The sequence below is a fragment of the Podarcis pityusensis genome (assembly GCF_964106645.2).
Source record: "Podarcis pityusensis genome assembly, chromosome: 5".
NCBI lineage: Eukaryota > Metazoa > Chordata > Lepidosauria > Squamata > Lacertidae > Podarcis > Podarcis pityusensis.
Genome location: NC_138032.1, coordinates 63,283,695 through 63,396,672, shown reverse-complemented (window position 1 = coordinate 63,396,672; position 112,978 = coordinate 63,283,695). Strand labels below are relative to the sequence as shown.

Below are 112,978 nucleotides of genomic sequence, written 5' to 3'. Positions count from 1 at the left end.
CGATCTGAGCTGCTCTGTTGGCTCGTTGAGTCTTTGTAAAGCCAAAATTGTTACAGGCGCGTCCTTAGCATATAAGAGCAATTAGGGGCCTGGTCGAAAGCCTGTTCTCACAGTGGCCAACCAGATGCCTGTGGGAAACCAGCAAGCACAAGAACCCTCTCCCCTCCTATGGTTTCCAGCAACTGGTATTCAGAAGCATTGCGCAGAGCACAGCCATCATGGCTAGTAGCCATCGGCAACTTAGAATTTGTCTAGTCCTCTTTTAAAGCCATAGAGGTCACCGCTGCCTCCTGTGGAAGCGAGTTCCATAGCTCATCCTTGCGCGGCGTGAAGAGGCACTTCCTTTGATCTGCCCTGAATAGCTTCCATTCGACCCTCTCATTCCCAATTCCGCCCCCCAATTGCTGGAACTTCAGCAGCAAACTACCGGCCCCCTTTTTAGCCAGATCTGCAGACCTCCCTCGCTAAGAAGCAAAAGAACTTACCCGGCTGCCTCATGAGGAAAGGTGGGCTGCAGAGGCCTTATCGCAGGGCAGATCAAACCCTCCGAGGATGAGGCCAGGCTGGCCCCGTCCATGCCCTTTGGGGGCCATCGGTCTTGGCCAGCAAACCCGAAGCGACAGCTCTCTGTCTTCGGCTCCGATTGATCCTCCCGGCAGCTGCCCCCATCCCTTCCTTAAAAAAAAAAAAGGCACAACCCAACACCCCCAGAGTTCCTCCCTAAACAATGCACGATTGAATGCAGCTTCAATCTTGTCTCCTCTAATGAGAAAAGAGTGGGAAGAAAAGAGAGAGAGAAAATAAGCAAGATGCTCCGAGGTGCCCTGACTTTCCGGTCGCATCTCCAAGGCTGGTGGACTTGGCTGGGAGGGGAAAAAATCTTCCCCCGTTGCACACTCCTTGAAATCGCGGCTGCTGCTCCCACAAACCGTATAGGCCGCCTGGACAGGCAAGGAAGATCCGAGGGCGCGGACGATCTCGACTGTGCCTGAGCCGAAGTCAGAAGGAGAGATTCGTTTGATCGAAACCCCGATGAGAGAAGGTCCAGCAGGCTGAGACGCAGCATTCCCCCATTAGAAAAAAAATGAAACAAGCCACACCAAAGGGAGGGTAAGGTTTATATTACTGTATTCGGGACTGTCCAAATAACTTAATACACGGAGCGCATGAAAAGAAGGAAAGAAAGATACATTCTTGATGGAAGTCCCTCGTTCATTTGGTTTTTTTGGAATTTAGGATACATTCGCTTTGCGTTTCGAACGAGGCTGCTCCAGTGCAGAAGTTGAAAACTGAGGGGAACGGAGTGGGGTGGGGAATAGCTAGTCCTAGAAACACCCAGATGGACACACACACACACACAGACCTACCTACACAACTACACGCACAACATTGGCATCGCGCTGCCTTATCCCTTACGCAGGCAGAGGAAACTGGGGGGGGGGGCCGCGGGGGGTTTAAGAATTGTATATAAAAGTCCCGTCGCTCAAATACCCGAGAAAAGTCCAGTTGTTCAAAGACCACCAAGGCCGGAGTTTTGATTCAGGTAGTTTGGAAAGGCTTCTACAAAAAAAAGAAAACCCTCTCCTTTTTTGCCCCCACTACAAAAAAAGAAAGGAAAGGAAGAAAATCTGGTATAGAAAACCTGTTGGATCACTTAAGGCTAATAATTTACAAATAATACAGGAGAGTGTGTGTAAATATATATATTATATATTTATATTTATATTTAGAGAGACAGGCAACTATTGAAACAGAAAAAGTTCCTTGAAACATGACCTCGGGGTTAGTGTAGGGAGCAGCAGAGGCGGATTGCGTGGCAATCTCACCCCCACCAAGTCATTTGGAAAAGGGGAGGGGGGAATCTTGAGGCATTGCCCGCAGACCGCAAAGAAAGTTATTTACAATCCCACTGTTGCATGTACAATTTGGCATTTTGGCTTGGTAAATATACAGCCCTATTCCACCCCTACTAATGTATGTCTGTGTGTGGTTTGTTTTGTTTTCCTTTTACAAGTTGTTGTTGTTAAGATAGCATTAATTGACAGCAGTGCAGACGCTCAGGTTCTCTCCGGCTGTTTCCATAGGCCGGTCCCTTTCACAGCATCTTTTCCAGTTGTCCATGGAGCAAGGACCCTAACCGCGGAGACGCAGGCTTAGTTTTCGGCCTCCGCCCGCCGGTCTCCAGAAACGCCCGGCGTTCAGGAGTGCTGGGACATCCCGTTCACCAAGCCTCGCAGCTGCCTCACCACCGTCTCGATGAGCTTCTGCTTGTCGCGGTCGTTCTTCCTGAACTGGGCGAAGATGTTGTTCTTCTTCACGTCTTTCATTCTGAAAGCAGAACGGGAGAAGAGGAAAGAAACAGAATTTAAGTTAGTTCGTTCGTTTTCAAAAGAAGCCCAAATTTCCTCCTCATTTGCGTTCGTTCCCAACGCAAAGGGTTTAATGCCCCAGCACCCCACCCAAATGCGCAAAAAACGACGCGCTCGGAACCTTTGAGGTTCTCAAGCAGCCGAGTTTACGGCACCAGCTTAATCCGATTTTCTTCCAATCGGAACGGCGGAAAGAGCAGTCTAGGCGAAAACAACAGAGAGACCCGTGAACTTCAAAGGCTAAAATATTTTAGGATGGCATAAACTTTCCGGGACCTGAGTTCATTTTCCAAATCTGAAAATTCTGAGCTGGGATGACAAAGCAGGATTTTCCAGTGCAAACAGGGCTTTTTTTTTTTTTTAATGGGGGATGGAGGCTACCCTAAATATTATAGATGTGTGGAAGTATCCATGGAAGCAAAGGGAATTCTGTTACAATCAGTTGTTATTTAAGTTACTTGTAGAAGGAACAGAATGCAGTTCATTGTAATTCGTATATGGGCAACTTCTTGTAACCATTAAGACACTTTAGTTTGGCTTGAGTTGTTCTTTGTTTGGTTGTTTGTTTTAGGCAGCCTTCCTATTAATCTCTTCGAAGCGGAAACTTGGGTGGTTTAATACCAAAAGGAATAAATTCGGAGTGACAGTAGAAGTAAAACCAAAAAAGTACAAAAATACATACCCTCTGTGGACTCTGCAAAACGTTGGGGCGTTGAGAGGGGGAAAGAAAGAAAACAAATCAACAGTTAGAAAGGAAGGGGGTAGTTTAAGGCACAGCTAAATATTTATAACGCCTTTACATTTCAGGGTGTAGCTGCAAGCGGTGTGCCTTGACTCCTAAACGCTCTTTGCTACTCCGCATTTGCGGCGAGGCTGAAGCTTCCAGAGAGCCTCGCTGCTTCAGCCTAAAGAGGTTTGCTCAGACGTACCGGTAAGTACCATTCAGCTCAGAGGGACGTAGTCCCAGGTGAAGCCTGCCCAGGACTGCACCTTCCTTCCTCTCTTTCCCATTTTCAAGGCAGCTGCCGCGATCCTTCGAACAGCTAGACTGTGGAGGCATCCATCTTTCTCCCTCTCTCTCTCTCGATCAAGGTTAGATCCTCATCCAAGGCCTGCCTGCACTGCGGGGGGGCACACTGGATCAAATGGATCAACTTTTTTGTAGCAATCTGATCTACTATCCGGTTAAATCAAAGCACGTGGACTCCTTGAACAGGGAGGTTGGTGATGGGAATTTTGCATAGCGCAACGCAAGCAAAGACCCCATACTGAAAAGAATAATTTTTAATACTGCAGTTTAGTCACCTTTTTTGGGGCGTTTTTGCTGCAGGTTTCTCTCTGTCTGTCTGTCTGTCTGTCTGTCTGTCTCTCTCTCTCAAAAAGAGTAACTACATATTTTTGGAATAACTTTAAACCAAAAGGTCCTGAAAATCAGGACGTTTACCAATTGCTCCGAGATCCATCCCACACTTTGCCATCTTGCGTGGGCTTCTTCTGGGGGCGCCAATGAAAGGGGACTCGTCCGTCCGAGGAAATTTAGGATGGGCAAATTTCCTAAGCGGGAAGATGCAGATAGTGTCCAGTCCTAATCACGAGAGATCGGGATGGAGCTGTTAAAACTAAAAGAAGCATTTCCCCGTTTGCAAAGGGACAGGCGGCACCTAAGCGCTCGCATTTGGGTTACAACCTAACCTTTCCCTATGCGTGTCCTGGGAGGGGGGGGGGGAGTGCCCTAGCATTCGCTCTCCTGCAAGGCATTGGTCTCCTGATAGCGCCTGCAGATCTCTAGAGGAGGAGGAGGAGGGCTGTGTGTGACTCACTTCTCCAGGAGGGCCAAGGCGGTGGTTGGATTGACGCGCAGGTACTTGGAGCTGGGCTGCCCGTAGTCTGCTAGGTAAGTCGACCAATCCCACACCATGAAGAGATCCAAAAGCTGAAGTGGGGAGGAGGGAGAGGGGGACACACACAAAGTGACGTTAAGGGCCTCTGGGGTGTGGAGTTTCCTCTCGCTCCCAATGGACGTGGTGATTTTACCCCGTCTCCTTCGACCACCAACTTTCATCCCGCGTTAGGAAGTACTCAAGATGCACAACACGCTCAAGATGCACAACACGAGGAAGGCAGCAAACGAAAAAATGGAAATATGCTTCTTTCGTCATTTTAAAGCAAGCCATTAAAAAAAATTAATCCCCCGTTTTTTCAAGGCAGAGAGCCCCTCGGGGCCGCCTAAAGACGAACCAATTTCTAATGGTATGAGATTCATCAAATGTAACATCCGCTAATGCTAACGAGCTGGGCTTTGGCCCACAGCAGTTTATGCCACAAAATGTATCGCATAACCCACCCTCCCTGGTGAAGGGCGCGAAATAAATAAGTAAATAGGCAAAATCGAGCATAGAAGGAAGTCAATCACAGAAAACAGGCACGAAGGCGGGACCTAGAGGGGGCCGAGAGACTTCAGAAATGCACTTCAGACTTTCGATAAAATACGGAGACGTTATAAAACACGTCTTTACAAATAAAAACCCCACTGGCATGGATACCCCTCATTTTCCAGGGGGAGATGAGCTGCATTTCCAGAGAACCTTCGTTTGTAAGGCTCTGCCTCTATTTCTATTTCATCGTATTTTCCACAGCTATTCATGGAGGGCGGGAGATTGTCTATGCTCTGTGTCATTAATGTGAACAACAATAAAATCACACCAAATAGAAAGAAATTGGTTCTTATTTTGTGGACCTCTTGCGGTTCAAAATTTATATGTCCATTTTTCACGTAGGATCGATTCCCACACCTTCGTGCGCCATTAAGAAATATCTTCATTTGTTGAGTACTTTTACTTGCCACAAGGCACTGCTGTGTTTTTTTGTTGCAACACAGAACACAGCTTAGTACCCCGTTTGGGGAAGGGCGCATTTCAGCGCTCCGCCTTACAAAGCCTCCGTTTACAAACGCTGTTCTTACACCTTAAAGCGGGGAAAAGTGATCACTCAAGTTCCACAAATAATGCAATCGAAATACTTGTCAATCAGAAAAATTGTTGGGCACCTCTCCCTCGTTTTAACGGGAGTATGCTTTTCATACCAAAATTAAAACGCGTCTGAGTGGAATAGGAATGTTCGTTCCAATGCCTCTGTACGCCCTGCTCTTCCCACAACACGCTTCAAAAGTAGCCTTTATGAAAAGTACCGGCACAAGCAAACTGGAGGCGAGGAACAGAAGGAGCCGGGTTAAAATAAAATAAAATGGGATAAAATAAAATAAAATCCCTCGGGAGGGACCTCCACCCCCGCTCCTTCCAGCTGCCTTTGCTCGGCTCATAATATCCAGCCGGAGCTGCTGTCAAATCTGCGCGTAATCTTTTAAAAGGCGGCGTGACTCTCGCAGGAAAGCGCCGGGCCCCACCGCCAATTTGAAGCCCTAATCCCCTCTAAGCCACTTAAACCCAACTTCCGATCCACGTTTCTCATTGTTTCAAAACTGCCAAACCCTTCACTCGCTACTTGGGGCGCGGATCGTCTTCCTTCCAGCCCCGGCGGTTTCTGGAGAGCAGGTTGTTTGGCGTCTTTGAAGGAGCCAAGGAAAAGGTGGGGAGGGGTGGCGGGGTGGCCAAGAGGTGTTTCTCGCACGTTTATTCATCTGCTCATTATCAGGGCTCGGTTTGCCATTTCCTTCTCGCCTTAACCTGGAGACCGTGGGGCAAAAGGAAGGCGCGCGTAGGGGAGGAACGGCGGGGTCCCCCCAGCCACCTACACTTGCGCCGCCTCCGGGGGCTTTTTGACACTCCCAGAGAGAGATTTGCAAGGAGCTCCGGTCTCTCGGCTTCCCAGCGAGAAGGGCCATCCGGGTTTTCCCACGGTGGCCCTCCCAAGTCGAGCGGAATCTTCTTCAGCCACTAAACTCGAAACCAGTTTCCTCCGGAGGAGGAGGAGTGGGAAGGATGAGCGGCGCTGGATGCCAAGCAGACAGCGGCCGGGGACGTGGGAAGGCTGACGCTAGAACTGTCTCACTAAACCAGGGATGCTCAAGTCCCATCAGCCCCAGCCAGCGTGGTCCAACAGCTAAGGGTAGAGGCAGGCTAGAGGTGACCCTATCCCGTTACACTTAGCAAAGGCTTTCCTCCTTCCACGCCTCCAGTCCCAAGGCTGGGACTTTCCTTCTTAATTTACACCTGGAGTTTCATGGGAGCCCAGGCAGGGATGAAGGAGGAGTGGGTCAAAGCGGTCCTGGGACCTGTTTAGGGTGCCATCTTCCCTTGTCACTGACTGCAAAGCCTGAGTGCACTGCAGGGGTGCCAATTTGAATAAAATATTGTGGGGGCCCAGGTAAGCCCCACCACACATAACCGATCACATGACGCAGTGCACACATATCATTTGAATGGGAATGCCCATCAACTGTGGGGGCCAAGCCCCCTCAAATATTTTATTGTGGGGGCCAAAGCCCACATGGCCCCTAGGAGTTGGCTCCTATAGTCCACCATAGATGGCAAGGATGAAGGACAAGAGGTTGCTTCCAGCTAGACTTGAGGCCGGGCTTCTCCTTTGCTTAGAAATTAAAGCACTGCCTATCCCTCATGAGGTCCAGAGTAAGGGGAGAGGAGACTTCACAAGCCTCTTCCAGCTCATCTCCCACTGGAGGCCGGTTATTTCCATGTTTTCCTAAAAACAGGCCATTCCATAGATTATTGTCACAAGTCACACTTCAGTCCGGCAGACACTACCTAAAAAGCCAGAGTCTCACATCTCTCTCTTGCTATTTGTGCCCTGCGCGGTAGGACAGATGGAACTTCAAGCCAGTGCAGTTTTCCCACATCTGCCTCAGAGACCAATTTATAAAAATAAGAGATGTCCCAAATTATGAGTGGGGTCAGAGGACAACATAGGGAAGCACCTCAGCTGGGCAGAGCCATCTGCAACCTTCTTTGAGCCATTTGAATTCTCTTGGCCACAGTGGGCAACTCCTCATTCCTGATCACCTCCCCCATCCTACCCTATAACCTCTTGGCTTTAGAAACTGTAGGGAAAACGAGCCCTGCATTTCCATAGCATGCCAACCCTACCCTTTTCTGCAAGGTCTGAAGGGAAGACACATGTATGCAAACATGTTTTAACTGGTATGAATGTGGGCACTTGGGAGGTGGTGATGATAGAAGGAGGGGGAAGCCGACACCTGAGCAGTAACACTGCAAGCTCTGAAATGTCATTCCACCACCCCAAATAAACCTTTAAGTCTGATTGCTACATACCTGGTCTAATTCACAGACCCTGGTTTCTTACCCATCATTACTATTCTTACCCATCATTGCACCCCTATTCTACTCTTAGAAAACAGAAGTAGGAGAGTGTAGTTAAAGTGTCAGAAGGGGTAAATAAATCATGTTTGGTGTCCTTGGATTTTGCTTTAAGAAGAGCAAAATCCAGGACTAATCTGGATTCGTCCATGACCCTACAGAACAGCAATTTCATGTGTAGGACATTTCTTCTGCTGAGCAGCAAGACCCGTAAGTGTAGCATCATTCACCACATGCTAAACAGGTTTCTTGACACTATTCATCTTGGTCGGACTACTCAGCCTATGATAGTAAGCACATTGACTTGGAAGTGAGCATTGGGATTAATGGGTCTTTACTTCCAAATAAGGTGCTTATGACTCAGGAGTTCATTTTTGTTGGTAGTGCATCTTCTTATTTAAAATTAAAGAAAAACAAGCAAGAAAAACAAACAATATGGCCAGAAGAAGCAAAGCGTGGCATGCTGATGAATCAAAAACCCTCAAGAAAACTGTTGGTATACATCAGTAAAAATAAAATAAAATCATATTCAGGATTTGGAAGACGAAAGCAAGTTCAGAGGCATACATCTTACTTAACATGCAATTTTTCACCAAAGCTACCCAAAGGGGAAATAAAGGAAAGTTTTACTCAGTACGGTAATATTTGTCCGTATGAAAATGTCCAAGAATCAATTTATGGTAACGTCTTTTTATCTATCACCAAAACCAATATTTTGCCCACAGAAGTTCCATACAAAACTCTCAGCCATGAAACCCTTCTGAAATTTGGTGACGCTCACTTTTCTAGCATCACTTTCCAATTTTAAACTGATGTAGGCTATCCTACATAAATGGTTCACATGCTGCTCATATACATTTGGCTCAGTTTACAGTACAAAGTTCTGGAATAACTTTCTGTGTAAGCTTACAGCAGGAGCATAAAGAGCAAAATCGTACAGGCATCAATGTTTCTGTCCTACAAACCGTATTCAGAGCATGCTGCATTGGAAAGCAATATGACTTACTCCTAGGTAAACATTAATTCAACAGCAAATCTGAAAATCCCTGTGGAATTAAAATTTCTGTTCTTGCAATGCATCTCAGACTTCATAGTCTCTCCATTTAGCAATCCAGGTATGAGACTGCGAAATAAGATGTTTCCATTTGCTAATGCAGGTTGATTAATGTAGTGGGTTTCTGTATTTGTCATCATTCAGATAGATCAAATCAGTGTACTGGATAATGGAAAGCTTTGGCATAGCAAATGACTCCCCCCTGTTTTCAGTTCTTCCCTTGACAATCTCTAAATTAAAACATTACTCATCTAGTCTCAGAGATGCACAATCTGGTAACAAGCAGAGCACAACAGGCCACCCATTCTTGCACCTCAACCAATTCGCCTGACCCACCCTTTAATGTGTTTCTTGGTGTGTTTTTATAGTAGACTAATTAGCGCAGCGACAGTTTTTTTCTGGAGCGCCTTCTGACAGTGCAGCTAATCAGGCTCAACCAAACACCAGATTTATTTTGGTGAGGTATACTGAAGTGCCTGTGCTCTTTTTGTTTTCAAATGGAGAAAATTAAAACGGAACCTGCCCTGCAGGGCCATCCCTGCCACTAGGCATAACTGAAATGAGGCAACTGCATCAGGTGGCAGATACAGGAAGCAATGGGCGCCCTGCGCACTCATAACTAGCCTGTTGCACCCTCGTGTTTGGCAAAGAGCAGCATCTCATTGCCAGTATCAAAATAAAATACAACTGCTAGTCCAGTTGGCTTCTGTAAATGGAAAAGTGGGGAGGGGGGCATTTTGCCCTTTGCCTCAAGAAGCAAAATGTCTTGGGGTAGCCCTGTCTGCCTAGTTATAGCCCCATCCAGTGTGGTGTAGTGGTTAAGAGTGGTAGTCTCGTAATCTGGGGAACCGGGTTCACGTCTCCGCTCCTCCACATGCAGCTGCTGGGTGACCTTGGGCCAGTCACACTTCTCTGAAGTCTCTCAGCACCACTCACCTCACAGAGTGCTTGTTGTGGGGGAGGAAGGGAAAGGAGAATGTTCGCCGCTTTGAGACTCCTGAAGGGGAGTGAAAGGCGGGATATCAAATCCAAACTCTTCTTCTTCTTCTTCATCCAAAGAGGGTACCATTCGCAGTGTGTGACGTTTCCTGGGATACTGATGCAGCATATTCCCATATACTTTATCATGCCTCTATGGTTGTGTTAGCTACTGCACCACCTCTGCAAGTATCCAAGCAGATATTGGCAAAATGTTTTGCAGAAGGCTGATTAATCAAATTTGGTGTGTGGGTGTGGATGTCACACTTCAGACTATCCTGGTGTATCATCCTTGGATATTCTTGAAAGAAAACTACACATATCCATTCAGATATAATGCAGGCCGGCTGTGCAGGGTGGATATTTGAAGAGTAATGCGGGTTCCACTCCTCAGATTTATCATGATCTATGCAAGAAACATTAAAGCTGCACTACTCAAAATACTTCAGATAGTTCCACTGTTTAAAATGACAATGACTTTCACACCCAGTTCAAAGACAACCGAGGATCCTATGCATGTTTACCCAGAAGTCTCCCTCTGTTCCTTAGAGTTTACACTCTTAGGAATGTAAAATGTACAACACGTAGGAGAGGCATACAAAAACCAGCCTTTAAAAAATCACACGCATTCTGCATCAAGAGAAGCAGAACACATTCTGTAAAATGGGCATATTTTTGCACAATTCTGTTTGCATTCGTAATGGGAGAGAGCAGGGAGCTAGGCAGGACGCTGAAGCTTTGCCCCCGGACCACAGAAAAGACCAATTATCCCCACATGCTTTCAAGAAAATTTCTGCAGCCACACAAAATGGGGAAATTGCTTTAAAAAGAAAAAGGAAATTGGGAATTCTCAGGGTGCCGAGTGTGCATCCTGCGTCTCCCCTTTGTGGAGAACAACCAAACAGACCATATAAATATTGAAAACATAGATAGATAAGCAAAATAGATGTACTTGAATGGCATGCATGTGCCACTGTATTTTCTGCTTTTGGTACATATCCTATATGAACAGGAACAACCTTCAACGCCATCACATCAGCTCCAGCCTCAAAGAGGAGAAGCAGGAGGAGTGTAAGTGACGGCAGAGGATGTAATCACATCCTATGCTCAGCTGAAAGGTTGCACAGCAGCCTCATTAATTCTAGAAAGTTTCTTTTTTTCTGAACGCCACAGCTTTACATGCTGCGGAAGACCAACACGCACAAGCAAATTACATAAGCAGTCCAATTATAAACTTCCCTCTCCCCTCCGGAGGGCAGGTTCAGGGGTTATGTTGGGACAACTCCCGGGTGAAGATGGTGCAGATAGAACAGCGAGCTGCAGCGACAGCAGGATGGCTGCTTGGTGCTATTACACACTTATTCTTTGTCTCACTCGCAGCTTCGCACCTTGCTGTGCGTAATGGACTTTGACAGCATGTATACTGTATGCTGTGGGTGGGCAAGAGCTGCCTGGTGGCCTAGTCTTTGCAACCATGTCCTGGTCACCTGCATATGATTTGGCACTCAGGCAATGCACCGTCAATACAAGCAATTGGATAGGAGGCAGCATCACTCCCATATGTGCCTGTAAGCCATTTCAAGGAACATTCGTACGGTGGGAATTGCATCTGATACGAAGAACCTTTCCATCAGTTCAGCTTACATTAATACACACAGAAAGACAGGGTATTAACCATCCTTCACAGCTTCTCAAAAAACAAACAAACAAAAGATTTGATCCACTTTACTCACTATTAACATGACTATTTCATGCCTTCCTGTTTGTGGTATGAGGTTTCAAAGGCAGCTGGCAGTAACCTTAGTTATTTTGTCCACACAAGGCTGCAGAAGATAATCAAAGTGGTTTACTGGTACGTATATATCATTTGAACTCTCAAGTCCTTGGAATGTGGGTTGACACCTGCAATTGCTATTAGCTTTCCAGACTTCCTATGTAGTTGTCATCTGATTAGACTTCAGAGTCAATAGTAAATACAGTGGTTTAAAAATATGTCATATGTTTTAGCCCTAGGCACAATAAAACCCAGGTATTAAAATATCTCTTTAAAAGGATAGTTTTGGGAGTTAAGATGAGGGGGACTGGGCATGCAGGATTTCAAAGAATTGTAATCAGGCTCTAATGCAGCTACTGTGGGGGCGTGCTAGCCGGGGTTTTTTTGCCCCGGTGAATCCTTCAGAGGGGCACCATTGTGTGTGACCCAAGTGTAATAAAGCCTAGATTCACTCATCGAATGCATAGACTTAATTTAGAAAATGAAGCAGAACTATTTCTATTCCTTTGCTATATGGAATAGGGAAAATACACTTTACCAGTATAATCGTATGCATGCTTAATCAGAAGTCAGTCCCATTACATTCAATAGAGCTTACTCACAAGTGAATAGGCATATACATATAGGGTATCTAGTATTCTCATTTCAATGAGCAGCTTTCACAGTTAGATCTAGTATTGGTGTGACATGTTGCAGTTATGTCCGTGGAAAGGTCCAGGTTACAGGATCCAAGTAAAAAGATCAATCCTATCCATTCTTAAGAAAATCAGCTCTGAGTGCTCACTGGAAGGACAGATCGTGAAGCTGAGGCTCCAATACTTTGGCCACCTCATGAGAAGAGAAGACTCCCTGGAAAAGACTCTGATGTTGGGAAAGATGGAGGAGAAGGGGACGACAGAGGACGAGATGGCTGGACAGTGTTCTCGAAGCTACCAGCATGAGTTTGACCAAACTGCGGGAGGCAGTGGAAGACAGGAGTGCCTGGCATGCTCTGGTCCATGGGGTCACGAAGAGTCTGACATGACTAAACGACTAAACAACAAAGCAAGTTGTTAACTCGCTTCACTTTTTACCTTGCTTAAAACAAAAATAAAAATGAGAGAATTGTGTATAGTCTCTAGTTCAACATTGTTCAGGAGGGTCAGCACTCGGACTTAAATTACAATCTATGCTAATGAATGTCCTATATATTAAAAAAAATCAAGTTATGGACAACATTTGCTTAAATCTAACAACACAAAGGAAAAGTTAAAGTGGTAAGTATGCTATATACTGCATCTGAATGAATTAAGTATCAGAAATTTAAAAAACCAGCAGGACTGATATTGCTACTATACAGTAATCCATTATACAAGTGACTGGGGAAACCCCGCCAGAAGGGCGGGGTATAAATAATAAATTATTATTATTATATATACAAGATGCTAGAAAGTCACACACTCAGTTTGCTTATGTCTGGATATGTATAGCAATCTATTTAAAAAGACTGTCAGTAGGGGCAGGGAACAGGGGAGGCCATTGAAATATATATATTAATATTTATTGGCCATCTTTGGGGGTAAAAACTCGATCGAGTTTCCATAATAAGATAACCAAAGTTTTTTTTTGTTTTTTAAAGTTATAAAACCAGCAATAACAAAAACATACATCAATATAGGAGTGTTTGTGTAAGAGAGAATGTGTGGGAATATGCATACGAGTGTGTGTGTGTTTATAGATTTGTAAATTAGACACCGTGTGTGTGTGTGTGTGTGGTTGTGTTCTCGAAGATGTACATGACGTAATGCCTGTAATCTTTTCTGATTTGGCTCAAGATGCTACTGTGACTCAGAATTCATCAGAGGAAACAGAGTGCACATGATCATTTCCACTGAAACAGTAGAGGCATATAATCCTAGGAGATTTAAGTCCTGTAATTAATATAAAGGTGGAACAGGAAAAGAATTTGAGGGCAAGTCCAATCATAAGGCAGATACCTCTGCCAAAAATATATACACCAGCTTACAACTGTTTATGGGGATGTCAGTGTTTTGAACTTTTGTCTTAATTGTTTCCCAGACTGTGGCACACAGATCTAGTTGGTGTGAATACAGGTGCTATTAACATGGTTGTGCTCTACACTAGTTCCCAGTTTTGAGCCTTTCCACATTAGCAAATGTTGGCTCTGGGACACAGTGTTAACTTTAAAGTATTTACTTGGAGTTGCTTTTTCAAAAAGTGGTTGCCCTTAACTGTCTAAATGTATTGGGTTGGATCCAGAGGAAGTTAGTTATGCACTACTCATAACAACTTGAGTCCCACTGATTTTGGAAGAACTAAAGCATGACTAACTTCCTCTGGATCCAACCACTGATGACTTGCTAGATGTGCAGGTTAAGATCATCATTTTCCATAGATGGAAGGAGCCTGTTGCAACTTCATTACCCCTCTCAAATTCAATGCATTTCTCAGGAAAGCAACTGCATTAATGGTATCTCAGACAAAGAAAAGATGGGGGGAAATTAAGACAATTAATGGGAAATTAATGTTATCTGTCCTCTCAGGATTCATTTTCTTATTGCACCTAACAAAACAGACAGCTAGAGAAGGACAAGAATAGAGGGGCAAGTAATATCATAGTAAAGGAAACACAGAGAATCTATACATACTTTAAAAGGCATTATATGCAGGCATGTTTTGCATAATCAAAGAATGAGGTTTTAGGATGTCCATCTTTCCTAAACAATGCTTAGCTAAACCTGAAAGGCACATTCACGTGCATTTATTCTTTTAAGACACCAAAAAGGTAACGGAAGTGTGAAGTCCAATTTAATGCAACAAAAGTGGCAGGTAATGCTACATAATGTAGAAGGAATAGGAAATAATGGGCTAAATTACTAAACCACAGGTACACATTCTCTGACCACATTCGTCTTAGAGTTACTGAAGATTTCAGAGTCTGAAATCGAAATAAGGAAAAGATTTCCTGGATTTCAAGATCTCTCACATTCAGCCGCATCTGAAATGGTCTTCCAAAAGTCCCAGGTCTGCATGAAACAAAATTATGGCTAAATCTGCTTTTGTTACTGTGTCTTTGATGCTTTGGGAGAAGGGTTCTCTGTCGGCCCTTGGATTATTCATAAGCAGAGCAAACAATTTTGCTGAACGAATTTATAAGCTTGCCATAATCATGAGCTTTTAAGCAATCCTGGTGGTGTTATTTTTTGTTTTGTTTTTGGATTTGCTCCACCAAAACACAGCTTGTCAACCTTGCGAACAGTTCCTGGCATGTTCTTAATCCCAATGGTCAGAGCTTTGCTATGAGCAGCTGCTTCCATTTTAAGAACCTGCCTTATATACCAAGACAGTTCATTGATCCATTTGGCTCAATTACGCTCACACTGATTGGCAGCAGCCCTCAGACAAGGAGACTGTCTCTTCCAGCTCTACCTCCTGGAGATGTCAGGGATGTTTCCTGTCCAGTTCCTCTCCTCTCACTAAAAAGGCTGGTATAATACTTGGAAGAGAGGGGACTCATTCTCTTACTTTCCAGTGGTTTGACATTCTCACCACCCTCTCGCCTTAAATGCAGAACTCTTTAATGCTGAGCGGAGGGAGGGGGATTAGCTTCCAACATTTTACAGCTGCCACCCTAACCTCTCCCGTATTCTGTTCCTCCCCACCATAAGCTTGGCATAGGTAAACAGACTGAACTTTCAATAATAATAATAATTTATGACAAGTTGCTCACCTACACAAGGAAGTGCCCAAGACTTCCAAGCAGGCATCTGATGCCTGTTGGCGAATGGGACACTACAATCATATCGTCGGCATGAATTCAAAGTAGCCTAAGAGAAAACAGGTAGGAAATGAAGCCCTTCTAAATTGACTACTATACTATCGATATAAATGTCAAATGGAAAAAGAGCAATAACTCAAGCTACCGCCTCCTCCTATGGAAAAAGATACGCCATCTGTAAATAATCCCTTTTGACCGTATCATGGGAGGGAAATTTCTTGCAACAGGTCTGGAGTATAGTTGAACTATCAACAGAAGCATGGCTATGAAATGGAGGAGGATCATATGCAGTGGGAGAGGGAGCTCCTTCCATGCACCACCCATGATTGTACTAGTAGCAGATGGTGGGGGCTTCCGGTCCCGCCTGCCTTAATGGAGGTAGCTCCCATGACAGGGGCGGGGGATCGTTGGTGAACAGAAAGCAAGGATGGCAGAGGGTAAATCATCCTTGCAAATTCCCCCCAGGGACTGGGGGGAATGGGCTTCACTCACAGTTTGTCTCGGTACCCGGCTCTTGCTCCGGCATGGAATGTGGGAGGTGCTGAGTGCAAAAGCACTTCGCCCGGCGAAAAGCCTCCTATGCCACCATTAAGGAACAGAGGTTCTCTGTTTAATTGACTTTTTAAATGACTTTACAGTACCAGTGTGTGATGGAAAACGGTTGCAGCAGCACATTATGGAACATATCAGCTACATACATTCTAAAAAAATGTTTAGGGGTACTCTCATTTTCCTACTCATATTGAAATACTGCCCCTCAATGAGGGCAAACTTAGATTCACAAAAGGTTTAGGGGTATGCATCCCCCCAGAAAAAAAGTGCTGGCTACATGGATCAAAGGATCAAAGGTTTGAATCGAGATAAGATTCTATTCAGTGTGAGAGTCAGTTGGGGAGAGGGAAGCCCACGGTTTGTTTATTCCAAGTTTCTTTTATATATTTAGGATTCAGCAACCCTCTCCAGAATACAAGACAAAAAGATATTTACAAGTGAGGAAGGAACGTTGGAGTAATATTGATATGAACTGTGGGAAAACTGTGTGTGATCTGAAATGAAGAAAGGAGGGGAAGCTCAAGTATGACTGTTGGAAAGACAGCATAATTCCCCTCCGATTAAAAACAAAAGACAAGGAAAAAGAGACTGAGATTTGTTTGTGCTACTGATGGAAAACAATCCAAAATAATGTTTAATTGGGCCATAAATCTCTAGCTGAAGGAAAAGAATTTGGGGGCTGTGATAAGAATGCTGCAGAGATTCTGGGAGTTGGAAAGGAGTATTAAATCTTCAGTGCGTTCAAAAACTGCCCACCTTTTCCTAGGCTGAGGGGGAAATGATAAAGATCTGTGACATGTTTTACTAGTGAGACAGAATGGTTTATAATAGTCGCCTGTTCTGAGACATTGAAGCAAGGGATGGAGCGACAAGACCTCTGAAAAACTTCAAGATTCAGTTCCTCTCCAAGTCATGATTGGAGAAAACAACAGCTGGGAAGTGAAAGAGACACCATACAGTGGTACCTTGGTTTACGAACTTAAACCATACTGGAAGTCCGTTCTTAAACCAAGCCCTGCTTTCCCATTGCAGCGGGGGACTCAATTTACAAATGGAACACACTCAACAGGAAGCGAAACATGTTCTTATTCCAAGGCAAAGTTCACAAACCAAAACACCTACTTCGGGTTTGCAGCGTTCTAAATCCAAGTTGTTCATAAACTAAGCTGTTCTTATCACTGTATGTGGACAGAAAGAATCTCCATGAACATAACAGTTTTCACACACAGGGGAGAATGAAGATAATAGTTTGAGTTCCTCTCTTGAAGCTATAGATTTACATATTGTAACATGACAAATGGAAATCATTAAATATGTAGCTGTTGACTAATGGATTATTGTTTTAACTGAAATGTAATTGACATGGAACACAGTGATATAAGATCGGAAATGCACCCAAACCATCATACAAGAGTCACTTTAACTAAAATGTATTAATTGGAAGTTGATTGGCATTTTGATAATTATATAATTTAGGAATTAATTGTTATTGTTATAATTTGGCTATTATTGGGTGTATATTGGAAAATAATTATTAAAATATATATATATATAAGTAATGAATGGTGGGGTGGGGAGTGGTGGTGGTTCTTATTTGACCTTCTGCGGACAGGGAGGTCAGCACTGTGCAAACATACCAGCAGCAATACGATGTTGGCTCTACCAGGGCGTTCGCACAGCACCACCTTCCTTGTTGCCTTGCGCCTCCCACTCTCGCTTCCTGCAAGCTTCGCGCTTCCTGCAAGCAGCGACTCCACCATTTGACTGTACCAGTCTTTAGCTATGCTGCCAGTGTAAGTTTGCTGGCAGAGCTATTCCAGCTCTGCCAACAGAGCACTATGCCAACAACTGTTCCACAAGATGGAGATGCACCATTGGCCAGCACAGTAGGTACCTGCAGGTAAAGTCCTTCAGCTAGTGGACCTCAATTATAAGATTGTGCCTTTAATGTAACGTATTATTTTCTCAGTGGCTAACTGGAGCCACCCAGGTGTCTTAATTGTTTTAAATGGTCATTGTCATGGTTTTTATGTTTTTAAGTTGGTGGATTTGTTTCAATCTGCTCCTAATATAATTTCCCACATTTGTAATTGGATTTGTTGTTTTTCAAAGATTAATGCAAGTTCCCTTGAGTGCTACAATACAATGGTCCTATATAAACTAACTAAATAAAAAAAGTATAAAAAAATAGTGTAATAAGTGTAATAAATGTTTTTAACAAAAGTCTAAGTACATTAAACCTCTATTAAAAGACTTATTATTTTCTATACATCTCTCCTTATAACTTGTTTGCCCTAGATCTGATCAAAATCATTTTTCCTTTATAAAAGTTCCTCTAAAGTTTCTGATTTTAATACCATTAAAATTTTAACAAACATTTTGTTGTCTTCATTGCATTATGCTTAGTACTGTAAGTATTATTCACTGCAAAGGTCCTGGTGTGCCTATTAATTTATAACAATAAATAAAAATACAATCAAATACTCTCCATGAGAGAACATCTACAAAGAATTGTACATGGCTTTTATACATAGGATTTGAACAAAACTGAATTTTAAAATAATATTTTCTAATAATGATTCGTTCCCAATGCACTGGTTGAAATCAGTGGCAATTGTTTCCCTGTAATATGCTTAGGACTGACATTCTGCTAGTCTGTCTATATTATAAGAATAGTTATCTCAGCTACTGGATGGTCAAGAGACAATCTGGTAAACCTGATCCCATAAATTAAAAAGGCATCTTCGTGCAAGGCATGGGGGTAAGTGCTAGATCCAAGAGAAGTCTTTGAATTAGCTATATTTTTAAAAGTTCTGTTCCTTTCTAGCATATGGGTGCTTGGAAATCCATTTGTTGTATCGGCTGCCCAGTAATGAGTTAACTCCCTGCTATTTGAACCCTCAAAGAGCTAAGGCTGAACCCTGCAGCCTGACTAGTATCAAAAGAACAAAAGAATATGTGGGAAGACATTTGTGTGAGGAATTCCTATAGCTGACCCCAAGTTATGTGCCCCACTATTTGAACCTAATTCACATCTTCAAATACACCACTCAGCGATTTAGTTGCAAGATAAAAAGGACATTTGTTGCTTGCTTTGAATAACCTTTGTGGTTTAGGATTTTCTTTCCTGTCACTAGATTCCTTTAGGTTCAGTTTGAAGACTGTAGGTAGAAGGCTGAATTTTTATCCAGATTATTTGTTAACTCTCATTGTCCTTAAGTGATTTTGGCCAACATTTCAGCTATTCTTCAGACATAGGTGACCTTGCACTGAATGTCATTTTTTTAATGTATAAATGAGAAACTCACTGTGATGCATTATATAGGAACACAGTCATGTGTAAGCTACTCCACATATAGTGATGTCCCACTAGCCTGCTCTTTCAGGTATATTCAAGTCCCACACATAAAAGCCATACAGTATTCTTTGTAGATAGTCCTTTGAGGAGTACAGATCCTTCAAGACAGTTGGCTGGGAAAGAAAAGCAACAATGGAAATGCCATATGTGCTGGATTCATTCATGATCAAACTCCAAAATAATTAAAGAAGATAAGGTTCTATATACAGCGAGAAGCTCATTTACAGATTAATTTTAATTAACAGAAATGGACTGAAATGTCCACAAAGAAGTTGTCCAATAGAAGTTGTAAGTTGAATATCTGTTGTTGTTTAAAAAGGTTATGAGTTAAAGTCCACATCCCAAAATATTTATACCCTTGAGTACTAGTTATTCAGATTTACACAACTTTCCTCCAACCAAAAAATTGTACCCAATGCTAAACAGTTTTATTATTAACCTGTAATCAATCAGATACTTCTAGACCTGATTGCATGTGTAATTACCTTTTGTCAGATACAATTTGCCTGATAAACATGTCAGAACACTTGCTGCTTAGTCTGTTTCAACAGGTAAATGCTGCCTTTCAACAGCCTCTGGGCGTAATTAACAGAGGGGAAAAAAGGCTGTTATAAAAACACACAGAAGCTGATTCACTGAGCCAGGAGTTCACAGCATGCAACCTGCCAAGGCCTATTTCACGGCCCTCCATGCTTGCCTGAGCACTTATTGAGTTCCAGCCTGCTGTGACAGGGCAGTGGTGGCAAGCTCTGAAGGACGACAATGTTTGATGGGGGCGGGATTTCCACATGAACTTCAGGAAGGGACAGGACTAGGCCTCTAATGAATTCTTTGAAAGAATGGATGATAATATCAGCTAGTCCCCCTCTAGAAGCAAAGGAAGCACATGTTAAAGCGGAACCATTTTCAAGGGGCAGAAAACATGTATGTTTGGCACTCCAATCCTAAACTCAGGTACTTGTATAAATATGCACACCCATTCCCCTCTGAGTTTGTTAACGGGACAGGGTTTCTGCCGCTTAACTTAACATAATAAAGGAGGATAAAAATTGCCCATTAGTTGTGGGGTGAATGCATCCTTTGCATGCAAAAGAGGGGTGCACGTTCAGGGGTAACTAAATGCACACCAAAGTTGAGACCCAAGGTGCACTTTTATTTGGAAACAAGCTCCATTAAAATAAACGGGGCTTTACTTGTGGTGCTCAGGGATAAGCATGCTTTTTTCCTTGGCAGATAACCGGGACTCATCAGGGTAGGGAAGATTTGGGCCTCAGCCCAACAAAGCTTGTAAAAGTGTATAGCCCTGCACTATGGGGAGCGAGGAAAGAAATCCCTACCTGACCTCTGGATAACCCAAACAGGAGATTAGCCCATTTCCAAGCAAAGTAAGTTGTCACACTGTTAGGCCAATTGCTTCTATTGACATTTTGCATAAACATCTTACACAGGATGACCAGAAAGGACTGTTATGCCATTAACGTCGCCCCCCCTCTCTTTTTCGCTCTTCTTTCTCTCTTTCTTTTTTAATACCTAAGCTTTTACAGAATAAAGGCCTTTCTGAATTAGGGATAACAAAAGGGTCAAAAGGTCACAAACATTCTTTTAAGTAGGTACAAATCTAGAAAGTTTAAATTCATTGGAAAGTGCAAATTAGAACTTTTTTTTTAAAAAAAAGTACAAAACTCGGCACATACCCTAGATCGTTGAAAGAACCCATCAGTTCAGCTTACTTTAACTTCGATGACATGAATACTTATGTCAAAAACTTTAGGTTACCGTAGACTGCATTTTTATTATTTACTTTAAAATATTCAAAGCTATTCACATACTCTTTTTAAAAAAAGGGAAAAGGAAAAGGCCAAATTGCTCCACTTGCTTAATGGAACAGATAAGTTGTCACCATTCATGAAGTACTGGCCTCTACACATAAAATGTTAAAAAATAAATCAAACCAAAAGATAGCATTAAAAAATAAAAGAAAACCCCGATCACTAACACAGCGGTATAGTGTGCTGCATAAGACACACAAAATATTTTATAATCTTGTTAGTTTTATTTTGGCTTTGATCAGAGATGGAAACAATCTCTTTTTAATAGTATGAAAGCCTCCCGCTGGGAACTGCAGATTACAGCTAATTGCTAAATTCTTTGAAATTCAGCTATAATTGATTGTGACCTTCTTAATTAAAAACCTAAAAGGCTGGCCAACGTTTCCTCCTAAAGTAACCCCTGCTAAACATATGCAATTGTGAACTATGTTCGCTATGAGACTTTATGTCTTTATATACAAGACAATTTTATATTTTTTTTTGGCCAACAACGAATATGACTAGCATCCCTGATTTAATCAGAAAACATTTCAGAGCCATTACATACAGAATTTGACAGAGAGCTGAATATGGGATTACCGCTGTCTCAAACACGGCACAACACAAACCCATTCAAAACTGTAGTCAATGAACAAGGAAACCAGCAGCACTCAAGTAAAAGAGTCTTTCAACTACCTGTTGAGCCCTGTAGGTTTAGATTGCTAAATGTTTCAGAATATTTATACACTATTTACTAACCAAGGTTCTTGAAGCATCTGACAACAAAACAGAAAAGGGTTACTAGAGAGGGGCAAAGACATTCATAAGATTTCAGATGTTCCAGCTGCTGTTCTGCACTGGAAGCTCTGGGTCACTGCAGATCTCAGAGGAAATGGCTGCTGTAGCAGACAGATGTTAGTCCAGGGGAAGGGAACCTCAGGTCCAGGGGATTTGGCTCTCCAAACCTCTCTATCTGGCCCTTGGGATACTTCCCCAGGGCATATTACCCACTGGTACATTTTCACATTCTCCTTGAGGAAAATCTGTGGTAGCCTGCTTAGGCAAAAACACATCTGTTAACCTGAGTGCCTTATGACAGGTGTGGGGAGCTTCTGGTCCTCCAGATGTTGCTGAACTCAAACTCCCATCATCCCTGGCCAATGGCTGTACTTGCTGCAGCTGGTGGATGTTCAACAACTTCTGGAGGGCTAAAGGTTCCCCATTCATGCCTTAGAAGGAAGGGCAGTCAAGAAATGTAAATGAGTAAAAGGAACAAGTCCCTCCCTCTCCAAAGGAACAGGTCTATGGAATGATGAAGATAATGTTTTAGAAACAGGGAGAAAGGGGGTATGTGTGTTCTGTCCAGTTTCTTCATTGTTTCTTTATGTAAGTTCAGATACATCAGTCTTACTAAAATCCAGATATTCTCCCTGACAATATATAATTTATAACAAGGACAAATTGTTCCTATGCATAAAGCACAACTAAAACAATTTTAATTGGGGTGGGATACGTCAAATGTATCAGGAGGGATGTATTTTCAAAGATATATTTCATCAGACTTTGTAGTTTCATCTTAAGTGTCAACAGAGTCTTAAACTGGTCTACTAAACACTGTGAGGTACATTAGCTATAAATATGAGAACAGGACAATCACATTAACAGGAATGCATTTTTATAAAAAAAAAATTCAATAGTAAAATCTATTTAGATACTGCAATGAAGGATAAAGTCTGAACATTAACAATAGATTGCCCTTACTTTCCTTTTAAGATATGTACATCTGTTTCAAATTGACATCCTTAAGTGAAGATATTAGCTGTCACTATAATGGGGATATAATCTCTCACACATTTGTAAGTGTATATAAATACATAAACTCAGGGGTTATGACAGCTGAACCACAGGGAATTGTTCTGCTCTGAAAAAGTCAAAAGTTATTTGGGTTCATACTAATCCTTAACAACCTAAATTCCCCCAAAGGGCAGAGTGCTTTCTTTAAATCTAGACCTTGAGGTAAATTCTGAGAGATGCCTGGTCTTGTTATATTATATACTGCTAATTCCTTAGGACTTCAAATGAACTAAGGACCGTATGCAAGTGGTGGGGGGTGGGGGAGAATGCAGGATGTTAGGTAGGAATTGTGCAAACAAGGCGGTTGCTCTGCTAGAATACCCAGAAAATATTTTGATGCTACAACTTTTGCTAATCCTGTTTTAGAAGTCAAGCATTATTATTTTTTTCTAAAGAAAGGTCATAGAAAGTCGCAAGGTTGATAAAATCGAGTAAGGCAGGCACCACTTATGCTATAGCAACCCTGAATACAAACACAAAGAAACATTGTTTAATTGTAGTGCCTCCTTTCTCATCATTAAAGAATAAGCTGGACCGGTGGCAAAAGAACTGTCTTTTTGAGTTTACAGCTTGAAAAGGAGCCGTCTGGCAGACAGTTTTCAAAGGGCAAGGGGTCTGGACAAGTTGTTTCTGTGTAGCCCGTTAGCCTGTACACAGAGTCCTTTTGCACAAAGCAACAAAACAATTTTAGAGGTAAAAGTTGGTTGGATTAGTAGTGTTTTAGGTCACCATTTTCCAGAACTTACAACACAATGTTTAAAACAGTGCATGGACAAATTCCAAACATATTTCACTCTCCACTCATCGGAAGAGTTGCAATAATCCACAACTGTTGGGGAGGGGAAATGTTGCTGCAAAGTCACATCTTTATTTAATTTTGTGTTAATTAACACGATTTATATCCCTTTGCTGTTAATTAACAAATTAATTTGACAAATAAATGGGGAATGTAACAAACTGGGGTTTAAACAAATTGCTGGGAAAACCACAGACAGTGCAATCCTATACATGTTGACTTAGAAGGATGTCCTATTGAGTTCCACAATATTTACTCCCAGGTAAAAGTAGATGTAGGATTCCAGCCCCCAAAACATCAGGTTTAAGCTTCAAATGCTCATTTGGAATATTGTGCCTGCAATGGTATGGACACTTGACAGGGACTAAATCCCACTGAATTCAACAGGGCTTACTTCCAGGTAGACATTATAGGTTTTACACTGTAAAAATTTCTCTCTCTCTCTCTCTCTCTCTCTCTCACACACACACACACACACAGCCAACAACTCAACATAAACTTTGCCTGTAAAAAACTTAATGAAAGAAATGGCTTTCTTTCACGACATGGATGCCTGATGTTTGGTCCTCACACTGGAGTTGCTGTGGCCTATTGGTGGCCATGTGAATTGCAACGGGACAACAGCATTACAATTTTATTATATAGTTGTAAACCACTTAGAAGACATTTGGGCATATACACAGTATATAAATAAAAAGAAATAAAGTAATAATAAAAAAGTAACTTTTGAGACTACAATGTTTTATTGAAGCAGTTCCTACAATATATCAAATTATTAACACTCTGATCAAACCTATTTGATTGCAGGCTTGCAAGCAGCATTAAAAACTTAAGTGACTAATGGTAATACCTCAAAAACTACTGAATATTAAGCATATGCACCATTTACAAAATGATTTCTCATGACAGAATTTTCATTCAATATCATTCTTCAACCATAAAGCCTCTCCTCACAAGAATAGTGCTCTTCAGGTGAAACACATTATTTTGGGGCAACCAAAAACTTCTTTTCAGCATGTGTGTGAAGAAACCAATGACAAATGATAACACCAACATGCAGATTCTTAGGAGAACACCCTCAAAATTGTCAAAAGAATTAGTACAACAGATCTGTGGGGGTGGATTATTTTTCCTCAGAACTTACTCTGTAGTTTGCTCAGTGACATTTTTATTTTTGGTCATGCATCGTTCTTATTACTTTTCCACATTTAGTCAGTCTGTCTTCAGTATAGTAACAAAAAAAAGATAGCAAATAGTAGTTAGTTTTCTTTATTTATTAAATTTCTATCCTGCTCTTTCTTCCAAAGGAGCCCAAGGCAGCAAACGGTTATTTATTCACTCATTCATCCTTTATTGGCATAATGAGGCAAACATCAATGTGGTGTTTTTTGTTTTTAAAGGCAGTCACTGGCAGTGGGTCTCCAGGGTTTCAGCCAATGAACTCTCCCAGCCCTACCTGAAGATGCCAGGGATTGAACATCTACAGCAAAGTAGATGGCTCTATTACTTAGTCAAAGTTCTTCTGCTAACAATTAAAAATGAAACCAAAACATGTAAAAAAGCACACAAACAAACCACATACCCTCACAGTCAACAACTTCAAGATTACCATTCAGCCATCAAAAGCCTAGGTAAACAGGAATGTTTGTAAGTTGTTTCTAAACATTAATAATGAGAAGGACAGATACAGGCCAGTGCAAACTGGGCAGCACTCAGGGATGACACTACCAACAGTGCCTCCCTTGCTCATTGCAAGGCCCAAGATGGTTGATGCTGCTTTATAAAGAACTTGGGCCCAGAGTCCTTTAGCTAACAGTATACTTTGGTCACCTCATGAGAAGAGAAGACTCCCTGGAAAAGACCCTGATGTTGGGAAAGATGGAGGGCACAAGGAGAAGGGGACGACAGAGGATGAGATGGTTGGATGGTATTCTCGAAGCTATCAGCATGAGTCTGTCCAAACTGCGGGAGGCAGTGGAGGACAGAAGTGCCTGGCGTGCTCTGGTCCATGGGGTCACGAAGAGTCGGACACGACTAAACGACTAAACAACAACAACAATGGTACAGTAAGCCTGCAACTTACAGGCATTTAGGTACCGGTAAGTTGCAATCCCACTTGCCATTGCACCCATTGTGTTTTGACTACACACCATTTTAGCTTTAAGCACTATCCCCAGAACGTTGCTATACTAACGTTTTGGACCTGGTAGCCACTTGTTGTGCTTTCAGGACTGGTGACACAAAGTCCTATCAGGCTGCTCCGCTTAACAACCCACCAGCTAGGTTCTGCAACTAGCTGCTGCCTCTGGGTTGCCTTCAAGAGCTGCCCCACACAGAGCACATTTCGGCACTCGAAACAGGAGGTCACCAAAATGTGGACAACTGGGGCCAGGCTATCCTGGTCCACGAACAGCCATAGCTGGTGAACCAGCCTAAACTGGTCGTAAGCACTCCCAACCACACAGAAGTCACTTGAGACTCCAGTAACTTTAGTAAGTAGAGCAGCATAAGCAGTAGAGACTGTTATTTTCCAGCACCACTAATAGCAAACCTCGAATTAGGAACACTAAAACTTGATAGCATGAGTAGCCAGCTGGCACTAGATTGAGTTCAGTGGCCATTAAGCCCAGTACGAGTGGTTTGAGAAAGAACAGGGATTCAGCACATCTGGTATTTAGTAAGTCCTGGCAATTCCTCTGAGGCATCTTGTGCTGACTGATATACCAAAGCACTGAAACCAGATGTTTTGACACACTGTAGTTCTTCCTACAATCTATGGCAGATACAGAAAGCCTCTCCAGAAGGCGGGTGAAGTGCTAAGATCCAACAGCTTCCAAGGCAATGAACCTGAGTGACAGGGAAAGGTAACCCAGTATGAGGGGAACTGCAATCTCCCTGAGGTAGCAGGGCTTGCCAGCCAACATGGCTTCCATCTTCTCATGATTGCGTTGGGTTGGATTTCTCCTGTGCAGCTCACAATTGCAGTTCAGTTACTTGGTAACCACTGTCACTATAGGAACTTTGTCTGGAGAAGAGTCATCAGCAAATATTGATAGGGTGGATCCCTGCAGATACCATGCAAGAGGTCCGGGGAATCTCTTTGCTTCCACCTTTAGAAACAAAAAGGTCACAGCACAGTTGTGACCGGCTGTGTTCCATTAATACATTCAGGTGAACAAATGCTTGAAATATAGCATGCAATCTTAATTGCTATAAATTTTAAATGGTTAAATTGTAAGATTGAATTGCTACTTTTCACTCTAGAACTCTGTACCTGCTGTCTTCCCTACGCAGTACATTTTCAAAATATGTAAATAACACTTCCATATACAGGTAGTTGATTATTTTAATTTCCCCATATCTTTCCAATATTGACTTCATGAATGAGTTGCCTTTGGCATCCTGTCAGCTAAAGCTATTAGGGATTGATAAATTCAGTTATTTTTGCTTTTGTTGAACTGTGCCAAAAAGAGAAATATTTTGCCCTCACAATGGAGAGATAATTTCTTTCCCTCATTCAAGCCTGCTGCGATTTAAGGGGGAAAACACACATCACTTATGACCTGCCTCTACTTTGAAATAGCATCCATTCCTGGCAAGTAATCCTTTGGTAAATTCTTGTGTTCCCTAAAACCATATTATTCTAACCCACTATTGATGGACTCCATCCATTATCACTTGGAAGTAGTGTTAATCCCTCAGTAATTAACACCTTCATTAAAGTAATTTGAGCTCAAAAGAAGTTTAAGGTGTATTATTGGCTTAGTTAAATTAAGCTTACTGGGAATAATTTCTACGTCATTTGAACTTTCAGCTCCTTTCAGTTGAGTATTTCTAGTTTGTACATTATTCTGGATTTATTTGAAAGTGCGTCTAGCTACACAGAACAAGTTCCATTAATTGTAAGCTTAGAATGCTTCCAATTACAGGAAGTATCTACGATTTAGGCTGCTTCCCAAGCTTAATAGAAGAGCAATGAGATGCAAGTCAGCAAGAATGCAAAAATAGAGACCAAACTTTATATTGGACAAAGGAAACAGAGTTGATCTTATTTTCTGTGCCTTTAGCAAAGTATATAGCACAGTATCCGACAGCAAATTACTTCTTAAATTGAAAAACAAGCATATCAGTATAAGATGGGCAAATGGGGGGGGGGGGGCATGAAGTTTAGAAGCCAAGGCAGAAACCCCCTCAGAGCAACCAGTAGCCAAAGCCATTAACCAATACATAGAATCATAGAACTGCAGAGTTGGAAGGGAGCCTGAGGATCATCTAGTTCAACCCCCTGCAATGCAGTTATATCCATATGGAGAGTGAACCTGCAACCTTGGTGTTATCAGCACCATGATCTAACCAACTGAGCTACCCACTGACTATCAGTACAAAGACAACAGTATCTGGCAAGCATGTGAACACTTAGGCAGTAAGCTATTTCACATGTTTCAGCATGTGTTAATATTTCTATTCAACATTAGAATTACAGGACGGAATGCACCTACAAAAATGTACACTTGTTCATAACCTTTCGGCCCTCTGATAAACAGTTGGGACTGGATTTCACAAAGCCACTGTACCTTTTTCTCACATTAGCTACCCTGAAGAGGAGTGTACATCATACTGAGTGAATGGATAACAGGTCTTAACCGCAGCTGTTTTGAACAACTTCTAGAACCCAGTACGGTCAAGTGGATAATAATTGGTCCTTGATGCCAAATACCTGGCTACTTAAGGAAATCCTGCTGACTCTAGAAGGACAGCAGATGCGTAAGAACATAAGAAAATAAGAAGAGATCTCCTGAGCCTGCATAATCTGGTTTACCACAGTGGCCAAGCTCAAGAACACTGCATGAGGGCAATAGCTTTCTCCCACTGTTGAGAGGCATTCTGCCTGTGATACTGGAGGTGTCGTGATGGCCATTTGCTTCATTGATAGCTTTATCCTTCATTAACTAGTCTAAACCTCTTTTAAAGCCAACTAAGTTGGACCATCCCCATCACATCTTGTGGGGCAGCAAATTCCACAGTTTAACTATGTTAAGTAGCACTTGCCTTTTGTTTATCCTCACTCTTTTAGCTTCAGTTGATGATCCCAATGGCTTCTAGTATTGTGAGGGAGGCAAACTTGTTTCTGTCCAGTTTTTCCACACCACAGATAACTTCATGTCCCCTCACCTTTTACTCCCTTTTTTCTACGTTAAAAAGTCCTGACCATTGTAATCTCTGAAGAGTTGCCTCAGTCTCCTAATCATTTTGGTTGCCAGTAATTTCCTGCACCTCTTTTTTTAAAACATGTTGTTACCTTGGGCGCTTCCCAGTCTTCAGGTATTAAGGCCAATCTATGGGACAATATATGCTTTTTTAAATGTTAGGTTAACTATTTTACATTTGAGTTGAGCGGGAGTTTGACAGTCACAGGTAGGTCCATTTGTGGCCTTCCAGCTCTGAACATCTAGGCTTTAGTGTCTGTGTGGCACCAACAACAATTATACCAGCCTTCTCCTTCTAATACCTATTTGCATAATCACAGTTTCCAATCCTGGCAAGCAATTCCTGCAAATTTCAGTCTGTTAAAATCGAAGGCCTGCCTACCAAATCAATTGAATGTGCTATATAGCCTTTGGTCACTTTTGGATATTTAAGTTACCAGGCTTTGAAAAACAAAGAATTGTGCATCTCTGTACATCAAGTTATAAATCACAAGTCAGTCAGCACTGGGTTCAGTTGTGCAGCACTAGATCATTTTAGACCCTGGACTTAATGGTTTTATAGAGATTCCCCCTTTAGATAACCAGAATGTTACCAGTTTTGAAGCATACAATTTTCTTTCCCTACCACCGCACAACCAACAGTCCATTCTATCCAGCTGCTTTGACATTCCTATTTACAGCAGAAAAAAACAACAGCAGCACACTTTAAAAAAACAGAGTTGGCAAATTAACGACATTGAGTATGTGCAGTTTCACATTATAAAAATTCATTTAAAACTTGCTGCCATAGCTACAGGAACAAAATGGTGTTTGCTTCTGCCTCCCTGATACTAAAATACATTTACTTAGGAATAAGGACCATTTGGTTGTAGAAAAGAATAATTGATTTTTCCATCATCTAATACCACCCATACAAACAACTCTGGAAAAAGTATTTATTTAGGATGCATATATATACAAAAGTTTGCAATCAATAGCTCAAGAAGGCTTTATCTGTGGATTTCTGCAAGAATATGTCTGGAACTGGAACAACTTTGCTATAGTCATTCCATAAGGAATTACCAATTAATTTCTACTTCTCACTTTAGTCGTTCTAGATCAGCTATGGAGGAATATATTCTGTGCAACAGTTAAATTATTATTACAGCAGGTTGCTGAGAACAAAGGAACATGTTTCATGTGGTTCTTTAGAGGCAGCCATTTTCACTTTTGGATTCTTGCTCCAGTTTTCAGCCACTATGAGGCCCATGTCCACTCTGACAAAATTTTAAAATGAAAATAGCATGCAAAATGGCATGCAAAACAACAGTGTCAGCCAGCTGTGCTAGCTGGTGCTGATGGGAGTTGTAGTCTAAAACACTTGGAGGGCACCCAGTTAGCAAAAGCTGATATAGGTAGTCATGTATGTTACAGCACATACATCAGCTGTTTCATGCTATTTCCTACGCAGAAGTGCTATCTACATCAAGCCTGAAACAGCCCTGAATGTGTCTTCAAAGCACCAAAACTATACAGTTAACTGCAGTGCGTGCTACATTTATTAATTTGTGTCAGAAATAACCAGCAAAGGCTACCCCATGCTCCTACTAATCTTGCCCGTTGCCATGAAATCACACAGAAAAGAGTAAGCTGTTGTTGAGATAACTGGCTTCCATTAGTAAGCATGTGATTGGCAGGACGATAAAGTCTTTTCCCTCACAGGTCAGCTACTTTTTAAAAAGAGGGCAACCCTGCTGATCCATCTTTTAGCTACAGTCTCTCACTGAGTCCCAATTCTCTTGCCTTTTAGCTTTGATATGGTTCAAGCTTTCCCCCTTGTATCAGCCCCTACCTGTCATCAGCTCCTCTGTACCAAACAGCAAATATCAGGAGTTTGACCTCAGGGCACAGTCCGGGTGGGCAGGTAAAACCTGACCACTGGACCCACTTCCTTATCTTTCATATCCTGCAATTCATGAAACAGTATCGAATTCAAACTAAAAAACAGAAGCATGACCTCTTTCTGAAAAAGGCTCTGTTGCCTTTCTAAGTATGCTTGAAAAGAACTGTCATTTGGCCTATTAAGAAAGAAATGGATCATAAATAGAAGGGAGAGGAAGAGTGTTAAATCCTTACTAAAAGCTAAATGTTGCTCTTTGTAAGGATTGACATCACTGCAATGAGCCGCTAGTAGATGAGGAAGAAAACAAAAAGGGACTGGTCTTCATTTACGTTCTGGATTCAGAAGCAAAGCAAAAATGATTGCAATGAATTGTATTAAAATACTTGTTGCTTAAATACCTGGAAGGCATTCCACTTTTAACACATAATGGTGTACCTGGAACCTAATGAAAATATTATGTCATACTTAGGAGAGACACAACTGAGTTCAGCTTTTTCTTACGTAAAACTACGATTTATCATAATGGCCTACCTTCACTGGGTAGTTGTGAAAATGAATTGGGTAATGATTTTAAAGCAAACAATAGACTAGTTATGTAAAAGAGATTACTAATAACAATAAAAATTAGAAATCCTATGATGTGAGGAAATGCAAAAGGTGCACCCCACAAAAGGTAAATTAAGGAGAATATATATATATATATATATATATATATATATATATATATAATTTTCATTTTCCTCTCCTCATAAGGCCCTACTAGAATCATGCAGTCTCAAATATGATTTCAGCCTAAAGTAAAAGATCGACAAGAGATTATATTCTACAGAATAAAATGTTGCTTTTAATGATGATGCATGATAACTCTAGCCTTAAACATGTTTAAAAAACAAACAAACCCATACGAAAGCCATCATTTGAACTTACTTACCACTTAACTATTTCACATAGCACCACACAGAAATATGGGTCAAGGTTGTACTCATTATGAGATCAGCGTATATTAAAACAGCCTTTTCATTCAAATTTACAACTCTGCAAATGCATAATAATTCAACCTCACATTCTGACAACTGAATAGCTATACCCTTTTGCTTGTTACACGTGAAGTAGTGGGATAGTCATTTCCCCAAATTTCCCAAAATGTCAGAGGGGTAGTCGTGCTATGTCTGTTGCAACAAAATCAAGACCAACAAACACATTTATGGCATAAGCATCTGATGATGTGGCTCAGAAGCCCCAGGGTTTCCCCAGCCTGGCTTCCTGCAGCGGCATCTTGCTTCTCCCAAGCCACCCTCTAGCGAACCTACAGAGCAGCATGCAATGCAGCCGGGGATGGAGGGTCAACAAGTCATTGTGTGAGTGGACTTCATGTCATCTGCTAACACATAGGGTTGCTTGGACTATGAATCAAAGGCTTGGTGTTCAGAAAAAATGTGACCATTAACAGGCATACAAATAATGTCTTACTTGTCTGAGGTCGATGAATGCTAACTGTAAGGTTTCTCCGTGGAATCCAGGTACAGGCTCAGAGCTGGCGAACACTGTAAGAACAATAACAAGAAATCTTTTCAATCAAGAATCCAGAATTTCTTTTCACTATAACATGGATCACCAAGCACTGGGATATTGACATTTTTAAGATCAATGATCTGGAAACACACCTTCATTGGCATATTCTCCCAACATTTCACCTCTGTCCTACAATGCAGAATTCCTGTGTCCCCAAATAGCACGAAAAGGAGGCAGCTTTTCTTTGTTTTGCATGGTGAATTTATCAGAAAAGCCTTTCAAAATTATTATCAGTTCCAAAGATGTCAGCATCTAATTTTGTCATTATAGCATTTGCTCTATAAAATCTTCTTAGCCTAACCAGAGGCAGCACCCTGCCTGCCCAATCGCTTCCACCACTAGCAGAATATCCCCTTCTCGCCAAATTTTGGAGGGAGGAGAGGCGTTCTGGTGTGTCACACTGCCGCTCATTTTCTCGGACCTGGGGCAGAGAAGATGAGCAGGAACACATTGCAGAATGCCCCTTCACTCAACAGCTGTGGCAAGGGGAGAGGCATTGTGGCAGCAGTGGAAGGGGGGGTAGCATGGCTGAAGGAAGGCAGTGGCACATTCCCATTTCACTTCCGGTGGCAAAATGGGATGGTTAGTCCCTAAGCCTAACCATGGTAGAAGACTGACAGTAAGAAGGGAGGGAGCATAAAGATCCAAACAGGCAGAATAATCTAAGCAGAGTTACAGAAAAGATAGAACGTGTTTATGCCTTTAACAAGTTGTTCGTAATGGAATTCTACTCTTGAAATTCAAAAGAGTGTAAAAGCTATGTAAGAAGACCATACATTAAAATGCAAACCATACAGAAGCTGAGCAATTACAGTGGTACCTCTGGTTATGTACTTAATTCGTTCTGAAGGTCTGTTCTTAACCTAAAACTGTTCTTAACCTGAAGCACCACTTTAGCTAATGGGACCTCCTGCTGCTGCTGCACTGCACAATTTCTTTTCTCATCCTGAAGCAAAGTTCTTAACCTGAGGTACTATTTCTGGGTTAGCGGAGTCTGTAACCTGAAGCGTATGTAACCTGAGGTACCACTGTAGTATGCAGGCTATGTTATAGACCAGGTAAAGGGAATAAGCAGACAAGCTGCAATATGCCCATTTTTACATCACAGTCCTAACTATGCCACTTGAAAATCAGTCCCATTGATTTCCAATGGATCTTACTTTCAAGAAACATGGTGTAAACTCAGGTATTTGAATTTAAATGCGCTTCATCCAAATGTAATAAAATTTTATTATTTGAGGCTTCACAGTAAGCATTGCTTTTATGTCATAGTTACAAACAGATCTCCCTGTTTTGATCCATATTTGGAGTTGATCCAGTTCAGTCTGAGACAGAGTCCCCAAACTCAGAGGTATCTCCATAAGACATCTCCATAAGACAAGTTTCTCTCTCTCTCTCTCTCTCTCTCTCTCTCTCTCTCTCTCTCTTTCTGTGTGTGTGTGTGTGTGTGTGTGTGTGAGAGAGAGAGAGAGAGAGAGAGAGAGAGAGAACAAGTGCATTTGTCCATAGCATCCCAAGCAATTTCTATCGGTTAATCAGACCCTGACCGAGTATTGATAGATGTTCTTCATGGTCTAAAGCAAGCCCTTGGTGCATGTGTATAATGGAGACACTGTCTAAATACATTGGGCACCTGCTTTAGCCAAGATCTAGGCAAGGGCAGCAATATCAAAGGGGGGCTACTTTAGGTGAGTATGGAGTATGGGATTTATTTTCCTCACAGACCACCGCTGAGTTTCAAATATAGTCTGCCACATGGAATAAGGCGTTGGGATTCAAGAAAATCAATTCTACACCCTTATGGTTCATGGTTTGGTTCCATGGAAAAAATATCACATCAAGGATTCTCTAATTATTCCAATGGGTTTTCACATACACATAGATGTCACTGCTATTATGCTACCAGAACTCGCCTCTTTAGCAAAGGGCTCAACCTTTGAGGAATTGTCCACTACACTGTGGTTTGTTCAGCACCAGGTTAAGAAGCTGGCTTTTTCAGTAGGCTGTTGGTCAGTGTTTTGTTTTGTTTTTTTACTTGTTTGGCTTCTGACTGTAACCTGAATATTGTAAACTATTTGTAATTTTATTCTGCTGCTATGTTTTCTGATATATCACTTGGTTGAGGAATAATGATCAGCTGTCATGTTTATGATACAGTTGCATGGTCCACTTCAGCTTGTGAGACAAAAGGAAAAACTGAATTCGCTGTAGCAAGCTGCAGTATCACATCTAGGATATTACCTCCCTGCAAAGCTGCCATTCAGAAGTTCAGAATGACAAAATGAGTATTAGCCTAAAACATGAACATCTGCTGCTAAAGTGAACGCATAATCTATGAATCACTTTGAATGGTTTTAAAGGCAGAAAGCAGTTTACACATTTCTTAAAGAAAATAGCCACCACACTGCATGTGTGGATTTGTTAAGTTATAATGCTATACCTTAAACCAACAGAAAGCCTTTCCCATATTGTTTGGTCTGCTAAGACATCCCTATGATACGAAAACCAGGAATGTTGCAGAGGACACTAGGTGATGCTTCACATTCAGTTCACATGGCATTCTGGTAACTGGCCAGGTCTATCATCCTACATAAACTGAGACTGCATTATGTAATACTTCCAAAACTCTCCTGTGGTTGCACCTTGCAGGGAAAGGTTTGGGAACAGTGCATAAGCTGCCTTTTAGACAACTTCTACCAGTTGTCTCGCTGGACATTTCAGTGATGCATAATGGTGAAATCAGGTAGCAGCTAGAACGCCAAAAGTCAATTAACAATTCCAAAAGGTTTCTGTATCAGATGCGAGAGTGCTCATGGAATCACATCTTGGTATATTGGCTACTTCCTTTTTCCACATCATCTAATCGCATACAGTAGCAAGACACTTCCTAGGGTAAATGGCACTGTCACCAAGTACCAAGCTCAAAATGTTGACCCAGGAGGGGCGAAGCTGAAGGGAGTGGGTGGTAAGATCATAAATCACAGCTGGCACAGTGATTCGTGGAATGTGCTTATGGTACAGCTTGTGAAAGAAATGTCAGAAAGAAAGCAAATTCAGCACATTCTAGAGAGAGAGAGAGTGTGTGTGTGTAGCACACCCATTAAGCAAGACTGCCTGTGTTTTAGTTGAATTTTTCAGGGAACAGCTCAAGTTTACAAATGTTGAATCACCTATTTTGAACTTCTTGAAGTGAACTTAGACCTTCTTTTTAATACCTTAAGTAATGAGTCAGTAACACTTGTATGAGTGACCTGAAACAATGACATTTCCTACCAAGCAAAGATTCCGGCTGAATTTGAAGCAAGAGCATATTTTACTTGTGGAGTGAGGTCCTACCATCCTCACTTCTCATTACTATTTTTTTCCTTTAAAATAGTATCAAAGCACTTGCTTTAATATAGCCAGTAACAGCTGACAGACTTACCTTACTAAACATGTTCCAGTATTAAAGTCATGGTTTTACTTTCTCCTTCCAGTACAGTATAAACTGTAGACCCAAGGTTACATTTTTCTACAATAATATAAATATTATAAGGTTGGAAGGAACTCAAAGCCATTATGTAATGGTTCCTACCACACAAGATATTCTGTAACAGAAGCATTGCAACAGATGCCGAACCACTATGTTATGAAAAACAAAAAACACACAATGATCTCTTAGTTGTTTAATATGTCAAACAGGAAATGTGGGGGGCGGGTTTACAAACTGAGCAAATTTAATATAGCTTTATAAAACAGATTAAGGACATTTTAGTATATGAGAAGCAAAGAGTTGGTTTTACTGCAACTCATGGCAGCCAAAAATGGAAATGTCCAGTTGTTTGCTTAAAAACTTTTTTTTAATTAGTTTTTATTACAGATTTTATTTTGTGTTACAAAACAAACAAATAACAAGAGAAAAATACAATGGGGGGGATTGAGAGAGATGGGGGCAGGGCATTGTGTGCTTACAATTTTGAAGAACTGAGATTCCCTATTCCATTTGTTCCACTGCTAAATTAGTATAATATATTTATAAACATTTTAAATGTTAAGACCTCTCAATTGGTTCTTTTAGAGTTCTGTTGAAAAGAAACTCACCAGAACAGTTTCTGAAAGACAAATACTAACAAATTTTAAATGAATGGCAAATAAAACTCTCTTTTTTCAGTTGCTTAAGTTTCAAGTGATTTACAGACTGATCCTAAGACTTTCTCTTTTAGGAATTAAATACTACCAGAAGACATTGCCTACAACTGCAAATGTTAGAAGCTATAATGTTTTGACTGCAGTTCAGAGGAAAAACGAACATATATATTAGTGTAAATGTTGATAAGGATTTTAAATGGTTACAGATCTATTAAGTTATTCCATCTTATTCCAATGAATTAAACTACTAGGCTTCTAGAAGGTATCCAACCAATGTTGTGAACTTCAGATGAAGGGTGGCATACAAATTTAACAAACAAACAAACAAACAAACAAACAAACAAACAAACAAACAACTCTTGAACCGTTGCTTGAATAAACAGAAATATCTCATTGATCCCCAGTTTCCACATTTATTTATTACAGTAATGCACATATAATGGATATTTACATCCTCCCGCTAAACAAGAATGACTGTCTCATAACTTATAGCTCAGAATCTCATACTTACATTCACACTGTATGACATCTAAATTAAACTGCTGAATGGCTCCCATGCTAATTTGTTTTAAATCATTATCCAACAGCATCTGCATCAGGGAAGTTGACAGATGCTGGCAAGCTGACATACAAGCAGTCTGCGCCACTTTTCCCTATTAAAAAAAAAAAGGCAAGAAGTTGTAAGAATAGGTAAGTATGTTTTGTCAGAATGGTCATTTTCTCCCACATTTACAAAGCCCAAGAACAAACAGACAGTAAATGCTACATCTTCCTGTTGTACAGTAATTTTTTAAAATTCTGTTTACGAATAGTAGCTTTATTTAGAATAGTATTTTCAAATGACAATGTTAATATGTAAACACACAACTGAAACCAACATTTTATATACATTCAGCAACACACATCATAAAACAGGTTTACAGAAAACACTTGCCTTAACACTATTAAAATGGATTTCCTGGAATGCTACACATTTCAAGCTTGACAATTCAAATATTCCCTTCTCTATCTATGCACCTATACATTTGGGAGAACGAGAATTCTAAAAATAATTAATCCATGAAGTCATATGCAGCCCTCTGCTGTTCAAGTATACATACATGTTTCATGGTACACATTTCTGCTCCAGTAATTATAGCATAAATGTCAGTGCCAGTGATGGAAAAGGCAGGTTAAACACGCCAACACAACAGCTTATACACATTTCCAGAGAAGCAAGTCTCATTGATTTTAATGGAAATTATTTCTAAATAAGTGGCTGGATCAAAGCACAGGTATGAATTCTAATCTAATCAGAAGGAACAGTTAAAGAATGTTAACAAAAGTTACTGCTAACATTTTAGGGCTCTCCTCAATTCTAAATTAAATACACTGGAAAATATAAGAATTTGCTTTAATACTTTGGTAATTTGTGAGTTTAAACACTAGTATGCTCAACAGTGTAATCCCGTGCATGTTTACTCAGAAGTAACTCCCCTGGGTTCAATCAAGTTTACTCTTAGGTAAGAATCACTGGGTTTCATCTTAAGACTGCAATCCTACACATCTGGAAGTACGCCCTATCAAATACAATAGGATTTACTTCTCTGGAAACATGCACAGAATTGTGCTATATAATACGAATGATGCCATTCCTAAATAAAGCATTAAATTGCATTATATGTCCAGGTTCGTGTTTAACGCTAGGCCATACTGAAGGTAACGTCAGTAAGCCAAGAACAAATCATTGCATTTTCCCCCACTAACAAACCACAGTAATAGGGGCATAGTTCACATATAATGCTAATCATGGTTTATTAACAAAGGCTCACTTAAACCATGGTTTGATGCAAACCAGGCCTATATCTTGTTGCATACCAAACGTACTGATTCAAAAGGAGAGAAATGACAACCCCTCACAGAAGATAAATTTGGTTTCTATAGACAGGTTAAGCTGTTCATTATAGATTTGAACTATGACTTAAAGTTTAAGGTTATTTGGGGCAGATAACCTACTTAGCATCTGTATGTGTTCAGCTACCTTTAGAACCAAACAGACAGAAAAAGACTCAATTTTGAAAATTTTCCTATTTTTGGTTTGTATTTATTATTACTGGATACTAAAGTATATGTTCTGTTCATGGTCCATGACACATCCTCTTTGGTGGACATTTAAAAACTGAAAGCTTTTATGAAACTAACATTTGGCAGGTACAAACCAAGTGTCAACAGAAAACGAAATAAATGAAAACACACCGGAACATGCTTGAAATGTCTGAAACCCAGCAGTGACCAGACTGGGGGACATGCAGTTCTAATTCCCCAAATGGAACAATATCAATATGAATGGGGGGGGGGAGAATTGGGGCGGGGAGGAGGAGAAAAGAATCAATGGGCTTAATTCAATTATGATGTAGCTGATTTAAGATACTTGATGGAAATATCATTTTGATTTAATGGAGCAACTGCATTTTGATTTAATGCAGCACCCCATCAAATCAGCTCCATGTCCTATTTTACATAATTTTTTGATGCTACTGTAATGTAGTAACAGTAAGCATATTAGTGAAGTTATCAAAAAACATAACATCCAATTAAATCCAAAATGCAATTATATTATGGACTATATTGTTATACAAATATTCCATTTCACATTTCTCACCAAACCTATGCATTCAGTTGTTTAAAATTGGTTGCAATAGTACTGGAGCCCAAGGTAATGGTTACAATACACAGCATGATAATTTGTGTGGCTTTTTAAGAGTTAGGTTTCATACAGATACATTAAATGTTTGTTATAATGGTAGACAAATGCTAACCCCCTAAAATGAATTTTTTTAATTGCTTTCAACTATGCACTCGGACTACAGGCTTATTGCTCTCATGGCACAGTAAAGAAAAAAGCAGAAGAGGGAAAAGGAACATGTTATAACCATTTGAGACCATGTAGGTTTTCATTTTGGACCAAGATAAAGAAGCCAAGTCTAAACATTTGAACTTTTAACTGTAAGTCATAGGTACCTGAATCTGTTTTTTACTGCTCAGTTTACCAATAACTTTTAAATTGTTGTAAGTATACAGGTCTTCCAAATTAAAAATGCACAAAACTGGCAAATGAGGGTGGGTTACAAGGAGGTATTTGTTCAAATTCATCTTGAGCAAGTGAGCCCATGTCTCTAGACTTAACAGGGCAGTTTGAAGCATCTTTTGTTACCCAACGCTTTCAATTTCTTACATGCAAGAAACTATAACATCATTGCATAGATTCTGAATGAATGCTTATCAAAGGGCCTTAAAAATCATCCTTAATCATCAGCATTGGATCCCTGTTTGATGCTCTTACATCCATTATGTATATTTAACTTAAGTGGGGGAAACAGTTTTGTTTCGGTTCCCTTCAATTACTACTACCCAACAACTACTAACACCTTTGTCTTGATTCATCAATTATCCATATTTATACCATCACGGCAAAGTTCAAGAAATAAGTATTCTCTTACATTAAAAAAGAAATCACCAATAACACCTGCTAGAAGATAGGACACCTTCAGCTTACCCACCCGTCACATTTGCTGAAATACAAGTTTGGGAGAAAAAGAAAACCCTTAGACAAACGTCTTAGATTTCAAAGGAACTTGTAAAAGAGAATCTGCTGACATGTTAAATCCTTTCTGTAGTATCCGAAAGCTTTTCTCTTAAGAACAATTGCCGTAAAGAGACATTTGGCTCCTAGGAAATTCCCAAAGGGTCAGCCATATGCATCCTTCTTGCATGGCACCTTCACGGTGCTGCTTTCTAGACTCATAGCTAGCTGTCTCAAAAGCAGCTTTCATCATTCAGTAGTGTGTCAGTCAATATGATTTATGGACTGCATTCAACAAAGTCAAAGCATATAGGATGAGAAATATGACTACAATCTGCTAATTTGTTTTGTATTGAGCCACTTAAGAGTCAAAGACCTGATGTCAGACTGAGACCAGCAACACAATTAACCAGCCGGTGACAGATTCATCCATCCTCCCTGCCAGGCTATGCCAATCAAGGACAGCATGAGACGACATTTGGAAGAATCAGTAAGAAACTCCATTCTCTAAGTAGCCTACGTGGGCTTTTGATTGACAGTTTTTGAATATAGCTTGTGGAGCGCCACCACCCTTTATCCAATAGCTCCTCGCTGCAAGCTGTGAAATAAGGCTTTTACTGCCAATCAAGGGAACAATAAAACACAATCCACAATCCCCCAAGCAAACAGGGAACAACAAGACTTGTCTGTTATATCTGAAAGTCTAGCTTCATAATTAGTTTAACAATATTAAATCACACATTAAGCAGAAGCTTTCTTTTCAATGTATTGAATCTAAAGGGTAACTCACATATTTAAGAATGCTAAATCAAGTATTCTCCTGATAGCAAGAATTGAATCTTCCTGTTGATCTAATAGCAGCACTAAATTACCCCTTTTATTTAATTAAAAATATCACAAACAACAACAACAGTCATAATAATAGGTGTGTTTACAATTGTGTCTCTTAAAAACTGATCTAAAAGGCATGCTGGGAATATCTGAAATTTCTATAACACAGAAGCAATTGATTAAGATGGTCAAACTAACGTCCACATGGCAATAGCTGCTAAGAAAGTAATTAGGATGCTTTATACGAGCACATCATAGGCAAATATGCTAGCAGCTTTTTAGGATCATGGCACATGATTGTGATCTTAAAACAAAGGTCTGAATTCTGTGATAATGGTTTCTGAATATATGTTATGAACATAAAGACTCTTGGAAAGGCTTAGTTATCAGACAAACTTTAACCATTTTCATTCCACCAACATCTAATTTTGCCAGTGATTTTTTATATATAATCGTTGAGGGGAAAACAGCATATCCTACATTTTTTTCCAGAATATTCAAAGTCTGTTTTAGACCACACAAGAATTGGATTATGATAACTCAGTTGTTCACCTCATTTGTGTTACCTCCACCATTGCTAACAGTTAAATTAAAGCATCTGGAAATGTTTTTTTCTGAGGAACTCTAAGGTGAAAGCAAACACGTAACAGCAAAATCCTTAGCAGAGCTGGGGGAAGCCAAATGGCTCACAACAACTGGTAACAACTCTGGAAAGATAAGGCCAATTACCTCTTAGCAAATCAAGGTGACTGTAAGTTTTACTTGAGAAAATGGATAAGGCTGCTAGGAAATCAGTTGAAGATCAGTTTCTAACTCCGGGCAAACCACCCAATTTCTTTTTTCTTAGTGGAGAAATTATAAATAAACAATCTAATAATACTTTCCCATTCTTCATTGTTAGAAGTATTTGCATAATCTCCCCATCTGAAACCCTGTAGAGCCACTGCAAGTCAATGTAGTTCTGAGCTAGGTAGACTAGTGGCTTGATGCAGTACAAAGCAATTCCCTATGTTCATAACTATCACCAGTACAGCTGGAAGGTGGTTGTAAGTAAGCCTGGACTTCTTCCATACATTAATCCTGTTGCATGTGATCATGGGGACCATAGTTCATGACAGCTTATGCTATAACGTCTTTCTGTAGTCTATAAGGTACAAGAAGACTCGTTTTCGTTGCAACAGACTAACATGACTAAGCCACTGGAAAACATCCATCCCCTCAGTGCCTCTATCTGCTGTTTTAGAGATGGGTCTCAATATCCAGGAAACACATTAGTGTCAGAGGGCATTTTTCCAGTTGTCCTCTCTAAGCAAGTTAGGACACACACTGCATTCTTTCTACATGTTTAAAATGTGCAGAAATTAGAACAGGGGCAGGGAGTGGGGAGGAACAGATTTGCATGAACAACTGAATAAAATTTGAATCAAACAACAGAAGCAACAACTTAGAAGCACACTTTTTCAACTAGACTGAAGATCATGAACGGTAAGAATTATCAATACGTGACTGAAGGATAAATATTCCGCTGAGCTGGATATAAGGTTTCAAACTATACTCCACATACCAATATGCTATTTTACAGAGAGACAGCCAAACGCAGCTTTGCAACATGCTTTAATGGTGAATATGCATTGAAATAAAATACATGTGTATGCTTCAGACAAGTGAAGCTTTATGATGTATAACTGGGATCCACTCATGTTATAGTTTTCATGCATGAAGCAGCCCTGACCAGCAACTGAAATATTGTGTTATCTAGAGATAACTGGAGAAGGCATGGCTGCCATATGGTAGCCATTTGGGGGACTGCTTTCCACTTTGGACATCAGATTTCCTTATGGCTGCCATCATGACTGTCAGCCAGAATTACCTTTCATGTTATCAGTACTTTCATGAGCTTTTTACCCCGGCATTATCTGCAACAATATCTTTTAAGCATTTTTATCTTCCTCTAAATTTGTCTTCAGAAAGTCAGATGTCACAGTGGAAGGGGACGTGGAATGAGTTGATCCCTTGCAACTATTTATGCTTATAGCACAACACGTGTGGAACTAACATGATCATCATATCTCGTTTGTTGCATACTTTTTCTACCAAAGTGTTGATGCAAAATCATTATAAAGTGGGAAAGTGTCCTGAGGGAAATGAGTAGAACACAATTCTGCATCAGCTTTTTAAAAAAATAATAAAGGAGGAAGCTTTCCAATCGCTAGCAAATCTGAAAGTAGCAGTTATTCATTATAATGCAAATATTTATGTTGGACCAAAGTAAACTACTCAAAATGAGTTGGTGACCTGAAAATAATTGGGGCATGAATCTTTTAAAGCAATCCATCATCTTTTAAGAAATACATTTGGGTGCAGACATTCTCCTCACTTCAAAAAGTATGTTTTTGAAAGAGACTGTCTAAAACTTTCACCAGCTCTTTATTCTCAGCCACTATCTAGCCATTTTAACCTTATTTCGTATGCACATCCCCATAGCTGCATTCTGACACCTGACCTCCCATCCAAGAGGTCTTATGGTCTCCTTTGAATGATCTCATTTCAGATGCAACACATGCCCTATCATGTTTCTATGAGGCTTTAAAAGGTTCCTTCTGCCTTGATGTCCAAAAACCAAGGTTAGTCTTCAACTTGGATTCTGCATGCAACTACACAATTTAGTATAGAGTCAGATCAGTATAAATAGAGGGGTTTTAAATAAAGTCACTCAGAATTGAAGCAATAAGCCTGCAGGCAGTTCATAGTTTAAGTTTTCCATGTGCATGCTTTTTCTTCAGCTTGCATCTACTTACCGACATAGCTGCATGGTCATTGTTGTTATTCTGAGAAGGAAACCAGTAAGGCAATCAAAACAAAACAAAAAATAAAAATGCACTGTCAACATTAAATTGCATTTGGTAGCAGTCAGAGGGGGTAGGGGAGGGCTCTTGAGAAAATAAGTAATGTCTGCCAATAGGCTTTCTTTCCTGAAGATGGGAATGGTTCGAAATTATTATTCGAGATTGATCTGCCATGGTTCAGCCAAATTAGTCTTCTGTTTGCAGCTGTAAGAGCCAAATAGACACAATTTTTAAGTGATAGTCTGAAAGTGTAATGAATACACAGCACAGTGCTAGAAGCCAGAGAAATAAAATATCCTACATAAGCAGTATTTTCCGGCAGACAGGCTGGGTAGATTTTGTTTCAAGTGCTATTTGAAGAGCTTTGGGAACATATAATTTCAAAACTCCTTGGATTAATCCAGATCTCTGCAGATGCTCTACTACTGTGTACTGGGGCTTCTGGGATGCCCCTTTATAGCAGCAGCAGATCCCTGTAACACCCCTCGCCCTGGCAAAATGTTGATCTCCAAGATCAGTGCTTCTCCAGAGCAGCATCCCTTGAGTCATGAGAAGCCACTGACAGAAGGAAGCATCAACTCTTGTCTGTGTGAATGGAGAAGTGCTTTCAGCTCACACATGGGGGAAATGTTACATCGCAGCCATCATCAATCTGTTATTTTGCTACTTTCCTAAAAATATGTGTAAGGAATAGTAACAGACACTGTTTAAAAATAAATACATCCATCCATTAAATGGATCAGAAATGTAAAAAGGCTTGTTTTCAGTAGAAATACAAAAAAAAACCCTACCCTAAAAAACAACAACAATGCTGTTGCTATCAAGTGGCAACACAGACAAATATAATACAAAGACACTTTTAGGGAAACAAAGCTAAAGAAACATATCTAGCAACCAGATGACACCACGGAAGCTACAGGCAATAAGGATAATTGTGCAGATATCTCATAGTAAAGACAAGATAGCTTTATTGCGGGCTGCAGATGTACTTTATAGTTAAACGCTATGAGGCTGGAGTCAGAGTTGTGCTCAGTAGTGTTCCACTCATTCTGGAGGAAGAAGATCGGGAGACAAACTTCACCTAGTCTTCCTTTCCTTTGCAGCCTCCGGAGCAGTGTGAGAGATGAAATAGGGAGCCTCAATGGGAAGGAGGGGTCAGCAAAGATCACTTGCCTAGCTTCCTCAGGTAGGAAATCTCCACTCCAGGCACTCATGTGCCCAGAGAAACCTCTCCTGGTGTGCATGGAATCCACTCCCTTGACCAAAATTAGCCTCAAAAGAAGCATTAATTTGATGTGTACTTCATTGCAGTGGATCTGTGTGTAGTGCCAACCACAGTTTCTCCAGTTTCCAAAAAAGTCAGTGGCTCTTATTCTACTCTACTGGATCTCAGTGCCTTCCATATATGGAAAGAGCATTTCCATCCATAGACTAGCTAAACCGGATCAAATCCATTCATTGTATGCGAAAAGGTGCAAAGATATTAAGAAACTGACCAAGCTACACACTTATGACTAAAAGGCTTTCACAGGCAAGTGTAAAACAGAAACACCTTACATTGCTGCCTCTACATTAGTGTCTGTTTTAGATGTTTTCATCCCTGAAGTCAAAAGTAAATAAGTGACACTTGCTTGAAAAATGATATTATAGAAATTCTGGAGAAAGACTCCTCTGGAATCTGTTGTCCAATAAGACCATGCCAGGTCACTTCATGGTTATGCTTCTGGTCGTGTTCTATAGTAAAGATGTAGCCAGGCACAAGTCAAAGAACATGGCTGCATAATATATTGTGTTCACTAAGGACGCTACAAACTCATAACTACTACAACCCTACAGAAGTGGCATATATATGGGGAGATTTCCCCTACAGCCTTGTGGCTTAGGAACTTACAGTCTGATCCTAGAAAGACACTTGCTTCAAGTTTCAATGGACATAGTATTTAATAGTTTAAGATACATTTCCCTACTGAATAAGTGGGGAACGTCCACCCCATGGGCTAAATTAGGCCTGCCGGGCCTCTCAATTTGGCCTGCAAGTCAATTTCCCCCATGCCAAGCCTACCTGTCACTCACCTGACAGCATATGACATCGGGTGCAGGATAGTAAAGGAACAATTGGGAATCTTAGAAAATACTTCCAAATTGTTCCTTCACAAGAGCAGCTTACATTCACAGCTGTTGAAAATTGGCATTAAATGCAAACCCAGGCTGCTTTTAGCATAAATCAGACACACCGAGAAGCTACCAATTGGAGCCTATTGGACCAACAAAGTTTGGCCACTCCTGCACTAAGACAAAGCCACCTTTATCTCTCCAATAACTTTATTGATAACAACCTACGAATCCCACTTTCCAGATTAGGAGGCAATGGGCATTTGCAGACCCTGGAGAGTGGTGGACAGTCACAAGTGGACTAGATGGACCAATTATCTGATCAGCTAGAGCAACATCATATGGTCACTTCGTCTCTCAGCAATAAAAGAAGCTTTCCCCCTACCTACAACTACCTGGGAAGTACAGAGCATGACGTGGATGCTGTCTACAAACTTGGCTTCTATCAGCATCTCTGCAGGAGGGTGTTTTTGTTTGCTTGCTTTTTGGAGGGGAGGAGAAGGTTTTTTTCTAAAGGCAACTTCACCCCACCCCCATCAACTCCCAAACAAAAACTTCTCAAGAGATATAGATTTGCCCCCACCCCTTTGTACACACACAGCTGCTTCAGATGTAAAACTCACCCAGCACCTAAGTCTTTTCAGTGCTAGATGAAGGCTTTTTTGTTTTTACAGGCATTTTAAGATCTTTCTTTTTGCGCTCTGGAGCACTAATGTATGTTTTCCTGCTATAGGTGCCCATTTATTTAGTTTCCTAATGCAGTTGATTTCTCACTGTATGATTTTTAGAGCTCTCCCTGTTTTCATGGATTCAAACTTCTATTGTTAGCCACCCGAAGACATTGTTCATTGGGCAGTATACGAATGATGTTGTAAGTAAAATTTCCTTTACTTACCAACCAAATGTCAAGACCTTCACCTAAGGCTTCTCATTGATCTAGTCAGCCAAGCCTTTCCATGAATTGAAATCCTGCTTCTCTTGGAACCAAGTCTTGCTACCCCCATCTTTTCAAGAAGGCAACCCTCCTTCATACCTTCAGCATGGTATGCCAGTCCAGAATACATCTGGAAACTCCCTGCAAATTGAAAATCAGCACAGCAGGCAAAGGCCTGGAACAGAACTGTGAATCCTCATGAGCTAGCTTTCTTAACACAGGAAAGATTCATCAGCAATGTGATGTAAAGTGACTGTCTATAATCTTGCTGCAAGTGAAGATCCAGGCAAGGCCTGCCAAATAATTCTCAGAAGGAACTGTCCAGCATCCATCTCCTCCTTCTCAACTGCCCTTGTTGCTCTCAATCCCTACTAAAGTGCTTTCAGCTACAACCTGATATTTGACATACTGACTTCTCTTCCATTGCACAACATCTGCAGGCTAGCCATGGTTGAACATGTATCAGTAAACATCTGGAGAAAGCCAGCTTGTGGGAAACTCTTAGTACAAACATGGCCATGGTGAATCACATTGGTTAAATGTATCAAGTCTAGTCTCTGTCACTTGCCAATGCAGCCAAACACAATCCACTGAGGAAATCTAACATGTTTGCACTGTGCCAGAGCATAGCACAGAATTATAGATTTTGAATGAATCTCAGAAGTTTTCCAGCTTAACTTCTTTGATTCAGTACCGTCTAGATATAGTGTAAAACACTCTCACACAAAACAAGAAAACAAGTTGTACTGGACGGGATGGATCACAGAGACCAGACATAATTTTTATTCTTGAAGCACTCCTGTAATATAAGGAGTCCATTGCCTTCAATGAAATAAAATTTAAGTCGAACTTGAGCAGGTTAACTTATATTTATTTTCATAAATATAACCAGCCAATTAATAAGCAGCCAAAATAACAACTAGAACATAAAATAGACAATGACCACATACTTGAAGCAAAGGAATATTTGACTTGATAACAACAGTTTACATACTTCTTATATTTTAGAGGGAAGAAACTCAAAGTGGTTTTCAACATAGTTTAAAACTTTTTTTAAAAAAATCTAGTCTGGGTACAATTTAAAAAAACAAAACAAAATAAAAGATTCAGGGGAAAAGTTTAAAATCTTCCTTGTAAAACCTGTGTTGCGGTGTTACAGTCGTTTTACACCATGTTTCCCAAAAGCTCTGTAAACACTAAACACTTTCCTGTTGTAGCAAGGTAGGCAGTGGAAGAACAAAATGTAGAAAACGTTATTGTGTGCAAACGTCCATTTTTAAAAGAACTTAATTGTGCAGTAGCTGTTTCACCTGCAAAACCATTCACAATATGGGAGATTGTGCTGGTTTTATGCTATCCTATAGTTTATTTCATTTGTATATACCATTGGACACCACCTTGATACTTTATATGAGGGAGCAGCAGATTAATATTTTTATAAAGAAAACAACTCATCTCATAGCAAGTTATTATAAACCTCAAATCGACAGATTTATAGAAAAGCAGTCAATGTTTATGAACTTCTGGAATGGGAATTTTCATAACATGCAGTGTTTTCCCCCAATGCTGTAAGGAATTATTATTGGTTCTCTTATCTTCTAGCAATTATATGTGAATAAGCACTGGTTTACGGTGCATTTAAAAATGAATTTCTTAAAAAGAAGAAAACAAGAACCAAGCTTTATTTCATCACTGTTGTGGATTCAAATGAAATATAGCAAGTTTGTAGTTTCATTGTTAGATGTGGAATAGAATAATGTTGGCACTGGCACCATGATTAACATTAGCCTGGGCTCTTTAAAAAAAGAGGAGGAGAAGCAAAAAAGAAGAAGGCAGGACTGGAATCTCATTTGCTAATTCCGGATAAAGCAAATTCTGGTTAGCTCCAATGCAGATGAAACACTACAGCATGGTTAATTCTAGCAAGGGAAAGGAGGGAATGGACCAACTTCTGCTTAGAAAATCACAATGGCCCAGCTAAGATGGAAACAAACCACAAGCCTTGGGTTTGCACTTTCCCTGTAAACAGACAGTGTGCTTAATTATGATTAATTGCAAATAGAAAGCAGAAACTTCTGGTACTCTCCAGCGGCCAGACCAGAGAAGGGCTTGGGTGGGGAATGCATAATCCTGAGCCTGAACAAGACCCAATCCTGCAATGCTGAACTCTTTTTTCAAGAGTTCAGCCCATTTCTGAACTGGGTCTATCTGTGATCGAAGCAAGTTTGATACAGGTCCCAGGACTGTTGTTTCTTCCACCACGTGTGCCATTAGCACCCTTAGACTGTATTACAAATAAAACCTGCAATTACTTGCAATTTGTATACTTACAGGCAAGTGAGTGAAAACCTGAAAGGTGCTCCTCAAGAAATTAATAAGATCCATTAAATAGCCACTGGCTCTCCCATCTGGCTCACTCATTGTCCAATCATAGTCAGCAAGCTGGATGAATTCATCAATCTTTTGGTTAAGTTTGGTATAAATTTCTCCTTCAGCAGCATGTCTTGCATCCTGGGGAGTGGGGAACAACAGAAGTATGCTGAAGTTTTAGTATCCTAGTTTCTTCAAATGTAGCAAATGAGGGTCAAGAAGTGGGGGGGGGGGGAGTCAATCATTGTTATTGTAATCCATCTATATATGGAGTCCATGTCTAAACCACTGTTTTATTTTTCTGTTCACAGCATAGAGACATGCTATTCCTCTGCTGTGAAGAGAAAAATAAAACAGGCAACTCAAGGAACAACAAACATTACAAAAACGTGCCATCGTTTCATATATAAATGTAACATTAATACATATTACTAATATAGAGAGACTGATTTCGGGTTTTTCTTCTGACACACTTCCCCTCTCAGCCAGAACTCTGCACATGCACCTTGGCTCTCACACCCAGGGCCCAAACAAACACATGGTTTGTGAGGAAAGTGCTTTTGCAGTCCGATTTTCCCTGGGCATCCGGATAGCTACTGCGGGAATAGGATGCTGCATTGGGGCGGCCTAATCCAGCAGGGCTCTCCTTATGTTTACTTTGATTAAACTGACAAACTTTGTGAGAGGGCGGTAATTGTTTCACGTTTTTAATGTTTTGGAATGATCAACTGCAAATAATACACAACTGTATATTCTTATTGGTAAGGATGCATTTTAGACTAAATCTGGATTGCTATAGTTATTTATGTAGAGCATCTAGACACGTCACTAATAATTTTTTTAAAAAAAAGACACTGGAAACCAATAAATTTGAAATCTACGAACCTTCTGCTGTAAGAAGTCACAGAACACTATTTTGCATAAGGTGTATCATTTAAAAAACAACAACGGAATGGCAAAAGAGAAATCCAAGTTATTTTAAAAAAAATATTAAGACTGATACAATTTGCCTCCAGGAGATGCAGTTAACAAGAGCAGAGCATGCCAAACGGCAGGATAGCTAGGCTGATGAGATGTGTTCAGCTTTTTATAAGAAGGTACACAAGGATTAATAAAAAAAGGATTTTCCATCACAAGTGAAGCGTATGCACTGGTGTGATTCTCTGGGGTAAAAATAATACGTTTTTAGTAATATAGAGAGCAGGAGGTGGGGGGAAGAATCTACAAAGGGGTATGCCTTTATAACCTGGCTGGGCTTTGTTTGCAATTAATTTTGGATTTTTGTTTTGTTTTGTTTTGTTTTGTTCCAGGAGCTTAGATACTGCAAATGACAGTCACAGCATGGTCCCACAGACAATTAGATAATGTGCATATAGCTTGATATAGAGGCCCTTCATTAATACTTTTACTTAATCCCAGAGTGAAAATAGAAAGAAAGAAAAGGTTAAGCCAAAGCACAGATGACAGGCTAGTACATTCCTTTCTTGAGTATACATAAGATGCAGCATACACATAGGCAGCAAACTGTGAACTCTCACAGAACATAATAACGAGGGGACAAACATTTTTATCTGACACAGGAACAAAAACAGCTGTTGCTACAACTGGCTTCACATGGAATATCCATTAACACTTTCACTAAAACTGTCTTTGCGTTCCAGAGTTCCACTCAACCAACTTCTAGACCGTGGTAGTCAACCTTTTTATACCTAACGCCTACTAATGAATCTTCCTTGATGGTAAAATTTCCTTACCGCCCACCAGTGCTGCAGTAACATGTGCCCTGTTCCTATGACCTGTTGGGCTTCCTAGTCCTAATGTCAATGTAAACATGGCACATGGGAAACCATAATGAATTTGTCTGAGCAAAAGACTGAAAACTGATGACTGTCAGGAGGATGGGAAGGGAGAGCCAAAGACTCTCTTCTCTTTTGTCTACCTTCTCTCTGCATCAAACCCAAAAAAACAGGATTCATGGGAGGGAAGAATAGCTCTGAGATCTTTTCAGCTGCAAAGGGGTAACCCTTCCATCCATGAACAAAACTTTTCTCAACGATCATAGAAAAGAATTAGCTTCTTGAAAGAAGTCTCGCCTGACAGCTCCTTGCATCATCTGAAGAGAAGAAGGCAGTGCCTGCTTCCTTTCGGCAGGTACAATTTTACCAATTCTGCCCTGCACCTGCCACCACTCTAATTCCAGCCCCAGGTCTAGTAATGTTGAGTCCTGTGCTGGATTCCCTGATGGCCCAAAGGAAGTTTGCCATGTGTATCCTTTTCTATTTGGGGGTGGATGAGACACACAGCTGCAGAGACAGCCACTATTTTTATGCATGGCAGATTCCCAGTAAGAAACAGTTATAATAAATATTTGTATTAAGCAGATACAGCAATCAGTAGGATTCTGAGGATTTCTCCAGTGCCCTGCTAAGCAAAGGCTGGATGGCTGTCTGCCATGTATGATGATCTAGTTGCAGGGGGGTTGGACTAGATGGTCCTTGAAGTCCCTTCCAACTCTGCAGTTCTATGATTCTGTTATATATATGAAAATAAGATTCTGTTTGGAAGTTCATAAAATGTGGTTCCATATTTCAACAGAACCAACCCATGGGATCAAAGCTACAATGCAGCAAATCCTGTAGGAAGATCATGCACACATGGAAAACGTCATCTTTGCCATTTGCCCTGGTTATAAAATTCATAACAGTGCAACTCCTCAAATTAAGTGTTCCCAAGGCTGAAAATTCAGGAGCATGGTATTAATTCCTTTGAGCATGCCTTTATCCTTCTTATGTCCTCCGTTAACCTTGACAACAGAGATTAACATTGGAATTTGATAGGTTTATTTTAAGATTTAGTTACAAAATTAAAAGTACTGAAGACAGAACTAGCCTCAGTAGGAATAATCCTGTTTAGTTTGTTGGTCTGTGAAATCCTGTCGCATTTGGGTGTATACACAATAAGGCAATTATTTGAAATGGAAGATATAGCTGTCATGGAACCAACCAATTCCTGTTTTTGTGTGTTCGTCACTTATTTTACAAAATGCAACAAATTTATAGGACTAAATGAATAAACTTTGAACCTATGCTACGCTTTACATCACCACTCCACATATTTCATTTATTTAACATACTCAACAAATATTTTTTGCCTCTGGGAAATACCATATCTAGGATTGAATAATCCATAAAACATCCCAGAAGCCCAAAGGGTGTGTGAACCACGTTTCTCAAAACAACAGCTCCTCACTCTACCTACCAAACTAAATTTGTAGCTGAAGAGTTTGAAAAACAGTATGTGAAATGGGGCTGGGCCTGGGGGTTAGAATGGCTATTCAATGGTTGGGGGGGGGGGGAATTGAACATTCCTTTACATTAGACAAGCCATCTTGTATATTCTTATTTGGGAGTAATATCTGTCAAACATTGAGAACCTTTTGCAGCACACAACAAAGCTGCCTGCAGCTCTATTAAGTCCTGGTTTGCAATCTCTAAAATATTCATCAGTCAGATATTCCCGCCATTTTATTTTGGCTCCAAATTGCATTGTTTTTGCTCAGGTGTAAAATATGAATAACCTGTACAAAGTATCTTTGCCTCATTCTCTGGCAAATGGATAATGTTCACTATCTTGCAGACAAGGAAGGGGAAAGCTCTCTCTCTCTCTCTCTCTCTCTCTCACACACACACACACACACAGAGAGAGAGAGAGAGAGAGAGAGAGATTCAACCAGAAATCTGCCAGGGTGCTAGGGTATAAGTTATATAGACACTCGCCTGAACTGACTTAGAGACATGAGGTGGTATTCAACTAAGTCAAGAATCTTCAACCTTTCCAGATCCAGGACACACTTTTACCGTCAATATGCATTTGGATGCCAGTTTCTTAATCTGTCCTCATGTATTTGCATGGTGGTAGTGCTCCTGCTGTTCCCCACGCTGGATTAGGCCAAGACTTACAAGTGGGTCCCGACCTACCAGCTGAAGACCAGCTGAACTAAATTATACACAGAGTATACCCACTGAAATTAATGAACATGACTAAGTTAGGCACATTTGTTTCAATACCGTATTGGCCTGAATATAAGCCTCAATTTTCCCCCAAATTCCGACCGTGAAAAGTTAAAGTGCAGCTTATATTCGTGAACTTATGGTATGCAGCCAGGAGCGCAGAGTAAACAGCACCAGGAATGAGGCAAAGCAGCACCCACCCCATGCGTAGTCCCCCATCCTCTCCCCCAAGGCCAGGAAGGGAGAGAGCGAGGAACGGGAAAGGCCGCTGGCAACATAGCGTAACTCCCCCCCCCCCCCAGTATGCAACCAGGATCAGTGAGGAAGGGAGCAGCTTATATTCAGGTATTTTTTTTCTTCCCCCCCCCTTCCAATTTTAAAGGGGTGGCTTATATTCGGGTGCAGCTTATATTCAAGCCAATATGGTAGATTTGCTCTGAGTAAAACTCGATGCTAATCATTGTGCATACAATAAGGATACCAGACGTCCCCATTTCCTGGGGACAGTCCCCGGATTTACAAATCAGTCCCCTGACAAAATCCTATCATTCCTACTGAAGTTTAAAAGTGTCGCCGGATTCATTGGAAAAAAATCTGGTAACCTTAGCATACAAGGAATGAGAAACTGCTTCTTATTCCAACCCCGAATGGCAGAAGAAGTTTGTTTGTGGCTTTCAAACTTCCAGAGAAGAGGGCAAATCTAAAGGACCACAATGATGTATGGAAGGCATGTGATGCCAGTGCAATAATTCTAGCCAGGCAACCTGATTAAAACATTCTTTCACATGTGTTTCCTTGGGAAACAATGGCATGCTTTTGCTAATTAAAAACAGTATGAGATAACTACCAACATGTATGATCAAGTTTGAGAAATATGTAGGTGTAGCTTTGACAATATTGGGCACAAATATGTTCCAGTTTTGCCTCCTTCCCAATATGACCCCATCAAGACCTATATGGCACACAGTTCATCATGGATTAACTTTAATGAGATTATCCCAATTTAAATTAAGACAACCATCGAAAAACAATGACATCTGCACCACAATAATAATGAACTAAAGCCACAGTAGTGTTGCATAATATTTTTGGTGGAGTTACACATTCCTGGCTGTTACATTCATAACCTGCCTCCCAAAACAGAGCACAAAACCAAGCTATACCTAGAAAAGAATAATCGTCTTCCTTGTGGACCTGTGTATTTAAAAATGTTAACCAAAAGATGGTAACTCTTTGCATACCTTAAACGTTGATAGACCATAGAGTCTTGCAGTATGGAGAGTTTCTTGTGAAATATTTGTAATGTTGGTTATAAAGTCCTCAAGGTATTTACATGCTTGTTCCAAATGCGTTGTGTTTATGATAATTTGCACCAGCTTTAACAACAACAAAAAACACAGAAAAGGGACAAATTCTGATAAAATACATTTGCAATACACAACCGAACTTGAATCGACTATAGCAGAAAAGACACAACTCATTTAAAGGAGATTATGCAGAATGCTTATTAGCAATACTGACTGATGCACAACTGCAAAAGCTACAAGGTTGTAAATGGATTGCTACAAGAAGCAAATTTTCCACCTTCAGAGAACCTACTATTATCTAATACATTATCTACCAAGAAGCACCATTGTGCCAACTACAGAATTCCCATTTCGTGGAGAGCACAATGCATCCTATATCATTCATCACAGTTCATGCAGGGTGGTGATAACTTTCTGGGCTTGTTAAGTGCCGCCATTATCCTGGGTGAACCCAAGAGAGGGCTCTAGATTGAATGTGCCCCAAACTCCCCTTTGTAACTGCAGAGTGCAAGCAAAGAATAGTTATACTGGTGGGCATGTTCCCTTTCAGGAGCTTCTAGTTGAGAAGCTTTGGAGGACATGAATGGCTCTTAGGGAAAGTCTGAAGAACCAGAACAATGCACAAGAGCACCCAGAACACTGAAGCATGCATTTCAAAACTTACCTCCGTCAAACCTATGTGAGGCTTTTTTATGAGGTTCTGTAAACAACTGCTTAAAGTTCGAGTCAGCAGCAAATTTGTCGATTTTCTAAGCATATCATCTATCTCTGTTGAACTGAAATGCAAAAATTTAAGATGCTTTGAAAACGAATGATTAAACCACTGATGAAACTTTAAAATAATTGTGCAGCCTTTTTTCTCATTTCCCGGATAACCAAGTAGAAATCTGTTCAGCTCCAATAGAGGACAGGCCATCAGTCAACCAACTGCTTTGTTAACAGTTTAACAAACTTTTAAGATATGCATTTATGAAAAACTTGAACTATGTTCATAGCATAATTGGGAAAGAGTAATCATCTGCATATTTTAATAGTTCCTGGTTAGAGATGAGGACCCAGAAGGCTTATTTATTAGTTCAGTATGTGTGAAGGGAGAGCAATTTATAGTTGTCAACAGTGCACAAAGCTTGATGACAAACTGGAAATAGCTTCCAGATTTCTGAAAGCAAAAGGGAACTGCACATTTTATCCAGTTAGAACCAAGAAATATTTTTCAGACTGGCTTAAATGGAAGTCTTTTTTTGTAATGAATTTTTGTAATGAATTTCTCCCATCTATTAGAACCTGAATGTCTTACTATTTTGAAGTAAAATGTAATGCTGAAGGATGGGGGAGGGGAAGAAGGAATAAAGGTGGTCCCTAAGAAGGAGACATACAGAAGCTACTCAGGTTTGCCCCAACTTTCCCAAATTGTATCTGTCTCCATGAATAGCCTTGGATGATCTTCTGCCCTTCACACCCCTGCTTTTCCAGGTGGAGGCTGACTCATTATGTGCCCCAAGTAGGTCAGCTTTTAGCCAACATGGTACAGTATATTACTCAGGGTTACCATAAGAGAAGAGAGTATGTTGTGGCATTTCTTAGTCACTTTGGAACTGACATGGTTGAATACGATGCTATGGGTTTCATAAAACTCACTTTGCTACTGATGTGGAAAGGATTTTGCTTCCCGGTTCACACTGACCTGCTGCTCTCTTTTCCTTGGGACCAGCCAACATTAAAGTTTCTATCTGTCTATCAGTTCCCTAACAGTGGAGGGCTCTATTCCCAGGCCCATAAAAACTTTCCCTATAGTCCACGTTGGGATGGCAATGAGATGGCCCACAGAGCAAATTCCAGAAAATCCCATGAGGATTTGGGAAAACATGCCTGGTGTTAGCCATATTTCCATATCATAGTCCATCCTGGTTGTTTCGTGGTGCAGACCCAGGTCATCAAGTCTGGCTTCTGCAGCCTCCCTGCCATGAACCACTACTAGCGGGATTGGCAGCAACAGCAGCAGATATGTTCTATACTTATTTTTATTTTTCATTTCATTTTTATACCACTTTAAATATTTATGGAACAAAATACCAAAGCGGCTTACCACCTACATTAAAACACCAAACAACCCAGAAGAAAACATTACAGAAGGAAGTAAAATATACATTCAAAGCAACGTAATGATGACAATACTTTGTTCTCTCGATAATTGTGCTGCTCTATATGTACATTTTATATTTGACTTCCTTTAGTAATGTTTTCTTTTGAAATGTTCAAGATATTTTTTTGTTAATTTGGCAGCATTAAATGTGCATTCTGTAGTTGCATTAAATGCTTTAAATGTGCATTCTATAGTTGACCTCCTTCATAATGTTTTATTTTGAACTCTTTTAAGATAATATTTTCGTTTCCTGTTAATTACATAGCTTTGAATGTATACTTTGTATTTGCCTTTTTACCATACTGCTTTTTTCTGGATTGCTTTGCTTGATGTTTTGATGTGTTGTGAACCACTCTGAGATTTCCCGTCCTCAAAAATATAAAGCAGTATAGAAATGAAATGCATAATAATAACAACAACGATCAATAACTTCAAGACCAAACTCTTTCTTCCACCAATCTAACTAATACATGAGTTTGGATATATTGTATGTTACTTTTTTTCTGAAGAGCATAGCCAAAATAAATATAAAGTCAGAAACAGGAGTTCTGTGTACTGATTGGATACTAGTTAATACATTTCAGCACCTCTATATGTTCCTGACCAGGCTGCAACACTAGCAATGATCCCATATGCTCCCTAGTTGCAAGGAGACTGCCAGCTGTTTGATTTTGATGCAACTTGCAGATTCCTTATCTGGTAACGCAGCCATCTTCATACACGCATTGTTATACTGCATCTTACCATATTCGCTATTGCTCCATCTAGCTCAGCATCGCCTATGCTGACTGACAGCAGCTCTCAGGGGTTTCAGAGAGGAGTCTTACCTTTACCTACCTGGGATAGAATTGAACCTGGGACCTTTAGATAGCACACCTTGCATTCTGAGTTCCAACCCTTTCTTCTTGTGTGTATATATAGGTCCTGCATGTCTTTTAAACACACACACACACACAGCTTTTGTAAATGCTTACCTGCGATGAAGTGACTCTGAAAACTTAAGGCTTGCATAAATGAATTCTTTGACCTGGATATAAATCTGAGGCACTGACTGAGACATTGGAAGTTTCTTTGGAAAACCCTGCTGCGGAAACAAAACACATATGTGCCACATTACGCTGCATTTCAAAGTGACTAAAGCTAAGCAGGTTGGAGAAAAGGGCCTTAATATCCTATGCTAAGCCAGGCATCCCCAACCTGTGGCCCTCCAGATGTTTTGGCCTACAACTCCCATGATCCCTAGCTAACCAGTGGTCAGGGATGATGGGAATTGTAGTCCAAAACACCTGGAGGGCCAAAGGTTGGGGATGCCTGTGCTAAGCTATATTTGGCTGTGATATCTCTATAGTCATAAGAGTCCCCCCCCCCCCGCATAGGGAGAGACATGCCATTCCTAACATCTGATGGGCAAGAGACTGACAACACAATTCATCATATAAAAATATGCTACAGTATTCAGATCTCTCCAAGTTGGGACCATAAATAGAGCCATACATTCCAAGTTGTATAAATTGAACTTTAAAAGGCAAGGGAGGCTATAAGTATGTTTTGTTTTTTTAAAACAAAACAAAAAAAACTCAATTCATCAGGTTATTTCTCCTTTTACAGGATTCTAAAAGTGTGTACTGCTGTCTCAGCGGATTAATGCCCAGAACACCTAAGGACTGAAAAAGAGGATTGGGTAGTAAGAGGAAATCTACACACAAAAGAAGATGAGCTGAGAGGAAGGGCCCAGGCACACAATCCCATTGTCCTCGCCTTCATCCCTAATTAATTGTTACATCTGCACTGAGACAATAATATTTACTTATTCTTTATTTTAAGTATCTATACTTCAACCCCAAAGTCCCAGGATGGAAATACATACACTTCAAAAACAAAATTGTGCATATACACCAGACACATATTGAAAATTGATCCTAGCTTGCAGGCAAACTAGGATTTGAGCAAACCAGTTTGCCGCATTCAGACAAAATTACAATGGTTTGCCACTAACTGGAAAAAGCCTCCTCTTCTATGTGTACAAGGAAGAGAGGAAAGAGGGAGTGCACTTGGTTTGGAGGATCATCAGAATGCCTCCCCAGGTGCTTTTACACAGTGTGTGTTTTCTTACCTTATCAAGTTCCGGATCTTGAAAGGGAAATTTGCTAATGACAATTTTGTACTCTTCTTCATTTGAGACGGGAATTGGGCTGCAATTATCTGCTTCAAAAATATCCCTGTGCAATCAAATGAGCATATTAGAAACATAAATACTAAAGCACACAGCAAACATATATGGGCACAATCTCGCCAAAGTGAAGCACTCCTACAGCTTGCTAGCGCTCAAAGTCTGAGGACAGGAGCAGCTGTGAACCGCTGGTGGGAAGGAATACATAGAAGCAGAGGCAGCACTATTTAAAAGTGATTGCCTGTTAGGCAGAGTGTCCAAGGGTAGGAAATAGAAACCCGTGGGACTTCAGGTATTTGTTTATTTTGTGTAATTTAGACAGCTTCTGTTAGCCATGGAGATAAACAAAGACTATGTAGGACACTGTAGTCCTGCTCCATCTTTCACACATTTCACACACACTTTCAATTGTAACTTTGACAATAATTATAAAGAGCTAGAATTTTTTTCTTTAAGTGAAATCCCCTGGCTGGATATATGCAACTATATAGCCATCGAAAGAACAACCAAAACTGGTTAACATTACTTTGAAACAGGATCTTCATATTCTGTGATACTAACCTGAACAATACAGCCCATTTTTTAAGCAGCGTTTCATTGTACTGGTCCCTTATTTCAAATAAAAGATCAAAGAGCCTGTTCACAGGAAACCCGTAGCCCTAGGAAAACAGTGTTTAAAAACAGTATTTTAAAGGATGCTATCGCTGCAAGTGAGTATAAGTGAGAATATGATACTGCAAAATTTTAAGAGTTGATGCCTGCAATCAATACATAAAGGCATCCTTGGTATATATATATACTGTATTTTTCGCCCTATAGGACGCACTTTTTCCCCTCCAGAAATGAAGGAGAAATGTGTGTGCGTCCTATGGGGTGAATGCAGGCTTTCGCTGAAGCCTGGAGAGCGAGAGGGGTCGGTGCGCACCCCTCTTCAGGCTTCAGGAAGCTATCCGCAAGCCTTGCAAGCCCGGCGGGAGTTCCCACGGGCTCGCAAGGCTTGCGGGCAGCAGCCTGCAGCCCACAAGTTCGGGGGACAGCGGGGAGGCGCAGCGCGCCTTCCCGCTGTTCCCCGACCTGGTTTGGAGGCTGGCGCTGGGGAGAAGCGCGCTTCTCCCCAGCGCCAGTCCCACAAGCTCGGGGGATAGCAGGGAGGCGGAGCGCCGCCATCCCGCTGTTCCCCGACCTGGTTTGGATTCCCCGACCTGGTTTTGGGGGGGAAATAAAGGGGGGAAATTTCCTTTATTCCCCCCCCCCCCAAAAAAACTAGGTGCGTCCTATGGGCCGGTGCGCCCTATGGGACGAAAAATACGGTATGTCCTTAAATAATACATTTCCTTGGCTTACTGTTTAGACATTGAATTGAATTGAGTTGGGCAACAGAAGGGCTGCAAATGGACACCCAATGAAATGCTTACAACAAAGTATTTTACCACCAACCTGCAAGGTGTCAGCAAACACGACAATCAGATTCTTCAGCTCCAAAACAAGATCAGGATCAGTGCAATAGGACTGAAAGGTAAAAACCACATATTGTGTTTCAAAAATTGAATTTTAACCAATGGAAGGCTTGGAGTAGATGACCCTTGCGGTCCCTTTCAACCCTACAATTCTATGAGTCTATTATTCTAACTGCTCAAAATGATCCATCTACAAAACAGTTAAGCAACAAAATGGCATGAATGAACCAGGCAGAGGGCCTTCTCGGTAGTGGCACCCGCCCTCTGGAACGCCCTCCCATCAGATGTCAAGGAAATAAACAACTACCTGACTTTCAGAAGACAACTGAAGGTAGCCATGTTTAGGGAAGTTTTTAATGTTTGACTTTTTTGTGCTTTTAATATCCTGTTGGGAGCCGCCCAGAGTGGGCGGGGTTAAAATAAATTATTATTATTATTATTATCATCATCATCCTTATTGGAATGTCCTTATATTGATGGATTTGTTTTTGAAATAACAACATTGTGTTTTAAATTGTTGTTTTGTGCCCTGGGATCTTTGGATGAAGAGTCGGTAATAGAATTTAGAATTTTATTATTACGGTCACAGACCAGTTCCAGATCACTTACAATAGCAGGAAAATCATAAAACACAACAGGGATACATTGAATTGCAATTGGATATAACAGAGACAATTCAGATACAGCGGCAGTTAAAAAAATATTGTTGTTTTGTGCCCTGGGATCTTTGGATGAAGAGTGGGTAATAAATGAATACTATTACTACTATTTTTGTGAGGTGGTGTGAATATTATTTTTTAATCACAATGGACACCACACAGGTTGCCACAGTCCCATTCTGTCAGCAATGGTTAGAGAATCTGCTTTGCATGCAGAATGTCCCAGATTCAATCTCTGGCATCGCCAGGTAGGGCTGAGAGAGACCCAAATCTGAAACCCAGGACAACTGCTGCCAGTCAGTGTAGACAATACTAAGCTAGATGGACCAATGGCTTGACTCATATTATAGGGCAGTTTCCCAAATTTGAATGCTCCTAAGCAACTGAAGCTATTCCACTCTTTCTCATGCAGGTATTCAACTGGGCAAATTGAGCAAAAATAACTTTGCATTAAATGACACACATTATATAGTGATTAATTATCCCTCAACCAAATAATACAGATATTAAATTAACAACACTGTTCCAGTTTCAAGTAGCTGGAAAGAGATCCAAGGCATTGTGTCTATGTTGCAACAGAAGTACCAAAAAAAAAGAGGGAAGCTCTAAGGGTTCCGCTGGTGAAGTTTATTTTGGAAACAGGGGTTTTGGAATGATAATTAGGAACTATTTCCTGGTGCTGCTTTCAGCACTAAACTAATTCAATCTGATCTAATGAAGAGGTCAGTTGAAACTAATTAGGACGGATTGCAATAATAACAGCAGATTAACTCTGCATATTCTAAACTGCCGGACTAAGGCCACAGTTTGGAAGACCCAGGGAGTTGTAAATCAGCAAAGGATTATGCAGATAGCCCAGGGCTGGGGCTCACAGCCTGAGACTGGTGGGACAAACAAAAGCTTGGCAGGCTCTCCCCCCCCCCCCATCTGAGCAATTTTTAATTACAAAAAAACCCACAACACCCTCCCAATAATGGACCTGGATTCCCCACCCCCTTACTTTGACATTATCCTTCCTTTAAACACACTCAGAAGTTCTTTAAGTAAATAAACCTAAAGGGCATCTTCGCAACACCTTCTCACTTACCGAATGAGTTCTAAGGACCGCAATAATCTTTGAAAGCGCCATGTTCCAAAGTTCATCAGTGTAAGCTCTCGTTATCAATCCTTGGGTTACGTGTAAAATGTGATCTTCTACTACAAAAAAACTGAACGCATAGAAAATAGTTAAGAGGAATAATCGCCGTTAAAATCATAAATAACCAAACAACAACCCGCTTCTTGTTTGTTTGTTTCTTGCTCTCTCTCTCTCACACACACACACAGGTTTAAACCAGTGTTACCAATTTTTATGGGGTTTGCTGCTAGAGGGTGTTTAACAGGATTACACAAACCAGCTTGAGGATGAAAGCCACCCTTTGTCATTTGCCTTGAAACTAGTAACTGAGTTGCAATAGCAGTCATAAAGCTAATTTGTGACCCCAGCAGTGGGGGCAAGGTTGTGGGACAGAACCAATTTCTCCTATCCGAACAGACAGTCAATGAGTTTATGGTACACATACACTGATGAGAGTGACAATTCTCTGTGGGGCCAGGGAAAAGAGAACGGGGAGGGGGGGTTGCACTGGAAACCCCATTCCGAGAGTAAGCACAAGATTTGCTTTCAAGCAAGCTTAAGCTATTTTGGGATGGAGGTTGAGCATGAGTTATTTGCTCTCTCTCCCCCCCCCCACTGCCTTCCAGGCATCTGGCAACATCTGAAGCAGGCAGTAGTCAAAAGGTTAGGCAAAAATGCAGTTAGCATTGCTGCAAATCAACACTGAACAAGCTGAAGAGTCAAAAGCTACCACAAAGAAAGGCCTATAAAGCAGGAGAGCAAGAGACACCCATGTTTTGGAACTCACCCTACAATCTGACTGAAGTATCTTCTGTAACCTTCCACCGTTTCATGCTTTAAGAAAAGAACGCAATATATATAAATATAAACAGTTTAAGTTATCTGATATGTTAAGTATTTTAAAACAGACCAATTTCCACTAAAAGGAAAATTAAGTACCATGTTTGACTGTGGCTGCAACACTAGTCTTGCTTGTTTCCTTCTTTGTTTTCTATAGTAATTTTCAAATGTCTCTGCATCGCCCTAAAGGGGAAAATGAATATATACATACACCTTTTTAAAAAAAATTATCTTGTGAAAGTACACACACAAAAATGTATGTTACGTTTGTGGAATGGCAATACTGTAAACACACCCAAAAGCACTTCATTTGAGACATTCATTTGTAACATCAGGTGTGGACCCGCCCAAATGTCAAAGTGGTCCACTAGAGGTGATGGAGTTCAGGATCCAGCCTACCAGATGGAACCTGTTCCCCACCCCTAATTTCACATTTAGTTCAACAAACTCATTTTGACAATACTCTTGAACAGCAAGTTGACATTCAACGACTCCTTATTTAGAACAAAAAGAACATTTTCTTTTCCAATTTGCATCATTTATAAGAAAACTTACAACGCTGATTTGTGTCATTTCAATAGCCATGGGGGAAATATCTTGCCTCTCAAGGATTTGTTCACTGTTAGGTTTCCACCACCAATTGATGAAATTTAAAACAACATGAAAAGCTGACAATTATTCCTGATGTCTTGGGCTTGGAAGGGTATCAACTTTGTTGAAGGATGCTTTGCCAAGAATCTTAAATTTAGTTGAAAATGTAAAATGGGGGTGGTGGTGTTACTATGTTGAAAGGTCAGCCAAAAGTACTGACTGTTTTTCTACAGGTAATAAGAAATCAAGGCTAGCTCTTACAGCATTAAATAAAGCCATTTATGATGTTTGAAGTTTAAAGTTTCCAAATATGATTTACTACTATTAAGCAACATGGTTAGAGTTGATTATATATTGCTATGAAAAAGGAAATGGGTACCCTTTGGTATATAAATTGAGCAGAGTTGTGTTCTCATCCATCTGAATCTAGCACCAAAGCCATATTCTTGCAAAGTACTTTAGCAATTCAGCACTCAAGAAATCTATCCAGATCATGCATAAGTACAGTTTTGAAAGTGTGGGACCCGGGGGGGGGGGGGGAGGAGAGAGAGAAAGGAAAGAAAAAAGAAACCAGCTATTTCTCCCTTACATCATGCTAAATTTTAATTAGATAGTTATATTCAGGTTTGGAAACATCATAGCGTGCCCAGATTTAAAGATGTCACACAGATTGGGGCTACCGTAAATAGAGTAGGCATTGCTGTTAAAGGCATGATCTTCCTTAATAGTTTCAATATGTTCAGTAGTATAGTTATGTGGTGTAGAATATCAGTTTGAGTAAAATGAGAACAAACCTTTTTCTGGTGTGCTTTTCACTCTCCTTGATTAACATTGCTAAGACTTCATTTAATATTTAAAATAAACATCTATTTGTGGCACGTATTTAATGGCCACCCTCTATACTTCATTGGTTTCTATTTTCTATGAAATGGGAAAAAATGGTCCCTTGACTCTCAGAGCTCTTCATAATGTAGAGGGGGGAAATCTATTTAGATCTTTTTTATCGTGATGATTCATTCAGAAAGAACCATCTGTCTACTTAAAAACCACAACAAACATTGACTCATCTGTATATACTGAAATTAATGTAATTTGCATGTAAGCAGAATTTTAAAAACAAAACAAAAAACCCCTCTTAAACTGCTCAGGTTCAGCTTTACTACTCTTGCGGTTAGCTTAGCTTACTTATTTAGGTTTCCATTAATTAGTAAATTCAAAGCAGAAAGATATATTGGGTACCGTAATAAGAAATTGCAGACATGGAAATACCCACTACACTCAGATGGCTTTCTCAAAATGCAAAGCTGAAAGATTATTTAAAAATACAAGATCTGTAAACTAAGCTGGTGGTTTACGTTATCAGATCAAGAGAACTATACAGTACTTTCTATTACTCTAAAAATAGATTCAGGGAACGGACACCTACGTATGTAAGTACTTACCATGCCATGTGAGTTTTCATCTTCAGCCAAGAGCAACATGTAATTCTGAAACAACTACTGTAGCATAATAGCAAGTACAGCACAGTATTTACCTAGCGGGAGCATTTACGGTTTTCAAGCATTCTTCCTAAACGCACAAAGTAAATAGCAGCTGTGGGGGTGGGTGGTCCAGATCAGTTCCACAGCAGGGGGGAAAGGGTTAAATCCCTTCCCCAGTCCTGACCACTGCTCCCCATCACCATGACTATTCAAGAAACAAAGCACACAAAAGCTAGTTTCCAACCAGTGAAAAGGCTTGTGATGCCGAATCAGCAACAGTAGTACAGTATTTTTACTGTATCAAAGCTACTAGTTACAATTTTATCTTCGGAAAGCTCTAAAGTTTCCATTTTGCCACTTGAGTTGTTCGTGGTCCCCCGTCCCCCCGCCATATGAGTCATATTTGTCAAATTAGTTACATAAGCAAGATCTTGCAACTATCCAACAGAACACACAGTTTTTCACTCCCGTACCTTTCAATGGGAGCGACTTAAGCTTATGCTTAATTCTCCCACTGAAATTACATCTGAATTTAGGTATATTTAACTCATTTGCTGGAGTGTGCTCTTTACCCTACACCAGGAATAGGCAAACTCAGCCCTCCAGATGTTTGGGGACTACAACTCCCATCATCCCATACCACTGGTCCTGTTAGCTAGGGGTGATGGGAGTTGTAGTCCCAAAACATCTGGAGGGCCGAGTTTGCCTATGCCTGCCCTACATAGTGAGCATATTCTTATCTAAAACAACACAAGAACCAATAATTAATTTGATACGAAGGATGTTCTGTTGGGATAGCAATTATGGTTGCTCTGTTGCTACCAAGAAACAGGTTCTCTCTCTCCCGATCACCCAATAACAAAAACTGGAAATCTCTCATGAATTCCTACTCTGGATGGAAGGTGCATATATGGACACAATCTTATAAAAATCCTGTTACAGATATTAATGGATATAAACTAAAGGCTGTCAACAGAGGCTGGCAGAAACAGCACACTCACATTATTTTTAGAACACAGGTGGATTTCTGTTAAGGTAGCTGCAATGGTCTTACGAAAACTCATGTAGTTTTGAGACACAGAGAGAAAACAGACAAAAGGATAAGAGGAATGTAAAAATAAAAAATCCCCATAAAAAAGAGAATGATATACGTACCAGAACTGAGTAAATATGCAAGCATCGATAAACTGGAGAAAAATCTACCAGATCGTGAGCTGTCAAAACCTGTAGGAAGGGATCCAAAGCAAAACACATTCAGCTACAGCATGACATTCATAAATCAAATGGGCATTAGAAACTAATAACAGTAAGCCAAATAGGATGTCAGCATTTAGATAGGAGGCAGACTGCCATGATCAGTTTTCCAGCCATTTTGGTAATTGTACAGGTGCCCTTGACAGATAAAGGCCTGATAAAAGTATGATTCCCTTCTACAAATATTTAAGTTAAATCAAAATTGCCTGAATAATATTCAGTGAGCACTTATTTCTCCACTCTTTCCTCATGGGATAAAAATAATGGTTATAATCTGTTCTTTATTTAGTAAAAAATAATGTAGTGCTGGGACTCATATATATTGATAAAAGTGTCATGGCTGTCAGCACAAAATGGCTGCCATGGGCAGCAAAAAAGATGTGCCAGTACTTTGTACAAGTGAGTATTGTAAAAAATGATAATCCAAAAACCACTTTCCTCAACCCCATTTGATGTAGCAAACTGCTTTTTTAAAACTGAGGGCTTTTTCATGTGGAAAATTGCTGTTCAAAATGAAAAGAAAGCTAGATGGTCTAATGGGTTACCACAAGCCCCCTGAGAGACTCTAAGATTCACTTCCACCTATTTCAGGATTGTTTCCTAAAGGCTGAACAATAAGAACAAGTAAAATGAAGGGAAATTATTTGAGATCGAAATACCTCATCTTCATGTTCTTCCTCTTCCTCTTCAAGGTTTTGTTTTGAAACAATTTTATTCCTTGGCTCTGGAATGCCATCATTATTTATATATGGACTCTTCCCATAACGGAAATTGTTTTGCTTCTGGAGAGCAGTATCAAAGGTTTTCTGCTGCTGTGCCTGTAATATCAAAACAAGCCATTGAACACACACACAAAAAGATCACACGCAATTCATTTGTGGTCCTACAAAAGCAAAGACAAGTACCGTATTTTTCGCTCTATAACACACACCCGACCATAACACGCACGTAGCTTTTAGAGGAGGAAAATCCGTAGGCATGCCACCCGTAGACATTCCCTCCATAACACGCACAGACATTTCCCCTTACTTTCTAGGAGGAAAAAAGTGAGTGTTATGGTGCAAAAAATACGGTAATGGCCAAGGGAGCAGAAGGAGGGATGTGGCTTATCTCTTCAGGTGGATCCCACAAAGTCACCCAAGACTGAAATATTTTCCAGTGGAGTAGACTGACACAGGTTGGATTCATGCAATTCCTACATTTTGAAAATGTGAGGGAAAGTTTGCACAAGTCGGGCATCCTTGGGTGTGCAGAGGGAAGGAAGGTGTTTGTGTAGCACCTCTTGTCATGTAAGGCCTTGTAAGGAGATGAATTGAGGCTAAATTACGATTGGTTTAGTCAAGCTTGAATATGCTTAGATTTCAGCAAACATACCTGTTTCATCGCTGTTTCACCAATTTTATCCGAATGCTTCCGAATACTCTCTAGGAAGTCCTTCAGATCCGACATGGAAATCTCTTTAATTTCCTCACGTAGTTTTGGAAGGTTTTCAATCATTATCTGACAAAACCGGTACTGACTAACTCTAGGAAAGTAGATGTTTTCTAGCTGTTCCATAGTCTTTAAAGCAGAATAATATCTGGAGAAAATAAGGGGAGAGTTGTTGTTGTTGTTGTTGTTGTTGTTGTTGTTGTTGTTTACCATCTGAACGTAATCCTAACAAAACTGTAACAGTCTGAGCAGTTTCGTGCAAATAAGATTAGGGTCTCAAAAGGAGCAAATTGGGAGGCAGAGGGAGATGAGAAGCTGCCCTAGTACATGATTGGCAACCTTTGTGGAGAGTTATACACCATATGCCCTCTAGCTGCTGCTATAATATCTACTAAGAATCCTGGCCATAAATGGCTTATTTAGGCTATCGCAGGCTTTGCCAACCTGGCAACCTCCAGATGTTTTTGACTACAACTCCTATCAGCTGTGCTGAATGGGGCTGATGGGAGTTGCAATCCAAAACATCTTGATGCCACCAGGCTGGCAAAGATTGGGCTAATCCCTTTGCTTTGCTTCAGTAAATTCTCCAGTGCAGTGAATATACATGTATTTCATGTATTGCCATGTGATGCGTGCAGCTTGCCTTGCTACTTTGGCAATCCGGAGCTTGATGTCTGCTTGCAGACTTCACTCCTCTTTTGGCACGCTTTGAGTCTGAGTTGTGTTTGCCCCACCATTTTCCAGCCGGCCACATCGCCCGACTCCGCCCCTAGCTCCACCCACTCATGCTCACGACTGTACGTAGTTTCATCTGTGAAACGTTTGCAGTTGTGCAAAAAAATGAAGTGCAATCTCCTGGCTAGAGTGCTGAATTGTGGTTATGCATAATGCATAGATGCAGCCTAACAAGCTGAGATGCTTTCCCTGGCCCTTCATTGCTTAACTTTTAATCAGTGGCATAGAAGAAAAATGCATGATCAGCAGAAGTGACCATCGTATGCAATGATGATCAGGCTCCTCCTCCTGCTGTCATCTACAGTCGCTATCCAATCAGGCTGCAGGACAGGGAGAGAGTTGGGTTTGCAGGACCTCTCCATCAACTCTTCAGAAAGACCAGCAATTTTTTGCTCCTCCTCTCACTGAATTTTTTCTAGGAGCTAGTCATTACAGGAACTCTGTAACTAAGAAATAGCACCAGCATTTTCTTTTTTTTTTTACATTCCATGTCAAACCCCTTTCCGTTTGTGCCATGTCATAGTCCTTGCCTTCAGGCTTAGAATCTGTAACCTGCTATGCCCTCCCTTATTTTGCTGAAGAGAGGGGTTAAAAAGTTTTAAATAAATAGTCACAATTGTAAGAGTGTCAGAGACAAAAAGAGACAAGAGAGAGAGAGACTTGCAGGGACTAAATATTACGAAGCTGCCAAATTAGCATTTTGATAAGTTGCCTTCATACCCATAACTACCTCTCACCAGAATTCATTCAGATTCTTCATGCAAATACACAAACATTATATATATATATATATATATATATATATATATATATATATCTCGACCCCAAATTGACAGATGTACTAATGTGCTTTATTGCACAGCTCCACAGGAGTTATAATTATAGCAATTACATTAATACTAAACAGGATAACAACAGACACTTATAATGTATAAGTTGTAGAAAGGATTAATAACTTTTTCTTTCTTTTTTACAGTTATAATACTGCTTTGGAATGTGCTTTCAAAGAAAAAGTGCAACCCTAAGCATTCTTATTCAGAAGCCACTCCCATTGCATTTAATAGGATTTACACCTGTGTAAAATGTTCAAAGGACTGCAGCCAAAAGCAAATTATGAGCAAGGAAAGCTTCTTTGCCGTTCCTATGCTGTATCCGTTATTTGTAGACTATTCTAAAACACTAAAGCAAATAAAGTGATAAATACCATGACAAACAGAACTTAAAACGTTTTCGTTTCGTATTGCACAAGACAGGGCTTCTTTTCTCATTAAACCCTTCAAAAAGGTTAATTTTTCTCATAACATCTGTTCATTTGTAATGACAGGCATGAAACAAAGACATGAAAAGAGTACAAAGAGCAGACCACGATTCATTATATGTCTTGACCAGAGTAGTCTTTACCATCCCATCGGTAATTGCAGAAGACAAGTGGATGAACCCATTCATTAATAATAAAAAAAGCAATACTTCGGCTTAAAAGAATTGTACTCACCTTTTCACATTCATCTGCTCTTTTAGTTTGCTGTACATCTCCAGTACTGTGTAAAACGAAGATATTAAAATACATAAATCCTACTACAAAAAAGTGCAAAGGTTCCAAAATACATATATGTCCTCCAGTTCTATATGCAAATGCACACTTGTCTCATGGATGTTTTACAATGAGAGGATGAAATAATACGGGGGGGGAGAGGGATGTAAGGCAATGGAATGAATGGTGAAGGGGGAGGGGGAGTCCATGAATAATCAGAAAAGTAAAATCAAACAGTAAGTTCAAGCCAACATCAACACAAGCTTAACCTTCTTCTTTTTTAAGTTAAGCCATTGGAAGTACCCTAGGATCCATCCCAAGCTACGGGGAGCAGCACACTGTATGCCAACAGTACCACCTACTGTAATCCTTGCAAGTTACAGGGCACACACACGACAAAAGAAGGTCATTGCCTTCTACCAGAACAGCTCTTAATAAGCAGCACACCACGTGGAACAACACTGGCATATTCAGAACGGCAATGTGCAAGGGTTCGGCAGCTAAAATATCCACAAACAGTGATTCAGGACAAGGGAGATGGTATTTATTTTAGCTTGCTCTAAAGCCTTTGCTGGTGCTTATTTCCAATATCCCACCCATTTTCAGCTGCATGTATATGATGGCATTGTATTTTAATTTATGAACTATATATATATATATATATATTACTTTGTTCATGGCCTCAAAGCTGTTGCAAGAGGAGGCATTAAAGCCTCCTAATAAACAATTTAAAATAGCTTCAGATTTCAGCTATTTTTATTTATATACCGCTTAAATAAACATCTAAGCAGCTTACAAAATATAAAAGAAGCACGCAAATGTGAAAAATCCTGAAAACATGAAAACAAACATCCATCATTAAAACATGCAATAAAGCAGTCCCATTAAAACACAGCAATTAAAAACAGGAGACTTGGGTCAAGAGGTCAAGGGAATGCCTGTGTAAATAGAGGTCAAATGACATTGCAACAGCATGACAACATTATATATGCATTAAGCCATTATCATTAGCTTCATCCATAATCTTTCACCAATAGCCTGGATATCAAACGGGAGCAGAGCTAAGTGAGCTACATCTCAGCTAAAATGTTCCGCCGAGGAACACAATGACGATAATTCCTTTTCAAAAATAAATAAACGACAATACATGGAGGTAGTTATAAACTAACCGTACTGAAATGCACGTCCTTCTAATTTTGCCAAGTGCTGCTTAAGTACTGCACATGATTTGTAACTCACCCGGAAGACACAACTGCAGCTTCTCAACCACTGTTGTAATATTCCTCTGCTGAAGTCTACAGTGGATGATTTCTTCCGTCTCAGCAATCACCTTGGATATTTCCAAACATACTACAGTTAAATTGCGCACCTACGGTGTTTCCTGCAAGTATCCATTAAGCACATAGGAAGCGCCATTTTCTCACCTCTCTCCCAGCATCTTGAAGCCTTCGGTTGGTATCAGTAACTTGGACCTTAAAAATAATTTCACCTTTGTTAGACAAATATGCACATATTGCCCTGATGCAGCCGCTCACCCTTGTAATCAGATCATGCTTCATGAGAAACTTAGAACAAAGAAATGTAAATCCAAATTAACTCTACAGCTTGAACTTGAACTTTTGATCACCAAGGGTTTTTGTTAACTTCAATTAGTTATGACAGTTCTTTCTAACAGATTCTGTGGCAAACTTCTCAAATTTACTTGGGATTTTTGAACTTTTTTTGTTTCTGTAGGTCTGTCAAACAATTCAAATCAATGACCCAATTGACCACTGGTCCCTTTTTGATAACCTCAATGAGCTCTATGTTCCATTCATTGTCTGCAAGAAATGGTGATTGCATTTTACGGTAATTAAACATTCATACTTTGCTGAATGCAAACACTGGGTGGTTGATTAACATCAAACGTGGAAATCTCCAAGCCACAGCAACATTTTAATGCCGCAGGTGCAGGCAGTGTTCGACCTCAGACTTTCCCACATATTAAGTGACTCATTAGGTCATCATAATAAGGGAGCACATTCTAGTTTATTAAAAAACTCATTAATTTCTGAACAAAGATGCTCAATGACCTCATTGATGTTGTATTTGGTCTCTTGTTATCTGAATATCCTTTATATAATGCTGTTCTAATCATAACCTCTGGTGAACTATGCTCATTCTGTCTGGTGTGCATATTTTTCTTGCAAATGTGTAAAGAGAGCTAAAGGTACTAGTTATACCATTTACTTTGGAGGAAATCTCACAATATGTTTCTAAAGAATCCCAACAATTCCAACTGCCCTTTGAGAAAGCAGAGAAGCATTTGCTTGAGAAAGGAGAAGGCCTGCTAAATTTTGGGTACTTCTTAAAAAAAATAGATTAAACTTGCTAAAATATTTACATCCACACTCTTGCTATGCAACTATATTATTCTGTCTTCACCACTGTGATACCTACACCAATTAAAATGTTCCAGGCACAGAAATGTATCAGTATATTCGAAAAAGGAATGTGTGATTATGAATAATATTTTTTTCACTACTTTGCAGTAATTGTAATCATAACTAACACCTTACCTTGAGTTTTTCTGCATCAGCCCTTACTTTAAGAAGTTCTGTAATAGCATCTACAAAGCCTTGGTGGTGAAAATTGCACATCTTTTCAATCTCCTTGTCATGGTTACGTATACATCCATCTAGCTTTTCCATAAACTTTTGGTGTGCATTTGGTTGATCATCATATACAGACCTGTCAAGTATATATAAATAATTACATTTGAGTTAGCAATTAGCAGGCTTTTAGAATTTTACTAATAACAGTAACTTTTCCAAATTTGTTTTTAAAAATAATACACATGAATTAATAAATTTGCCACTTAATTTAGTTATCAATACCGTCATAATTGCCTTTGGGAAGTGAAACACATAACTCAAGGCTTGAAGAATAAACTAAGACTTCATTTCATTAAGTCAGGTATTCAGCCAATCAAATCTCAGCTCTATTATTCATACCTTAGTGCTCTTCTCTTACCATGCCAAACAACAAAGATCTCCTAAATAGCCATTTATTAAAATAGACAAATTGCTGCTATACAGAATGTATGGCCTTCAACTATGCTTCAACTTTTGCATGCCACTAGGCAAATACGGTTCAAAATCAGCTTGCACAATCAGCCCCCTAGCGGAGAATGAATGCCAACTGCTCAGTGTCTAAAAGTTCAAATGACTCCATTGTACTGCCTCACTCCTTCCAGGAAAGCCTGCCTAGACAAACAGAAGTAAAATAACCTGATTTAATATACGGCAATACCAATTTTTAGCACAGACATGCTCAAAACCCAGATATCAGATTCAGCATCACTTTCTTAGATGTTCTTATTTTACAACACCCTCTTTTCTACCTATTAAAAGGTACACATGGCTTACGGAATTTATATGTTTATTTTTAATTGCATCAAAATGGAGCATTAACCACAGTGATTCCATTAGGCTGTAACCAAAGCTGTCTGATCTAGAGTGAACGTGGCTTCTGCTTCCAGAGTGGGACGTCACCTTCCTCTCTTCAGTCCCCATGGCTCCCTGGCATACCCTCAAAATCTGCTCTGGCAATTTGAGGGACCTTCCAGTGAAGATTTTGGGGGTCCAGAACAGATTTTGGGATGAGCTTTTATTCCAGTTATGTATGTATAAAGCCCCAGATGGGAGTCAGCCAGTGCCCATGGAGACTGGTAGAACGGAAGGCATGAAATCAATAGCAGAGCAAACTAATTCTCGCTTTGTTCACATCCTCCACCCTGCTCATAGACTGACAGAATTTTAGAGTTGGAAAGGACCCTGGGGATCATCTAGTCCAACCCCCTGAAATGCATGAATATGCAGCTATCCCATTCAGGGAGCAAACCGGCAACCTTGGGGTTGGTCAACACCACATTCGAACCAATGCTGAGCTCTAGAAAAGCAACACTGAGACTAAGGAGGTAGACAGGGTGGAAGTAAGAAGGTTAGTCAGGTGGGAGGTGGCCTGCTGAAGATTGAGTTTGGTGGGGTAGAAGAGCCTCCGTTGGCCCCTAATCCAGGATATCGCAATAGACCTACCTGTCAAGATAAAGGTAAAGGTACCCATGACTGTTAGGTCCAGTCGCGGACGACTCCCTATAGGCCGAGGGAGCCAGCGTTTGTCCACAGACAGCTTCCGGGTCATGTGGCCAGCATGACTAAGGCACTTCTGGTGAACCAGAGCAGCGCACGGAAATGTCAGTTACCTTCCCGCTGGAGCAGTACCTATTTATCTACTTGCACTTTGACGTGCTTTCGAACTGCTAGGTGGGCAGGAGCTGGGACCAAGCAATGGGAGCTCACCCCGTTGCGGGGATTCAAACCGCCGACCTTCTGATCGGCAAGCCCTAGGCTCTGTGGTTTAGACCACAGCGCAACCCACGTCCCTTCCTGTCAAGATACCAGACACCAAATTACACATTTTCCCCTTTGCACCAGCAACAATGACTCAGGGAGTCTTGCCCGGCATTTGTTGTTCGCATCAGTTTGCAAATGTCTCTGGGTAAATGCATATACACACACATATACAAGCTTATAAATGGCACTGGCTCTGCTGCTGAGCAGAGGAGGGAAATCAACCAAGTGAGACTGCAAAAAACACTCTCACTCACAAGCCAATGCGTCTGTTGGCAGAGGGAAGCAGAACATATGCAGGAAGGGCATTGGTGGAAGAACAAAAGAGGAATGGAAGTGTGGCCGAGGAGCATGGGAAATGAGAACAAGCAGAGATTGGCAGACACGGGAAATTCAAGTCAGACCACTGGAAGCCAAAACACAGTAAGAGGCAAAACAACGCCAAACAATTACAGCTGCTGTCATGGGAGGCTTAGAGGATGCACCAGTCAGAGAAGTAGGGGGGGAAACATTCCTTGTCTTCTCCAAAATAGAACAGGAAAAGATACAGGAAACTCACAACTCTACCCAAATACAATCAAGCCCACTGCCACCCAGTGACCGAACAATATAACACCACTATCCACAGTTAACGTTTGATGAAATGCAAGCTAATGTATTGCCCTCCAGATGTTTAGGACCACAACTTCCATCATCCCTTACCATTGCCAGGCCAGCTAGGGCTGATGGGAGTTGTAGTTCAACACATCTAGAGTGTGCCAGGTTGGCAATCTCTGGTTAAGAGGAGCCAGCTTCAAAATGTGGTACAGGTATATGGTTCATTTTAAACTAACAGTGGTTAGTGTTAAACAATATTTGCTGGTGCAGGGAACACAGGAAGTAATGGTTAGTGAAAACTGAGAGCTATGCAGGAAAATAGAGGGATTCTGGAGAGGAGACTAGATTCACTCACATCAAGCTAAACCATGGTTTGCCATAACATTATGCATCCATAAATGACTTTGGCCCCAAATATCTGAAAGATTGCCTCCTTCCCTACAGACCCTCTCCAGTATTAAGATCCACAGAAGGGTCTCTCTTGGTAGTTCCACTGCGCTCAGAAGTGCAGGGTGGTGGGGGCCCAGGAGAAGGCATCCTTCACCTAGGCAGCTCCTAGGCTGTGGAATTCCCTCCCCACAGAGGTGTGTCTGGCTTACGTTAAATAGTTTCTGCCATATACTAAAGATGAAAATGAAGACCACCACAGTCAACCACAAATAAATAACCACACCACTGGCCAACCCCAACCTCTCTCACCACCAAAGGAACACAAGTAAACAACAAAGAACCTGCACAAGCAATGCGGACACCAAACCCTACATATAATAAGTAAAATAGAAACATCGCCACCTGACCTCATCCCCACACGTCTTTATAATAATAATAATAAATAATAATAATACTAATAAAATTTTATTTATATTCCGCCCTCCCCAGCCAAAGCCGGGCTCAGAGCGGCTTTCCCCCCCCCCTCCACCTCTTTCCCCCTTTCCTTCCTAATGTCTCAACAAATGAAACTGATTTGTAAAAATGTTACATGGGGGGGCGGAATACGAGAGAGAGACACTGCACACACTTTTGTAAATCAAGAAAATCTTTAATAAAAATAAATAAATAAATAAATAAATGATACACCCCTGGCCTTTGACACATAAGGCCTTCTCTGTAGTCATGCCCACCCTGTGGAACACCCTTCCATCAGATGTAAGGAGATAAACAACTATCTGACTTTTAGAAGACATCTGAAGGCAGCCTTGTTTAGGGAAGTTTTTAATGTCTGATGTCTTACTGTGTTTCTTATTTATTGGAAACTGCCCAGAGTGGCTGGGGCAACCCAGTCAGATGGGTGGTGCGTACATCTATCTATCTATCTATCTATCTATCTATCATTTTCAGGACCCACTCTATTCCTATGTCTGTAATTCATTAACTGTTCCTAATACTGAATTTTAATTTGTAGAAACCCACCTTGGAACCTCATAGTGAAGGGTGAGTAATAAATTGAAAATAATAATAATGATATTGTAGATACTTATCTATAGAGGAATAATCAATTATGGAAACTAAGGGGGAATTATAAAACAGAGAACTCAACAGTGATTTACAGCAAAGGGAAGGCCAGCCAGAAAATTATTGGAAATACATACTAATAAAACTGATACAGCTTCCTGAATACAATTACGTAAACCAGCTGTTTATGATCATTACCTATATGTGTACTTACAATGCAGCCCACCTTTCTCAAAGCATTATTGGCCCCATTTTGCAGGCAGAACACCAACACAGAAAAAGAAAAGAAAATGGGGGGACTTCCGGGGTGGCGCCATCGGTAATGGCGGATTCCCTCTGACTCGGAGGGGACCGGCTCTGCGGAAATCGGGTCTGCACCGCTACGGCGAAGAGGGGACCCTTCAAAAATCACAGGCGGCTGAAGCCTGTGACCGTGGGACTCGGCGGGCACCTTTTGCGCCCCCCCAATTGGCAAAGGAGCCTGACTACGGGCTCCGGAGCGGAGCGGGGAAGTGGCGCGGTGCTGTGAGTCATCTGCTTCTTCTGTGGAGCGAAGCCGCGTAGCCGTTACCGGAGAGCGCTGCCTTTTTCCTGGGACAATTTGGCTGCAAAACAACGATCCGTGAGTAGGCTAATTCCGGAATTAAAGGAACTTTACAAATAATTCGGCACCGAAGCGGAGAGGCATAAACAGGAAGTCTGCCTTCCGTTCTTGTAAATGGAGTTAAGCAATGAACTTGTAAGCGGAAACCTTAAAAGACGTTGGAAAAGGATTATAATTCTAACATCAAACAAGCGATTTCCCCCCCTTGATTGCCGGGGAGGAGGGGGGAAAGGTTTGAACTGTATTTCCCTGTAAAAAAGAGAGGAAAAGAAGCTAAAATCCACCGCTCAAAACCCTGGAACGGGTTGCCAGTGAACAGTAAGAAAGCCGTATTGGGAATGCGCTGTTGCTGAAAGTACTCTTTGACAGTTAACTCTGCATCTGAGATATAAGTAAGATACAATATTTCTGATTGGCTTCTCCTGGTTTTAAAGTAACAGGAAATAACTGGGATTGAAACTGTTGTCCTCTTTGTGAATTGGGGGGCTAAAGGAAAAAGTTAATTACTTTAAGACACTTCTGACTGCTACTGTGTCCCCCTAGAGGAAGTTTGAAATTGTTACAATAGCAGCTGGGCCAGGGGAATTTTCCACTTCAAAACAAATTCTGATCATGAGATTGACCTTGGACCTTATCTAGAGTGTTATGGCAGATGGAAAGGAGAAAATAGATTCGCTACAGGAAAAAGCAACAAGGTCTGGCAGAGTACTTCGTACAGACGGTGGGCTGCAGCGAAGAGCATCGACATCTGGCCCTTCTGGATTACCAACAGGAGCCTCATCGGCACAACCTAAACCCAAAGGAATGGCAGCTGAAGATGCTTTGGCTCAGGCACTTGGTAAAATTAATGAATCTTTGGACAAAATAAGTAAACAAGTAGCCGAAGCATGGGGCAAAATTGACCAAAATACTACAAGTATTAATAATTTGGGACAGAAGGTAAATACCAATACAGAAACTATTCAGAAATTACTACAGGAATCTACCTCGACACGAAATACAGCCGAAGAGGCAAAGGAAATAGCAACAGCTACAGCCACTGTGGTAGAAGAGAAGATACCACCGCTATACAAACAACTTGAAGACCACAGGTCAACATTGTCTATGACTGAGTTGAAGGAGAAACAAAAGAATTTAAGGATCAGGGCCGTACCTGAACTTGAGAAAGACAACTTGATTGACTTTCTTACGCAGGAATTTGCAGACTTTTGGAACCCAGATTTGGAGAAGGATAGTTTCAAGATAGTGAGTGCCTTTAGGCTTGGAAGAGGAGGGAGGAGGAAAAGGGTGAGAGACTGTTTGATCACCCTCCGAACAAAAGAGGAGAGAGACAAAATCTTGAGTCTGCACTTCCAGAAGACCTTGGAAATACATCAGTCAAAAGTGGAGATATTTAAGGATATTCCGAAGTATCTTTTGGACCTTAGGTCCAATTATAGAGATTTGGTTGCCCTGTTGAGAAGTAACGGAATTATTTTTAGGTGGGAATTCCCCCAAGGCCTATCCTTTAGCTACAAAGGCAAGAAGATAAAAATAAGATCAGAGGACGAAAAAGATAAATTTTGGAGAGCCCACGGAGAAGACCTGCAGAAGGAAGTTGCAGGAGAGTTAAGAGCACTTGTAAGTGAAACTTTAGACATACCAGGTTTACCTCCTGAACTAAAAGACCGCCTGAAGAAGGGGATACCACCGACAGATCAGGAACAGGCACTGGGTGCAGTTGGAGGAGAATCAAAGTAACTACATCATGGCTCTGCAACTACTAAGTTGGAATTGTAATGGTTTGAACTCCCCTCAGAAAAGGAGATCTGTGTTTCATTTATTAAAAAAGGAACAATTGGACTTGATTTGCCTACAAGAAACACATGTAACAAGGTTACACAGGAAACTACTGATTAATAAAAGACTGGGTCAGGAGTTCATTTCATCGGACAAGGTTAAAAAAAGAGGGGTAGTGATTTATGCAAAGGAGAGACTATTACCGAAATTTATCTTCAAAGATGACCAAGGAAGATTTGTGGCAATTGAAATTCAAACACAAGGAGAAAAATTTTTGATAGTATGAGTTTATGCACCAAATGAGGGGAAATCTGAATTCTTTAAAAAGTTGCATGAGGCCTTGATGACTATTTGGATTATAATGTGATTTTGATGGGAGATATGAATGGAGTGGTATCTACACACATGGACAAGGCACAAAGACAGGTAGTCACTAAGGATGGTAGACTACCGAAAACCTTTTTTGAGATGACAGACAACTTGGACTTAGTCGATATTTGGAGAACAAAAAACCCCTTGGCTAGAGAGGGAACCTTCTTCTCTGAAGCCAAAATGACATGGACAAGAATTGACCAAATATGGGTAACTAGAGGAATGGCACCAAAGACAAGAAAAGTGGAAATCTGCCCAAAAACCTACTCCGACCATAATGCTGTTAAGATGGAAATGAAACTAACACCAACCGGTTCTTTCAGATGGAGGATGAATGACACCTTATTTAGAGATGAAGAAGTGTTTAAGAAGGCCCAAAAAACCTTGAGAGATTATTTTGAGATAAATATGAGCACCAATGTGGAAAAAAGAGTAATCTGGGACGCAAGTAAAGCTGTTATGAGAGGGTTCTTGATACAACAGAATGCATTAAAGAAGAGAATCCAAAATGAGAAGAAGGATAAAATTTTGGACAAAATAAAGGAAAGTGAAAAGAAATTGAGAGCAAAACCAAAGTCGCAAGAGATTTTGAGAGAAATAAAGTTACATCAAGTGCAATACATGAAAATGATGAATCAGGAGATAGAATGGAAAATTAAAAAAATGAGACAAAAGACATTCGAGTCGGCTAATAAATGTGGGAAATTGTTGGCTTGGCAAATGAAAAAAAGACAAAAATTAAATACAGTTACAAATTTAGAAGTGGAAGGAAGGAATATACAGAACCCAGCTGAGATTAGAAATTGTTTCCAGAGGTACTTTAAACAACTATATACACAAGGGCCACAGAAAGAAATTGACGTAGACCGATTTTTGAAAACAAATGGATTACAAAAAATCTCTCAAGAAAATAAATTAATGTTGAACTATAAAATAACTGAACAGGAGATAGAAGGTGCCATTCAGAATATGCAATTGGGTAAATCTCCAGGACCGGATGGACTGACTTCTAGATACTACAGATCTTTAAAAGAATGGTTAGTACAACCTTTGAAAGAAGTCTGCAACGAAATAATGGAGGGGAAAAGGGCACCAGAGTCGTGGAAAGATGCGTATATCACACTTGTACCGAAAACAGAGACTGAAAAGACGCAGCTTAAGAACTACCGCCCCATATCACTGCTCAATGTGGATTACAAAATTTTTGCAGACATCTTGGCTAAAAGACTAAAAAGAGTGCTAGTGGAAGAGATACATAAAGACCAAGCAGGCTTTCTCCCAGGTAGACATCTGTCTGACAATGTGAGAAACATAATCAATATTTTAGAAAAATTACAAGTGAATATAAATACTAAGGCAGTTTTAATATTTGTGGACGCGGAGAAAGCTTTTGACAACATTTCTTGGAGTTTTATGAAGAAGAACTTACAGGGTATGGGGGTAGGCCAAGGCTTTGAAAACGGTATAAGTGCAATATATTCTGAACAAAAGGCTAAATTAATTGTAAATAATGTGGTGACGGAAGAATTTAAGATAGAAAAAGGGACACCACAAGGTTGCCCAATCTCCCCATTGCTTTTTATATCGGTCCTGGAGGTTTTGCTGAATATGATTAGAAGGGACCAGTTGGTTAAAGGTATACATGTCGGAGCCAAACAGTACAAATTGAGAGCATTTGCAGATGACTTAGTATTGACGTTACAGGAGCCAGAATCTAGTACCAAAAGGGTTTTAGAACTGATTCAAGAATTTGGTCAAGTTGCAGGATTTAAATTGAATAAGTTAAAAACCAAGGTTTTAGAGAAAAATTTAACACCAATGAAGAGAGAGAGGTTTCAGAATGAGACAGGTTTAACAGTGGTTAAGAAAGTTAAATACCTGGGGATTAACATGACAGCAAAAAATGGGAATTTATTTAAAGACAACTATGAAAAATGCTGGGCTGAAGTGAAAAAAGATTTAGAAATTTGGTCAAATTTGAAGCTTTCACTGCTGGGTCGTATTGCTGCGGTAAAAATGAATGTATTGCCTAGAATGTTGTTTTTGTTTCAAACATTGCAAATTGTGGACAAAATGGACTGTTTCAAGAGGTGGCAGAGAGATATTTCTAGATTTGTCTGGCAGGGCAAGAAGCCTAGAATAAAATTTAAAATATTAACAGATGCAAAGGAAAGAGGTGGATTTGCCCTGCCAGACTTTAAACTTTACTATGAATCAGCAGCCTTTTGCTGGTTGAAAGAATGGCTGCTTCTTGAAAACACTGACATTTTGGATCTAGAAGGTTTTAACAATGTATTTGGATGGCATGCATATCTGTGGTATGATAAGGTCAAAGCACATAAAGCATTTAAAAACCATATTGTCAGGAAAGCATTGTTTAATGTTTGGATAAGATACAAGGACTTATTGGAAAATAAAACCCCAAGGTGGCTGTCCCAAGGGGCGAAAGCTCTGAAAAAGCTCAATATGGAGGCCAAATGGCCAAAATATTGGGAAATTTTGGAACAAGATGGAGATAGACTGAAATTACAGAGTTTTGAGAAATTAAAAAACAAAGTGCGAGACTGGCTTCATTATTATCAGATAATGGAGGCATATAATTTGGACAAGAAAATTGGCTTCCAGGTGGAAAAATCAAAATTGGAAACAGAACTGTTAGAACCCAAAACTAAGAATTTGTCAAGAATATATAACTTGCTGTTGAAATGGAATACTCAGGATGAAACGGTGAAATCTGCTATGATTAAATGGGCACAAGATGTTGGACATAACATAATGATGGCTGACTAGGAACAGTTATGGACCACAGGTATGAAGTTTACGGCATGTAATGCCTTAAGAGAGAATATTATGAAAATGATATACAAGTGGTACATGACACCAGTCAAGCTTGCAAAAATATATCATTTGCCCGATAATAAATGTTGGAAATGTAAAGAAACCGAAGGTACATTCTTTCACCTTTGGTGGACGTGCCCAAGGATTAAGGCTTTCTGGGAGATGATTTATAATGAAATGAAAAGGGTATTTAAATATACCTTTCTGAAGAAACCAGAGGCCTTTCTCCTGGGCATGGTCAGCCAAATGGTGCCAAAGAAGGACAGAACTTTCTTTATGTATGCCACAACAGCAGCAAGAATACTTATTGCAAAGTATTGGAAGACACAAGACCTACCCACTCTGGAAGAATGGCAGATGAAGGTGATGGACTACATGGAATTGGCGGAAATGACTGGCAGAATCCGAGACCAGGGAGAAGAGTCGGTGGAAGAAGATTGGAAGAAATTTAAAGACTATTTACAGAAATATTGCAAAATTAATGAATGTTAGAATGATGTTGGAATGAAGCTAGGTGGTTTAAGCAGTAATGCTATAAAGGTGTATGTAAAAAAGGATTGATAACAGATGAAAATTTAAAGTTATAGTATATTAAGTTAAAGGATCATGAGAAAACAAAGAGGGAAAGAAATTGCTGATTTAACTAATTGAACTGGAATACAAAAAAGGGAGGTATGAGGAGGTCAGGGAAACAAGGATATGAATGTAAGCTATGGAAAGATTGATTCATTATTCTTTTTTTCTTCTTTTTAAGTGTCTTTTATTCTTTTATTCTGTAGTTTGTATTTTGTATTTTTCTTGTATTTTTACTTTTTGTTTTTATGTAATTCTTTTTTTTCTCTGAAATTTTAATAAATATCATTTAAAAAAAAGAAAAGAAAAGAAAATGGGTTCCTGATAGCAAAAAGAAAAGTGAAAATCCACTATGTATAAACTGCAGGAGATCGTAGTTTTATACTGTATAATGAAGGTCCTCCAAGTTTTCATTACAGATGTAATGTGTTGTCTCAAGGCATCCTGTCTTTCCAAACAGATCATAATATACAATGTATAAAAGTGCCCACCCTTTCACAGGCCATTTGCTGTTCAATATGAAGGTAGTACAGAATAAAGCAATCAACTGTTCATAGATGTTTTGTGCTACACATGGAAATAGCACCATCTTGTGGGAGTTATAATACATCATTTCTTGCAGTGTCTCATGAAACAAGACAACCTTTTGCCTAACAGCGCACACAATAAAGTATTTCTTGTATTGTCGCAAATTCTGTGATCCAAGAGAAATATGAAACAATATTTAATGGGTATGAGTGAACACAAATTAGAAATTATATTTTCTTTAGTGAAAGAAGAAGCAAGAAGTTCACTAAACACTACCGCTGTTCACCCTCCAGTCACTTAGAACAATAAAGGGGTTTATATTGTCTGGTTTATGTTGGGTTCATTTTAATGCACTCTGCATATCTAGTGTGCTGTTGGCAAGGAGGCTTTAAAAAATAATCTTAAATTAAAATGAATTGTTGTGCATTACGCCATTCATAGCACACACAAGTTCTTGAAGTTACATATGATCAGTCTTAACGTTAAACTGCTGACCCATTTTCCTTTTCACGTGTTTTAAAACTCTTGTTAGGCAGTTTACTTATACACAACCTTTGTTTATACTTCTTTCTGTTGCACATTTAAGCCTACTATGCAGTGATTTCTGAACAATGCCACATATTCTTTTCTGCTCCTTTTCCATTTGAATTAACAGATAATGCAGATAAGAACCCATGTTCTTTATGAACTTACCATTTCCTCCAAGCCTGTACTCCTGAGAAAAGAAAGACTTGCAGCATTTCAAATTCATAGGATTTGTTGTCTTTTCATCCAAATACTTCATTACCTATCCGTGCAAAATTCTGCTGATAAGAAAGCCCCAAAATAGTAGGAATTCATGCACTACAGTGATACCTCTGGTTACATACGCTTCAGGTTACATACGCTTCAGGTTACAGACTCTGCTAACCCAGAAATAGTGCTTCAGGTTAAGAACTTTGCTTCAGGATGAGAATAGAAATTGTGCTCTGGCAGCGTGGCGGCAGCAGGAAGCCCCATTAGCTAAAGTGGTGCTTCAGGTTAAGAACAGTTTCAGGTTAAGAACGGACCTCCGGAACAAATTAAGTACTTAACCTGAGGTACCACTGTTCTATGCTTTTGTTTTATTATTCACTGAAGTTCATCAATATCATGTGAACACTAGAGGGCAGCACTCCTTCACACAAGGTGTGGCTTACTGAATAAAATGAATCAGCAACACTTAAGGGAACATATAAGCTGCTTTATACCATTGGTCTGCCTAGCTCAGGGTTGAGTGACTGGCAGCAGCTACCATTTGTTTCAGTCACGACTCTTTCCCAGCCCTATGTGGAAATGCCAGGGATTAACAAGATCTTGGTTGGGATACTACAGATGCACATTAGGCCAGATTATGGGAGAAAGCACCACTTACATTAATTTCTGCAGGGGTACAAGAAAATTCTCCGAAAAATTATTCATCATTGGCACATGTACCCTTGTTTATTTATTAATTTATTAAATAAAATAACTCAATCAGAAGATGCGAAATGTGGGCAAATACAGGGATTTGGGATCTCACTTTCACACAGTGATGGACCTCTCCTTAAACAGGTTCTGGGCAACTTTTTGGTTTTTTTAAGGCGACTGAACAAATCATTCTGCTGGACTCAAAGCTCAATCTCATCTCAGTCCACAACTAAACAAAGAGATGGTCGCATAAAAACCCCAATTACATAAAAATCCCTCTTGACAGAAGCTGAACGTTTACCATCACTAAACACTGGAGGTCTTTAAAAGCTGACTTAATGGGAGTAAACTGGGAGAATACCAGAACACAAATAATTGTGGCCTGGCTATCCCAGTCCACAAACAGATGGAGCTAGTAAAGCCAACTGGTAAAGGTAAAGGACCCCTGAACGGTTAAGTCCAGTAAAGACGACTATGGGGTTGCGGCACACATCTTGCTTTCAGGCCAAGGGAGCCGGCGTTTGTCCACAGACAACTTTCTGGGTTGTGCGGCCAGCATGACTAAACCACTTCTGGTGCAATGGAACACCGTGGCGGAAGCCAAAGTGCACGGGAACGCTGTTTACCTTTCCGCCGCAGCAGTACCTATTTATCTACTTGCACTGGTATGCTTTCAAACTGCTAGATTGGCAGGAGCTAGGACAGAGCAACGGGAGCTCACTTCGTTGCGGGTATTCGAACCGCCGACCTTCCAATCGGCAAGCCCAAGAAGGTCAGTGGTTTAGACCACAACACCACCCGCGTCACAAGGGCATGGGCACTCACATCACCAAGGCCACCTGGGCCTCCATACGCAAAGCTAGATCCAAGATATGCTCCTGCTCTTTCAGAGCAGTGCCACTTATTCAAGAAGAGGACTTCTTCCCAGTTCTTGAACATGAGAACAGTCCACCCCATCACCTCCTTCTTGTCAGATTGAGCCTCAGGTTATTGGCCCTTATCCAACCCATCACCGCATAAGTTAAGCACCTGCATAGCCTCACCAGCTTCAAACTGAGAGATACTGAGCCTCATCAGCATCCTAATGACGCTGTGTCCCAAATCCCTGGATGATTACTCCTAGTAGGTAAAGGTAAAGGGACCCCTGACCATTAGGTCCAGTCGTGGATGACTCTGGGGTTGCCAATCAGAAGGTCAGCGATTCGAATCCCCACGACGGGGTGAGCTCCCGTTGCTCGGTCCCTGCTCCTGCCACCTAGCAGTTTGAAAGCACGTCAAACTGCAAGTAGATAAATAGGTCTTGCTTTACTGGCCAAGGGAGCCGGCATTTGTCCGCAGACAGCTTCTGGGTCATGTGGCCAGCATGACTAAGCTGCTTCTGGCGAACCAGAGCAGCTCATGGAAATGCCGTTTACCTTCCCTCTGGAGCGGTACCTATTTATCTACTTGCACATTGATGTTCTTTCGAACTGCTAGGTTGGCAGGAGCTGGGACTGAGCAACGGGAGCTCACCCCGTCGTGGGGATTCAAACCGCCGACCTTCTGATTGGCAAGCCCTAGGCTCAGTGGTTTAGACCACAGCGCCACCCGCGTCCCTAGTACCTAGTAAGTACATATAGATATTAAACAACATGAGTGACAGAACCCCACAGCACAAAAGCCAAGGGGTCAAGGAGAAGTTTGGTAGCAGGCCTGATGAACAACCCTACCTCCATGCCTATCCTCAGGGCTGCTAACAAACTTTTGTTTGTTCTAACTACCAAATTCCCAACATTGATCCAGCCTCCTCATATATACAACCAGTCTCTGCTGAAACACGGAAACAAAAGTAACAAAAGCTTAGCAAAATGTGGTTCTAGTTCCATGCCTGTCTAACAAAACTGCTATTAGACTGTAACCTTGAATTGTGCATGCAAGGGGAAGTTTTCAAATATTCAAACAAAGCTCACTGGACCCTGAAATACACACACAAGATACTGCATTTCAAATTGGATGCTGTCCAAACCGTAATTAGCATAACCCAAATGTGACAGTACAAAAAACAACAACAACATTACATTATTGCAGCAATTTCTCAGGAAGCCTTGCCACAGTTTCTGCTCTAACAACCTACCAACATACATTTGTGACTAATCACCAGCGCCTGATGCTAATTTTTCCTGTATTTCATGTAGCTTTCTGAACACACACCCTTAAAATCTTTCCTAAAATGGAGCCCAGGTGCTTCCTGCAATTCAGCAACAGATTTAATATGGTCATATTCTCAATCCCTAAACAGACTTTCTACTTGCAGACATTATCTCTTCCATCCCTGTTAAAAAATAAGGCACTGCTCTACTTAGAAGATTACAACATGCCTAAAGAATGGAATCTGCTTAAATTTTGCAAACAGGGGAAGATAATTTATTAATCTTGGTTCTGCCTGATTTGGCACGTTTTCCTGTATGTGCAGTTTCTGTGAATTGTTCTCACTAATAGTATCCTGTTTCTATGAGCAGGAAAGGGCTGAGTACAGTTTGTTAGTTAACATTGCTTCCTATAACCAGGGTCAATATTCTGTAGTAGTGACACTACAGCAGTTATTGTTCAGTCTGGATAAGCATGTATCACACTGATGGCTGTTAATGGACATCCTTTGTAGTGAAATGTCAACGGATAATCAGTAAACCCAGATTTGCAATGGACTTCCTTCTTCCTGTTTTTACAGCGCAAAGCAAGGAGATGCCTCTTCCTGCAAAGCTTTTGTGCTACTTACCAATTTTATACAATAAGCCTTCCCAGTAATAAGCAAGTTTGCCATTTTGTAACAGAACAAGACACACTGAAGCCCACATTCTGTTTGCAAAGATCTGTTTTCAACCGATTGCATCCAACATGAATCCTATTCATCGAGTAAATTCACTAAAATGAATGAACCTGAATTTCTCATGTCCGTTCATATCAGTGGGTTTGCTCTGAATCAGATTAATGTTGGTTGCATCCCAAATGCAGCTCCACCTTTGCAGCAAGTTATCAAACTATTCCATTAACGGGAAAGCTGTTTACAAATTTAAGTGTTTGCTTTAAAATGTTCACAAATCTTAATTCCTCTTGCCACCACCCTTTCAACTTAACCCCTGTAAGAAATCAGGCCAGACAGAGAACACCCAAGCACACCTAGCAATGTTGTGCTTAATGCTTAAGCTCCTCTTGATATGTCGATAAAAAATGAACAAGAAGTTTACGAATAGGAAACTGGTAGAATAGGTTCGTTCATATACTACCAGAAAAATATCTGAAAATTGGCCTTGATTCTACACTAAAAGATCTACATTGGCTCCCAGTATGTTTCTGAGTACAGATCAAGGTGTTGGCGTTGACCTTTAAAGTCCTAAATGGCCCCAGCCCTGTATACCTGAAGGAGCATCCCCATCCTTCAGCCTGGACACTGCGATCTAGCTGTGAAGGCCTTCTGGCAGTTCCCTCACTGCGAGAAGTGAAGTTACAGGGAACCAGGCAGAGGGCCTTCTCGGTAGTGGCACCTGCCCTGTGGAGCACCCTCCCATCAGACATCGAAGACATAAACAATTATACTACTACTCAAGTGATTGGTTGGGAGATGTATTTTATATCCCAAACTCTCACTATTTCTGTTCTCTCAACCTTGCAATGAATAGTAAGATTCACAAGAAACAGGGTATTAAACTGTAATTTATGCTGTGACAACTAAGCTCATGCTCTTTTCTGGGCACAATGATGCAAATGCCGCAGATCAATACTTTAATAGTGACAGCATGGAAATCTTTCCAGCAAATGCAGTCACAGGATCCAGTAACATTCCTGAATGGACCTGGAAGCATACCCATTTCCACATAATTTACTTTCAACACAGAAACCCCAACACAAAGCAAGTTCCCATAACTTACACATTCACTTCTTACAGCAATCACTTTTTGTGGCTTATCTTACACTGCCATTTCTTTACCAGCTTCCTACATGAAAGCAAGCTTCCATGATATCATCGTTCAGGCATTAAGAGCAATATTACTTCCTAGCACGCTTCTGCAAAATGGACATTTTCCATTAGCATCCAGCAAGTAATACAGCAAGAAGAAAAAGGTGGATCTTAGGCCATTTAGCCTGCCCAACTCTCTTTTGGCACAAGCCAGAAAACAAAAAGACCAAGCTTTGAGAAAGGATGTATAGCAGGAACAGAGCTGTGTCAGGAACAGAGCAGTCAGTGTGCCTATTTGAGTCCTGCAGAATGGCCACTGCCTGGTACCCATTAGCGGCCCAGATTTCTACTTGTTTCATTTTAAAGCAAGCAATGGGATTTCAGAGCATCTTCTCCACCTGCCGCATGAGTGGGTTGGCCCCTGCAAGGAAGAGACACAGACCCCATTCCCACCTCAAGTCCTCTGACACACACAGAGGACTTGTTATCTATGTTTGGGAGCAGTCAAAAGCAGGAAGAGACTATCGCTAACTACCCCAAAGGACAAGAAGAAAACAGTCCTTCTCCTTCCATGAGTCCTTTGGATTCCACAGAAGAAGAGAAACGCTTTTGTGCCATGCTTTGGAGCATCTGAAAGTGGCCAATGAGACATTTGCTGTCTTAATTGTTTCATGAAATGAGAGGTTGACTAACCTAGCTCAACCCTAGTGCTAGAGGGGAAAGGACCCATTGAAGGTGATAGGTAGGTGGCTTCGCCAACAATGAACATGAGGATGCTTGGAGAGCAAGGGGAAAGAGTTTATTTTCCATGTATTCAAGGACATCACCTATGCCACGTTTGCACATTACAATACTCATCCAGATCCAGGGTCAGCTGCTATCTAAATGTACATTCAGATGGAAAGAGGAACACAGGAGGAGTCTGGGGTAAAAGACTAAACTGGTTTGGTGCAATGAAGAAGCATTTACTAGGATGCATGGAAAGTCAGAAAGATTGGAGCATTTGTTCACTATTTCACAATGCATAATAAAAATCTATCGAGTTTAATTTTATCAGGTCTCTTTGATCTTTTTAAAAAGGATAATCAACATTTCATACTATTTGTTGGCAACTCCACATTTCTCTGATGAAGTCTTTATAGCAAAAAATAAAAACATTCCTACAACATACATGGAAAACACATAAAATATTATATGATTGTATAGGCATGATTATGCGCATCACACCATGGCAAAAGCAAGTTTGCCCTAAGTATACAACCAACAAAAGAAATATAGCCAAACATGACTTGCTTCCAAGTTAGTGTACACCCACCATAGAAAATCTTCACATTTACTCTTTACACTTTTAGACATGCACTTAAACAATGTTAGTTACACAGACCTAAAAAAACAAGTTATAAAGCATCCTTTACTGTAGTCACTTGTTAACTAAATGAAAGTACTGTATGGATGAACTGGCAGGGGCAAAACTGAACCTTGTGCTCTTTCTGCTGGCAAAGAAAAACTAAATTACTTAGTTAACATTTTGGTGACCAAATCTTAAAATCAACATTTATAACTGTGGGAATCAACTAACATCATCTCAGATCAAGATTTGGCCACAACTATTGAAACTATAGCAAAATAAAAAGCTTTTAAAGCACAGCACACAGCATGTTTAGACAGGACTTTCCCTAGCTGTTTGTGTGGAGTATATCAGCCATGCACTTGAACTTGCTATACTTGATCTCTAAAACTATTAATTTCAGCTTAAGAGCTAGAGGACAGATTAGACTCTAGATACAACAGCTTTTAAGACTTACTAACAGCAACCCACTGACTTCAAAGAGGCACCTGTAAAATTACGATTGTATACAATGTATTATCAGACCAAAACATTGAAGGCAGTGAACTTATTCTACATGATTTTCCCAAATACTAGTTACTTTCTAGACCTAGCCAAGTGTTAAACACACCAGCCATGTCACACTATGTAGCCCTAACAAAAAACTGTGCTTGCTGACTAGTCCCACCTCCTGACATCTGTGCATACAGTACAAACGTATGCAGCTCAGATGTTGATCTTGCCCATAACACCATCAGGTAATTCAAGATTAGAGGGGTGTGTGTTATTGTACCAGTTTAGCAATGAGATTTATATCCCCTCCATCTCCCATGGTCATTGTAACCCGCTGGAGTTCTAGCTTCAAATGTTGGGTTGCAATTCTGTGCACAGTTATGCCTTTGTCACTTATTAAAAGGAAATTTACATACATAAGAGACTGCAAAACCTTAAGAGCTGAAATAACAGAGTTTGACAGAACTTGAATATTCTGTGGAGGTCAGCAAGCTAAAGAAACCAAGAGACTGACAATACCCAAACCAGAGTACTTCTTAAAGGAAGTAAAGATGACCTTATCATGTACACATTTGTCCAAAGCAGAACCTAATCATATGCAGTTGGGCGAGAGTTCCATTGCACAGGGAGACATTTTTCCTCTTACTCTAGCACTGACAGAGGAAGCGATGGTAAATACACACTGCAGGGTTATTTATAGGCAATTGGGCTACTAGAACTAGACAGCTATACCTCGCTTGTCTGGTAGATGCCTCACTTACCTTGCCAAGGACAGTTTTAGCCATTCTATTACTCCAGGCAGAAAGGCAAACAACAGAATCTTGTGGCCCCTTAAGGACTAGCAGATTCACTGTGGCATAGGCTTTCACAGACCACACAGTCCGCTAAGTTTGTGCCGTAATTTGGCTCAGTGGTACTCAGCTAAAATTGATGTTCACTGATTTCAATAGGTCGACTCTGTAAAAATCTTAGTTGAATGCCACCTTTTGTCTTTTAAGTTGCCCCAGGACTCCTGGTAGCTTGTGCTACCCTTCTGGAAATGGTTACAACAGAAAAGGAAATCCCTTACAAAAGAGATTTTCCTTCTACAGCAAGCAAGAGGCATTGGAAAAATGTTCTTTATTTGAGTTCACAAAGCAGTGAAAGTCAACCCTAGCTGGTTTTAATATAAAAGGGTAGGGAGGAAGAAAGCCAAAGGCTCTGTAACAATATTGCTCAGCTTAATAATCTTTGAAATAAAGGAATATTTACAGAGCTTCAGCAAAAATCCTCCTCCCCCGGTATTGCGAAGACCACCATTCAAGCAATATGATAGGACTTAATAAAAACTACAATTATTATTTTTAATTTCTTGCTGTTCCATTCTTAAGTTACTGGGTTATTATCAACGCCATGAGTCCAAAAAGGTTATGTTTCCATTCTAGAGATAACCTGAAAAGAAGAAAGGCTCCAATACCTTTCCTGTTTTGTATCTCTCACAAACAGCACGTTTATTTGAAAGTATATCCAAATGTATTCAATGTGATTTCCCCCAATACAAGTGTTTGTGTGTGGTTGTTCCTTCAGTTCTAAGCAATTGCTGAGAGAAGGAAGAACAAACAGGTAAATCATCTCCAGCTATTGACTGCTGAATCCTCTGCCAGTTCTATTACCAGCTTCTTATATTAGGTTATCTTAAGCCGTGGAATTAGAAATTACACCCTTTCCCACTGCACATCTAAAGTTAATGTTTCTCCTATCAGCTCACTCCGAAACCTTTATTATTTCTGATGGTTGTCTCAGTTTCACTGAAGAAAGCAAAATGCAATGCTGAAATCTAAAGTGACTCCAGAGCTTAGCGTGGCTTAAATCCATCCAAAGAAGAGTCAAAGGAAAACATTGGCCCTGCACATATTTGATTCTATATGGTGCTGTGCCAATTCTGAGCAAAGCAGACATAAAACGGGCATAGGGAAAGCCTCAGAGGACACAATCAGCAAAGAGGCTACTGTGAAGCATATAGTAGCGAATGGTATACTGGGTGCTGTTAAGTGATGAAACCACCAGGAAAGAATCATAACAACATCCCTAGTGCCTGTTAGAACTGCTTGGTCTCCCTGAAAAACAAGCTTCATGCAATCTCACTTTCTGGACCATTGTTTCTTGGGGCCCGAGGTAATGACTGTCCTTATACCATCCTTCTCAAGTTCACTGAACATCCAAACATCAACAAAAGCAATGTGTACGCAGGTGCCTTAAGCACACACATGACTTTCTTTGAAGTTCTGTTGTGAAACTGAGAATTACAGAGCATTAAGTGAGGCATCGCCACATAATTTGAATGCAGTATTGTTGCAAGAATGTACTGGTGTTTTTGACCTAGAAAACATGGGCCCATTGTCTTATGCTTCCATCTTTCACTAATAACCTAGAGTCAATGAAGCCCAGGTATCAAATACAGTTTTTTAGTGTGGAAAATGTCTTCAATAACTGTAACCTGAATTTAATTTAATTTAATTCACACAGCAGTAGCAAATATACAACTCTGCATGATTTCTTTTTTTTTTTTTTTTTTTTTAAGGATATTGGGGAGTTTTAGACTATGATATAAGAAAGAAAAAATAACTTTCAGAAAAAAAATAACTGGGAGTGGTTAGTGTGTCAAAATAGGACCTGGGAGACCAGAGTTCAAACTACCACTCATACATGAAGTTCAGTGGGCCAGTTGGAACATCTCAGCGTAACCTACCTCGCAGGGTTGTTGTGGTGATTAAATGAGGCAGAGGAGACAGCAGCGTAGCAACCCCTGCCAGCACCTGGGGTGGACCAAAGGTGTTGATCTTTTTCCACATAGCTAGCATTTTTGAAGGATGAACAATGGCTCTGCCCCCCTGCAGCTCTCCTGCTGCCAGGCAGCCCCCCCCCCCCCCGATGCCCAGTAGCCACTGTGCCACCCCCCGCCCCTGCCTAGCTGCGCCACTGGGCAGAGAACCATGTACAGTGGTACCTCGGGTTAAGAACTTAATTTGTTCTGGAGGTCCGTTCTTAACCTGAAACTGTTCTTAACCTGAAGCACCACTTTAGCTAATGGGGCCTCCCGCTGCTGCCGCACCGCCACTGCGCAATTTCTGTTCTCATCCTGAAGCAAAGTTCTTAACCTGAGGTACTTTTTCTGGGTTAGTGGAGTCTGTAACCTGAAGCGTCTGTAACCTGGAGCATCTGTAACCTGAGGTACCACTGTACTGCACTTTGAGCTCCTTGGGGGAAAGGTGAAGCATAAGTGCAACAAATAACATAAAAGGTATTCCAGCAGAGAAGTACGGGAGACAACAGTATCAGATGCTTACTAGACATAAATTGGGGCAGGGGTGGAATGAAGGCCCTGAAATAGGCTCTCCAAAGAATTTAACCATTATCCAAGCTCCTGAAAGCTAAAGTTAGTTCCCCATCTCAGATCATCTTGTGTTAGACCCCTGCCTTATTTCACTATACTGTATAAAGTTGGTGAGTAGTAAATTGAAAACATGGATATACGCGGGTGGCAAAGTAATTTTCACTTGTTCAACTTCTTCCCAAAGCTACAGTTTAAAAATGTATCAGTATCTAGTTTTGCAAAGTCACTACTGTACATACTATGTCATTCTACCTGCAGACTTGCAATGCACTTTAGTGAAGAAGACTGTGTTTCAGTCTCTGCAAGCAACTTCTTATGACACAAGGTATACCGACTGTATTAGAAAACCAGGTCCTTATGTCTAAATGATATATCTGCTAAAGGCTGTTTGTACTAAAAAAAAAAAAAAGTGTGTGAGAGTGTGGGGGGGGGAGGAGAGGGAGAGAGAGAGAGAGTATACACACATGCACACACAAACCTTGTTCACAGTAAATATTTAGCCTAAGTTCCAATACACTTTTTGCCCTATAATGCAGAAAGTGCCTTAAATACTTTTCATACTGCAGTAGCGCATATATATATAACCTTATTAAATACTGGTGGGAAGCAACAGGTTCAGCTTTGATAAATATCTATCTATTTCAAAAGTTTTAAGAGGGTTTCTACAAGCCTAGTTAAAACAGCCATAACACTGATAGGAACAAAATATATGTTTTAAATGCAACATAAGTTGTTCAACATATCCAGTGCTAGTAGCATAGTTGGTTGTAGCAAGATGTAACCCATTACTGTTTCAAATGCATTGTTACAATGGTTATATAATAAATTGTTGCACACACAAATCTGAAGTCGTAAACTTTACCAGGCAAAGAGTGGATTTCCTATCATATTGTGCAAGAATCTCTTCCACAGAAAATTTGCCTACACAGCTGACTTATGCACAGCATTTCCAGTGGTTCATAATTCTACAAGAGGCAAATAAGCAGTGTGCACAACATGAAACTCCTCTGGGCATATAGAACATTTGTTTCTCTTTTGTATGCGAGAATGGGAAACCTAGATAGATAGGTATAGATAAATAGATAGATGATAGATAGATATAGATCAGGCATAGGCAAACTCCAGCCCTCCAGATGTTTGGGACTACAATTCCCATCATCCCTAACCATTGGTCCTGTTAGCTAGAGATGATGGGAATTGTAGTCCCAAACATCTGGAGGGCCTATGCCTGAGATAGCTAGATGATAGATAGATAGATAGATAGATAGATAGATAGATAGATAGATATGGCCAACAACTCAACAGACACTTTGCCTGTAGAAAACCTAATGAAAGAAATGGGTTTCTTTCAAACCTTGTGCAGCTGGTGTCCCTGCATCAATCCCTCCTACTGTAACGGGGAACTGAACGAATTGCTTTTGGGAGACTTGTCTACTCATAATGAAAATAAAAGTTTCATGAAGGCAAGTATTGATTTGTTTTTCAGCTTTAAGGAACTTCAGTTCTGGCGACAGAATGAGTGTGCTCACTTTTGTAATGGGCTTCCAACCTCAGTGGAGCTTGACAGCTTGTTTAAGATTTTGACTGGATTCAGTATGCCAGAGCAGAAGAGAAAGAGCATAGAGCCTGCATGTAGCACAAATAGAGTACGGAAGCAGAGTTTTTGGAGAGGATCTTGCTGGCAATCTAGCCCCTTGCTGGATGCAGGAAATTCAGAGTTAGAGCACACACACACACACACACACACACACACACACCAGCTGGCTGTCTAACCTCTACTTGAAGACCTCCAGCAAGAGAGATACCTCTGCTCCCAAGTAATTGGTCCCAGTGCCAAATTTCTCCATTAAAAGTTTATCCTACTGTTCAACCAAAATCAAACGTCTTTTAACTTAATCCATTAGTTCTGGTCCTGTCCTCTGGGGAGCAGAGAGCAACTATTTGCCCTCTTTTCTGCAATGGTCCTTAGTTAAATGAGGAGTCCTATCATGTAAACCCCCCCCCCCATCCTCTTCTCCAGCCTAACCATACCCAGTTCCTTCAACCTTTGCTAACAGGGAAAGCAAGCCCTATCTCTGAACATCACCCCACTTTTTCCTCATCCTTACACTCTTTCATTATTTCCCGATTTAATATTTCTTTTGTGAATTCAACAAGCAAGCACTGAGAAATGGGGCACAGCATCTTCTACCTGAACACAATATTAGAATCGAACATATCCTCAGTCTAGACCAGCCTTTCTCAACCTTGGGCTCCTGCGTGTTGTTGGACGACAACTCCCATCATCCCTTGCTAGCAGGACCAGTGGTCAGGGATGATGAAAGTTGTAGTCCAACAACAAGGTTGAGAATGACTGGTCTAGACAGATGACATAATGAAACATCAGAACCACTATGCGATGAAACATCTACCACCAAAATATATTCTAGCTTCATGCTGTAGAACTGTCCCATGGCACAAGAGAGGTGTGTTGCAAGCAAGATGAAAGGGGGAGGAAAATCACTAAGACCTAAAGTTATTCTAGCCACCAGAGAGCCACCTTTATCTTTGCGGAGATATGCCCACTGGATGGTGCAGCAATAAGTAATTAGTAAAGATTTGCCCCAGTTCTTTGGCACAGGTTGCAACTATAAAGCATGTAATTAGGATCAGGACATTGTAGTGAGAAACAATAAGAGCAGCCTCGTTTCCACATAAGATTAGTGAACACAACACTTTCAAAGGAAGCCGATTTACAAGTCCAGTGACTACATAAATAGCAAGACACACCCACTGGCTTTCACAGGTCCAAAAAAAATACAAAATACAAACTGTTCCTCCAACCACAATGGGTAATATGAAATCCAACTCTTGTGTTCCTTCCAATATATTTCACAACTATTTCACACAAGATGAGGCAAGAACCAGAGTCTATCAGATGTAAGCTTTGCAAGTGCCAAGGAAAACAAAAAAACAAAAATGGCAGAAGAGAGCTACAAAAAAATTAAAAACAAACGTATTAGAGTATCTTCATGATAGCTACAGGGATACTCTAATTAAGCAAAACAAATACAGTGCCAGAAAAGGTCAGGCCAATATCAGTTGCAGAGGAACTTCAGTAATAAAACTAAAAGGTGGGGGCATTTGTCAGGACAAATGGATAACTACCGAACCCATTTCACCCTAGCATTTCACCTAACAGAATTTTCCAAAAAGGTGTCTCCCCTCTTCATTTGATAGGTCATTGGTCTCCAAACACAGGCAATTAGTACAAATTCAGAACTCAGGAAACCCAAATGCAGCTTCTCTAGAGGAGTGCATTTTCTCTCTCATTTCAAGGAGCACAGAACTGAATTTCTCAGACTATTGATTAACCCGATATGCCTGTCTTGGGAGGCCAGGTGAGCTGTCAGATAATGAGGAAGGAGGAGGAGGAAGGCAGACCTCTCCCCTTCCCCTTCTTTTCGGTTTAAAGAAGAGCCTGCAAAGGGCAGAGGTGAAGTGTCAGGCTGAAGTAGGTACAATAGACAAGATACACGAGAGAGAAAGACGACAGAGGAACGGGGGAGGGGGCACCAGCAAGACAGACCACCGCCCCAAGACGTTGGGAAGGGCAAGAAACTCCACAGTGGGGAAGACTTAAAAAGCTCGGAGGAATCTCCCTTCCCGAGACTTGGTAGGAAAGGGGGCACCTCTCCCGAGAGCCTGCTCCCCGCAGCCAATGTGCGCGTGTGCCTGGGGAGGAGCTGTCATTGCTCTGGCTCCTGCTGTGGCAACCAGAGAGAGATGGGGGGGAGCGCGCGCGGGGGGGGGAGCCTGGCACGTGCAGCCCCTGCGCCTGGCCGGGCAGAGCCTCCCCCGCCCCCTCACCTCAAGGTGGGTCCCACACAGGCCGTCTCGGTGCTCTCAATCTCCTGCAGGATCCGCTCATGCTCCGGCAGGCTCTCCGCCATCTTGGATGGGAGGGAAGCGAGCGGAGGCGCGCAGAGGGAAAGGGCGAGAGCGAGGAAAGCGAGGCAGCCCGCGGGGGAGGGAGGGAGGCTCGAAGGGGCGGGGCGAGCCGCTGCGCAGAGGAAGCGAGCCAATCAGCGAGCCGGAAGGAGCCGTCGACCTTCGGAGGTGCCCGCCTCCTGCAGAACTCCCTCGGGCGCGCGGTGGCCCGGACTGGGGCGCGGGGCGCTCCTGCTGTGGCAGCCGGGGAGCTGGGGCAAGGAGCCTTCCCTCGCTGCGGGTCGGGGAGGCGCTGGAAGGCGCGGGGTTGCTGAGCACCAAGGAGCTCCTAATTTGGAGTCAGTGGCACAAAGTTCAAGGGGACGTCCTTCCCCGCCCAGAAAGCCTGTTTCCAGCCAATGGGCTGGGGGCCTAACTCTGCGCATATCGCTAGGCTGTGCCCAGCTCCGCGCCTATTAATTCCCTTTCTCCAACCTGTCCCTGCAGCCCGATCCTGTGCGTGCGTATTTGGAAGCAAGGGTGCTAACTTGAATAAAATATAAGGGGCAGGTGAGCCCCTTCCTGCACAATCGATCACATAACGTGGTGCACGTACACCATCTAAATGGCAATGTGCATTAACTTGGGTGGGCGATCCCGTCAAATATTTTATTAGAGGGGGCGAAGCGACTTCGGCCCCCAGGAGTTGGCTCCTTTGCTTGGAAGTAAGTCTTGCTCGCGCTTACTTGGAGGTATTCGGCAAGAAGCCTGCTTACATGGAATTGCTGAGTCCAACGGGACTTACCCAGCCTGACAGCCCAGTCCTAGGCAGAGGTCGGCGCACCAAACCCCAACCGGGGAGGGAGGAGGGGCATCACACACTTAGATGCTCCTACCTCTGTATAGGACTGCTCTGCGCGTCTAAAACGACTTGGAGGCGCTTCCAGACGACCTGTTCGTTGAGCATTCGTCCTGATTGGTCTGCAGAGATATTAGACGGACGATGTTGGCTGTTGAATGAGCGTTCCCTCTTGTTTGTTTACGGGGAGGTAGTTCGCGTCGCTTTCCTTATCGCAAACGTTTGATCTTTGGAAGCAGGTTTGTGGCAGAAAAGCTCCCACTCCTCCACAACCTGGATTTGTCGGTATGTGGGCTGAATCCCACCTGAAAATATCGGCAGTCTGGAAACGCCCTCAGATGGTCGCTGAGGTTCTGTCTTTAGAAGAGGTGGGTGGGAAGGGTGTCTAGTTATCCTACACTAAAGCGGTACTCTGCACACTCTCAATGGGTCTCTCCTTTTTATAACAACACCTTCACATATCCCAGAGTAGAACACTAACAGCGCAAACACTTTCTTGATAAATACTTATTTGCATTTATCACTTTGAGCCACTGTATCTGGAAATGGGTTGGTAAATACCTCATAGGTGTAAGAAGGAGAGAGGGTAAGGCAGTACAAGCTCTTTGAACTGAAAAAGGCAGGGACCAAAATAAAAATATATATGTTAAATTACTTTGGTTTCTCATAAAGCTAGGCCCAGTTGACGTCCTCCTATGCTTACTTGCAGTTCAACCTGAAACACTATTCAGATGAGGAAAGGGCAACAGGAAGAAACAGGTCAAGTGGATAGAGGGATGTTAAAGGGTAAAGGGACCCCTGACCGTTAGGTCGAGTCGCGGATGACTCTGGGGTTGTGGCGCTCACCTCGCTTTATTGGCCAAGGGAGCCGGCGTACAGCTTCTGGGTCATGTGGCTAGCATGACTAAGCCGCTTCTGGCGAACCAGAGCAGCGCACAGAAACGCCGTTTACCTTCTCGCCAGAGTAGTACCTATTTATCTACTTGCACTTTGATGTGCTTTCAACTGCTAGGTTGGCAGGAGCAGGAACCGGGCAACGGGAGCTCACCCCATCACAGGGATTCAAACCGCCGACCTTCTGATTGGCAAGCCCTAGGCTCTGTGGTTTAACCCACAACGCCACCTGCATCCCTCCAGAGGGATGTTAGGGTTGCCATATTTTGAAGAACAACAACAACAAAAAAGACACATTTGCCAGTGCCTGGGGCAGGAGGGGAGGGGGAGCGGGTGCAATCTACAGTGTCCCTTCAAAATATACCAAAACAACATAAAAAGTAGCCTGCTCCCACACCCCCGGACAGTTCGGCAAATTCAAGAATTCCACCCAGACAGAAAATTTACCCCTTAAAAAGAGGACATGTCCTAGAAAAAGAGGACATATGGCAATCCAAGAAACATCCTCCTATCCTCACAGAACCAGGAGGGGAAGGAGGCAGTGTTGCTACTATGGTTCTTCCATAATTTTTCAACAACGTTCTACCTTGACTGAAATACAAATAGATATTAAAAAATTGCTTTTCCACTCTATTTACATCGGGTGAAGAACATATGAAACAGGGGGGAAGTTAAATTTGCTAAGACTGTGACATGAAAATAAAAATATCCTGGGTGATGTGCAATGTTTGTCCACTGCTTTCAATGGGTCTACTCTGAGTATGACTTACGGTAGTTGGCTCTCTCTCATAGTTTTTCTAGCAGAATCATCTTTGTAAACTGATCCTTGTGGCAGCAGAGCCATGCTATTTTTAAAAAAACCCTCTGTCGGATACTAAAAATAAACTTGAATATGATACCTTGTAATCAAATATATAATATGGCCATGGAAACGCAAATGTATTTTCTTTCTTTTTTATTTGCTAATTGCTGTATTTTAGCCTATAGTAAGTTAATGTGCTACTATGAATGTCAACCCTTTCGGTAATTCACTCTGCACTAGCTGCACAAATACTTTTTATTCATCAAAGCTATATCTGCATGGGTATGAAATGTAATCCACTCCCTGGGGGTTGGACGGGGGGAGGGGGACAAACACCTATTTTTCAAATATAACATTTTCTTAGACTCCGAAAGCAGGGGAAATAAAGAGTATACATTCACAGAAACCAAACCAATACCATCAGCAAATCATGTGCCCCAATGCAAAGCTGCTTCCAGCACAGAAATCCAAATAACACCACTAAACAGAAAAACTGAGTCTTAGGAAGAATCTCGCCTTAACTAAATACTTTTCATGGAAACAACACATTTCATTAAAATCAAGGAATGTGCTTCAGTTTCAGAGGTGTCCATTTTTACTGGTTGTTTCAGGAACAGCTAAACCTCTACTGAGGTCGGAAGGAATGATAGGATAGCTCTTATAACCAAACATAAATAAATAAAACCACCCCCCACAGGACAGAATAAAGTGCATTCTTCGCGATATGATGCTACTTACCCTAAAGTGATTCCTAGAGGCAGCTCCAAGTACTTGATCTCGCCAAGAACAGTTTCATATACGTTATCTTTGTTTTCTTCTGCATAAAATCCTGCTGCGTTTGGGCTGGTATTTATAGCCATGTCAAATATTGAACTGTTTCAGTGTTAAGGGAGGACCTTCTCCTCTCTTACTATTACCGCTGAAATGAAAAATGGTCAGCAATGAGAAAGTTAGGGGTGAGAAAACAAACCCTGGATTGACTCTGGCAGTCCTGAAGATGTTCTGCCCGCAAGTGCTGTCACAGCTGTCGTTTCCCTGCCAGCGCTGGTAACCTTTTGCTTATGACTCCAGTCTCGGTCTTCTCCTTGAAGCCAGGTCTACTTAATACATACCCATTTTGATGTAACAGGCAGTATATTGGCTAAAACACTGCATGTGCAAAATATTTTTATACATCCATAAAGTACAATAACAACATCGTAAAGTATACAGTTTTGGGGGGTTTTCCCTCCCCCCCACTTTACTTTCCCTTCTACACAGGTTCTGTTTCTCTTTCTTTCTTTCTTTCTTTCTCTCTTTCTCTCTTTCTCTCTTTCTCTCTTTTACAGTGTTACTTCAGGTTAAGAACTTAATTCGTTCTGGAGGTCTGTTCTTAACCTGAAACTGTTCTTAACCTGAGGTACCACTTTAGCTAATGGGGCCTCCTGCTGCTGCCACGCGATTTCTGTTCTCATCCTGAAGCAAAGTTCTTAACCCGAGGTCCTATTTCTGGGTTAGCAGAGTCTGTAACCTGAAGCATCTGTAACCTGAAGCGTATGTAACCTGAAACGTATGTAACCCGAGGTACCACTGTATTTATGTCTCACCACGTTTAGTGCACATATAATTATGTACTTTTTGAACTTTCAATAAAGATATTTTTTAATTTAAAATAACACATCCATAAAATAGAAATATACCCCTAGGATAAGGCAAAGCAGAGGGTGCTTTAAAATCAATGACATTTTTAGCTTCTACATCAAGCTCAGTCTGACCACTACTGCCACCCATCCAAAGGCATACAGTCATATTTTCCATGCTTGGCTTTTTCCTGTTGCCTTAATAAAAGTCTGCACAAGTTAAGGAAGCAGATTACAATGAGGGAAATACTGCAACATGTACCAAGATCAATATGCGCTGTTCTGGGAACTTTTCATAGTGATCTCAGAGATGCATCTTGGCAACTATTATGCTAAAAACCAGAGGGGCTGCAACAAAATGTTGCAGCAGGGAGTGCTTATTTTCAGAATTCCAACCACTCCATTCTATTCTCGGTAGTGGTGCCCTTCCTGTGGAACACCCTCCCTTCAGATGTCAAGGAGATAAAGAACTATACAACTTTTAGAAGACACGTGAAGTCAGCCCTGTATCAGGAAGTTTTTAATGTTTGATGATTTATATATTCTGTTAGCTTCTCAGAGTGTCTGGGGAAACCCAGCCAGATGGGCAGGGTATTATTATTATTATTATTATTATTATTATTATTATTATTCCCCTTCCCATTCAGTTTTCTGTGTCTCTCCCCCCCCCCTCCCCATGCCAGTCAGATTACATGGCCATTAAAAAACATGGTCAGATCTCACTGGGCTGGTTTGGGGGGGGGTCCCCTTTGGGTAAATTTGCAGTCAAACACAACTATGCATGATTGCTAGTTAGTGCATAAAGGGGTTAAGGACCCCAGAACTGTACTTCCAAGACTCTCCTCCAGTGAAGGAGGAAGTGAAGCCTTGTCTTCCTGTTCTTCTCTCTCTCTCTCTCTCTCTCTCTCTCTCTCTCTGCCTCATGTAACCAATGAGGACAGACACGCTTAAGCTAGCTCTGAACTTAGAGCATGTGTCTGGAGATATCTTTGCTGTATTTTCTAACCAAGAGTATTTTGCCTGTATTATTCTTGCTGCTGCATGGAACAATGCATTACTGAGACCTTGAATCTGTAAGTAATGCATTTTAAAGTTACTTAACAGTGTGGGGTCTGCTCATTGCAAGAGGGATAGAAAGAGAGGTCAGCTGCTGTGTGCAGATGTACGGGATAAAAACGGTTTAGCAATCTATATTCCTAACACTATACTGCTGCTTAACTTTTGTGAGTTTAATCTCTGCTACTGGGGCTCTCTCCTTGCAGGAGAGTGTGCAAAGCCCCATGTTTATTAGTTCTCCACATACGTGGGTCACAGGGATTCATTTTTATTCCCCAACACCCTTTGAGGATTTTAAAAATAAAAAACAAGTACTTCTTCAAACCTTGGGATCCCATCCACCCTACTGATGCCTCTCTCTTGTGTGTGGGTAGTTCTATTTGGGCTGCCTGAGCAATGGCATTCAGGCTGAATATTAAAAAAAAAAAAAAACCCAAAAAACAGATGGAGCTATATGGAATTTAGAGTTTTTATTGCTTAAATGGATCTCAGAAAAATAAAACCCCAAATCCCATTATCATCCATGATGTTTTGCTATAAGCAAAACATTATTATTATTTTGGCTTATTATTTGCCATTCACCCCAAAGTCTCAGGGCAAGTTACTACAATTAAAAAACAACAACATGCTTGTTTGAGGCATAGCTTCCCGTCCTGCAGACTCCAAGAAACACCCTGACTTCTAATGATTATTTCAAACGACAGGCAACAGTGAGAGACCTATTTAACAAATTTAACAAAATAAGCATGCCCCGTCTGCACTATACATCTATGCCACTTTAAACAGCCATGTCTTCCCCCTAGGAAACCTGTGAATTATAGTTTATTAAAGCTGCTGAGAGTTGTTGAGAGACCTTTATTCCTCTCCCAGAGCCACAATAACCAGAATGGTTTTCCTGGGGAACTGTAGGAGCTATATACATTGTGACAATGAAGAGGCCTCTGTCTACTCTCCCTGTGGGTTTAAGGTTGCTCCTTTCAGAATGATGCATACTTCAGTAAGTTATCTTAGCCACATATGCTTGAATTCAGCTGTATGTGCACATCACAGACAACAAGGTGTTTTAACAAATGTAAGGGGGAAATAACCAGAGGAACTACTGGTTTTGTGCAGAGAGAATGACCTCTTAAATCATTAACTGAAGACAGCATGCTTGTGGCTGATCCCGCCAGCCACTGGATGTCACACAAACACAGATGAAAGGATCGCTTGACAGCAACCGTTGCCATCTGGAGACTGAACATGAACATGCAAAAGATTAGGTATTAACTTCCAGCTTATTGGAGACACCTCTTGAAGTTCAATGATTATAAAATTATTAACCATAACAAAATAATGGCTTACTAAGGGCATGATTCAGTCGTTGCAAACAAGAGTGAGAAACACAGGTAAGTAGTTCTGCTTTGACCCAAGGCCAGTCACTGCCTCCAAAGAAAGAGGTTTAATGGGGTGGGAGAGCTCGGGGGGGGTTCAAAGGATTAGTCAGGTTCAAGTTCACCCCCCCATGGAGCATGCAGTTGTGGAACCCCTGAGGACTCTGTCTGACTCCATCTCAGTCTCCTGCAAGCCTCTGGTACAGGGATGGAGAACCTGTGGACTACAAATGTGTTTCTGGACTACAAGTCCCATCATCCCTGACTATTGGCCATGCTTGCCAGGGCTGATGGGAGGGCATCTGACTTCAAATTCCTTCTCATCCATAATGCACATTGGACAATCAGGCCCAGACAGAGGGGGGGCCATATGGGCCACTTGGCCCGGGCCTCCAATTCCAAAGGGGGCCTCTGTCAGCATTTTCACAATCACAGGGGATGCACTGGGGCGAACGTGGAGGCGTAAAGGTGGCAGTGGTGGTGGGTGGATTTCCTGGGGCCATGGCTGGCAGCGCAAGAGAAAAGCTTCCCTGGCGTCCGGGGTGGGGCCTGCGATTGACTGCGCAGAGGAGCACAGAATGGGCGCCGGGTGGGTGGAGGCAACGGGGGGGGCACATTATCTACCTGGCCTGGGCCTCTGCCTGGCTCTGCAAGGCCCTGTGAACAAATTTTGGCTAGTTTCACACACATTTTATTGGCCCAACCTATCACACAGGGTGGCTTTAAATATAAATGGGAGTAGCTTTCATCTACACTAACCTGACCTTCTAACAGGAAGGTTGAACTAGAAATGTCAGAAAGCAGTTGTGAGCCCTGTGTGTTAACCTGTAGTGTCCAAAGTGGTTTTCTCAGCTGCTTTGATCTGGCAGAAATGATGGTGCCCATAAACAGATTATCATATTTTCCACTTGGTTCCTGGCTCCCTGCCTTATTTAATGCATGATTGCAAACCCAAATCGTTAAAACAGTGGTGATCATTTTGTTCCTGGATCATTTGTGTGAATGAACAGTTTTGCAGCTGTGAAGACGTTGTTTTTCATTAATCTAGGATAACGGTGACAGACAAGCAAGCCCCCCAATGGTCCAGTTACCAGACATGAGGCAAAATATGCGCATAGGATGGAGCAGGTGACAAAAGTTGAAACTGCATGCCAAAATGGCACAAAACCTACCCACACAAAGGAAAACTGTTGCTTGTATAGCCTGGCAAAGGGCTGGTGATGGATGTTCTCTTCTCTATACTCTCTGGGGAAGTAAAGAAGCACAACCTTTCTAACGTGAACATTGTTTACTGTAGATATTACCCATAGTAAATTTTAGTGTGGATTTTTCGTGGGGTATGTGGCCAGGGTAAAAATGACGAGGGGGCTTGGCCTGTGATACCACAAGGATTAACAGATTTATTATTATTTATCTACAGCATTTATATCACACCCTTTAGCCAAAAAGTGACTTACAAAAATCAATTTCAATACGAAGCGTGGATAGCTCAGTTGGTAAGAGCGTAGTGCTGATAACGCCAAGGTTGCATGTTCGATCCCCAAAAAGGGATAGCTGCATATTCCTGCATTGCAGAGGGCTGGACTAGAGTTTCATCAGGGTCCCTGATTCTATGTCTAGGTTTAATTCCTGCCATCAGTTTCACAATCTAAAAAGACATATCACAAGAGGAAAAAGGAATGGGAAGGAGGAGGGGAAAGCAAGCTCAAGCACATTTTCTGAAGTTTACAATTCTTAATGTTACAGCTTATGTCAGTCATGGTTCTGAACCTCCTCCAACCCTACAGATCGTTTTGGGGGTTACGTTCAGAAGAGGGGGCTCTCCAGGTAGTTTCACCACCCTCAGAAGTCAGGAGGGCAGAGTGGCAGCCTCTAAGCCGTGGAATGCCCTCTCCCAGAGGTGTCTCTGTCACCTTCATTATGTTTTGGAATCAGATGCCCAAAACACACCCCTTTACCCTGGCTCTTGACACCTGAGAGATACATATTTTAGCACCTATCCTGTGGTCTTGTCTTGTAATTTGTTTTGAACTGATTTTCATATTGAATTTTTAAAGTGCTGTACCCAGACTTTATGGTGAAGGCCAGGTAAGAAAATATAATAATAATAATAATAATAATAATAATAATAATAATAATAATTCCCTTGATAAAGAGCACTGCACTGAAGCACTGCTTCCTCCATATGAGATGCAGGAGTGGAGCTGGTGACCACATCCAGGGCAGGAGGACCAGGCAGCTCCTGCCACTCACTTCTTCCCTCAGGCAGCTCAATTAGTATCCTCACAGGAAGGGGTTTGTTGGAACTGACTTCCTCCCTCACCGATAGCAAGTGGCAGTTCCATAATCCCAGTCCACAATCCTATACCCACTTACTTGGCAATAAGTCCAAAGGAACTCTATGAGATGGATGTCCGGGTGGACACATATAGGATTGTGCAGATATTGTTGTATATGTTTTTGTGGACTAGGTGCCTCTTCACCAGATGTTGGTGGATAAGAGGGGAATTGTAAACAGTGCAGGGAAGGCCAATGAAACAGCAACCCCACAATTAACACTCCTTCATACCTGTGAGGGGTGTGCTTGTGTTTGTTTGTTTGTTTGTTTGTTTGTGAGCATGTGTCTGCCACCATCTAACTCTTCCTGCATTAAATGAAGGGACTTTTTAGTACAAAAAGGATTGGGCCATAAGAAATCTCACAGTCCTTAAGGTGCCAGAAGACAGCCGTTGTTTTTGTTTTTGCTATAATAGTTCTGTTTGGTAATAGTCCTGAAAACATCTGTGAGAGATGTGTATTAGATCCTATAGGAAATGGGTCAGTGCAAATGCACTGTTAGCATGTGATTCCTCCCCTAGTTAATAGTATGTTTATTGCTACCACAACTTCTGAGTAATATAATGAGGGCTGGTGTATTACAGTAAAGTGGCAGCTTTATTCATTTAAAACCCGTTTTTATTGCCTTTTCGGACAGAACCCTTTCACACAAACCCCTCCTCAGCCAGGATGCTCACTAGGTGAACTTCAGCCAGTCACTTTCTCTAGGGCCAACCTACCTCACATGGTTGTTGTGAAGATAGCTGGAGAGAACCATGTTCACTGCCTTGATCTCCTTGATGGAAAGACTGGATATAAATACAATGAATAGATATAATTATATAGTCATTATTGGCTATAATTTGCAAGGTAGTAATCAGCGACTTGTTTGTTTTTTTAAGTGGCTGTGTGTACCTCTAATGCACTAATTGTGAAGTGCTATTGCTTTTTTAAATGTAAATAGCAGCAAAGTTTTACATTCACATTGAACTGCACATCTGCTTCAAGAGCTATGCTGCACAAAGTCTATGCTCCCTGTTAGGAAAGAAAGACAACAACAGTAGCCTGGCTTTCACACTCAGAGAGACCCTGCCTCCCTACCCTACACATTATAGAGTTAGCCCAAGACATTCAGCAAATGGCTGCCTGCTCCCCACTGCATTCAAGGTCCCCACCCCACCCCCAAAATTGATTCTTTCCCCATTTGTCTTCCTGGAAAAGCTTCATTTAGCAGCTCTGGTGGGCGTCTACATCTGGAACTGCCATTGTATAATGAGCAAATACGTTTTCTGCGGCCTTTTTTTGGAAGTAGCATCCCGTATGGTGCCAGCCATATGGAACAATTTAAAAGGTCCTCTGCATATAATCTGCCATAATCTGCCACTCAAACAGGCAATGATGATCTCAAAGGGGGCAGATAAGGAGGTGGGAGAGATGGGTGTCGAAGTGATTGTGTTGCTCATTATCTATTAACATCCTGCATTAGCAGCTCTTCATTATTCAATTGGTGAGGCACTAAAGGAGATTTTCAGAAGAAGAAGAGTCAACACTGAATAAAATATATTTTAGCCTCTGCATTGTTCGGTTCTCACACATCACCTCAGAGAGGCTTTCTGAAGGAAAAACAAATCCAGATGCTTACCAGATGCCAGGGTAGCTAGGGACCATTTAATGTATCACACAGGGCAACACTCTAGACAGGGAGTTGCAATCAGAGCTGCCTCCCTGACTGAGTCCCTGATGTGATATTCGTGTTTGCAAACATATGTTTGTCACATGCATGTGTTACGTTTTAGGTGAAGTGGACCTAAGCCATGGGGATCTTGAGACTCCAGATATTGCTGGACTTCAGCAATATCAGCCCCAGCCAGCACATTAGGGTTGATGGAAGGAGTAGGCTAGCAATATTTGGAGGGTCACAGATTCCCCACTCCTGCCCTATGATAAGGCCAACCTGGAAGAAGGTTTGTATTTAGGTAGCCACTATTTAGGCAGTCATACTGAAGCAACACTAAGAAGTGAATGCATCTGCTAATCATTCTAAGAATTCCTCCTGAGTGAGGAGGCATTGGGGAGCTTATTGTCCTGCCAAACAAAATGCATGACAACGTGAAGCTCAAATGATTTTTCAAAAGCACTCCATCTACAGGTCAGGTTTTAGTTCCTCTTTATTACACACCACATAGCATGCTTCCGGCTTGCTTCATGCATGATAATGAAGTAACCATGGAACTATAGTCATGCAAAATAAACATTGTTGTGGGAAATAAATGGGCTGTGTTGCTACACACAAGAATGCCAAAACATTGAGCAACGCCAATCACTTAAATGTCAGTTTAATGAGGGCATGACCAGATTGTGTGTTCCTCCTTCAAATTAATTTATAGCTTGGTGTAGGATGCTAAATTGACTCAGACTCAAGGTTTTACTGTGAAAAGGAATCTTATTAATGAATGCAAGCATAAATATTTTCTCCAACGTTTCAAAGCACCTATTCCCCCCATTGTTATATTTATTATTTGCAGACAGAAACAGTTTTTGAAAACAAAAGTAGCTGCAAGTAATTCCCCATGTTTTAAAAAAAATTATTGTGCACTTTGCCAGACTCAAAGGAAACTAAAATGGTACTGAAGGAAAAATAGGGACATATTGAAACTTCCACATATTCCACAGAAATAGCAGGGCTTCTCCTGTAAATATCTTCCCGAGAGAGAGAGAGAGAATGTTTACGGAAAGTGAACATCACATTTGAAAATATGTCTACAACAGTTCAGTGAATTGTGTAAATTGGTGTCTCAGCTTATTTTTTATTTTTTTTAAAAAAACCCTAACTAAATCTTGAATTCAAAATGTTGGAATGGCAAACAGATAACTGAAGTATGTGCCCATATTTTAACACACCTGTTAACTTTCTGCAAATGCATTTATTTAGTTCAGGTTTAGGGCTCTTGTCTGAGTGTCTGAGTCAAAAGCACAATACAAGCATCTATGTTCAGTGCAGGACGTTGGTGCCCAAGTCCATGGTCAGTTCTCAGCAGAATGAGCAGCAGGGCCCCCTGCGCAACAGGGCTATGTTACCATATTTTGAGAAGTGCTTCAAATAATCCACATTGCCATCTAAAGAGTTTGGGGTGGAGAATGAGACCATTAACTACAACATCTAAGACTGCAGGCCCAAGCCCACTTGCCTGGGAATAAGCCCTATTGAATTCAATATGAATTACTTAGAATCATCAAATTGTAGAGTTGGAAGGGACCCTGAGGACCATCTAGTCCACCCCTGCAATGCAGGGATATTCAGGTGTCCCATACGGGGATCAAACTTCTTAACAGACATGGTTAGGATTGCACTGTAAAACTGCCTAACGGAAGCAGTAGCTATATTTTCATTATCCTTGATCAGGGATTGCCAATGTGATACCTGCAGACACATGCCCCCCCCCCCCAAAGACCTTCCCTGTTGCTATAGGGTTTATGTTGTAGTCAATATAATATGCTAAAGTATCTGCTTGGTAATGGAGTGTGAATACTGCCTGAAACAGTTTGTCCTGTTTGGCAATGTGCCATAGGCCCAAAATGTGCAGCACTGTGTAAGTTTAACAATTTGCTGTTGTCAAATTGCTTTTTACGTAGAATCATAGAATTGTAGAGTTGGAAGGGACCCTGAGGATCACCTAGTCCAATGCCCTGCAGTGCAGGGATATGCAGCTGTCCCGTACGAGAAACAAACCTGCAACCTTGGAATTATCAGCACCACGCTCTAACCAACTGAGCTATGTTCTGCGGGAGAAGGGCAGGATACAGAATTGTTTGACAGTGTAAATTCAGCTGTCTATACCCCAAGAATCTGCAAGCATTTGAGTGAAATGTCCATATTCTGACCAACTAACAGCTTTGTGTAAGCCTACTCATTCACCAACAGAAGCCAGTTCTGTATGAAGTACCTCCCTGAGCTTATTCAAGGTAATATACATCTGATGCCCATCCCCTAATGGAAGAAATGGAGCGGATCATTTTTCCTGATTCCTCCTCAGCAAAATGTCTCCAAAATCGCTTCTGGAAGCTCCCCCAACCCTCCAAAACACATCAGGAAGGGCAGCTCTGAAGGCTGCAGAGGAAGACAGCAAAATAAAAATAACCCAACCACATTTCTTCCCTTAGTGGATGCCTCCGCTGGAGGAACAAAGCAAGCAGCACCAAGTGGATTCCACCTTCTGTGTTTCTGGGTCTCCAGATATCGAATGATTCCTTTTCAAAGCAGGTACTGAGGTTATATAGCACTTTAAACACTCAGCTGTGTCCTCGGTGTTTGGAGGAGATTAAGTTCAGAGTTCATTGTGCTGTCTGTCATTTTCAAGATTAGATAATTTAGCTAGGCTCCTACTGGCAGTGTAAAAGTCTCCGTATTTATTGACTGTCTGGAATTATTATCAAAGTTTCTAAACCCCATCAACACCTTGTAAACAAAAATCCCATTATTTTAGTGGGCCCGATAAGATTTTACACGGAGTTTACATTTGTGTTGCTGTTGCTGTTGAAGATGTTAGAATAAGCTGAGGTCAGTATGATGAATGGCTGCAGATTTCATTAGCAGCTATGGATGCTTTCACACATGAGGCTTAAACTATTTATTTATTTATTGCTTTAATTAGTTTATACAGTGTGAGACACACCTTACATTGCTTAGAGCAGCACTTCCCACATGGCAGTTGAATTAACTGATTCATTGAAGCCTGAGTACAGGACATTTTTCATCCCAACGGCCAGCTCTACTATTGGGCAGAGTGAGGTGGCTGCCCCAGACAGCAGATACTAGAGGGAATTGTGAGTTGCTGAAGCTGTGTATGCAATGGGACCTGCCCTGCGCCACCTAGGCCAGCCTGCTGCCCTCAAGTGCACTGTAGGATGCTGTTTCATCACACGTGTTGAAGTAAGATTCAACTGCCCGTCTGGTTGGCTTTTGTACAAAATGGGAGGGTGCACCATCTTTCATTTGCTTCAGGCAGCAAAGTGCCTTGGATCAACCCTGGGACAAGTATATGCTCTGCATACAGATGATCCCTCATTCAGTCCCTGCCACCTCTAGCTACAACGACCATACAGCAGGGCAAGACCATGTGCTTGTACAGTGGTACCTCAGGTTACAGGTACCAGACTTCAGGTTACAGACGCTTCAGGTTACAGACTCTGCTAACCCAGGAATAGTACCTCGGGTTAAGAACTTTACTTCAGGATGAGAACAGAAATCGTGTGGCGGCAGTGCAGCAGCAGTGGGAGGCCCCATTAGCTAAAGTGGTACCTCAGGCTAAGAACAGTTTCGGGTTAAGAATGGACCTCCAGAACGAATTAAGTTCTTAACCTGAGGTACCACTGTACTAGGTGTGCTTGGATCATTTAATTTATTCCAATATAGGGATGCAGCAGAATTTACTTCCTGATGATGATGATGATGATGATTATGATGATGGTGTCTGTACCCAAATTATGGCTGTGGAATGGCCTTCTAATCAAGAGGCAACTGAGGCAGATACTATATTCCATGCAGAGTGAGTAATAGCTATGTCTAAACACGCTGACAGGACATGGCATGGTGCTCTCTAGATGTTATTGTGTCACATCTCCCATCATCCCTCATCATTGGCTATGCTGACTGGGGCTGATGGGAGTGAGAGTCCAACAAGATTAGAGTCCAGTGTGGTGTGGTGTTTACAGTGCTGGACGAAGACCTGGAAGACCAGGGGTCAAATCCCCAATTATTCAAAAAGCTCACTGAGTGACCTTAGGCCAGTCACAGCCTAACCTGTCTCACAGGGTTGTACAGGTAAAGGTAAAGGGACCCCTGACCGTTACGTCATCATGAACAACTCTGGGGTTGCGGCGCTCATCTCACTTTATTGGCCGAGGGAGCCGACGTACAGCTTCCGGGTCAAGTGGCCAGCATGACTAAGCCACTTCTGGCGAACCAGAGCAGCGCACGGAAACGCCATTTACCTTCCCGCCAGAGCAGTACCTATTTATCTACTTGCACTTTGACGTGCTTTCGAACTGCTAGGTTGGCAGGAGCAGGGACCGAGCAACGGGAGCTCACCCCGTCACAGGGATTCGAACCGCTGACCTTCTGATCGGCAAGTCCTAGGCTCTGTGGTTTAACCCACAGCGCCACCCGCATCCCATGTCACAGGGTTGTAGTGAGGATAAAATGTGTAGCAGGTACCATGTACGCCACCTTGAGCTCCTTGGAGGAAATGTGGAATAGGTACGTAATAATAAACATACATACATACATACATACATACATCTGGAGAGCACCAGCTGGTCACCCCTGCTTGAAAATAAAACCTTTTAGGGTGTGAGATTTAAATGTGCCTCCAATTTTTATTAGGAAAAAATGTGGCTTAGATCCAAAGGTGTCTTTCTTTTGCTCTGACTCTGAATTTATGATTTGCAAGTAAAATTAATTTAAATACTGTAAATCAAGTTATTTCAAGCTGAAAGGACTTGAGAACTAAGTTGTCAGTGGATTACGTTAGTTTGTGACTATGAACGAAAACCCACACACACTCACAGAAATCTATTGATAAAGGAAACTTTTAAAAAAATAAGAAATAAAGATCACTTCCAGGAAACACAGTCACTATAGGAGATAAAATGTTCCTTTT

At 41.1% G+C, this 112,978-nt stretch overlaps 1 protein-coding gene across 13 annotated transcripts; it reads right to left on the bottom strand.

The window, feature by feature from the left end:
* Positions 1 to 1,111: 1,111 nt before the first annotated feature.
* On the bottom strand, positions 1,112 to 100,976 carry EXOC6 (exocyst complex component 6; the record flags this gene model as incomplete). 13 transcript variants are annotated; one of them, XM_081006778.1, is made up of 24 exons in its annotated part: positions 100,694 to 100,974; positions 72,341 to 72,512; positions 71,207 to 71,254; positions 71,022 to 71,112; positions 69,744 to 69,789; positions 67,460 to 67,664; positions 66,745 to 66,903; positions 65,987 to 66,055; positions 62,859 to 62,942; positions 62,707 to 62,753; positions 61,890 to 62,010; positions 60,124 to 60,195; positions 59,248 to 59,345; positions 58,630 to 58,735; positions 57,491 to 57,600; positions 55,038 to 55,149; positions 54,308 to 54,442; positions 49,018 to 49,197; positions 43,593 to 43,622; positions 36,913 to 37,054; positions 32,172 to 32,245; positions 4,190 to 4,302; positions 3,052 to 3,063; positions 1,112 to 2,328 (listed from the first exon to the last, which is right to left on the bottom strand). In XM_081006778.1, the coding sequence occupies exons 1-24, from the start codon at positions 100,813 to 100,815 to the stop codon at positions 2,199 to 2,201; spliced, it is 2,478 nt and encodes an 825-aa protein (XP_080862904.1). In that variant the 5' UTR covers positions 100,816 to 100,974. The 13 variants fall into 13 exon arrangements, with proteins under 13 accessions (XP_080862904.1, XP_080862902.1, XP_080862907.1 ...); XM_081006776.1 differs by lacking the exon at positions 100,694 to 100,974 and adding an exon at positions 97,341 to 97,497; XM_081006781.1 differs by lacking the exon at positions 43,593 to 43,622 and having other exon boundaries at positions 100,694 to 100,973.
* Positions 100,977 to 112,978: the final 12,002 nt, after the last annotated feature.